Source organism: Centroberyx affinis, unplaced genomic scaffold, assembly GCF_046629955.1.
Source record: "Centroberyx affinis isolate AG114_WGS23_722 - 3 ecotype Tasmania unplaced genomic scaffold, CSIRO-AGI_Caff_v1 ptg003935l_1, whole genome shotgun sequence".
NCBI classification, from domain to species: domain Eukaryota; kingdom Metazoa; phylum Chordata; class Actinopteri; order Beryciformes; family Berycidae; genus Centroberyx; species Centroberyx affinis.
The window spans coordinates 22,995-167,173 of NW_027281764.1; the positions used below are offsets into that span (position 1 = coordinate 22,995).

At 42.9% G+C, this 144,179-nt stretch overlaps 4 protein-coding genes across 6 annotated transcripts in view; 3 read left to right on the forward strand and 1 right to left on the reverse strand.

The window, feature by feature from the left end:
- The first annotated feature begins 2,303 nt into the window (after window positions 1-2,303).
- On the forward strand, window positions 2,304-91,372 carry LOC139663158 (voltage-dependent calcium channel subunit alpha-2/delta-1-like). The gene is given in 40 exon segments (XM_071541721.1): window positions 2,304-2,471; window positions 17,958-18,039; window positions 19,686-19,802; window positions 39,341-39,400; window positions 43,600-43,639; window positions 43,681-43,688; window positions 44,496-44,619; window positions 54,607-54,738; window positions 55,255-55,324; window positions 56,137-56,187; window positions 58,419-58,518; window positions 63,357-63,515; window positions 64,182-64,286; window positions 64,382-64,460; window positions 65,469-65,518; window positions 65,746-65,835; window positions 66,529-66,609; window positions 67,441-67,524; window positions 67,656-67,730; window positions 68,507-68,578; window positions 68,661-68,732; window positions 68,848-68,909; window positions 69,631-69,707; window positions 73,317-73,377; window positions 73,531-73,637; window positions 75,960-76,041; window positions 76,283-76,345; window positions 76,675-76,812; window positions 76,897-76,964; window positions 77,408-77,475; window positions 77,595-77,633; window positions 77,803-77,874; window positions 80,470-80,622; window positions 81,969-82,021; window positions 82,556-82,611; window positions 83,455-83,581; window positions 84,357-84,388; window positions 84,391-84,468; window positions 85,302-85,384; window positions 87,296-91,372. Coding segments are annotated over 40 exon segments (3,282 nt in total). The 5' UTR covers window positions 2,304-2,382; the 3' UTR covers window positions 87,419-91,372.
- A 12,771-nt stretch (window positions 91,373-104,143) lies between these two features.
- On the forward strand, window positions 104,144-125,513 carry hgfa (hepatocyte growth factor a). Its single transcript, XM_071541727.1, has 18 exons — window positions 104,144-104,241; window positions 108,600-108,780; window positions 108,965-109,077; window positions 109,670-109,784; window positions 113,388-113,530; window positions 113,735-113,855; window positions 114,180-114,298; window positions 116,900-117,065; window positions 117,319-117,443; window positions 118,177-118,270; window positions 119,434-119,573; window positions 120,365-120,397; window positions 120,599-120,707; window positions 120,961-121,035; window positions 121,743-121,880; window positions 122,212-122,318; window positions 122,436-122,569; window positions 122,739-125,513. Exons 1-18 carry the CDS (start codon window positions 104,178-104,180, stop codon window positions 122,901-122,903), a joined length of 2,142 nt encoding a protein of 713 aa, XP_071397828.1. The 5' UTR covers window positions 104,144-104,177; the 3' UTR covers window positions 122,904-125,513.
- A 2,817-nt stretch (window positions 125,514-128,330) lies between these two features.
- Window positions 128,331-131,166, reverse strand: LOC139663162 (paired box protein Pax-4-like). The gene is made up of 9 exons (XM_071541728.1): window positions 131,133-131,166; window positions 130,379-130,509; window positions 129,751-129,966; window positions 129,557-129,655; window positions 129,505-129,512; window positions 128,929-129,064; window positions 128,760-128,879; window positions 128,608-128,671; window positions 128,331-128,449 (listed from the first exon to the last, which is right to left on the reverse strand). The coding sequence occupies exons 1-9, from the start codon at window positions 131,164-131,166 to the stop codon at window positions 128,331-128,333; spliced, it is 927 nt and encodes a 308-aa protein (XP_071397829.1).
- A 4,582-nt stretch (window positions 131,167-135,748) lies between these two features.
- snd1 (staphylococcal nuclease and tudor domain containing 1) overlaps window positions 135,749-144,179 on the forward strand; it is a 186,771-nt gene continuing 178,340 nt past the window's right edge. The window contains exons 1-4 of one of the 3 annotated variants that reach the window (XM_071541726.1): window positions 135,749-135,976; window positions 138,809-138,958; window positions 139,412-139,535; window positions 139,716-139,797. In XM_071541726.1, the coding sequence (XP_071397827.1) occupies window positions 135,902-135,976; window positions 138,809-138,958; window positions 139,412-139,535; window positions 139,716-139,797 (431 nt within the window). In that variant the 5' untranslated portion in view covers window positions 135,749-135,901. The remainder of the gene's footprint in view (window positions 135,977-138,808; window positions 138,959-139,411; window positions 139,536-139,715; window positions 139,798-144,179) is intronic. The other 2 variants (XM_071541724.1, XM_071541723.1) reach the window with 2 other exon arrangements.

The window sequence follows — 144,179 nt, forward strand, 5'->3', positions numbered from 1 at the left end:
AGTGCTTAATAAGACACCCATGGGAGCGCCTTAGATGGACAGAGAGCCATGCGTAATTGTCGCTCTCCACCGGTGGGTCGGGCGGGTGGAGAGGGGGCCCGGAAACGCATCTGTGCGTCAGGGACACACACTCACACTGCAAAAAGTGTCAGTTTTAGCAAGTCATTTAAAATACGCTGCAAAAAGTGTCAATCTTAAGTCATTTAGACTCATATTCAGTCTTAAAATCGTTTTTTCTTAGAACAAATGAAAAAGTCTGGGCTGAGTTAAGTCAATGCAGTTGTTCTGACAGGAAGTTTCCAGAAACATGTCTTGAAACTCTGTCTTGATATCTTGAAACAAGGCAAAATTGCATTTAAAGGATAAGGCCGGTGTTTTTAATGCACTTCTTACCGTCAACAAATCCTATGAAAATAACAAAATCAGCAATGAATTTGATTTGGCAACAAGTCTCGTCCATGTAGCCAGTGCCCAATAAAGCCATGTCCCAGCAGCCATAGAACTCCATTGTATTAAAACAAGACTAGGTCAAAACCTAGTATATGGCTGGACCGTGTATGGGTGTGCCACGTGCCACGGCCGACCAATGGTGTAACTAACTCTGCTGTAGACTGTTAATATACAGAATAATAGTCCATACATCCATACTGATCTCCGTTCCAGCAAGTCCCGTCTCCTCTCTTCGCCACTGTCCTCTCCACCGCACCCACGGCCCGCATTGATCCTCCTGATCCAAGCCCCGGTCGCTCTGGTACCCATCGGTGCCGAAAACGCCGAAATCTTGGCCGGATCACCGGGAACAAATCGCCGCCCAGCTATCGGCACTGGCCGGAACCGTGCCCCCGGGAAACTCCAGGAAGCGTCGGCAGTAAGACCTCAGCGCACCGAAACCTCCATGCTTGTCTGTGTCTTTCTCTCCGCCGACAGAACAGAGGGCTGTCAGGTGGACTGAGCTTGCACATCGAAATAAACGGCGATATGATATAATTGTATAGATTCTACTAGCTTCAGTTAGCTTCAGTTAGCTTCAGCTTACATGCATGATATTGGTCAGCCTGCTTACTGTGTGGGAGAAACGGAGAAACGGGCTCCCGATCTCAGCGGAGAAACAAAATGTCGGAGAAAATGAAACTTAAATTCCTGGCTCTGTGATCCTATGATGTGCCACGTGCCATGGCCGACCAATGGTGTAACTTCATCACTCAGTCAGTCAGTGACAGACATTTGCGTTTATAGGGCTGGCCCGGCTGTTGCGGTCCAGCCAAAAACTATTAAAAACACGTCAAAGAGCCATGCTGTTGCTCTGGGCAGCATAGTTCATCATCGCGATGCACCGGGCCAGCCGACTTGTTCCTCAAACAACTTAATAAGCCGGCTGTAAACACGTTTGCAATCTCAGGAAAGTAGTTCCATAGCACCGAAAATAGTCCCCGGCGTAATGAAGAATTTGTTCCCATTTGAATTTGATTTAAACTATGTCTTTGTGAGCTGTATTTCAAGGTTTTTAGCTTGCAATTGGAGCCAGTGACTTCTGGGTTGACGGCTAAAAACAGTATGCGGGAAGTCAGAAAGTAATGGGAGTAGAGCAAACGCATTGTTGATTTTTTTATTTTCATAGGATTTGTTGACGGTAAGCAATGCATTAAAAAACACCAGCGTTTATCCTTTAAGGAAAAAACTTAAACAAGTGTGAAATTGAAAATTGCAGTGTGCTTATCTCACCCACTTTGTCAGATTTTTTCAAATTTGCTTTAATAAAAATAAACCTGAAACAAGTGATAAAAGTGCATTGAAAACTGAAGTGAGGTTATCTCACCCACTTTGTCAGATTTTTTCAAATTTGATTTAATAAAAATAAAATAAACCTGAAACAAGTGATAAAAGTGCATTGAAAACTGAAGTGAGGTTATCTCACCCACTTTGCCAGATTTTATTTTTTTGTCAAATTTGCTTTAAGAAAAACAAGATTAAGAATCACGACTGGACTAAATGACTGGTGAAGTCATTTTTTGCAGTGTACAGAGAGGCACTCATGCTCTGCCGGCCAAGCTGGGGAGACGCGCCCTCCCCTTTTCTCCCTTTATTTTTTGACCGTGGATCTCTTCTCGCATCGCAGCTTGAGACCCTCACACGCACTCACACTCACACACCCATACGCACACACACACTCTGAACCAAAAAAGACGCACTCCTAAACTCACCGGTGGGGGGGACATAGGCACCAGATGAGATTTGTTTCCAAACGCGCACCGATGGCGGTGTGAGGGGGTTTGGCTGAAAAATACGCACGGCGCTCCTGTGGATTTGTGGACCTTTTGTGCATCTTCTCCCTCTCTGGATCCGGCTTGGTATTGAGATTCTGGGGGTAAAATAAACAAAGCTATGGATATCTACACTTCCTCAATCAGTCTACTTTTACTCCTGTCAACCATTTCGTCCGAGTCGACTGGACAATTCCCATCAGCGCTCTTGTGAGTACAGCTCCAAAACAGCCTGTTGGCTTTTCAAACTCATGGATAATACACCATAGAAATTATAGCCTGGCATTTCTGTCCTACCCTCGCTTTATCTTCTATACTTCATTACAGTTTTATGTTCCAAAGACAAGATTTATTTTCTATCCATGTCTTCCAGTGTTAGCCGAAACGAGTCCCTGTGGTAACACTATGGTAATACCAGGAGATGAAAAATAGTGTAAAGTACGATACGGTCACCATAAACTCACTATTGAATCCCTATATGAATATTATAGAGATCTTTGGCCAGGTGGGTTATTTCTACGTACTATTAAATTGTTTACAATGCATATTTTCCTCTCACAAAATCTGATTGCCCAGTTCCAAGTGAAGTCTTATGGCAGTCACTCAGTCCTGAATTTGCATTAAACTGTCGTAACTCTTCAGTAAATTATGTGCAGAATTGCAGGACGTGGGACGCATTTTGCCTGGAGCTTCGTAGCAGCGGCACAAAGGAAGAGGCATATTGCATTAGAGTTTACATTTGTCCATTTGTTGACAACCAACAGCTGTGTGACATGTGGCTTTCATGAATCATTCCGGGAGGGAGTGTGGTTTGAGTCTCTTTAAGCAGCGGGTCCCAAACTTTTTCACGTTCTCGACCTCCACATAGAGGCACATTAGACCACCGTCCCCCATTTGAATTGCTTTGTTGATGAGTATTATTATTTTTTTTTACAGCGCTGGACAACTGTTTATGCTGTAGTTGGGGAGATAGTGTGGGGAGTGCAACCTCTGATCAGAACAGTCATTCCTGTAACACTCTCTCACACATCTTCAAATGAAATAATGAAATTCAACTACCCGTTTGGCTGGAGACCCCTGTAGGACCCCTGTGATCACTGCTTTAAAACACTCAAACTCCCTCCTATATTGGTAGACCTGGCCAGAAGAGAGATTTCACAGCAGTTTTAGTGCATGTCTGCCACAGAATATGATACTTTCGTCTGGTGGTTTGGATGCTTTTGCAGATATTGGCGTGCTTGGTATTTCAGGTGCTTACAACTGTTTAGAGAATATGTAATAAACCATCAGCATATTTATTGGTGTGTTTTCTATTCCACCTATCTTGTCAACATAAAATCAGGTCAGCTATGGGGAACATCAGTTCAGTAACGACTTGATACTCTAAGCTATTCAATGGAAAGGTCCTACTAACCTTGCCTCCAACTTTGGCCTGAAAACTCTCCTATTTGGCTCACCTGTCAGCCTGAGGGTGGTAACTTGTATATTATGAAGCTCCATGATAAAGTAGAGATATAACTGGCTGTGCTCTAAATTTGAATCCCACCCTCTACAGTTGCACAGTAAATAGATGTGACAGATGATATGGCCTTGGCTACAGAGTACAGTTCCTAAATTAAACAACATATGTAGGCCTGTGTAAGCTTATGCCTGCCTGTTTATTTACCATGCTATACCTCGCACCTATTCAACAGGTTTAGGATGTTCCAGATGGTTCTAGGAGCGGCAGGACTCCAGGGTTTGGTTTTGAACGCAGCCCAAGGACGGTCCCCTAGAGAGGTGGTGAGCCATGATGGCACTCAGCCTAATGGCCAAGTACAATGATGTCAGACTAGCAAAGTGGCCTGCCCACTCCATATATTTCATGGGCACTAAGTGGATTGATCTGTGGGTTGTGTACATGAGATTCACACAGGCTTGCTAAGCTGTAGACCCAATTTCACTGACAGTTGATTTCAAAATTTTTTGAAAGGGTATTGAGTGAAGTTGACAATCTGGCAGCAGCAACAATGTTGAAATTCTCAACAAAATTGGCAGGAGCTCTTGGTTTGAATTAAGAAGACTTCATTTAGTATAACTGAAGATGCCAAAATGCAACTAGAAAACACTCAATCATCCCAGGCATCGATTTCCTCCAAGTCAGTGATATATTAGCTATCAGTAATAATGGCGATGTCTTGTACATTTTTGCTTTATTGATCTAGCTACGGAGGCATGGCTCAGTGTGCACTTAGGCAAAATGTATCTGAAATTTTGTGTTGCAAAATTTCCTCTCATTCCCTTTGTTCCCTTTGTTTAGCTGCAGCAGTGGCCAGTCTTAGCAAATGTAATTGTACTCTTGCTAAGTGTGGTGACAGTGATATTGAGTGACAGGCCTCACTTTGACTCCTCACGGTGAAAGTCACAGAGAGAAGCAGAGAAACAAGACGGACAGGGATGGAGAGACTGAGCCAGTGTGTTTTCCTCCAGGAAATTCACAAACATGAATAAGCAAGGTCTTGTCCGACTCTAGACACGCTCAGTCTTAAAACCAGTTTGATTTCTTTCTTTCTTTCTTTCTTTCTTTCTTTCTTTCTTTCTTTCTTTCTTTCTTTCTTTCTTTCTTTCTTTCTTTCTCCTCCCTCCGTCTCTCTGGCTGGAAGTGTGACTGTATCTCATGGCTCCAGCTCTAACCTCACACGCCAGCGGCTGTCTGCTTCAGATGTTCTGTTCTCTAACTGTCGTCTTCCCTCTCTTTCTCTCAGCCCCTCCCTCCATCCATCCCTTCTCTCTCTCTCTCTCTCTCTCTCGTCGCTCTCCCTTTCTCTCCTCTCTTGTTCATTCCCTGTCCATCTTCTTCCCGTCCAACTCCCTCTGTCTCACTCTCTCGCTCTCTCTCCTCTCTCTCCTCTTCTCAGTCGCTTGGAGGCAGATGATTAACATCATCGCATCTGAAATGCAAAGTCTGATGTCACATATTGCGCCCCAGAGATCTTGGCGCCAGCTAGCGCTCCGAGAGAGCGGGGGAGATGGAAGAGGAAAAGGAGAGAGAGATGGAGAGAGAAGGAGAAAATATGTATTTGCCTTGTCGCCCTAATCCAGACTACTTGGCCTTCTTGATTCCATATGTCTAATATATGTAGACTTTGCTTTGGGCACAGTGTGTGGCACATGGGTATCATATTGCTATTGCACTCTTGATAGGAATGACAGCTGAATGAAATCTTCTTGTAAGTGTCTGCTACATGTGATGTTAGTACAAGACAAGTCTGAACATAGGATCAAAGCTAGATCAGTTTGCCTGCTGCTTGAAGACTATTATATTTCCAGTTGATTGATAAATATCAAAGGCGTGGCACATTTGTCATTCCTCATTATGGTGCTGTATTGTTATAAACATTCAAAGTTGTGTATTATAACAATCAGTCACTTCAATTCTTACAGTTAAAATATCATATCAATGAGCTGCCAGATTTACAGCCACTAAATTGACTATGCAACATCAATGATCATGTGCAGGCTGCTCTCAGTCAGCAGTCTGTCCCTGGTTGATGAGCATGACAAGCTTTCATCTAAATAATGGGTTCGCAGCCGGAACCACAAGAGATGTCCAAAGCTTTGTGTCACTATTTGCCAATCCTTTGTGCAGAATCCGGTCATCCAATCCAAATTACAGACTTGATCATATGCTTGTTTTTGGCGTTCGCTTTAGTCACTGAGAGACGTGCTTTGTTTCTCTCTTTGCTCTCCATCCTCCTTCTCTCCCATTTCCACAGTTTCTGTCACCCTCCTCTCTGTTTCTCCCACTCTCGCTTGCTTTTTTTTTTAAAGGCTAACTAGATTTCATGCTCAACCAGCTAAAGAGCTATGCTTTTCGTGTTCCCGGCCCTGTCTCTGGCGATCAGTGGGCATAATGTGAGGAGGCACTCCATCTGCACAGAGAGCAACACGGGCAGCTATGAGGCAAGGAACCTATAGAGATACAGTATGTACAGTAGGCTCTCTGCAATGAGGGACTGGAGAGGCTTTGTGGGTCTGAGCGAAAGCAAGACCCAAACTAAGAGGAAAAAAAGACAACATTCAGTAAACTTAAAGCAAAATGAAAAATAAAAAAGTGGAATGGTTAGCACAACATAGAACTGTGTTCAGAAACCAGTCTTGTAGAATGGAATTGTTTGAACACTGTAAAAAATATCTTCTCAAGTGAAAAAATCTGCCATTGAGGGCAATACGTTTTCACTTCTTTCCAATGGAAATCAACTTGCTTTGAGAATTTTCTTGAATCAAGTGTCATTTTCTTGATATGACTTAATGATCTGCCTTATTCTGTCTTGTGTCTTGTGTCTTGATCTTTATACTTGTTTCTAGAAAAACCCTGAAAATGTGAAACTGCAATGGAGACTTATCTCACCCTATTGGGAGAATTTTTCATTTGTTTAAAAAAAAAAAAAGAGTTTTTAAGACTAAATGGCTTGTTAAGATGGATGTTTTTTGCAGTGAAGCCTGACAGAGCTTGGTGATGAATATGAGACCTAGTGACACTCAGAATGCAAAGGTCATGTCAGTTCCCACATGAGGCCACCCATATGCATCTTATTCCCAAGTTGACTGTCAGAGGATGCATCATGACTAAACTGTTTTAACACAGAGGATTTCAGAAGACTGGAGTTTATGACATTGGACAGTTCAGTCATATAATAAATTGTAACAACAAAAAACTCTCCCCCGAAGCTAAACGATAATCAAGACTTTAATCTGTAATGAGACAAATAATGGAGCAGTGATTTAAACACTGGTCTTGTGTGACTCATAGAATAGATGTTCGTGCTTTTACACCCAAATTTGCTTTTTGTCATGGTGGTGCTAAAAGATATGAACCAGAAAATGTGCCCATATCCCTGGAAAATCACCCCAGCTACAGTCACAGCATCCAACACATTGTTCTCCCATTTTTTTTGTCAATGGAAAAGCCTCCAGGCCTTGTGTTTTGATTAAATCATAAATTAGAATCTTGGAATCTAGCGTCTTTAGTTGCTTTGGGACTTAAAGCAGAAATATAGAGTGGTCTCATCTAAGATCATAGGACACTAATGTATATGAAATGAGATTTTCCCCTATTCTTTTATTCCAGCGTCAAATATAACTGAGATTTACTGTATGACATGATAATATGGGTTTGAAGAGGGTGAGTCAAGAGTAACGAGCAGATGGATATGGATACGGTCAGAGTTATCTAGGGTTTCCTTGTGCTGTGATTGACACCTCCTCGCCATGAGGGAGCTGGTGCTAGCAGGTATATTTCAGGAGGCATGCTCTCACCAAGAGTCAAGCAGCTGGCGGGCTATATCTGTTACACACACACACACATACACACACACACACGTAGGGTGCAAGGTCTGTGCCTGAGGCTAATGTTCGCGGTCTCGCCTCGCGCTTTATTTTCTTTCATCCTCTCTCGTTATTTTTCTCTTGCGTTTCCCTCATGCCTTTCCCTCTCTCACTCACTCATTCTTCCCCTCTCTCTCTCTCTCTCTCTCTCTCTCTCTCTGTCTTTTCTCTGTCCCTCTCCCCCACTCACTCCCCTTTTGCCCCCCTCTTAACCCTGGCTATATTTAGGCAAGCCCTTGTCTTTGGGGGAAGGAGGGGGGTTGAGTGTCCTGACTCAGACTCAGGTTAGGATACAGGACAGAGGGGTATATAGAGTGGTGGTGGGTTGTTGTCTAGGATATCGTTGCTGTTCCCCCCTCTTCCCATAAATCTCCCCCACACTCCTCCACTGAAGGTTTGGGGACCGCTGGTTTACGCGTGGCCTCCGCATGTTGCTTTAGTGTCTCGTCCCGGGTTCCTTTAAGGGAGAATTATATTTCCCTCCGCTCTGTGTATGTAAAGGGAAAGCTGGGAAGTTAGGAAGCAACGCTGCTGCTGCTGTATTGCTTCCCCATAATCCTTTGCCACATGGAAATTCCCAGGAATTTTCCATTGCACCGTTGCCTGGGCAACCTTGGGAATAGTTTACAGCTGTTTGGACAGGAGCCCTGTCCAGTGCAGGAAGCACATCTGTATATTGTACAGGATCTAAGGATATTAAGTATGGGAAGTGTAGTTTTATAATCCAAACATGACTCTCACTCAGTAGAATAAATTGGGAGAAAAAGACTGTGAGGCTGAACATTGTCCAAGTAAACTTGATCGTCAAATCCTGTGGTTCACCTTGACTGTTGCCACGTCAAAACCTTGAAACTCCAGTTTTAGTAATTTTAATGTTTTAACTTTGAATTGAAGGATTACCTGGTTTTCTATGGTTTGAGAAAATTCTACAACCCTCAGGCTCATAAAAGCCTTTCAAAACCCATTGGATAAACTTGAAAATGCATGGTTCTCTAGCTATAAACAAGGCATATCTTAAAAGATACATGTAAGCTTCTTTCATCTGACAGCAAAGATATGGAGTATTTCACTTGAAAATACTGCACAGATTTGGAGAATGAAATAGTTCATTCATCAATAATTAAAAAAATAATATAGATTGCTCTTTTCATAAACGTCATTGTCAAACCCTATGGTTTGCCTTCACTTACATACAGAGGATTTCATTTCAAAATGTTATATCCATTTGAAGAAAGTTAATTAATCCATATGTTACAAATACTGATGATGACTCCCACGAAAACAGTACTATTTTGTAAAGAAAATCCTGTAGGTAGCTAATAACTTGGACAGTGTTCCATAATGTATTGCATGCCAGCAATCATTTTGCATAAAAGTGGTCAAAATCTCATTTTGGAATGAAAGTTTTCATATAGAGACCTGGAATTGTGTTTTGGGGCTCAATAGGCCGGTTATCCTGATCGCACACTAGAGCCGTTAAGTGCTTAAAATATCCAGTGAGACGCCATAACGGTATCTGATGTGTAATATTTTGAGAGCGACGTGGAGAGAAGTGGACCCAGGATGGCCTGTGATGGCTTCTCTTGAGCCTGATAATGGAGCCGTATTGCAGCGTAAGTGCTGTTACTGGCAGTGTTCAGACTACAGTGGACAGCGTACTCAGTACAGCACTAACAGTAGTCTGCTTGTGTAGGCGTCTAGATTGACGCTAATTGGACATTTTGGCCAAGGGGCTAATTCCTCTATTTATACCGCATCGTCCGAGGATCGTGTGTGTGTGTGTGTACGTAGCGAGGCAGAAGGGTGGGGTGGATGTATGGATGGATGGATAGAGACTTTGCTCAGAGAGTGTGAAGGTGACGGGGATGTTGAAGTTTAGTCATTTGAACAGAGCTCAAAGTGACGCGGAGCAGAGAGGAAGAGAGCTGGAGGGCTGAGGGTGGAACACGGTGAAGGAGAGAGAGATGAAATACACTGAAGATAGAGGGAGTTTAAAAGACTAAAGGAGGGAAAAGGAGAGATATCTTCTGCGCACTTGTAATTCGCAAGGGGAAACCTTACTCTGCACACACACACACAGACCCCCATGTCTCCATAGAAGCATTTGTATGTCAGAGATCGTAGGTTTAATTCATTTTTGACTATGATATGAACTGCTTTTACACCAATAACCTGGACTTGGCCTAAAACTCAGTACATACATACATCAGTAATGTGTATGAGGCTTTGCTGTGACGTTGTATGAATATGTATGTGTTGCTTACAGTACGCCCTAGTTTGGTTCAGTTGCTGTTGCCGTTCTGTGGTCTGGTATTGTGCTGGAATCTCTCCAGCAGGTGAGATTGCTCCGCGGTGAGTTCACACACTTGCAGGTGTCACAACAATTCTGTTTCCTTGCATTTAATGTGTCCAGACACCTGCGGGGAGAGGTGATACAATGGGAGCTGTTACTTCTGTCAGGACGTATATGCCGTTTGACTGGGAAGGTGTGGACGAGGCAGACTAGGTGCTAGGGGGACAGGGAGTCAATCCCAGCTAGCCGCGGCCCAGAGTGTGAGGTCAAATGTGGGCAAGGGTAGGAGGAGAGGCTGGCCCCCGGGCTTCTGAGGCAGCTTCATGTTGCCAGTGGACAGATTGTACAGTACAATGCCCAGGCCTCCAAATGGTCCGGGCTGGCTTTGTTCATCTACATCCCTTGGATTGGAAGTGAAGGTGAATGAATATGATGCCTTCATTGCATAGGGAAATTCTCTTTGCTCTTGGGCCCCCTCCACAGGGAATTCTATTAGAATTTCAGTCTTTTTTAATTTTATTGCCTTCACTTTGAGGGAAGAGTCACTAAAATACCTGGGTGTAAAATGGCAACCAAATGAAAGGTTCTGTTCCCTATCTCTTCCCACTTAAAAATGTAACCTTCCAGCATGAAGAGCATCCCACTGACTAATGCTCCATATACCATCCTGCCAAACAAAGGAAACAAATCAAGAGCAGTATGAGGGCTAACTCAGAAAGCAATGCTGAAATTGTTAATTTTCTTCCAAGTCAGCTTTTAGTTTTTATATTCTAACAGTCTATGGTATAGTTTCGAAGTTTATCTGAGCATAACAAGTCAATGTGTGGCTGCTTTTCTTTGACTGTAAACTCACCTGTAAAATCAATCCCAATGGAAACAGCTTCCGTAACCCACACCTGCTCTCTTGGTGTAATATTGCCCACCACCCCTTCACCTGATAATAGTCTCATGCAGTGTCCAGTCAGCTCTTCCACAGCTGTGATAGACCCTAACATAAGTGCTTGATGGAGCGCAGCAAACACTGTTGCCAAAGGTTTCACTTAAACAAGGCTCTTCAGATCGAGGCAGGGGGCCGTGTTAAAATGCTCTGACTTACTAAGAGGAAAATGATAGAAGAGAGGGAGCAACATCAATAATGTCTTGCCGTGGAAGATAATGAGGCCGCGAGACATTTACAAAGCCTGCAATTATGGTGTTATTGACCTCGATAAAGGAGAGGATATCATCACTTCTGTGCTCCATGCTTGTACTTGTGAGAGGAGAGAGAGGGGAGGAGGACAAACGGGACGAGGGAAGGGAATTTCTAACATTTGTAATAGCTTAGTTCATGTAGACGTAATAAATATGAATGGCTTTTTATCATTTGTAATCCCTGGTAAGATATGAAAAGTTATATAAAATACAAAGGAAAACATCAAATTCATCCTAGACGTACTGTACATTATACACTACAAAGAATAGCCAACAGATGCCATGGAGAGTCAGAACCATGGAGAGTCAGAAGAGGAAGGAAAGAGGGAATGGAGAAGAAATAAAAAGGAAAGAATTGGCTGAGAGGGAAAGAAGGAACCAAGCAATGGAGAAAATGAGAAATAAATTGAAGAGTAGATAATGCATTTATACAAGACTGACAAAATGAGTACAAAGGCAGATTGAGAGGCAGGAATGTTCTGTCAGGCTGGCTGCTTATTAGATGCCTTACTCCACAGTTAGAGCTCTTATTAGCTATTCCCCAGTGGCTCAATTACATCCAAGCTGCCATCCTCAAACATCCCCATCTTTCTGTGCATCTCCTCTGCTTCCCGTAATGGCGTCAGCCTTGTCTCTCTCTAAGAACAGATTATAAACCAAATTACTACTATTAGAGGAGGATTTGAGGGCTTTCAACTGTCTCCTGGCGCTGAAAACCACGACTCCACGGCAGAAAAAAAAAGGATTCCCGTGAGAGAGCGTGCGCTGTCAGATGCTTCTGTGCTTCCTCCCCGACGGTTTCGGCGGTATTAAGAGATCAAATGTGGATACGCAGACTGAGTTCTGAGTATCAAAACACGGGGATGTTTACAAGACGAGAGTGCGCTGAAGTGGAAACTCAGAGATTGGATATTGAGCCCTAGATTCATTTGGCTGGTTGCGCCCAGGCATGTCTGGCCTCTGAGCCGGCGCGAGGCAGACTTTTGGGTGATTCAGTCAGACTGATGTAGCGTTCGGTGTTGTCGGATCGATATGCCGCAGCTTTCCGTCGACCGGGGGTGTTTGCATGGTGTCAGGTTTATCCCTCGCTAAAAACAGAGGGAAACACAAAAGGAACAGAGTGGTTATAAAGCTAATAACACTGTGGGTGGACTTGAAAAACTCTGCTGCTGAGTGACAATGTAGGCAAGGTCACTGTGGGAGAAGAACTGCTGGCATAGGTGTGCTTCTGTCACTGCCTCTGTTGATCAAGGATATGGCATATATGAAATTAGAATATTAATATCGTCATGTTGTGTTCTCAAGAGTGTGAGCTGCAGTCGAAGCAGTGAGATTTGCAGTAGCTGTTGCCTATTAACCAACGAGATATGGAAAGCGTCACATACTGCTTCTTATACCATGAGTTCTAGCCTAAAGCATCAGCATCCAGTCTACAGGGTGTTTCAGGTTCCCTCACTGCTTACTTTATAGAAAGGACACAGAGACAAGTTGGGTGCGAAAGTAGAGACAGGACTCTGCTGAAAAGGCTTGAAGGTATATTTTCACTAGCTTCTTCCCATGAACTCCATCTGGGAGCCATCTAAAGTTGGATTACAAACTCTTACAAACTCCCTTCATAACAGCATGACTGTGAGCTTTTTATCTAAACCTTGAACGGGCGTACTTTGAAAAGAAAGGTAGACACAAAGTTTGAGTTAGGGTTGGGGTTAATTCATGTTCAATTCATTCAATTCAAAATGGAAATTGAAGCTGTAATTCACATAATACTGATAGATCTTTCCTTCTTAATGATTTATTCATAGATTGGACCAAAGAAACGTTTTATGGCAAAACATTTATAGTTCTTGAATTTTGAAGCAAATACACTTCCTGAATTGATTGAACTGAGAGTGAATTGACCTAACCCCGGTTTCAGTGCAGCCAACAGCTGCACAGCAACTAACAACCAGAGGGAGAAGTCACACTTAGCTTGGCCGGAGGGGTCAGTGTAGACAGAAGTAAGGCAGCAGTGCTCTCACTCTGACTCACTCTCTATTCTGGGAGCTTATCCACTTCCCTGTGTCCACCCCTGGGATTGGTCTGCTCTGTGTACTGCCTCCTAACTGGCAGGAGGCTGGCATTTGTTTTGTTTTTTTAGGTTCTAATGGTGAGTCAGGGTGTTCCTTGAAAAGTTGAACTCTGAGTCTGAGTTTACTTCTACGATATAGCAAATGGAAAGCTGAATAAGTCCTGTGTAGTGGTAATGTGCACTCAGACTAGTTCGATGGTAATCACCTTTGTGTTTTTCCATTTAATTTACCTTTCATTTTTTTTAAATTGCAGACAACGATTTTGTGCATCATAAAACAGCAGCAGTAACATTCTAACATTTAAAATCTAAACAAGCACCTGAACATTATCACCTCACATACACACTGTACAATCTGTATATGTATATATATGTTTATGTGTGTATGTATATATGTTGTTTATGTGGTAAATTGGTAAAGTCAAGTATATTTTATGAGGAATAGCCAAATGTGTTAGAAATTCAGCTCTCCAGTTGCAGCTGTTGCTGTTTCACCCACAGCGGTGTCAGGCGGTGCAGATTGAAGATTGGCCTCTTTGTGCTTGTCTTATTCCCCAGGGTGTGTGTGTTTGTGTGTGTGTGCTTGGGGTTACATCATGGGTTACATATAAGCCTAATTCATCATACTGTACCTAGTCATCCAATGCTTTGTCATACAGTCTGGTCCAGCACTCTAAATGATGGGTCATATAATACTGGTCCTACACACACACAAACACACACACACACACACACACACACACACACACACACACACACACACACACACACACACACACACACACACACACACACACACACACTCAAGTGGGTCACACCCACTTCATTAAATTAAGAGTTCCTGTAAAAGAGCTGCACCTGTCCTGGTGACCTTTGACCTGGGCAACCCCCTACTGCCCTCCAAAAGACCCAGTGCTCTGGTTACACACATACACAGACACACACACGTGTGTGCACTCACACACATGTGACAGCTGGACTGAGAGAGGCAGCTTCTCTTCCAGCCATTAGAGGGAGAGGGGGAGGGGGACTTTGTCTAGCCACCAGCTACTGTACATAAGGCCACATGGGTCAAACACAAATTAAGACACATGTGCACTAGTCTAGTCAAGGACTGGACTGAAATAGCTGTGAGAAATTCTCACACACCCACTGACATACTGTCAGCGTAGACAGCATTTCTTGTGGTTCATTATTTGCTTTTTTTTCTCAATTGATCTGACTCTACAGCAGAGATGTGGTAGGATCTGCAGTAATGTTGGCACCGTTCACCATCACCTCATCTCATTTCACGCCATTTAACACACTGGCACGTTTGTGTTTGTGTCTGTGGACATGGAAAGAACTTGATGAAATTTTAATGTCATATCGTGAATGTTGGAGCGCCTGTATCAGACGATCTGCTCATCTAAACTCCAACCAAGTGTGTCTCCAGGCTCTCTGAAGTCAGTGAACCCATGATGATCTGTACTGCATGGACCATGAGCCACGTTTTTACCCTCACAAACAACCCACTGGATGAGACAGGTATCCTCAGCTTTTCATCTCAGCGCTAAAAGGAACAAAGGGAAGCAGGAAGAAGACGGGTGAAAAAAAATGTCAACAATCGGCTGTCAGAAAAACAGTCTGCTTTGTAAGTGGGTGATATTAATGACTCAATGAGAGGAGTGAGGGAGAAAGGGAGGCTTGTAATGCCAGCAGGTCTCACACTTGGCTGGGTTTCACATGGCTCCCCTCATTTCCAGCCCTGCAGTGTGCAACCGCCGCAGCCGAGTGGCTCTAACCCGGCTCACCAGCCATTTTGGGGGCTTCCTTCCCTTCCACTTCGCCCCCCTCTCCGATTTCCCCCGAGGAGAGAGACAGAGAGAGACAGACAGAGAAAGAGAGAGGGAGGGAGTAGGAGCCTAGAAGGGGAGGGGATAATGATGCTATCTCATTTTTCCATGTCCTGCTCCAAGTTTCCATCCTCTCATCAAACGGTTTTGTTGTCGTGCATTTTTCTTTGTTGAAACTCCTTTTTTCAGACCCTTTCCTTAGTCTGCCTCTATACTTAAAGAAACGTATGCTCTTCCTTCACTTAATTTCGAGGAAGCCACACACCCTGGTGTTATGCAGGGAAAATATTATGCTTTTACTGATAAGAGGGAGTTGGTTGTTTGTGGAAGTGGCTAATCAGAGCGTTGCTTGTCCTTTCAGTGTTTACCCAGGGGATTTTGCTTTTTCAAGCCGGGTCACAGAGATTTCAAATTTTCATCCCAGCGTTAGTTAGTTTAGAATGAGCCATCAACAATGAGTATTACAACCTGACCTCAGGAGCCTCCAAGCTGCTGCAGGCTAGTGAGTGAACGAAATGTTTTTACCCACAAATTGCGGACCCTCCCTGGGTGAGGTTTTAGGTGCAGCCCTCTCCTCATTAGAGCTCTGCAGAGACGCACTGTAGACGTAGCAGGGCCAACGAGTGCATGAACCAGAGCTGACTATATGTAGAAATGCCATGCTGACCTTGGATCAGCGACTGGGGATATGCATTCTGCTCGCTCATCATTACCTCGCATCAGACTATACACTCACTGTTTGTATGTGAATGTAGTGTAGTGTGGCCAACAGGTTTGGTAAATATGAAACAGAAGACAAAAAAATGCTATTTAGCAGCTGTTTTAGCCCGCTAATTGCCACAGGGAATATGGCAATGAAAGCTGAATATTGCTCTATTCGTATTAATTAATTGAATTCATGTAGAAGTGTGCAGTTGTTGCAACGGAGCACAGTGTATAAACATAAGATACTGAACTTCCTTTACCTTTTTGATAGAGCACACATGCACACCCATTCACCGTATCCCCATTCAACACCTGTTGTAACGCTCCACCCCTTTTGTTTAGGGCCTACTGGGCTCATTTGGACGTTGCACATGCACAACAAGCTCAATACACACCTGCTCATTACACAGCCAGTGGACCTTGTCTCAACCCTAGAGTTGGCTCCATGTAGTCAACAGAGATACCAGCTATGAGTTTGAAACATAAATCCACTGAAGTGTCATTTGTAGGGGCTGATATCTGCCTATTTGTGTGTGTGTAGGTGTTTGGATGTGTGTGTGTGTGTGTGTATGTGTGTGTCTATGGACAAGTGTGATAGGGGGTTGAAAGAGCAATGTGCTGACAGTACGCCCATCCTGTAACTGCTCTCTGCCCCAAGCAGCTGTCTCTCAGAAGGCTAAATATATGTGGCTGCTATGCCGCACATTTCCAGTGTGAGCTAAGCCTACTCACATTACACTGTGTTTTTTAAATAAGAAAACAGAGACAGGGTTCATATGTCAAAGGCCCCACAGCAGTCTGGGAGGGGAAGAGGTTAATTCATACCATGGGGGAGAAAGGTTAATTTTCTTTATGGATTCTGTCATGTATTTTTTATGGACTACTGTAAAGGGGTTGGGGGGAGTGTCTGTAGGTATATGCGTGTTGTTTTCAGAGGCTTCTGGAAATGTATGTACAGTTGAAAGGCACAAGGCTGTCAAAAATATCATATTGTTTAATACCACGATTGCAGTATGAATCATGAACATTTGGACATGGCTTTTCCTCCATAATTTCTTTTTCAGCACTTGAAAAAAGTTACTGAGGAATTTGGAGGAGGAGAAAAAATGGCGTTTTAATGTTTTGGATTTGTTCCATTTAAATGCAATCAAAGATTTTCTCTGAAGTGCAACTTGATTTGTTGGCCAGAGATTCTGCACGTTGGAGGCTGTCTGAAACATCTTTACCACTGCTAGAATAATTCTGCCTCTTACAATTTAGATTTTTTGATTTTTCCCTATCAGTTGTGCAGCCCTAAAGCAGAGGCACCTCTGGGTGCTCACATGGGTGCACCAGGGACAGACATATGTTAGCCCTATATGTTGAGATGAGATGCCAAGATACTAAGATAACCTTGCACGCTGCATATAGGGTGTGTGTAACGGTATCATGTCTCACCTGCCAAGTAATGAGATTCATTGGTGTTTTGACAGTGAGGGGTATGGATATAGACACACGCACACCTCCTTAACTATGCCAGGGGGTCGTATCAGGATCTTGTGTCCTTAAAAGCCTCATGGCTATGTTAAGGGAAATAAAATTGATTTATAACAGTTTAGACATTCTGGTAGTCACTGTTTACATATGTGGGCACAGAGACACACACACACACACACATACTGCACACACACACATATACACCACCTTTGTTTTTTCTTTTTGTTGCTTTGGTATGTTAGAGAATATTACTGGTTGTTCACTTGTGATGCTGAGCTTGTATTGTTCTTTGACGATTTACGCAGCGTTGTACAGTAGAAGCTGTTACTAAAGTCTCTCTCTGTCTCTCTCTCTCGTTTTTCTCTCTCTCTTTCTCTATTCCTTTCTCTCTGATACATTATACATTAACCAGCCTCTCAACCCCGAAGATCTGACACTCTCATGCTGACAACCATGAATAACTCTTGCCCTAATGCACAGCTCATGTGGAGCAGAGCAATATATTCTCTTCTAAACATTATTATTTCATGCTGCCCCTGAATTTATACAGTATTTTAGCATATTGCAATAGTAAGCAGTAATGCCCTTTTCGTGTCACGTGATATGTGGGCCTGTATTCAAAGTGAGAGCGAATGGGATTGAAGCAGTTCCACAGATTTGATTTGATGGGCCACTGGGGAGCTTTCCATTGGAGGAGGGAGAGGAGTGAACAGTTTTGATTGGTTGGTTGATTGATCGTTTGTTTTTCTTTATGTTCGCAGGATAAAGGAATGGGTGGATCAGATGCAGAAAGAGTTGATCTCATTGACGGACACAGCCAGCGGCATGCAGAACCTAATACAGGTAAAGATGACTCTCTGTGTCATACACACACACGCACACACACGCATTACATTTGAAAACACTAAAAAACAAGGCAATTCCACTCACGAATGCATTCATTTTTACTCTCATGCTTCACATATACATTCATTTCTAGACCCAATTTAAAATAAAAAAAAGTTGACAACCACCTCATCTTTGTCATAAAACCTCATTGCCCAGATGCAAGAAATGCAGGAATTACTGTGCATTCTGCCTGCCACTTATCGCTCTCGCTCTCATTAACGCCCACGACTCTTCTTCACACAGCTTCAGCTGTCACAACACATCACCAGTCTATATATAGTAGCCTCTCATTAACATAATGCAGCATCATTCCATTCTGCCAGGCCAATGTACACAATCAGAGGCCATCAGTGTCAAATCTATACTGTGCTGGGCCTAGTGCTCACACTGACACACACAGACACACACACACACACACCCCTACAGCTGACGTCATTGCAGTAGGGAAGAAGCTGTTTAGATCCACATTAACTGATATGATTTACTTTTCCTCCCCAATGCCTTTCGAGAAGAAAATCAGTCAACCTAAAAGCATCACTGAAGTCATTATAAGACTTTACAAAACACAATGAATTCTCGATGAATTCTCTTCTTCTGTTACTGTATCAATACCTGATGCTTTTGGAGTCTTTCTTTAAACAAAGCATACACAGCATGCAGACATACCTCCATCCAGACTCCTTGGAACTCTTCCATACACTGTGAATGGTACACTGAATCTATGGACTCTATGGACCGTATTTGCTTTAACGTAACCACTAAAAAGCTTTAGTGTAAGACTAGCGTTATCAGTTCCAGCATAAAAAATTGTGTCTGGATGCTATGACCCTCATCTCCTAATAATAATTCTCCAAGGAGCTGTGTATTTATGTGATGTCATTGTTCACTTACTGAATGAGCTGTACTAGGTCATAGGAATAACATAATTAAAATCTGAAATTCAGTCGTATTACCCTTTAATATTACTCTTACATTAAAGCAAAATCTGTCAGAAGCCTGGAGGATGAAGACAAACACATGCGCGCGCCTCAGTTCTGCGTTTTGAATGTCGGACAATGAAAACCCCTTAGGCTGCTAAATAATTGGCTGTTTGGCATTTGTGTTTCTTATTTCTTTTGCTAGATCATATTCCATAGCACAGTAAATAGTCTTGTTACATAACCTGACATTGCAATTTAATCACTGGACATGTAGCTTCCTTTTTTAATCACTGTGCTTTGGTCAGTGAAGTCCAATGAAGGATACAAGATGACAGGCCAGTAAAATTTTCAGCCTCAGATACAGTAAGTCGAGCTTTGGTTAGAAACATTTCTTAACACTCCATGCCCAAACCCTAAACCACACACACACACACACAGACACACACACACCACCGCTTCTCACAGCCACTTCTTCTGGACTCAGGGTGTCCTATCCCTTTAACCCCTACCTGCTCCTCTCGCTCTTAGGGGAACAATAATGTATATTGAAATCCAACAAAAATATAAATATATCTGAATTCACCGGTTTAGGCTAGTTGTCTAGGATTTGGAGTTCAAATCAGCTTAAGTTTCCTGTTATGCTGACCTCTGACCTCTGCTCTTCTCTTCTGATTGGCTCAGATATACGATAAACATAAAAAGCACTTCAGTGTGGAGTCCAACAACGCCAGAGAACTGGTGGCGACTGCTGCAGGGAACATCGAGAAACTGCTGGCCAACCGTTCCCGCGCTTTAAAGGTGAGTATCTTGCATTAAAAGCTGGTGAAAGTATTTCAAAAATCTCCCTGAAACCTTCCACTTACAGGACAGTCTCTCTTACTAACCATGCCACCTCTAGGAAGCCATTGATGTTGAGAGTGGATTTTGGTTGTCATTTCTTTTCATGTAGTGATAGTTGTAATACCATATAGGCTTTGAGATTGTATATATCTTTCTTTTTTTGTTATCAATCTGACGATCAAAAGCTGTGGAATATCAATCTGTGATTAGAACAAAGAATGCAAATTTGAGTCTGTTTGTTAGATGGGGTCCATTGTCTCTCCTAGCACACCGCCCAGAGACCATGAAACACACAGAAACAATCTGCTTCTCCTCATTTCAGGTCAGAATAGACACTGGAACACAGCCACTGCTTTAGGCCACATAGTGATCCAATATAACTAGACATCCTCCAGCAAGATGATACCAGTTGGGTTGCTACATGCCAAAAAATGATACAAGTTCATTGTTTGTGTGTGTTGTTTATATTTTTGCTGTATTCATACCTTGTTGTATAGCTCCACACAACCCAAGGACCTTGGTAGAGCTGCGAAGATTGTTTTCCTTCTTTGTGTAAATCACACAGAACACAAAGCTAATTAAATTAGTCTATATAACATTTTACTGATCCTGAAAAAGCACAGAACACCTAGTTAACTACATTATAAGATATGCTGTTTGAGAGGGCGATTTTGTCTAAAGCATCTTAGTCTACAATGAATACACACATTTTTAGCATGGGTCGCCCCAGTGGGACCCTGGCAGTTTTACTCCCCTGCTCTACAAGCTAAATTGATCCATATAACCTTTCACTGTTCCTTAGTCCAAACACGCCAGTACACCTAGCCAACTAAATTAGGATCCCCAGGCACTCCCGGTCCCGATCAATCCAGCTCTAAGAGCCAGAAATATCCAATTAAGCCTGACAGCCTGTTGCCATAGTTACGTTCTCATTGATTACCCCATCAATCCAGTCAAGCCTTTTGTTTTTCTTACATCCCGATAATTGCCGAGGGACGAGGGACAATTAGTGTTCGGCGTGGTTGCGTCACACCTCGGGAGAGAAACACGACTGCTCGGCGAGTTGACGGCGATGGAACAGAGATGTTAAGATGCAAGTGCCGTTCTCACATTCGATCAACACCATCTGCTGTGTGCTTCACCTGCGCCAGTTACAGCGGTTGTTTAGCTCTTCGCTGCAAGTGTGAAAACAGGGACAGAGAGAAAGAGGGATAATGTGACTTTTTTTGTAACTAACAAAACACCATATGCCAATGTTCTGCATTCCTCCCACGAGTTGTATTTGCTTGTCCCTGCGTGAGAGTTGAACTGAAGTCACAGGTTGGCATGGCGGCTAAATTAGCTCAATGCGCTCACCGTGGTCTTCTGGGTAATGAGGTGGAATTGAGCGAGCTTTATTGCCGATCGATGGATATGAGGGACCACAATAGTAGCTGGGTCCACTTAGCTCACAGTAAAAGCCTGGACTGAAATGGAAGTATGGGAAGGAGGCCGTGGCTCATGGACGGCTGCAGCAGCTGTAATGTTCTTGACCTGACCTACCTTTATGTAATATTCCTCTGCCTTGGTTTCAATCTATGTGGCAAGGAAACCCCTCCCTATAGGTTTCCACCTCTAATATCCTCCTTTATTTTATTTTATATCGCTGCCTCTACTTTCTCTTTCCTCCCTCCTACCTCTGCTGATCCCTTGTTCTTTTTGGGCTTGATTTGGAAAGGATTTTAGTAGCTTCTTACACAGCGTGAGGTGATCATGTGAGAGAGAGAGAGAGAGAGAGAGAGAGAGAGAATTAATGGCTCTGTCTGTGAGAGAGAGAGAGAGAGAGAGAGAGAGAGAGAAACTGAATGGCTCAGTGTGTGAGAGAGATGATGATGAGTGGAAAAGAGAGGGAGAACGCTAGGAAGCGTTGTGAGTCTGTGAGTGCCTTGGGCCACACTTCCCTTGAGGGAGCGTACAGTAGAGTAGAGGCCTATTCAGACCTGCCATCCATTAGGACCTCGGCCTCTTATTGCAGCATTCAGCGAGCAGCACTCTCCTCCTTTTCACACAGCGGCACTCTATTAGGCCATTCAGCTGACTCTCTGCCTCCCTCAGTAGCAACCAACACACACACATAGGCACACAAACATACAGATAAGGCATGCATGCATACAAAGAAACACACACATACGGGCAGGAAAAAGACACATATACTCTGAAAAAGCTTTAAAGGAAAACTCCACCCTTGGTTATATACCATCAATCTGTGATGTTCAATGCATTCAATTAGTGATTTCATATGTTTCCCAGAATGCCTTTCAACAACCCCCAGAGAACCGGCATGAAATTGTTGCATTCAGTAGGCAGAGAGAGCAATAGTGACAGTGATAGAGATAGTATATTAACAGCAAGAGAGTGAGTTTTTGTGCCCCTTACTCAAAACACAACATGTCTTGTGGCTGCATTGCATTCTGGTCTATCAAGGCTACTGTCAGTGGAGACATTGGTATCTCTGCCTCTTCTACAATGGATTTCTCCCTGTATGATTGTTGAACATCGGTGCAAAATGATGAGTGTAGAAAGAAGCTCTTGCTTTTTGATTCTGAGGAGACTGACACCAAAACCTGATGTTTACCACTGATGTTTTAGAGAGTTGAAACATTTTCTGCCATTAAATCTTGATGTGATGTCACACCGTCTACATTTGGCCAGTTATCAGTGGTAATGAGACAAGTCGACTGCCAAAAAACAGAAAAGGCGCAGAAATGCAAGGTACTGTATATCACCAATAGCTTTTTTTTTTAACTGTGTTTTAGGGTGGATTTTACTTTAAGTTGGATGAGTACTGTAAGAGTTTTTTCTCTATCATGTCACAGCCCTTTAAACCCCACTGAAATTGTCTGTACTTCCACTCCCTGCAGCTGTACAGTTCAGGCTGTTATGCTTGAGATAAGCAGGATAGACACCGCCTCACAGACTGGTGGCATTTCCCTTTACACTAGGGCAGCTTGTCTCTTCTGGCTATGCTTTGCAAGTGTTTGTTTACTCCTGTGTGTGTGTGTGTGTGTGTGTGCCCGCAATTGTCAATGAACACAATCCAATTAGAATGATGGCTGCTGTCATTAACTTAATCAGGGGCCATCTTGGATCTGCTGTCTGTCAGTGTGACATCTGCCCATCCTGTCACCCCAATTCAATCACTCTGGTTGACGCTTGTGCTCGCTCCACATGCGATCTCTCGTATGCTGGCCGCTGTGACTATGTAGAGGGAGACAGGTTTTCCATCACAGCAAACAATGTTACAGACCATGTTAGTGTCATATTCAGTCTTAAAGGATAATACCAGTGTTTTTTATGCCAATCGTCTAGGTTGCTGCCCTCCTTTACGTTTCTCTGCACACAGTCAGCATAGTTGGAGATATCAGGGCATTTTCCTTTCTTCAGTAGAATCCATTTGCTGCCATTCATTCTTGCACAGTATGAAAAACAACTTCCACAGACTTGAAAATGGCCCAAGCTAAGGTAATTCATCACGGTAAATATGACGCCTTAATTTGGTTTTGTCAAAGTTTCTGTTTTGTTGTTATTTCATTCTGGCCGAGCTGAGTGTTTTCGTATGTGTGCATTACATTACTCTCTGCTTACTGTCAAACACCTGACACCCGCAGGAAGAAACAGAAGTCTCTGCCAGGAAAGAATCCCTCAAAAACACATGGTCTTACAAACTTTATTTTCCTATTGATTTGTGGCTGTCCTGCGTCTGCACTGTTGTATTATGTGTGTGCTTTTAATTGATGTTTTTACTGTCTGAGGTTAGACTGAAGACAAACTCCCAGCCTAGGTTGGACAATAAAGTTTTATTCTATTCTATTCTATTCTATTCTATTCTATTCTATTCTATTCTATTCTATTCTACTCTGTTCTGTTCTGTTCTGTTCTGTTCTGTTCTGTTCATGCTTGTACACACTTGCAGATAATACAGAAGTACACAGACTGCGGTAGTACAGTATATTGATTTGTATGTGCACACTACAATGTGTACAATGCACATTTGTGAACACACACACACACACATCCACTTATGCTGCATCTTGTTTCTATCTCAGAGGACAGAGAGTGTTTTTGCAGTTAGACAGATACTACTTAGAAGATCGACACTCTTCCTTCCTTCTTCCTGTGTATCTCTGTCTTTATCCATCCATCTCCCTCTGCACCACATCGCCTCTTCCATTCTGTCACTGTCGTTTCTGTCTGACACTCAGCTCCAACGAATCTTTCCATTTTTTTCTCATACTTGTGCTTCCTGTCCTTTTCACTCTCACTCATTTGCTGTATCTTGCTGTCTGTCTCACTTGCTTGTGTATACTTGAAATGCACGTACACACACACACACACACACACACACACACTGGCTGGGCAGACATTATCGTAGCAGCGTTGGACTCTTAATCTCATCACTCCTGTATCATTTTACATTTCTGGAATATTCCCCATAGACTCGCCTATGTTTGGAATATCACTCCTCACCCTTCCGTGACTTTAGAAAAGTTATTTCAACCATTTCAAGCTAATGTTCCCTGAGCGTTGCCGTGATCCGACTGGGGAAATCATTTTGTTTCAAAACCACGCAGACGCGATCAAAGAAATGTGCCTCTTTCATGTCATAGCGCGGTATTCTGTATGCGATAAGCGTCGCCTTTAAAAATGATAACCAGTGAAACTGTAATTCCCAACTGGAAAGGAACCAACGCAGTGCTGAGAACATTGTGCAAAACGTCTTACCTCAGACAAACCCCCTGAAAGTCTTGTTTCCCATCCAGAACTAGTGTATGATCTTAGTGTGTGTGTGTGGGGGGGGGGGGGGGGGGGGGGGAGGGGAGAGACAGAGCTAGACAGAGAGTTGTCTCCCAGATCTCTTTGATACTGCAGGAGATGAGTCAGATTCTGATTGTTACACAGTTGTTGTACAGTAGCTTAGTTTCACTGCTTATAAACCTCTGGAGATTACAGTCACTTGAGCTTTAAAGACACGTACAACATGTAACGCTCCACATGCGGCCAAACAGCAAGTCTGTATGCACACAAGTGAAATCACACCGTTCCAGGATTTGATTTTTCTGTTTTTCCCATTCGTTTCTAATGGGATCGAACAGATTTCCTGCTTCTTTTCTGCTTTTCTGAGCTCACCTCCCTCTCCTCTGATTCCTCACCGGCTTCCTGCCTTGTAATTCCATTCTCGTTACGTCTGACATTTCATTCCTCCTTCCCACCTCCTCCTTTCCCCCTTTCATTCCTCCCTCCATCTCTGTCTTGCTGTCCTTATCGCTCTTAACTCCTTCTTACTTCCTTTCCCATAAGTTCGCCCTGCTCTTCTGTCACTCTTCATTTCCCTTTTTTTCCTGTTTCCCTCTCCCTGTTTTCCTCCCTTCTCCCTTTCTGTCCTTTCTTGTTTCGTCTGGTGTGTGTGTGTGTGTGTGTGTGTGTGTGTGTGTGTGTGTGTGTGTGTGTGTGTGTGTGTGTGTGTGTGCGTATGTGTGGCTAAGGCGCTGTTGGAATATGGATGATAAACGCTACTGAAAAGAAGGAAATGTTTCACTTTAAAATGTGACTCCCTCTCTCTCTCCCGCCTGCCTCCCCCCTCTCTAACATCTCTTTCCTCTTCATTCCATTCTTTTTTCTTTTTTTCTTTTTTTTTTTTTTACCAGGAAATGGTTAGTGGCGGGGTGTACAAGTCTCTGAAATGGCGTTTAGACCACGAAACTAAAACTCTTCATTGAAACCCAGTCTACTGATACAATGTGACACTAAAACCTGCCATTATCCTCCATTATTCCCAGACTGCTATGTTTCAGTGGTTACATTGTGCAGTATAGTGCAAGTTTGTGCAATTTAACTGTTAAATGCTGACATGCAAATGTGGATGTGATGAGAAAACATGTAATGGATGGTTTTTGTTGTGTTAAAGGAAAATTCCACCCTCAGACACTCTTCTACTGTTATATATCATCAATCTGTGATGCTCAGTGCATTCCAAGTGTTATTTTGTGATGAGGTGTTTTTTTGTTGTACTTCAGTTAATGATGCCCTACATTTCCCAGAATACCTTTCGACAACCACCAGAGAACAGGTGTGAGCTTGTTGCATTCAGCTGTGAGTTGCACATGTAGGTGGAGAGAGCAATTAGTGTTAGCAGTGCTTTCCAGTAGGGAAAAAGCGAGAGCCCCCCCCCCTCCCCTACTCAAAACACAACATGTCTTGTGGCTGCATTGCATTCTGGTCTATTGAGGCTTCTGTCAGTGGAGAAATTGGTCTCTCTACCTCTGGATTTTTCCTTTACGCTTTGATTGACTGACTGATCAAAAACCGGCCTCACTCCTCCCTGCACCACCCTGCTGCCCTGCTTTCTTTACCTCCTCTTGTTTTTCTCTCTGTCTCTCTCTCTGCTTCTCTCTCGGTTTCTGCCTCTTTGCCTCTATCTGTCTCTCCTGTGACTCAGATCCTCCTCCACTGTACTACGCTCACATTGCCCCCGTCATTACATCTATCCTGAGCTTGCGTGTATCTGACTGTGCAGCTGTGAATTTCGTGTGCGGGTTGTTTACTTGTGAATGAACGCACACATCACACACACACATACACAGACACAGACACACACACACACACACCTGTATGTTTGTGTTTTGTCATCACGTCGACCTGAGCTCCTATTTTTTTTAAACTGCCCCAGATCGTCTCTCTCTTTGATATCCACGCCGCCTCTGACTCCTCTCACTCTGTCCTCATCAAATATTTAATCCTCCTCTTAACCGCGACTCTTTGATGGGGCCTGTGGTTAACTTCTCCCAGTGGAATAGGCCGTTTCTCATCCCACACCGACACCAGCAGAGATCTCCAGTGGCTGCGTCCGTTTACCATAGAAAGGAGGAAGATTGTTTTGGTTGCAAAGCAGCATGACCCAGCTACTGATACTGGAAACATCCTCAACGCAGACAAATACACTGCAAAAAAATGTCATCTTTAGTCATTATTATTTAGTCTCATATGAAGTCTTAAAAGCTTATTTATCTCAAAGCAAGTGAAAAATTCTGCCAATAGGATGCGGTAAATCCAGTTTCCAGTTCAGTTTTACTTCTGTCTAGAAACAAGTGTCAGTATGTTGAAACAAGGCAGAATAAGGCAGATCACTAAACTTGTATCAAGAAAAAAGATACTTTATTCAAGGAAATTCTTGATTCGCATTGGAAATCAAATACGATATCAAGACTCAATCCTAAATTACATTACTTATTAAGATGGGTATTTTTCACAGTGTATGCAATATTATGAGCCAGTAGGAGAAGAAAATCATGACTTATCTTAAAATAATGTCACATAAACTTAATTGCAATGAAATCATGCAGGCTGACAAAAAACATTATTGGGATTTGGTGAGCGCTGTGCACAAGGCCATTTCTCCTCTGAGTCCAGTTGATGGCACAGTGTAAAACACTGATGCAACCTTGGAAAGAGGAAGAAATTTAAGAAGAAATTTGTTAGGCATTGATTACTTTTAAATTGCTTCTAGTTCTTTCAGTAGGAGCATGTTTTGGTGTAGATTCTGTTTAGTTCTGTGTCATTTACTGTACTTGACACGCATGGTTGCGTGTTCAAGTTGACTCGTGGTTGCTCCACGGTTGAAAATGTAAATGTAGTGTGTAGTATGTCAGAGAATATAAAACATATGTATTTTAGATGTATTTGCTGTGAAGTAAAAGGATTACTAATTATTTCATGTTGTTATACCACTAATTCATGTTTCCGGCTGAGAATTTTCTTATAAATAATTGATCAATAACTCCTAGAAATTCAGCTTAATTAACATTGAATGGATTTACATCCAAGATGTAAATGTAATTGGGAAGCTATGAAATTAATGCAAAAATAATGACACACTCTTTTGGTGTCTTTTGAAGAATACAGTCCTTACAGTCCATATTTTTGACACTGCGCGAGCCAAGGGGGGATTACAGTATCTGTCCAGTATCGGCTCTCACTGATGGCTGATGCTCAAGATGGCCTAAAACTGGAGAGCGGACTGACTTTGCTGGGACGAGGGGAAGGTTATTTTGTGTGAGTGCCTTCAAGGAACTCCTTCTGACGCTTTGTACCCACCTTGAGGGATGCTCGCTGACAAAAGCACCTGCTTAGGGGGACATGGCGGCCTGCCAAGAACGCCCCGAGACAGACTGCCTGCGCACTAGAGAGCAGGCTGACCTGCAGAGACGACGTCATGATTAAAATGAGAGGAGAGAGAATGAAAGGAAGAGTGAGATAGAGAAATAATGGAAGGAAGGGACCAGAGAGACTGAGGTTCTTTGTTTCAATAAACATTTTTCTCAAGGGAAATTTTTAAAAAAATGACAAAGAAAGAAACGGACCATGAGAGAGTGAGGGAGAGCACAAGGGGAAAAGACGATGGAGGAGCACGGAGTAGACAGCCGAGGATTGTGCTATTTGAATATTGATCGGTGAGGGTTATTTCAGGCCTGGGATTGCATTAGCACTTTGGCAGCGGATCTAAAAGGCTTTGGCTCCCCACCAGAGTCTGAGCCACAGTTGGCGGCCATTTTGGAAACAAAAACAACAGTTGTTTTCCAACTCGGCTCTTGTGTTGATTTAAATCACTCTCACCATGGCTCTCCATCGATAGGAAAAAAAATGTCTTAATTGTGAGGGAGTTGTTGGCACCGGGGACAGAGAAGCAGGTTTTAGTAGAGTCTTAATTGCCGAGGAGGAAGACGGACTACACTACAATGGGAGGATAATGACCGAAATGTTTTTGGGTCCCTTGTGTTGCCATCGTATGAGAGCTTTCGCTTTCCGCAGAGCATGGACTATGGATGCGGCAGGTTACCATGACACCCTGGTCGCTAGGCAACATGGTCATCATAAACAGATTCCTCACTCCCCGAAATGAATCACTTGTCATTCTGTCTCTCTCTCTCTCTCTCTCTCTCTCTCTCTCTCTCTCTCACTCTCTCTCACTCTCTCTCTCTCTCTCTCTCCCTCTATCTCTCTCTATTTCTCCACTCAATACCAGGCAAACAAAGAAGAGAAAACTTCCATTCAAGCACCTCCATCCACCATAATCTACCATATGCCCTCTTTCAAAATACATTGCTTCTCCAACAGCAATCATGCTCATTAACTTGTCTAAGAAGGGTGAGACCAAAAGCCTGAGCTCTTGAATAGCACACAGTTAAATGTTGTGTTATGTAGTGCTGCGTAATTACAGAGGAGTCACTGTTCTCTAGTGTCTGATAGTGGGTTATTAAGCCGACACTGGATGACATGCTCTGGGTCATTAGACACCGCTGTTAAAGCCCTAATCACAGACTGGGATCTCTCTCTCTCTCACACACACACACACACACACACACACACACACTCATTTACTCAGTCACTCACATTCACATGCATTCACTTGCACAAAAAATCACATATATATATATATGCACCCAGAAATACACATAACATTCACACACATACAGAGATAGAGAGAGACACACGCACAAAATGCACTTTTGTATTATGATGTGTACTTTGCAGATTGACATGCTGTGCTTTCGTGAGTAAAGATCATATCCAAATCAATATGTGATATTCTATTTCCTAGTGCATTCTGAAGTGAGGCCATTATGCAGCCAGGCACTTCACATAATGAGGATCTCTCTCATTCAAGCGCTGGAGAAGGGGTTGTCCAACTTTATTATCTGAAAATTGCTCAGTAATCCCACAGCTGACAATACACAACATCATAAATTTTGGATTCACAAGTCATATGCCATGGAGTTATTATTGCCAGGCAAATTATACTGATGGCATCCCAGGCTATGGTGGTGGCCTTTCAGAATAACTGGCTCGTTGATTTAAGCTCTGCTGCAGATTGATCTGACCTGTGGGTGTAATTCATATTGTGAGCAGTCTAGAGACCTTAATATATTACCTCCTTCAGTCTCGGTGAAATTGCATGGCTATGAGGGAGAATGAGAGACACGGTTACTATGGCAGCTCATAATCAATTATGGGATTGGGAAGTATTAAGGGAACACACACACACACATTGAAATGATGCACAAATTGTTGATTTTGGAAATGTTTTTTCAAAACTGTGTGCTCTGGCGCTGTTACAGGGACTTACTTATTGCCCCAAAGCACCCAAAATACTGTCTTATTGACACTCACACTCACACACACACACACACACACACACACACACTCACACACACACACACACACACACACACACACACACACACACACATCATGCGAATTTTAGTGTGTCTGTTCATCAACATCTGTTATGGGAATTAATTTGCTTGATTTTCTTATGTACCTAAGTAATTCCCCCAGCAGAATGATATTGTGCTCACAGTCATACAGAGGTGCAAGCCATTTAACAGTCAGTGTAATCCTACTGAGCAGTGAAATATCCTGAGCCAAAATGGCGGCCCTCTAACCCTTATAGCCCATGTGCATGACATGCCAGGACTGGCTTTCCCGTTCCAAGTTATTTGATGTGGCCTGAGCCAAGATGGACAACTCCTCTCTGTATCAATCATAGTTCCTTGAGCCAATATGTCTGCGGTCCCGCTCGGGGTCAGGCGGCTATGCCGTGAGCCAATATGGCCGCCTTCCTGCTCTACATTTGCGTGCCAGGCGAGTATGAAGCATATTTAATGGCAGCGACCTTAGCCGGCAATGTATACACAGTGAGCAGTGAGGAGGCGGTGCACAGAAGCTAAAAGCAGATGGTTTGGCAAATCCTCAACAACTTTTGCAAAGCATATTGCAAATTTTACCAGTTCACAAAAAGTTTGCTGTGATCAAAGTGGACAGGAAGGATTTCAGTGTGGTATTTGTGAATATATTGTTTATTTGATTCAGAATAGCTGGAGCTATGTTTGTGTAAGACTGAAATAAGATAATGAAATAGTCATGGTCAAAATTAAAGATTGGGCTAACCATTCACAGGCAAAGAAGATGATTTGGCTGCTCATCCAATTTCAAGGCAGATATTAACAAGCTTTTTTTTTTTATCCCAAGTGTCCTTTGGGTGAACAAAAGTGCAAAGGGTGACATATTAGACTGTGGACATTGCTTCAGCTCTTTTCATAGGGGTTTTTCATATGAATGAATATCCATCTCTTGCTGATGTGTTCCTTCTGTAGTGTGTGATGCAATGTTGTGCAAACAAATTAAAGTCGGGAATTTTCTGTCCCTCTCGCCAAAACCCATGAATATTTGATGTCTATAATGTTGCAGAAAATGTTGAATTGGTGTTTGATAAGAGCTGTGAGAGTGTATGTGTGTGTGTGTGTGTCTGATTTTGGCCAACAGTGACTCATTATTTACCACTTCCTGGAAAGTGTGTGTGTGTGTGTGTAGGTACGCGTGCATGTGTGTCTGGCTGCCTTTGTCAGCCCAGCTGTCGCACTCGCTGTGTGTTTCACTCACTCCAGCTTTCTGTTTGTCATCTCTTTGTTTCCCTACATGAAACTTACCAGACATATATATGCAGACAGAGAGGGAGCACGCATTTAATCTGTCTCTCACTCATTTTTGCTTACAGTTGTTCTCTCTCTCTCTCTCTCTGTCATATTCAGTCCGATTCAGGCATAGACAGCAGCAGCTGTGCTAGAGAACAAATATGTCTTCCTGAGCGGAACAAAATGATAGTTGACATTGTTTTGCCGACTGGTTTTTGTCTGTAAGATTTATGAATTAATTTTTTTCTTGGCTGTTTGAAATGTCAACAACTGCTCGGTGTGATGAGCACTGAAATTGAAACAAATTGGGAGTGTGATATGATTGCTGGAAACAATAAATCCGCTCTTGGAGGATTCAAAACATTGTCACCCAAACATTTTCTCAGCTCTATCACAGTTAAAGTGGGAGCTAAACGCAGCACCATATTTCATCACGAGCCGCTGTTAAAAACGGAGCAAGTTCTTCTCTTGTATTTTGATGTATATGTATTTCATTTGCATTTTGACGACACCTTTATATTATTGAGTCTACATTCACTACAGACCACAGTCAGACAAGTTACCAAGATCTCTGAACAGTGTACCCGTTGACGGCAATCCTACTCCCACTCAGGCACTTTGAGACATTTTCAGTGAAGTACTTGTTAGTTACAGTAGCCGGCTCACCCCCCCACGCAAAAACCCAGTGGCTTCCGAGGCTGGATCCTCACTAGGGGCCATTTGAGATCCGCTTCTTAAAACTACAAAGACACACACACACACACACACACACACACACACACATTGGGACTCTTGCTGGGCTCCACAAATTAACTTGCTGAAAAGCGAAGCAGGCGGCAGAGATGACACAACCAGCCAGCTCTCCCCTGCAATGTTGTGCGAGAAAAATGTGTTTTGTTTGTTTGTGTGTGTGTGTGCATGTGTGTGTGCAAGTGCGGCACGATATATGTGTATGTGTGTGTGTGTGCAGTACTGTCATGTCAACATTGCAGCCGGGTACAGCTGTAATTGGGAGTTGTTTGCAGCCGGCTGGCACACAGATAGCGTGCTGGGCTGGAAGAGTTTGCTGGAGGAGAGATGAGCTGTCAAAGCGGCGCGCAGCAGTGGATAGAGAGACTAGTGCCAGTCTCTAACAAGTAGCTTCCTGGGAAGTTAGAGTTTGGTGGGGACTATTTCCTGCCTAAAGACTTGTGTTGAGATCGCACTGTGCCAGGAAAAGTAAATTGTGAGACCTTCTCAAGTAAATATCTTAACAAAATGACATGTAAACTTGTACGTTCTCACAGTGTCTGTGTGTGCTCCACTCCGTCTGAGTGTGTATATGTGTGCAAATGCATGCGCTCTCTCTCTCTCTCTCTCTCTCTCTCTCTCTCTCTCTCTCTCTCTCTCTCTCTCTCTCTCTCTCTCTCTCTCTCTCTCTCTCTCTCTCTCTCTCTCTCTCACTCTCACTCTCTCTCACCTCTCTCTCTCCTCCTGGCTCCCTACAGGCTGAGCAGGATAGATCTGACTAAAGTGTTGCCAGTCACAACAGCAGATGCTCATGTTTCCTCTGCTCTCCCGTGCCTCCCTACACATCAATGAGATGGCAGGTGTGTGTGCGTGTGTGTGTGTGTGTGTGTGTGTGTGTGTGTATCTGTGTTCTCCTGGCATGACTACTCACTCTAATCAGGCTGCCAGGAACGTGTGTCAGAAAAGCAAGCGTGTGTGTGTGTGTGTGTGTGTGGTGTTTATCTTCCCATTTCAAATTAATAATCAAATGCTCTAAGACTGCAGGTCTAAAGGATATTTCTGGAGAACAGAAGATTTGTATGTGTGTGTGTGTGTGTGTGTGTGTGTGTGTGAGTGAGTTTATTGGCATTCATCCCTCATGCTTACTTCTCTCCCATGCATGTAGAGATGAATACTCGTCCATATGAGACAAATCTTTCCCCGTGATGACTTGATGATAACTGTGATTGATCACAGGAAAGGCCTTTCTCCTATAACCCCCCCCCCCACCCCCATCATCCCCTAATAAGACACCAAAGGGAGAGTGAGAGCACTATAAAGCCCGACAAAGATGGAGAGAAAGTTAGCGCTATCCATTAGGCTTTGATCACAGAATGATAATTTAATAGGAGCGGGTGGTGGCAGTGAGAACAGAGCAGCGGTCTCAGTGAGGAACAAGAGAGATCGGGCGAATACTGAGAGGTTCTCCACCGGGTGCATGCATTGGGATTGATTGGAAGATACACACACACACACACAGTACACAGTTTTTTCACATTTATTTACTTTTGGCTTGATTCTTGATTTATTTACTTTTGGCATGATTCAATATGTAGCGCTTAAAGGGTAACTTCGGTATTTTTCAACCTGGACCCTATTTTCCCAACTGTGTGGGTCTAAGTAACTAATGGGGACAACAATTTTTGAAATTGGTCCAGTATTGAGCGAGATCACTTCAGCTGGCAGCCGCGAAACAGGCTGCAATGTAATCCGACAGGGCAAATGCAAACCGTCAATGTACGTCCACTAAAAGTGCTTGTTTTGCCACTGACAGGCTCAGATTGTTATTATAAGTGTCTGACAACATTATGGAAAGGACCCGATACAGAAATGAAATGTACTTCCTTACCTTTAGCCAGAGCCGTTCTGCCTTTAGCTCTTCATCCGTATACTCTGGCTCAAATAAATACGGGCGGCCATCGAATTCAAAGGCCTCTTCCACGTTGTCGAAATCAGCTAAATATTCAGCCATGACTTAGAAAATATTTGAGATAACACTGAGCTACGATTTCTGTACCCCAACACAACAAACTCCCTCCGGCACTCCTCTCTCCAACTCTCACTCACTTCCTGCAACAACTAAGCTCTCGCGAGACTTGAGCGAGACTTGGTTACACACAGACCGGATCAAGCATAAGGTAAGGAAGTACGTTTCATTTCTGTATCGTAGCAGAAAAACCGTTCCAAGAAAAGCATCACAGAAATCACCATATTTTCAGCAAAAACTGCCTACAGATATAAATAAATAAGATAAACACAATTAAAAACGCGCGGGTCCCCTTTGGTTCCTCCTGGTGTGATCTCAGTAGGAGATTAAAGACTAGCATTACAGTAGAGTTCATTAATTTTCTGCAGACAGAACACACACACACACACACACACACACACATTCTGCACTGTTTTATATGGTGGATTTATGGAGATATGCTATAAACTGGACATATGGAGCTTATAAAACAGTCTTCCTCACTTGCTCATTGTCAGTAACTCAACTCAACTCACTTTTTTCAGTTTCTTTGTCTCTCTAGTTTCTCATTCCTTTCTTTCTCAACCTGTTTCTCATGTTTTTTTTTCAGTGCATGTGTCCATTCAACTTACTTCACATTCAGTTAAAGGTCCTCTTGAAACCCTAAGCCTAGCTTTGGCAATGCTAACTTGGTAACTGGCTAAACGAAAAGGAAACTGAACGACTGGTGGGTTTCTTTTTTCTTTTTTTCTGTTTTTGGGATGTGGAGAGCTGAATCTCTACAGTGCCATCAAAGTACTGGAGCTTCCAGGTATGTGGTCATCATGAAAGCAGGAGAAGCGTAAATGCCAAGGTACATCAGTGTTCATACGGTGCTCACACACGTCACACACAGCTTCACAGACAGCATGAACCAGACATTGATCATGTTCATTATCTGCCCTGTAACTCTGCAGTATACTGTCATCAGCCATTCTATAGTAGCTCGTTATCCAGCCTGCTGCTATCGTATCAACTTTACGCCAGCTCATTAGCTTGCTCATATTTTTGGCACACTTATTGTTCCTCATTAGCTAGACTGCGCTACGGAGGATTTTTTTTAATGTTGGAATGGACATGAAAGTGCAGATGGAGAGCGGAAGTAGCACCTGCTGACTTTTGACCCTTGCCCCTTGATCTGCCATAAATCTGCCCACTAATGAATGTCTGTTCCTCTGTGTGTGTGTGTGTGTGTGTGTGTGAGAGAGAGAGAGCATGTGTGCATGTACAGCTGTTGGAAATCTGTCCCAACAGCTGTAATCGTTGGCTGCAGGGACTCAATGGTCAGCAGGTTCTTGTTCTTGTCCACCTGCACTGAAAACACATTAAGTTAAATATATTGATTGATTCAACGAGGGAAACAGATCTTAATGAAAGAATAAAACAACAGTTAAGGATAGATGGGTGAATGTTGTGCATAATCCAATTTGGTGACACACAGACACACACCATGTAAAATTATCAGATTTGTTGATGTTTAACAATTAAATATCCAGCTGGAATGTATCTATAAAGGGACAATTACTGTGCGTATGTAGTGATGACGTGATCATCTCCTGTTTCAAATGTAAAGCTCTTTGATGATTTCTGCTCAGCTCCTCAAACGCTTTGTCAAGCTGGTCTAATTGATTTTGAGCTTTTTGAAGGAATCACAGGGTTTCCAGAGTGGGAAATCCTGTCTTTTAATCTTTTTGCCTGTCTTCTGTGTTTACTCTGCCTCTCTCTGCCTGAAAATCAACCAAACATCTCACTTTTTATCTCTTAATTTCTTTCAACAGTCATCAAATGACTTTAGTCTCATATTTTCCATAGATCTTGGCTCATAGCCTATGCATTCCCTCCTTCCAACCTCAAGTGACATCTTTCTCTCCATGTTAACATCCCTCCTCCCCGGCCTAAATAATGGATCAAGGCATGAAGTTTGAACGATGACGAAAACAAACAATAGAAAAGATCAACAGACCAGATTTACAACTTCAATATCAAGACAGAGGAGAGAGAGAAATGTCCAGAAGGTTATGAGAGCATGGGAAAAGATGAGGAGAACGTTGCTTTAGAAAATCCCTGTGGACAGTAGCTGTGGTTTTAAAGTCCTTGCAATCTATTTTGCGTTCGCATTGGACAATGAAGCTTTGCACTGGTGTGATTGGTCTTCCAGTTTTCTTTGTCCTTCCTGTTCAATATTTCCCTGCAACTACTGTCACATTTTCACCAAAGTGATTAGGCAATTTGCTTTGTTAATTCCATCTCTCTCACCACTCAATATTAGGTGCTGAGGGAATACACTCGCTCAAATCAGCCAGCAGCCTCTTGACCTTTTACTGTATTTCATTCATCTGATAATGCTTTGAGATTGACTAGGGATGCTTCCAGAGTCGCCCAGTCAATCACCATTGATGGGTTTGCGACCACAGCATTAGAGAGATTATTAGACTGACTGAAGCACACACTCCAATATGTCTTTTGCACCCACAGTTACCTGCCTGGACACTTATATTCCCATGGGAGCAGATAGAGAGAGCCACTGGCTGACCAGTTGACTTGTGTAGAAGGTCGAAGAACCGGTCGGATTTGAAGCTATTTAACACATTCTGACTTACAACTGTTGCTTAAAGCATTTTAATGCAGATTCTGAATTCAAATGCTCTCCTGAAGTGTTTATCACGAAATGTGTTTATCTAGTAATTAAACCCAAAGGGGCGCTTGAACTTGTGTGTGGGTGTACATGTGTTGTGGCGTTTGAACATTTGCATTGTTTGTGCGCACAGTGAAAAGACCACCGTCTAGACCCAACTGTCACGGCCCATAATCCTCAGCAAACCAGAAATGCTGCTGTGCTGATGCATGGAGACTCGCAAACATTGAATTCATACTTAGCAGTGGGAGGGTGGGCGGCAAACTGGCCATGTACCAGAAATGTCATTTTAACTCAGCCCAGTGTTTTTTTTTTTTTTCCTCTACTGACGTGTGCATGCTTGCAGGCACGTATTCACACACACACACACACTCAGCCGCACACAAACCCACACACACACACAAAGATGAACACCGTTTAGCATTCAAAATACAGTAAAGCCTCTCTCCCTTGGCATAACCACGCAGACACATACATACATAGTCCCATTTCACCTTTGCCCCTTTCGCTAGCCGCAAGGACCCACCGTCCCTGACAACCGCAGCTAAAACTCCCCCTAATGAGACACAACTGGAGAGGCTGTCGGTGTACATAGAGCATAACGAGTTGTCGGAAGCCGTATCTGCAGGAGGGGTTTTATTATCAAAGTGTTACCTCAGTGGCACTTGATTAGGCAGAAAGGGAGGTTTGGACACCGGTTGTCATGCTTCTGTTGGAGAGAGGGAGGAGGAGGAAGGAACAAAGGAAAAAAGAAGCGTTATCTTTGTTGCTGTTGCTGTGAAAATGTGTGTTTTTCAGATGTTTGTGGTCAATTTTGAATATGTTGTTGTTATGAAATGTTTCCCTCTCTTGACTTGGCTTTCCAGTGAACAGCTGTCATGATTTGATACATAAGGAAGTGGTTCCCAAAATGTGGTGCAGGGACCCCCAGTGGTCCTATGGGGGCTCCAGGGGGTCTCCACCTAAATAAGGAATAGTTACATCACACTATTATTTTGTTCGTTTGAAGTTAGGACAGTAAGACAGTGTTGTGAGAATGTCGATTATGATCAGAGGTTTCACTCCCCCTGCTGTTATCTCTCAACCAACAGATACAATTCTGTACCAAATCATATCCAACAAAAATTCCTCTGAGATGATTGAGTCCCTCAGTCAAAATCTTATCAAATGGGGGTCCTTGGCCTAATGTGTATCCACTTGATGGGCTTTGACATGAGAATGTTTGGGAACAGCTGGTATAGGGAATCTCCAATTATCATGAAAGACCAGTGGAACGTTCTTTCATATTCCCATGTAACTTTGCATTGTGATACAGCCTTTTGCCAAGGAACAAGCATCATTTATCAATATTTGAGTTTGTGCCACATACACACTGCACAATGACATCCCCTCTCTCTATCTCTACAAGAGACCTTCATATGCTCCATCAATTAGCAAAAGTAGTAATTTGGTCATCTATGCCCCAGAAGAAGCTCAAGGGAAGATACAAGCTAATTATGCCAGTGGGGCTAAACACATTAGCATGAGCACGCATTCCTCCTTCAAGAAATAAAGGACATGCTTGCAAAGCGCTATGGCAGAATCGAGTGTTCTTACTCTGATTAGCTAATCAAATTATGTGTGCTTGATCTTATTGTGCAACGATATCAGCACAACAGTTCTAAGATTTTCTGTCTTATTGCTACCCATATGCCTAGTGATTTGGGAGATAATGTGTGATTCCAACATCAAAACAACAAACACACAGCGGTACCTTGCTTAAGCTCTGCTTTTGCCCCCAAACACTCCTTTTAGTATCTCAGCATGTGATTCACAAACAGACTTTGTTCTGCCTCTCTGATTCTTGTGACTGTCTCGTTTAATTTCACAGTAGAATTGATTCAATAATTTTTTTTTTTCAACCCCCTCCTCCTCTCATTTCTTAAATTAATTTACTCCTTTGCCCCCGTCAAATCTCTTCTCTTTCTGTGTGACTTGAGACCCTTACTGCCATACACGCAAGCAGGAAGAATTGGATTTGATATTTCCCAGGGGAAATTAATAGTACAGTGTGTTTCTGGACCAGGTACAGATTAAAAGCTGGGCCCCCATTATAAACCCATTAACCTAGTCATTAGGACCAGATCTGGGACGAGATGGAATAGGTGGATGTCTAATTTTAGCGCAACATTGTGTCACAGTTAGCCCTAATTCATACTTGCAGATGCTGGGAGGAAATGAGGTGTTTCCCTTGAAAAAGCTATTCCTGTATCAGCACCCTCATTGAGCTGCCATAGGGTTAGATGTCATGAGTTAGCATGTAACTCTGATATATAATCTGCTGTAATTTCTGGTGGCATGGTGGCTTTGTTGTAAATTATCACCAGGGAGGGAAATGTCTCAACCAAAGCACAAATTTTAAAATTAGTAAATGCAAAAACTGTCCTCCTTGGCCAAAGTGAAAGCTGAGGCTATTGTTGATGATGTGGAGTTGACAGCAATGCAGGAAGTCTAAAGTTTTTTAATGGATGTTTTATTAAACATTGACTGATATTCTGTGTTTCTCTCCCCACGCTTTCTCCCCCCCCCCTTCCTCTCTCAGAGACTGGCAACAGAAGCAGAGAGGTTTCAGATGGAGCACCAGTGGAGGGACGACTATGAGGTGAGCGAGAGGCTGGAGCCACATCTGATACCTTCATTAATCCTGGCTGCATTACATACAGATCAAGTGGTGTCATGAACTCCATAAGAGGAAAGAGGGGAGACACATGTTATTCATGATCCAGTATGATTTTCATAATTGAATGGCAAATCTCATTACAATGACAATAGCACCATAATGACTTTAGACAAGATTGAATTTCATTATTCTACATAATAGGCAGAAACAAGCAGGCACGCTTATGATGAACTCACAGACACACATGCACATACACACTCATGCACACACACACACACACAGACACGCACACACACACACACACACACTGCTCACTTTCTGATATCCTCCATTTATCAGAGTATTAAGAATACATTACAAGAGAATGTAGTGCAAATATTATGAACACACTATTATTTTACCCATTCAATTACTTTGCCAGATTGCTGGCCCAATGAATGTAATGCCCCTCTTCACAATGGCAGTTTCACTGTGAATTACAATGCAATCTTTCAACTTTTCACAGCCCGCCATGCCGTGCTCTAGCCCTGGCCTTTTCATAATGAATGCAAATTGCAAATTTCCCTCCCCTAGTTTGTAATGAGGAAAGCCTCACACTTTTGGCAGCTATTTAACAAATGACAAATGATATTGTGTGTACATTCTGTGGTGGGAGAACTTCAGAGAAATTCAACTTCACCATTTAGCCTATTAGCGTAAAAAAAAAATCTTCAATGTGGTTAGCCAATCCTTAATGATTCTTTTCCATTAAAAGTTTCCCATAATTCAACTTCCTGTATGCTCCCTTGCTCTCAGAAGACGGGGACGGAAATGTCTCTCTGGGGATAGATTCATTTATCCACTGTTTGATGTTCAGTTGGCTCGAGATGCTTGGCTAGCGAAGGTAATTAATTTTTTTGGTCAATTTTTAGGGGATTTCTGTAATCCCTGAACCAATTAAATATCTCTCCAGCATTTTAGAGTGGCATAGGTGTCGTGTGTGGATAGGGGTCTGAATCCTCCACAGGTACACACACCCATGTTCAGGAGAAAAGATAATGTTGGGACAATTTCAAAAGTCCTATGCAAGGAATAATGTGACAAGTTATTGATGATCATAGGGAAACTGTTCACTGTTCTAGCTTGTCCCCCTATCAAGGAAGGTCAGAGGTCAGCGATGGAACAGCATCCCTTGAGTTAGTAGGAAGTCAGTGTGTTAGATATTTCATCAAGTAGTTGTAAAAATAACACATAGGTGGGTAGTTTAAAGGAAAAATCCACCCTAAATCCACTGTCTAAAAACTAACAAATTGGCCTATAGCTTAATAGATTAATGTATAGAGATTATTTGCTTGGGTTTGTTGAAATGGCTATAGTTGAGAATGCTCCTACTCAAAAATCAATACATGCAGAATTGATTTTTAGCTGTGACCGGAAACTGGTATAGGTTGGTCCCAAAAATTTCAAAAAGTCTTCATCATCTATATCTATTGCTCCTCAACTTGCATTGACATGAGTGATGGCTTGTCAGACTTGGGAGAGAGTTTTCTATCAATGTGTTATGTCATTTAAGCCCCCCCCCCTTTCCTGATTGGCTGTATTGATCCTGAAGTTGAATTGAAATGCATTGTCGCCGATATTGATCCCAAAGTCACATGGAGATGTGTGATGGCTCATCATACTCAAGTGTCCTAGCGATTGGTGATGTCATTCAAGCCCCTCCCCCTTTCCTGATTGGCTAGTGTTTGATCATCTATATGGAGGCCTTCCACAGCTTCACAGATTCATTTTATCTCGTCGGAGCTGTGGCTTCCTCAGGCTTTGTCGCCTGTCAGGTTGAGAGAGAGCGAGAGTCTCCTGGCTCCGCACGACTGTAGCATGATCGCAGTCGGTGTGTCAGAAAGAGAACTCGATGGCCTTGTATGCCTTCCCACAGCTGTAATGTAACTTCAGACGCGGCCTCGTCTGCCTTCAGGCCAGCCTCTCGCTTTCAGCTTAGCCCCGCATGAACCTGCTTGTACCCTCGCCGCGTACAAAGTGTGTGTATCATAGTGTATGCTTCATATTAAATGTCTCTCTGCGCACTCCACATTACTGCATATCAGCGTTTATCATGTGTATAGTTTTTCTGATGAGGTGTGTGTCTGCGTGTGTGCTGAAGTTTAGGTTGATGTACACAGTCCTGAAACATACTTTACGTTAATGGATCTGCATCTTAGTGAATCACGATCTCTGGAAATACCCCTTGGAGCATCCTTTCTGTGCGTGTGTGTGTGTGTGTGTCTGTTCCCTGTCACCTTTGATAACTGGGACAGTGCTACTGGGCACCTCTCCCTGCTGACTTAAAGCACTTAAACCCAGTGCTATGGCACCACACACAGAAGTGTCTCTGTTCAGTGTTACACAATGACTGGGGCCCCATTTACACCTGGTAAAATCTGTATCTAAATGATTATTGGTCCGAATATATGCTTACACCTGGTATTTATGTGCTCTTGCTGTCTGCATTCTGTTCGCATTGTGATCAGATCAGAGTAGGTGGGCATTGTCAACAAAAACAAACATGGCAAGTGTAGGGTCATTAGAGGTGTATTTACTTTTCATTCGAGGCAGTAAGAGTCGTGTTATTTCGGAGGCAACAGAAACGACAACCGGTCGTTTTTACCGAAACATGGTTTGCAGCTGCTGTGAACGGTACTTCAGTATCTCCTTCACTGTGGGTGAGGGAAAGGAGCGATGGCTGGTGGGAGCAGATCGTGCCGGAGTCCTTCAGTGAAGCCGAGTGGATGGCAAACTTCAGAGTGACTCATTATGTTTCTACCCAGTGAGTGCTGCGTTCTCACCAATGCAAGCACCTTTTATTTTTTTACTTTTATTAACATTTGTCGTTCTTATCCGGATAAGATATTCAGATACAGATCACATTTTAATACAAGGTGTCAATGGGGTCATAGTCTACACAAACACAAACACACACACATTCACACATGCATCAGTGTACATCACAGAGATCCCCCTGATCAGAGCAGAGTGAATGCACACATACACACACACACACACACCATGCCCTAGGTCTTTTTTTTCTTCTTTTTTACACCCCCTCCCTCCTTGCCCTATCTCTCTCTCTCTCTCTCTCTCTTTCTCTCTCTCTCTCTCTCTCTCTCTCTGTCTCTCTCTCTCTCACGCACACACACACACACACACACCTTTCTTGAACACAGTTGCCTTTCCCTGAGGAGTGTGATGGTGTGACCTTAGTGTGATCAGCACCTCTTAAGGTGCACATCGTCTACAGTAACATGACCTGACAGAGAGCATCATGGGACGAGATCTCCTCTTTTGGAGTGTGTGTGTGTGTGTGTGTGTGTGTGCGCACTTAGACTTACGCGTCTCTTGATATAACTCACCAACACTCAAAGCGGCGAAGCAGAGAGCAGATGCCCGAGCCTGGCACAGTTTACACAGCTTAATCGCTTATTGTGAGCTAATTGCAAATGGCCCGGCGCTAACTGTTTTTAAGCTCCAGCAACACTAGCAGCGGCGGCGGCAGGAGTCACAGACCTCTTTGAGTTGCTGTCCTGTCGGCTTGCAGGGCCGCAGGTGGTAGGCAGGTGGTGCTAGTCGCTGAACCGGCTCCGTTGCCCCGGGGCAGCCATATGTCAGCGGCTCGGCTAGCTCGTTAGCGCCCTGCTAGTCTGTGCGCTGACAGGAGGCCCAGCAGTGTGAGAGCAAAACAACACTACTTGCCTTTACTGAGCCTCAGTGTCAAAAACAAAACGCTGAGAATAAAGCAATAAAGCGAGATTCAAATATTGCAATATCCACTGATTTAAAAGTAGCCCAGAAAATATAAAGCATATATAAAGCATGGTTAGGCTTACTAACGCCACATTGGCTCCATTTATTATGCTTTTAGATTAAAATTAAAAGCTTTTTTTGTGTGTTTTTTTTCATCTTTAGCATATGTGTTATTCTTTATTTAGTCAGTTATAAAGTACAGAGGGAAAGAAAGGGACAGAAAGCTGTGGTGGGATTTGATCCTTGACCAATGGCGGCACACATTTGGTTCCAGAGACTTCAACACTCACCTATCTCTGGACACTTTGTTGTGCATTTTAAGATTCATGTGTATTTCCTCTCTTTATCGATTCATTGTCGCTGATCTTCTCCTCTTTCTCTTCCAATCTCTCTATTCCTTGCAGGTGAACAAAACTGTTTACTTCAATGCCAAAGACGACGTGAGTACACTTTCGATGCCGCTGTTTTCCATATTGTGTTTTGAGATCCATATGTTCAACAATACCCTCCCCAGCCCTGCAGTCATTATTACCATGGCAACAAATCCGATAGTAAAGGTTACTGATAGCCTGGGAGAATCACCCATATACTTTAACTGAGCCACCATGGTAAGTTCTGTAAAAAAGACACAAGAAGTTGTATGCAAGGCTTCATGTGTATTTACTGTATGTGTGTGTGCAGGCATGGAGAGTTATTATCGCTATATCCATGCTATGATCGGGACTCCTTGCGTGTATGCAGGGGTCTTTTTTTATGCGTCGGCCCCTCGCTTGGAAACACTTGTGTATGCGTGAGATATTGAATGCCTCCCCTGGCCTCAGAAGTCATCTGTCTGCTTTGATAAACAGGGATCAGCGTCTAATTCCCCTCCACTGTCCCAGTGGGGCAGAACCACACACCCACAGCACACTAATGTCACTCTGCATTTGACTGACAGCCCCTCTCCTCTCCTCTCCTCTCCTCTCTCTCTTTCTCTGGATGCCCCGGAAAATCAGATTCAGTTTCCCTGTCTTTCACTCGCTCTCTCTCCTAGACTTTTATTCCTCTCCTCCTTCTCTCGCCATCTCTCCGTCAGCAGTGACAGGCCAATGAATACTTTACATTGACACCTTATCATTCACAGTAACAAGGAACTGATGTGTCTGTATATACTACATATTTATACTCCCAGGGTGTATACACATGCACACACACACACACAGACCATGCAGCCAAAATATAGTGTCCCAGGATGGGTTTGAAACTCAGGGCCACTGGTCTGTTTTTGTTATGTTTTGTTTGTTTTCATTTCTCCGTACAGCTTAATGAGACAGAGAAGAAGAACCAGTATGTTCCGGATGATTTCCACATAGACCCCGACTTCAAACGACTGGTCTCCTACAACACCACCGCCGTCCACATCCCAACGGATATATATGAAGGCTGTAAGTTGAAACAGACACATGCACATACTTTTTCTCATTCTCGCTCTCATGTATCAAAAGTTTGGACACACCTGATTGAATGTACTATGCTTTTCATTATCTTAAAGCCCTTTTGATCTAAAGGCTTATGCTTAAATGCTTGAAATTAGTTTCTTAGACAAATATAAATAGTGAAGTTTATGCCTATGTATGAATTTTTTTCCAAATCCTTTGCCTTTCCATCAAGGCAAAGGGCGGCTACTTTAAAGAATGACACTTTTTTGGTCACTGCATAATTCCATTTGTGATATTTCATAGTGTTGATGTCTCTATTATTCTAAACTATGGAAAATAGTAAAAATAAAGAAAAATGTGGTGTGTCCAAACTTTTGACGGGTAGTGTAGATTCCCACATTTTCTACATATTACCATACACAGCTTCCCCCCACCCCACTCTCTGTGTGCCTGTGTATGCCCATCATCACTATGTCCAGTATCTACAGTATGTTCCCATGACACTGAACTTAGCCTCCCAAAGCTGTCTGCAGTGTAGACAGTCCCAGGCCCACGTCAGACCATACTGGTCTATCTATAGCCCAAATATCAACTGGCCAATAGCCAGCAGACCCTGGTCCCCCCGTCACCCTGCTCACCAGCTGCTCCTCGCCCCCTCCCACTCATCGCTGACCCCGCCGACCTCTCGGGACAATTGCACAGAAGGTCAAAGCTACCACCGTCTTCTTGTGGGCGGTTTGTACTTTGCGTGGACAGTTTGGCTTGGTTGCGTCTCCAGTCAAGTCACTGTTCTCAGTTCTGTATCTGTGAAGTCTGTGCCTTTGTTTTGGTGTGTTTTTCTCACACTCTCTTTATCCTTTTCTTTTGTCACTGCTTCTTTGTCACCATCAAGTGTACTTCCCTTGCAGAAGTAGTAATGTCTTCACATTCAAAGTCAATTTCTTCGTCACTGGACATATTGCAAGTAAATGGCTGTTGCATCGTATCACAGTATTGTTTTAGCTAGTTATCCAGTTTAGCTGGAACAGGCTGGTGCGCATATATACATACACTACCAGTCAAAAGTTTGGACACACCACATTTTTCTTTATTTTTACTATTTCCTACATTTTATAATAATAGTAAAGACATCAAAACTATGAAATAAGACAAATGGAATTATGCAGTGTCCAAAAAAGTGTTAAACAAATCAAAACTATCTTATATTTTTGATTCTTTAAAGTAGCCACCCTTTGCCTTGATGGAAAGGCAAAGACTTTGGAAAGAAATTCATACATAGGCATCAACTTCACTATTTATATTTGTCTAAGAAACACATTTCAAGCATTTAAGCCAAAACAAAACAAACAAAACGGCTTTAAGATCATGAAAAACATAGTACATTCAACCAAGTGTGTCCAAACATTTGACTGGTAGTGTAGGTATCATGTTGCCCAGGGGCGTGTGGGCACTGACGGATCAAACCTTCAGCTTTTGGACTGCTAGGTGGCCTTCCTAATAAGCCTGCCACTTCTGCCTCTCCTGCCCTCCCTGTTTAATGAGAAAAGTTGACTAGGAGCACAGTTTTATGAGCAGCAACTACCTGCAGGAGTAGAAGCACTATCTTGCACTGTTGGTTACTGATGACCTCCAATGGAGCAGGTGGGGGTTAAGGTCCTTGCTCAAGGGCACCTTTATACAAGCTGTTGAGGGAGATCAGAGCTTGTCTCAGCAACTTTCTGGTCACAAGCCTTCTTCTCCAACTGTTAGAGAACCACCACCCTTCTGCTTTCCTATCTCTCTTTGTAAAACTTCAACATTAGCTGTCCTGCTCCAGCACATTACAGTACAGGCTCTTATATTCTCTCTGTTTCTTAGTTTTTTGTTTTTTCATCCCACACTCTCCTGCCCTCCCATCCTATGTTTGCCGTCACTGTGTGGTATAATTATACTCACCATGCCTTCACACTGCGCCTAAACTTCTTTCTTTTGTACTGTACAAATTATGATGACTTAAGAGAGTTACTGTTCCATGAAATCGTTCGACAAAACCCTGAAATATTCTGGTGTTCAGATGAGCAAAAACTGGAATGGCTGTTTAATTTTGATGTGTTTAAGTTCGCTAACTTTATCTCAAAAGCCTGGAAAAGAAGGCAAGATAGATTGTTTAATTAATATTTATTTTGATTTTTCAGTAACACATAGTAAGCTTCTGTTAGTGATTTAGGAGTTCTGCCCTTGTCAATGATGGTCTGAAGATCTGAAGGTGAAATATGCTTTAGTTTCCTTATTTTCTTTCTCTGTTGTTTGACAGTGTATACACTGTACTCTGGTCCTGGCTTGTTTGAATTTATGGTGTCTTGTAAGTCCATGCGGGCTGGGCATACAATTGTATACATGACACAATAATACAATTTCATTCATTCATTCATTCTAATACTGCAAACACTGGAATTGGCTTTCAGTGATAACTTTAAATCTATTCATGAATTCTATTAGCAAATGTGGCAGGCCTTAGACTCATTCGGACAAGTTTGAGTCATTCATGGCCAAGTCTGATGCCAGAATGTGTCCAGTAATTTATAATTGGACTTTCAATCAATCTGGCCTAACAGCAGGAACTATTTGGACAGATTGCCCTTGCTGGCCGTAACCCAGAGGATGTGAAATGGGTATTATTGTAGCATTAATGTTAGTGTCAGAGTAGTGGCTTTGGCGTTTCTACCTTGGAGTCGGTCCATTCCTTGACTTGGAACATCACCGATACCCATCAGATGGGACATGGAGTGGTGTATTCTGTGTGGTGTGATGTACCAATGGCAATGGAGTGGAGCTGGTATGTTTTTGTGTGCCAGTTAGATAAATAGACGTAGTCGGTACATGGGGATACTGCTCCCAGTCTATTTTTACTGTTTTTATTTAGAGCAGGCCTGGGTCTGACTGAAGTGACCCTCTGATCTACAAACCGCTCTTAGAAGCAAAGCGGCTTTTAGGCAATTTGTCCCACACGCCTGAGCTCTGTTGTTTTGTACTTGAAACTGAGCTGTCCAGCAATTTGGGCAAAATGCTTCTGAGACAGTTCAACAATCTGATTATTATAGCATGCACAGGCTGATACGGCATTACAGGGGCCCTTGGCAACCCTGGGGTGAAAACAGAGGTGATGCAAGGCTGTGTATTTTAGCTGTATTTTAGCTACATATAAACATGTACTGTACACATACTGTACACACACACACACGCACACACACACACACACACACACACACACATACACACACACACACCACACACTCATGAGCTCACCCATGAGCCTCTTCTTCCAGAACACTGATGAGAACAGGGTATGCACAAGGACACACACAGGCACATGCACAAGGACACACACACACACAAACATAAGGGTACACCAAGCATGCGCCGATACACACATTTTAGAAACATGCAGGCCATGTCCTTCCTCGCAGACAAACACACGCGCACACACACACACACACACTCAGTACGGAGGGAGGGAGGATGAGGAATAAGAAGAGGCAGAAAAGGCTTGAGAAAGGAAAACTGAACATGAAGGAAAGCTAGGGATGAGAGGAAGCAATTCATATTTACTTCAGTTTGAAGCCATTTTCAATTGACATGTGACCTCACTCCTATCTGAATCTATATAAATCTACATAAAAATCAGATCACTGGCAATGACAGCCCAAGGGCTAAAGAAAGATAGCATAATAGCATTGGATCACTGGCTTCACAAAGTGTTCAACTTGACACTTAAATTAATACATAATAATAACACATGATTATATAATGCTGTAACTTACATCTGGGAATGGTGAAGCACAAGTTTAGTAGGCATTACAGCATATAATAATAACCGAATAGCTGAAATAATTGTAGTTTAGCCAGATCTACAGTATGAGCTGATAGCCTCTTTGGCATCGATTGAGCGCTCAGTATCAGTTTCACTAATGATCGCTGCGCTGGGTTTGCTAAATGCAGTGGAGTTGGTCATGTCCCTCTCATGCCCTAATTAGAGCATGTGACTCCAGATAAGCTTGACTATAAATGTCCAGAGTGGCGGGCCTTTGAGGCTTCTGACTGTGCAGACATTTTTGTCATTGCCAAATGGCCAAATGCACTCAGTTATTTTTACAAGCAAGAGTTATAATGATGAAAGGGAGGATGGTGGGGTGGGGTGGGGGTGTTTGGGGGTGGGGGTTGTTCCTGGTGTGATTCATCTCTCTCTCTCTCTCACTCTCTCTCTCTCTTTTGCTTTCTCTCTCTCTAACAGTCTTTATCCTTCTCTCTATTTAATTCTCCTTCTCTCTTTCTTTCCCCCTCTCTCTCTCCATTGATCTCTCTCATCCTCTGCTCTCTTATTCTTTTGCTTCGAGTGGCTAATCGGAGGGATGAGGTGATGTCCCTGCAGCTCATCTGTCCCTTCCTCTCTTTGTCCGATGTTTATGGCGGTGACCGTCTGCGTTACTCATCTCTCTCTCTCTCTCTCTTTCTTTCACCCTCTCTCTCTCTCTCTCTCTCTCTCTCTCTCTCTCTCTCTCTCTCTCTCTCTCTCTCTCTCTCTCTCTCTCTCTCCCCTCCGCCTTCTCTCTCCGAGGACGGGCTGCCACATTGATGCCACTCCGGCTGGCCGGCGCTGTCAGCGTTGCCATGGCAATGTGTATGCGAGTGTGTGTGTGTGTGTGTGTCTCTGTCTTTTTACTCACACACACACACACATTTAGACACACCCTAGTGTTCTATCTTGTTGTGTCGAGGGAGGGCTGGTAACTTGATTAGGGGACATTGTCTAGACCAGGCTGGCGTCCTTGTGGTTTTTATTGCTGCTTGAGGAGAGAGGAGAGGTGTGTCATCCTCCCCTCCTTCAATTCCAACACGCACACACACACACACACACACACACACACACACACACACTTTTCATTGTGTCCCTTTCTCTCTCTCTCTCTTTTTCCCTCCCTTCTCTTGCTCTGTCTGTTCAGCTTTTCCCCCACCTTCTTCTTCCTGCCTTCCTCTTTCCTTCCTTTCCTTCCCTCCATCTTTCCCTCCCTCTACGGCTCCGCCCCTTCACCCCGCCCTCCATCGCGCCATCCTCCCCTCACTTCACCCCCCCCCCCCCCCCCCCCAGGTTATTAAGCGCATTAATGGTGGGGTGTGGGGGGGACGACTGCACTACCGCCTCGCTCTCCCCCGCACTAGTCCTGCTGATGGGAATCTATTCTCCCTGCTGATTCAGAGTGGGTGGTCGGACCAGGAGTCATTATCGTGTTTGTGTGTGTTTGTGTGTGTGTGTGTGTGTGTGTGTGTGTGTGTGTGTGTGTCTGTGTGTGCGCGCGCATTGGAGATGAGTCAGAGTTTGTCTGTGTGTGTGAACGTGTTTAAGAAAGTCAGAAAGAGAGAGAGAGAAGGAAAGACACTGAGATTGAGAGTGTGTGTGTGTGTCGTGTGTGTGTCAGGTCGCATACAAAGCCTGTACCATATATGGATCTCATGGCTGTGTATGCGTGTCTTCTCACTCATTAGGCGGATTGGCGAGGATGCGATGCGAGGCGACGAGCGGGAGCGTCAGGGCCGCGGCGGGAGATCCGAGGCTCGCCTGATGCCCGTTTGCATCAACGCTGTGTGGCACCTGTCAGCCCGAGACACACACACACTCTGACGTGCTGAGATACTGTGACACCGTGCGTGTGTGTGTTTATATCTGTGTGTGTGTGTGCGTGTGTGTGTGTCGAAGTCATAGTCCCCGTGGCGAAGCTCATAGCGTACAAATTGATTTTTTTTCTGTTTTCGCGGCGCTCGATACTCGTCCCCGTTCGTTTATGGCGCTGGCTGCCGGGACGCGAGGTACAAATTGCTCCATCTCTTCCTCTCTCTCTCTCTCCACATCCTCCCTTCGTTGCATCACTCTCTCCCTCTCGCTGTCATTACGTCTGCGACCTGTGTCCTTGTGACGGGTTGGGCGCCTTCCCAGAATGTTCTAATCAGTTGATTGGGATTTGCTTTTTGGATTCCCCTCCGTGCGAGCAACTTCCTCTTTTTAAAGCTTGAAACAAATTGCAGATTCTTTCTAGTAATCCCGTCGCACCTATCCACATAACTTGACATCTGAGAAAACACAGGAGTTGTAATGACTGTATGATAAGCGTAATTAAGGAGATTTGTGTGATGGCACATATTGTATTGTTTAATTCTCTTGGGATTATTTTAACCCGCATCAACAGGTGGAAACTTTGCAACCTTGCTGGCCAAGTGAGGCTTAAAAGGCCTTCATTGTGATTCAAGTATAAATGAGTTGCAGATATCATTAGATTGTGTGTGTGTGTGTGTGTGCGTGTGTGTGTATGTGTGTGTGTTTTGTGAGTAATTGCTCCTGCTGGGTAATAGACAGCACACGACTCCCTCCAGGGTCAAGGCAGTGGAGATTATCAAAAAGGCTTTTCTCACTTTCATCACCTCGACACCTTCATCGTGCCACAGTGATGGAGAGGGCAGTCAAGTGTGTGTGTGCACATGCTTATCTGTGTGTGTGTTGGTATCCATATCTCTTTATCCCTTCCCCCTAGCCACAGTGTGTACGAGTGTGTGATGTGTCTCCTGCTCCTCATTACCCTCTGGGTGATTTTCACACATACTCATTAAAGCCGTGTGTTATTTACACTCATCTCTTACTCCACTGGCATCACCGACTGATCACCTATTTGTCAAACGTCCGCCCCACACAGCACCGCAGGCACACACACATACATGTGCATCACTGGCATCAAAGCGTGACAGAGCCCTCCTCTCCTTCCTTCCATCTTTCCTTCATCCTTCTCTTCATTACCTCTGTTTTCCAATCCTTTCATGTGTTTGTATGCCAGTGTGAACGCCGTCTGAGCGCATGTGTGTGTGTGACGAGCAGCAGCGAGTGGTGAAGTATCATTGAGTAGATGGCCCTTCCTGATATGATGATTGCAGGTTCTCACCACTTCAGTCCCCCACCCTCTAATTACTTCCAGATACGCAGGCGGCTGCAGCCACCAGCTACAGCTGGCGACAGGCAGCGCTGCAGGGTGTCGCTCGGCGCGGCGCAGCCTCCGCTCCTCTTCCTCACCTCCTCCCGCTGCTGTCGCTCTCATCCGTCACTGCCAGCGTCCTCTGTTTGATTTGTTTTTGAAAGCGTCTACGTACCTCACAGGGAATTTTTTGAATCCCCTTTTTCCGTATTCAGTTCCCCACGTCCTCTTGCACCATGAATCATTCATTTTTGATCGGACTTGTCTTCGATCGTTAACCATGTGATATTTGAATTGTGTGATTCACGGGGCCGGCGCGGCTGCCGTTAGGCCTCCTGTCCTGCATTTATTATCGACTGGATCAATGATATTTCAATCCTCACTAGATTGTTCTAATGATTGACTAATCACAGTAGCAAGGAGTTGATTCACTCAGGTGGGTACATGCAAATAGAGGTTAACTGCATCCAACCCAATCCTCACTCAAACTTCTCCCTCAGAGGAAACCACAGTCAAATTAATCTATAAATTCAATAAGGTCACAAGGTTAACTAACGAATACGAATGAGCCAATCCGAATGAGAAAGAAAAAACGATTCAGAGCTGGATCCAGGCTGCCTTCTCTCAACGTTCTCTTTTCACTTCATGTAGATTTCTTCTCCTCACAGCCCTTGACCTTCTCCTCTTCCCTTATTCTTCATCTCATCCCCTCCTTTTCTCTGTTCCCTGGTTATGTTTATCTCTTTTCAGTATTCTCACCAGAATGAGATTGGTGTCCGGCTGCAGAAATCTCGTTCTCCCGTTTTTTGATAACACATTGTGAAACATTCAAAAATACATGGACATCACTGGGAAAACCAACTTGTTTTTCAGTTTGGCGGTGCTGGAAAAAAGACATATACGGCACACACACACACACACACACACAAACTAGTCCCAAAGTCCCTCAGGGAATGACATCACGCCAGACAAATAGAGCTGACCGGAGCGTGCGTTGCTGCGGTGATACTTCTCATTTCTCCCTCTCATCACGGTGACCTCGAGCCATCGCCACGGCGACAGACACATCGCCACGGAGATGGATCTGTTTACATTGAAGCTGTGATTTGTTCCAGCGTTTGGCTTTGATTAGAGGCCACTGCCTTGCCACACCCCTGATATTGTTGTTAAGGCCTGATCAATGGTGCCTGACCTGCCCATTAGGAGATGTGTGTTTGTGTGTGCTCAAAGTGAAGTGGCTCGCTCTGGTGTGTGGTGTGTGTGTGATGTGCCGGGGCCGCATGTGCGTCTGTATCCCATCCCTCTGGGAGGCCATTATGGACTCGTCGATTTTACAGAATAGCTGTCAGAGAAAACACACACACATAAACACACACACACACACACACACAGTGGAAGAGGAAACACTGTTTCTTTCAATCAGTCATTCCCTTTATGTCTACCCTGCATCTTCTCTCTAATGTATCTATACACACATTCACAATCTCACACACACACACACACACATCACCTAATGGGTCGGCCACTACATTGATTTCATGGAGTAGCAGCTGTAGGGGAAATGAGTTGGTGAATCTGCTGTTTCCTCGTTAGTGTGGTATTCATTATGACCAATGTGGGGACAAAACGACCAACAGTTGCTGTATACGGTCCTCTTACCCCAGACTTCTTGCTACTGATGTCATGGAAACCAGCAGGACTAATCCATTCAGAGCCGTCCACAGGGAGCAGAGAGATCAAGCCTGGACAAATTGTTGCCACTTATCACAGGGACATGCTTTGCTCCACAATACCACAGGGAGCCATTTAAAGCCTGGCCTAAGCTCTCTCTTAGACAGTAGACAAAGCATGGAAAGAGGGCTTTGGAGAAGGACATGGAGGGAGTGAGGAGCCAGAGGGAGAGGGAGATATCATATCATATAGAGGGAGAATCATATCATATATGATTATTTACCACTTAGTTTTAGAGCTGCTACAAGTTTTCATTTTTGAGATAGTTCTAGTTGTCTACTATCACTCAACATAGTGTATGCTAAAGTGTTAACATGGACTACTGGAGCCAGTGTTTTAAATACACACATGTTCACGAGTGCACGCATGTACACACACACAGATACACACACATACATCAACACAACACACATATGCATCCGCACAAACATGTAGACACACGAACACACAAACACGCACACACACACATGCAAGTGTGAGTCATGCACAGCCTCAGTGTGACGTGCAGGCCACTCTCCCAGGCGGAGTGCTGCCTTTTTGGATCAAACTAGATTGGTGGAGCATTAAGCCTGTAACAGCTCCTGCAGGCCAACAGGTAAACAAAACGTTTACTGTATGTCTCTCTCCTGAGTACCTGGAAGATGGCTTTTATGTCTCACTCCACAAATATTAGATTTAATCCCTCTACTTTTCCCATCTGTCTGTCTGTCTGTCTGTCTGTCTGTCTGTCTCTCTCTCCTTCTCTCTCTCTCTCTTTCTCTCTCTCTCTCTCATGTTGTTTCCTTCACTTTCCAGAATAAAAATAGATTTTGGTGTGTGTGTGTGTGTGCGTGTGTGTGTGAGAGAGAGACAGACAGACAGAGAGAGAGAGAGAGAGAGAGAGTTGGGGGATAAAACAGAAGACTAAAAGAAATGGAAACATCTCATCATAGCAGATTGATGTCAGTTTGAGTCTCTTTGAGGAGGCTGTGTGTGTGTGTGTGTGTGTGTGTGTGTGTGTGTGTGTGTGTGTGTCTTTGTGTGTCTGTGTGTGTTTGTGTGTGTCCATTTTCAAGCATGTTCCCCTTTTTCAGAAATGTTGCCAAGTGATTTAAACTTTTCCAAGCAAATGGTTGTTGAAAAGCCTTGACATTTGTGCTTCTGTGATTTTTATGATTTTGTGCTTCTGTACAAATATGACTCATATAATCCTACCTTTCTTTTTTTTTTGTGTGTGTGTGTGTGTGTGTGTGTGTATGCCTGCATGTGTGTGTATGTGTGTGTGTTCCAGCCACCATCGTTCTGAATGAGCTAAATTGGACAGAAGCCTTGGAGGATGTTTTCCGGAAAAACAAAGAAGAAGATCCTTCACTCCTCTGGCAGGTGTTTGGCTCTGCCACTGGATTGGCTCGCTACTACCCAGGTGAGCCGCCCAGCAGCCAATAGGGGCTTTCCCTCAGCCTGGTGTCCTTCCTATGGTCAGTGATGGGGACTAAAGCATGCACTGCCACCAAAGGGCCACTTCACCATGTTGCATATATTCATACTCTGTACACACACACAAACACAAGCAGACTTTGCAATTACTATGTTGCTGCTGGCTGACTTGTCAGCATGCTTTCTTGTGGCTTTGGGCTTGAGGAAGAGGCACAGACAGTGATGAGTCACACATTGAAAAATGTATGTGAATGTGCAGTCATGACCATCATACCTCTCATAATGTATGAGTTGCTGCTGTTTCAAAATCCTGCCCTTTCTTCACTCTGAGTCACAAGAGTTAACTTTTGGCTTGTCCTCTATGCTTCAAAGAGTGCGTTCATTGTTACAGAAGAATTGGCCACTGACCTCTACAGCTCTGCACACACACTCATAAGTAAATGTGAAAAAATATATTTCTCTTCCCCTCAACTCTTTTTTTCCCCCTTGTGCCCAATCCCAGCATCCCCTTGGATGGACACGAGCAAAGCAGCCAATAAGATTGACCTCTACGATGTGCGCAGGCGACCTTGGTGAGTGCAGACGCTCATTATGGGATGTGAAGTTTTGTGTCTGTGTCCTCCTAAACCTCCAGTCATCTCTCTCTCAATTCATTTCTCTAAGTGTTTGTCAGGGACACACACACAAAGCTCACACAACCCACCTGTGTAATGGCTATATTAAAGATTCATTCACACACACGCATACACAACCATGCACTCATGAACACACAACATCCTATTTGCATGATGCATAAACTGCTCCGAGCACATAAGAGCATCTATACACACACACACACACACACACACACACACACACACAGTAAAACAAATGAATTCAGATCTCAACAAGCCAAACCAAGCCCACTCAAACAAACACATCAGGGCACTCTGATGATTAAAAGCCACTGCAGATCAAAGGGTACCAATACAAAAGCTTCATTAGTCTCCTAGAAAACTATTAACATCTGGCTGGAAGCCACCAATATTCTTTTAACCTTGTTATTGAATTAGCTTCAAAAGCCCCGCTGGCTACCTATAGGGCTAGAATACTGAACAAAGACGTGCAACTGTTTGTTTATTAAGGAAATGGGAAGAGAGATGTAATTAAAGAAGACAAAGGTTTCAAATGCAAATGATAGAAAGTGATATTTGTTTTCCTGCTGGGAGACGGTAGAGGAGAGATGCTGCTGCAGCACAAAGCACAATCTCACTTCTATTATGTGTGCTAATATCTTGGTATCCTGAAACCATAATATGATAGAGAGCAGAATTTATGCATTATAATAATTGCCTTTGCTATTCCTCTTTTTTTCTGTGTGTGTGTGTGTCTTATTACTCACCAGGTACATTCAGGGGGCGGCGTCACCCAAGGACATGCTGATCCTGGTGGATGCGTGAGTGACGACCTTATGATTCATCTTTTACAGTCAGATTCCATTTTGTTTAGCGCGCCGGGAGGCCCGGATGCTCGCTCTCTGACTGGCCTCACCCCGCTGTGCCCTGCTGCGCTCCGCTCAGGGCCGCCGCAGCACTCGTGCCGCTCTGACAAACAAATCACACTCAACGTTTCAGGGGTGAACTTCATCATTTACAGCCCTAATTGTTTCTTCTCGTGATTCGTGCCTCGAAATTTCAGATTAGCGAAGACGTAAGATGTTTAGAGAGGAGTTAGTAGTTTGCAAGAGCGATATCCGTTACAGTGGAATGGATTATGGAATTGCTGAAGTCCCCATGAAATGAACTCCCATTACTTTTATTTCCTGGAAAACAGAGTATCTTTCATGGTGACCTCATGCTGCAGTAGTAGGCGTAAATATACATTTCTAACCAATACAACCATCAGTTTTTTTTAACAATCCCGCCCATCTGCACCCCTCCCATCAAATACAACTGCCTTTCTCTCCCTGACTCATATTCCACTGGTTTAGACTTTTGAATGATCCCTCACTGAATTATGTCCTGTCTCAACATCCTGTTTCATCAGGAAATGCATCAAATCCAGGAAGTAAAGATGCCATTTCATGGGGTCTTTAACAAACACACATTGTGATTTCATACTATTATGAAATTACAGTGCCTGTCTGAAAAGATAATTGATTTTTGTGTATATTGGTGGGTGTTTGCCTCATGATGATCACCAACTGGAAGTCATAGTTTACCCATCTGTTTATGCACCACTACTGTACATCACTGGGTGTACAGTAACAAATCCCTGCTGAATGCATGCTGATCTGATTATGTGTGAGAGAGGTTTGTTGTCACAGAGTGAAAGCGATTTGTCTGAATTTGATGTCCCCGACCGCCCGGACAGAGCGGCATGATGAATAACACTCTGGAATGGGACTCGTGGCACGGCACCAGGGCTAAATGACAACGCAATATGATAAATGAAAAAATAAATTTTGCCCACTTGGAGCTCTTAACGCAGCTCTGATAATTGACACAGAGGATTGACGAGGCTTTTTAGACATCAAAAGCTGCCACCGTCATACCTCTGTGAAAAAGAACATTAAAGGAACTCCACTCCTCATTTTTCCCATTTCTGTCCATTTCTCTCCCTTTACCTGCAGGAACCAATTAAGGTGTATATTTATAGAGCCATCTGTGCAGGGTCCATATCCAGTTTTAACAAGGGAACTGCAATATAGAATATCATTAAAGTAGTCCAGTCTTGATAAGAATGCTGAGATTTAGTGGCTTGTTTTCTGCTATCGTTCGCTGTTTGTGTGTGAGTCATTAGCTGCGTGGTGATGGCACTCGGCTCATGTCATTAATGTAGAATAATGATGCTAGCACTTTGTTAGCGTGCTGGATAATATATCTGGCCTGCTTGTTAGTGGAAAAAAACAGTCACAAGTCACATATCTCTGCTTATGGCTCATTAATAGTTTTATGATGTTAGTCATGGTTGATTTCAGATCTTGTGTTGTGTGGAGCCGTCAAAGATAATAGTCAGCAGTCTATCATTTTGTAGTTTGTATAATCATTTTGCTTGCCAGCAAGTACAAGGGACTAACTAACTTGTTTACATGTGAACAAGCAAATGTAAAAAAATGTTTTTTGTCTGACTTTGCTATGAGCCACCATATGTGGTGTATTTATTGATGTTTGCCTTTCCAACTGAGGGGAGGAAAAAGCAGGAGCTCCCACTCTGCCTCTGTTTCTGGGCACCGTAATGAGACCAGAATCTGCTCTCAATGAATTGGCATTGATAGAAAAATTTTGAGATATGGCCCTATTGTTGCAGATATCTTCCCTTAAAAACACAATAGGTTTGTCTGTCCATTTGTCCATCCATCCATAGGATAGATGATTGATCCATTTAGATGATAGGTCCAAGTTCTTTTTCAAATTTTTCAGTTGCGAAATTGGTCTTATATTTCATTTTTACTGCCATTAAAAAGGGCTCAAAAAGTCTTAAATGTTAACTTGATAAAACTTGCAGACTTCCTGCTGATGCGCAGGGCAGAAGTGGAGGCAGAGTGCCATAGCTTTCCTTATACCGTCTCAGCATGAGGTAAAACTGCAGTAGGAGGGTGCATTCAAGCAGGTACAGTTTTTCCTACTGATACTATGATATCTATTTATCTTGTAAAACATAGACCCTCTTTTTTCCAAACTACAGAAGTGGCAGCGTCTCGGGTCTCACCCTCAAACTCATCCGGACATCCGTGGGCGAGATGCTGGAGACCCTCTCCGATGACGACTACGTCAACGTGGTCTATGTGAGTATTCCCACAGATACCAGTAGGACTAACGTGGCTGTTATTAATATTCACTGGAGAACTACTTAATATTCGTCACTTCAAATTGCAAAGTATATGTTTTGTTTTCAGTCCCCAGTTGCTGAATGTTAATGTGGACAGCGTTGTGGCTTGACGTATCTGTTTGAGTGACCGTACCCTTGTGGTTTGAGTCATTGGTTTAAACATGGCAGTGACCTTTTGAGGGACTTAATGTACCGCACATGGATGGATCTTTATTGTGGCGGTGTATGCGTATGCAAGCATGCATGATTGTGTGTTCATCTGTGTGTCCATGTGTGTGTGTGTGTGTGTGAGGGAAACATGTCTTAAAAAAGATAAGCGCATCAGAGCTGACTCCAAGTATGTGTGCCTAACAAACCGAACACATGAAAATAACGCGAGCAAACCCTGAGATGCCACAAGATGAGAATGACAAATGAATGTGCGCTGTATTCATGACCCACACTTTGGAATGAAACAGTGGAATGAAATAGGAAAGTCTCCGCTGGCCCAATTGAAATTCTGTGGGAAATCTCAGGCTTCCAGGAGTTCACTGACAGGCGGAGCGAGGAAATGTTCATCCATCATCATTTAAAGCTCCATAGCCTGGTCAGTTAAGGCAGATGCATGCTTCCCAGCAAAATCATTGGTGGCAAGAAAAATAACACCAGATTTAAATGGTTATACTGTTTTTTTCCCCTCAATGGCAGAATTTGTGAGTATGGGTGCAATTCAAGAAAAGAATGACCCTACCTCCATACAGATGAATGGACAGGCTGCCATAGATGGTAACAGGAGGTGTCTCGTGGCCAGTCACTGAAAACAATGACAGGAGGAACACATTTATATGCAGCACTCCACAAAAAAAGACATATCAAACTGCCCAAACAGAAGTAGCAGACATTGTTTTGCCCCTAAATGAGCGACTTCTTTGCGGCTTCTTCTCCTGAAGCATGAATTCCCTATAAATCTTGATTTGGTCGAGGAGAAACACAATTCCGCTGATATATGAAGCCTTTCTATCACACCTCCTCCACCCCGCACCGCACTGAAGTCAGCCTTCCAATCCATTAGCAGATGAAAGAGTTTAGCCCATATCTTGTTTTTTAATCCTTTCTTTTCCTCTGTTTCTTTGTCTATTTCATGCTATAATGGGCCCCACACACGACAACACCCTCTTTAGCAATTGTCACTCATAGCAAACTTGCAGTACAGAGTTGCAGGTTATTTATAGTAATGCAAAGCGCAACGTGGGCATGACTCACCAGATGGAGCTGACAATTACTAAGTCCTTTTTGCAATTAGAAAGCATTTGCATAGCCTCAGCGTACAGGTAATGTGTCTGTCAGCAAATTCCTCAGCTCTCACCCCATTAATGCCCAATTTGAAAAGATTAGGTATGAAATACTTCTCATATGCCACATGCCTTGTTTTCATATCAACCTGCACACGCGTGAAAGAATAGCCAAAGATGCACTCTTGAAAAATGCCTCCTGAATTACATGTATCTGTGGCACAGGATGCATCGTGTATTGCGATATGCTTGAAGTCTGAGTCTTTTCTGAAATCTTCTACCTCTTCTCCCCTCCTTTTCTCCCCCTTCCCCTCTCTCTTCCTTTCTCCTAATGGGAGTAAACGAATATGACTGCTTCAGCTTGCATTCCAAATGAACCATTAATTACATTTTCTTTCCATTCCTTTAATAAAGCGACAGTTTATGTTTTTGTTTAGAGCCCTCGAAGCAGCTAAGTGAAAGGGCTTTTGAAGTTAATGAAATTAGGTGGCGGTGTTATAAGTATATTGGTGGCGCTCAGCCAGGTGTGTGTAGACTTTTCTAGAAGTGGTTTGAAGCTTTTTGAGGGAGCACTCTGTTATAGCTTTACATAATAAGATCAGAGTGTTTATGTTGGAGCGGCTCGGTCTAGCTTAAGTCTCTGTTCTGTTGTCTGTGTGTCGACATGTTTATGTGTTTTTTTAGTAAGGCAATATGGTTTTGTTGTTTTGTATGTGTATGAATGTGTGTGTCTATTTTGCCTAAGAGTATTTTTTTTATTATGCTTCTGTTGATCTATATCTTGAAATGATGCATCCTGCTTTCTTTCTTAATACCTGTACAGATGGTGTTGTGGTAACACAAGCCCCAGGAGTGACACACACATTAACACACATGCAGGTTTACTCACACACACGCAGATCTGCATACACACCAGTCCTAATTGTTCCGAAACTTACCACGATTTCTCGCAATCCCTTCTGCCCTTCAAACAGCCCCAGTCTTTGTGTGTGTGAGTGTGTGTGTGGGTGTATGTACGTGTGTGTGTGTGAACAGTATACTAATAATAACTAATAAGTGTCAGAATGATCTCTCCTTAGTTTGCAAAGTGATAGCATGCCAGCAGGTGCAATTTAAACCCTATGTTATTAGATGAATTCACACACACTCACACACACACACACACTCCTCATTAACCAGAGAAAGGGACTGACGTTACACAACCCAATGCCTAATTATGTACCAAAGTATCTGAACTGATATAAAACTCTGTGTGTGAATGTGTGTTTGTTTGTGCGACCATTATATGAGTGTGTGTGCAATCTCCCAGGCTGAATAAGTAATGGGCACTAAATAGTTCTAAATAGCTCTTACCTCTCCTCTTTTGTGAACTCATGCACACTGCTCACTACCTAATGCACAGGAGAACTAACAGTACTGGTGAGGAGGGATAATGAGAGCAATGTGAGGTATTTTCTGAAGTTGAAATCAGCTCACACCTGCCTCATCATGACTAGCGATGTTGGATACAAATCATTTTCAGCACAAAATAATGTAACACAAAGGTGCACAAACATATACATGCAAACATATGTTGTTGTGTTGAGCTTTCTGTGATATATTTTAAGGTGTGTGCAGATGAAGTTCTTACTCACCGGGGTTTGCATTAGTGTGTGTCTGTGTGGGTAACCAATGTCTTGCCAATATTGGCCTGAAACATCCACCGGCATGTTTAACAGTTGGAAACAGACATTGTGGGTTGAAGGCATCCTTTGGCTTTCTCCAAATATAAACCTATTTGGATGAAGGAAAAATGGCTGAAAGACGACTCATAAGACCATGTTGTTGTTTTTTCCCATTGCACAGGGCTGCAGGTTTTGTGCTCCTTACACCAGGTTATGCGCCTTTGTGCATGGGCCTTGGATACAAGTGGTTTCTGAATGGCTGCTCTGCCATAAATACCAGCTATGTGAAACTCACAACATACAGTTTTTGTTAAGACTGTGTCACAGAGGTGTTGATTCAATACTGTGATAATTCCTCATAATTGTCCGTCTGTCGGTTAGCTTCGACTTGCAACCACTATTCCTCTTTGCTGATGCAGTTTGTCTGTGTTTGCCATATGTTGCCATGATTTTTGAAACTTTTTCCCTCGCCACAGTGAATATTTTTGTAGTTTGTGTGACTGAGCAGTATTTGGCCTCTCTGAAATTCATTTGGCTGCCTCTTGTTGCATTGAAATCTCATATATAAAAGTGGTGATTGTCATTTTTACAGCTGACACATGCTGCTAATAGGCATTCAGCTTAATATGACTTGACTGTGTAGCCGCTTTTATAATTGGGATTTAGTTATTTCAGTTTCATTTGGTGTTTCCAGTATTCTGCATTTTTCCTCTTTTGCCAAAGGAGTGGAGTCTTTGAGCATGATGCCTACATTTTTAGATGGATAAGAATGATCCCAAGCAGATTGTACATCTACAATTGGCTTATAAACAGCTGTGCAGATCTAAGAGAATGTAGATAAAGAAAAAAAACGGCGTATATTGGATCGGCAGTCAGTATCTGCAGATATTCTAATTTGTGTTTTTGGAAGCATTGGAAAAGCAGTGTCCATGCATCCCTTGTGTGTGTGTGTGTGTGTGTGTGTGTGTGTGTGTGTGTATCATCATGATTGGAAGGGTGCAGTCTTGGCCAAGACAGATGTTAGGTATTAATGAGCCATGTCCCAGTCCTCTGTAGATTATCTGTGTGTGTGTGTGTGTGTGTGTGTGTGTGTGTGTGTGTGTATGTATCTGTGTATGTGTGTGTGTGTGTGTGTGTGTGTCTGTGTTCATATTTGTGTGCGTGTGCATGAATTGATTGAGTTCCATCTGCTCTTCCACATTAACTATTCACTAATATTAATCTGAAGACACTTCGCATATAGAACTGTGTTAATGTAATTTAAACAGTTAATATCTGTCTCTATGGCATAATACCTCCATAATCAAGCTCTCTGTTTTTTTTACCTCCTTATGCCACTTTTCTCACATCCCTACCTATTCTCCTGCCAATCCTACCTTCTCTACCTATAGCTCCCTTCGGTCCGTTTAGATTTAATTAGACTGATTTTATTTGACATAGGATAAATATTGACAGGCAACAGTGCCAAGTAGTTAAATGTGTCATTTTAAAACTAGATACATCTGTAATAACTGCGTAAGAGTGAAGCATAGAATGAAGGGGAAAAGTTACATAATCAGTCAGAATAGATATATAATATGATGTACATTATATTTTACTGTTGTTTTTTAACCTGGGACCAAAATTAAATAAATTCAGTCTCTCTCTGAGGCCCAGGTCCATCAAAATATCTTATTGATCTTTTCATATGGGGACTCTCCAGAAGCAAGTCCTCGGCCCACTTTGGGGCCCAACCCATATGTTAAGAAACACTGCATGCAAGCGCGACGAAGAAAAAAAAAGCCCACATATTTAACAGAAAATATGTGCAAGTGCCTTCCCTCCGCTTCCCATCATCCCTCCTTCCCTCTCCCCTCCAGTTCAATGACAAGGCCAGCCAGGCGGCCTGCTTTGAGAACCTGGTGCAGGCCAACGTGAGGAACAAGAAGATCCTGAAAGACGCCGTGCACAGCATCACCGCCAAGGGCATCACCAACTACAGGGGCGGCTTCGAGCTGGCCTTCAAGCAGCTCGCCCCGGTACAGTGCCACTGTGTGTGTGTGTGTGTGTGTTTGATATAGAAGTAGGAGCATGTGTGATGGATTATATGTATGGTTATTGGGGAACATAAGGGCGTAGGAGTGTGTGTGGGTGGATGGGGGCGGGGGGATCTTTCGAGATGCCACTGTTAAACTCTAAAACCTAGCTGTAATTAATTCTCTCGTCCAACAATGTCCCTTGAAATATGCAGACCAGCCCAGAGGCTTGATGAAACCTTGTGAAATCTGCTTAGAGTCTGATATAATTTAGATCCATTGGCTTTAATCATGAAAATTATGATGGAACATAGGACACTAATAACTCCGTCCCAGTGGATTCTAATGAAGGGTGAATGTGTGTCGACCTCTTCTGGTCGTATCGGAGACTGCAGTTTTTTATCAGAGCAGCTCCATGTTATTTCCCTCCTATCTACTAGAAACTGTGTGTGTTTGTGTGTGTTAGTTCTATTCAAACTAATATTTGGGACAGCAGTAGCCTTAAGGAAGAAGCAAACTTGTGACCCAGAAGGTTGCAGGAACAAATCTCTGGGCCAGCTGGGAAAATCTGGACGGGGGAAGTGAATGACTAACACTCTCACCTCCATCAGCGCACTTTGCTTGGTTAAATGAAGGTTAAAAACACATTTGTGCCTATGTATCCCCCAGATGAATGTGACAAGAGCCAACTGTAACAAGATTATCATGCTCTTCACCGACGGAGGAGAGGAGAGGGCACAGGAGATCTTTGACAAATACAACCCAGACAAGACGGTATGACTGGAGACACACTCAGTGTGTATAGTGTAGTGCATACTATTCATTGTGCTTCATCCTATTCAACTTTTCACTCTTTGCCCTCCCTACAGGTACGCATCTTTACATTTTCAGTGGGTCAACACAACTATGACAAAGGACCAATACAGTGGATGGCCTGCACCAACAAAGGTACTAGGCTATAGCAGTGCTCTGTTATTATACTGATGTCCACATGACATGATCTTCATTCAGCCATTCATATATCTGATGTGTATAGAACAAGTTGGACATGAGGACAAGCTCAGTAGCCCATAGATTTCATGAGATTTGTGATTCACAAAGATGATCTAGGTGCCAAAACCAGTGGGTTACTTTGACTTTATCCAGTTTTCTGTAATACATTTTCAATCATTTTCAATTATATGAATGCTTAAAATGTCTTCTAAAATATTTCTAAAATAATTTTCAGTTGTGTTTCATCATATTCTTTGAAGCAATCGTACGACAGAGTCTAGGATAAAGCGAAATAGCATTTTATTTCAGTCTAGGATAAGGTGAAATATGTATCTAAGATAAAGTGATACAGATAGATAGATAGATAGATAGATATGTTTATTTGAGTGTCCTGCACCATTTATGGTGCCCAGCCCATATGGGCTTACAAGACACTAGACAACAACAACAGTCAGGATGGCCACATGACACATCATAATATACAGTTCCACAAATTCAAAAAGAGAACACTTCATAAACATTCAATTTCCATGACAGAAATGTCCTATGTTAGATACAATGGTCTCTGTCTTAGTTGCCATGCATTTTCTATAAATCTTGCTAAAACAAAAATCTCCTCATTAAAGAGCCAACTCAACATATCACCTTCAGACAACCAAAACAAATCAGGGTTCTTCAACTGAATTTTTTCAAATAGATGATTCCTCAAATCGCTGTACATGGGACAGTGAAACATAAAATGAAATTCATCCTCAATAACACCAAGATCACAGAAAACACATAAACGCAGCACTTCAGGAATACCTTTATATCCGCCTACCTCAATTGCCAGTGGTAAGGTACCAGTTCTTAACTGAGCACATAAGGACCTCTGCCCAGAAGTTCACATCCTTCTATAGGATGCCATCCCAATACCATGGATCTTATGTAAAAACTAATGTTAAACTTATCTTTTTGTTTCAGGGTATTACTATGAGATCCCATCCATAGGTGCCATCAGAATCAACACTCAGGTAAACAACACATCTTCACTCATACTGGGGCACAACACTACCAAGGACACTCTCCTTTGTCTATGTATGTTTGTTATTGTCTTTTTGTCTGATTTCCCATAGTACCTCTCTCTCAGTCCATCTCTCTCTCCATCTCACTTTAATACACAAACCAATGTTCCTTCTGCCCCCTTGTGGTTGAATGGATGATGTGCATGTGGCAAAACTGTCTCCCCTCCTTTCTACAGGAGTACCTGGATGTTTTGGGCAGGCCCATGGTCAAGGCTGACAAGAAAGCCAAGCAGGTTCAATGGACCAACGTCTACCTGGATGCACTGGTATGTTACATGCAGTACAAACAACACACACGCTACATACTCACACACAAGTGTACGTAAAGACAGTACACGCTTTCACAGGAGTGTGTGTAAGGACAGTGATGGCAATGGCATTTGAAGACAAAAGTAGAGCTTTGGGAGTAGTGGATTGGAAATTGCTCTGTTTGCTGTCAAATGAAGAAAGAATTTGAGTCTTGTGTAATAACGCTGCACAAATATATTTGTTGTTTGTCACTGATAAACTCAGCTTCAACTCTGTCCCCCAACAATGTTAACAGCAGATAAGAAGGTAGCCTAGTAAACTGAGACAAGTTGTTTGGATGTTGTCATCAGTTTACTGATAAGAAGCTGTCAACTCGTGTGACTCTACTGACCTCCTGTCTGCACCAGAAATGTCTCTGCCTCTCATTACTAGAAACAGCTTTTTTTAGACTGTGGTACTTGTGTTCCACCAACTCATATATCATCGGTTGCAGCCCTTGACACCCATGGAAGATTCCCCATTGTCAGGATTTTGCAGATGTTCAGCATCCAGCGTGTCATCAATCAACAGAATAGTACAAAAACAGATGCCTCCTTTGTGTCTGTCACACACAGCGCACCATGGAGTACACTGTGAATTGATACAGTGAACACTGATTTTGACATGATTGATTTGCTTGTACTGAACATGTTGTGTGCTTTGTCTGCCAGGAGCTTGGTCTGGTGATCACAGGAACACTGCCAGTTTTCAACAAGACCAACACCAAAGCTGACAAAGAGAGAGGCATGAAGGTAGGCAGAAGACTTCTTTTGCTGATGTGGATTATCATGTACTTCCTAGTGCAGTCAATATATTCTTTTATAAGCTCTACCTTTTTGGATGTTGTACTTCATTACTTCATTACTTCTTTTTTCCTTATTTACTTTCTCATTCTGTCTTCACATACTTACCTCTTTCACATCTATACTGTTGTCAGAACATATTGACTGACTAAACCTATGTCTGACACTTTGACCCCATGGGAGAGCTTAAGTCTGGGGTTTTATGACACGCCATAATGTTTACCAGACAAAAAACAATAAACATACATAATGAATACACTCAATTATCGTCTCATCCTTTACTTTTATCCCCCTCTTTCTTGTGGCTCTTCCTTATATCCTTTTGTTGACGCTGTGGTCCCTCAGAGCCCTCCCACATGCTTCCACAGGAAGGGGATCCACTGTGTCGTGAGGCAAAATCAAAAGAGATCAAACCAACAGATCAGAGAGACAAATGATCCGGTAGCTAAATGGTTCAAGATGAGCGCACGGATGCTTTACATGTCTACCTCGAAAAAGGACACGGGCCTACCTCCACTGTGACTGAAAGGGAGACTGGAAATGCCTCGTCAGTGAGTCATGGTGGCGTGTAAAGCTTTTGGGAATGAGACTGACCAGATTTCAATTGCACCCCATTTCCTTTGGAATCAGTCAGGATGCACAGAGGGACTTGACTCATCCAGACAGAGCAGCAGTACACAGAACTGGGCCTACAAGGAAAGAGGTTCAACCTCGAGGGAAATACAGTGACTCTTTCTAGTCCTAACTCCTTGTTGTTTTTCTCTCTGTTTTATCTCTCAGAAACCTCAAAACCAGCTCATCTTGGGGGTTATGGCTATCGATGTCTCCCTGGATGATATCAAGAGACTGACACCTCGCTTCACTGTAAGAGCACACACACACCACACACACACACACATACCAACATATTTACACTATAGGTCTCATATTTCGTAGCTGGGCTTTTTAGTCCTTCCTCTTACTAATATCTCCCTCTCTATCCCCTTCTCCTACAGTTTGGACCAAACGGCTACTACTTTGCCATTGACCCCAACGGCTACGTGCTGCTCCACCCAAATCTCCAGCCAATGGTATGCCAAATCACTAAGCTATAGCCCAGAGCGACAGACATTCCCCTTTTACAGAGACAGTCGCCTCATTTGGTAATCTCATTTTAACCTTTCAAAAATGTTGCCGTATTTGCTCCGGAGATCTGGTTACTTTACCATAGCCCATTAATTGTAATATCGCTCACTGCCTCATGTAGCAAGCAAAACATGACATACCTGATTGTCAACAAACTGTTGAGACGCAGTAGTCTGACCGAGTCTTGTTTTTTGTAGCCCGGTGTACCTTAGCAAAATCATATTACTGTCAGCAAGTAAAGTTTTTGCAACCTACTGTAGCACAGTACAGAGCGAAGCATAACCTAGTAAAATCTCTGGGCCAGGTTTCCAAAAAGCAGGCCTTTGGGAATTAGCAGTCTGCCATAGCATAGCATCTCTGCTGCAGATATCATGTTAGCCTGACCTATTCGGCTAGTCCTGTTTACTTAATTTGACTAGCTTTCATATTCTTTTTTGAAAATGGCTCCATCGGTTCCTTGGAAATGTTTGTTGAAACACCCACATGGCCATGTGTTTCCCATTCACCTTGGAGATATGTGTTTTCCTCGTAACTTACCCACGCAGAGATTGATCACAGATGATTATGACATGCAGTGGTAGGAGTTACTTAGAACTTAATTCTAATGGAAGTCCTGTTTTCAATAATTCACATTTGCCCTGTTTAAGGCTACAACAATGATTATTATCAGAACATTATTGGTAATATTCAGTATTGAGTTGTTCTTCGGTTCTCCCTGCAGACTGCCAAGTTCCACGAGCCTGTAACACTGGACTTCCTTGATGCAGAGTTGGAGAATGAAATCAAAGTTGAGGTCAGGAAACTGGATAATCAGAATCAATAGCTCTTTAAATTCTGAATACAATATGATTGATGTTTTTGTATGTGGCCAACAGATAAGAAGAAAAATGATCGATGGTCTGACAGGAAATCAAACAATACACACACTGGTGAAATCCCAAGATGAGGTAATTTCATGTTGTAAACATGGTGGGAGGTCCCGATGATGATAACCACATCTGCTAGACCTTAGACAAAATGTGTGTATTCCTTGACCAAGCTGTTGTGTTCTTGCTTCCACAGCACTACATTGACCGAGGTCAGAGAGGATACAGCTTTGCACCAGTGGTGGGGACAGACTACAGGTAAATGTCATATCGCTGAGATTTGAATAATGTTTGAGGAAATGATAGAAACTGTGCATGGGGACAGTAACCTTTAAAAACTTAGTCCAGAAATAGAAGAATTCCAGATGCTGCACGCTGGCTCACTTGGAAAATTTTCGGTCCGATTGCGTAAAACCACTTTGCTCTCACTGGGACGCTGGTCAAGAGTTCAGGACAAACTCCAGGCACAACTCACTGATCTAGATCAGACCGATAGGGGCCACTGTTCTCATCTTATGTGCTCTACTTGGGAATGTCAGCCTCCTGATAAAAATGCTTAGCAGGACTTGTTGAAAGGATTCATGCAATGTGTGTTATGATGTATTGTTCTACTTTAAAGCTTGGCAATGCAGTGTGGATTTTCCTCAAAGCAAGGGGTGAAAATTTGAAAAACGCTGTGTTTATATCAGTGTGGCATGTGTGTTTATGCATGCACATTGGTTGGTATGATTTTGTGTTGTGTTTTTACATGTGGTTCAAGTTTCAGGTTTATTTGTTATAACTTATATGCACAGGATATGTACAGTGTGGACAGTGCAATGAAATGCTTGCTTGTAGGTTCAACACTGCAGTGAATCAGAAATATTAATTTCCAAAAAATCCAATATAATATTTGATGGAAATTTGTGTGTGTGTGTGTGTGTGTGTGTGTGTGTGTGTGCGTGCGTGCGTGTGTGGGTGTGCGTGCGTGCCCTCCCAGTCTAGCCCTGGTCCTTCCAGAGTACAGTCTGCATTACATCCGGGCCAATATCGGCGACACCATCACCCAGGCAAAATGTAAGTGGCATCCTAAATCACTTCAATCTCTTACGCCATTCCCTGCCTTTCCACTCAGTAACATTTACCTTCTATTTATACAGATAGTAGACAAATGGTCCTGGATGGAAAATGACTGCTAATGTTCTCCAATGACATTAATGCTCTCCATGTAAGGCTGAGAAACGCTCCTGCCTCAGCTTATGGTTCCTATCCATCACTTATAGCACCCCCACCCCCTCTACACACACACACACACATCCACACCACCACTTCATGCCCTCGCCTCTTGTGTCGCTATGGCAACACACCGCCTCAGTTGTGGTCCTGTTCAAAGTTTTGTCGCCAGACAGTGGGACGACCGGCTCCAAACGGCTCCAGTGTCCCCTTTCACACATACAGTACTCATCAGTTCATTTACAGCTACCTCACTCCGTGTGTGTGTGTGTGTATGTGTGTGTGTGCGCGTGAGTACATATGTGTGTTTTCGCGCTCGAGCCTTGACGTCCACGTTTCATATTGCAGACTGTATAGTGGATCAGAGGTTCCATATGTGTGGCGCTGTCGTCTCATGTCTCTTATGAGCGCTGCCTTTTCCCACTAGTAAAAGATGTCATTGACTCATAGTGTTACTCAAAGGGGAGTTTTATAGTGTGTTTAGTCACTGGGCGTTAAGATGGAGTCGTCCCTGGTTAGGATCTGTCCCTCTGTCTTTGTGTTGTGTGCCTGTCCATCTGCCTCTACTCAGTAGCCAAAAGTGGCTTCAACCAGCTTAATGTGACGCCTTTGTAAATATGCACACTCGCACATGTGCAATCACATGAGAGCTCACATATACATTCCAGTATATTTACTTACTGCACACACACACCTGACCCTATGAAATTTCCCTTGTATCTTTCATTGGTTGCTTACTTTAAATTTCAGTGCCTTGTACTGTTGTATACAATATTCTTATTCAATTTGAATAAAATATTGTGTAACCCTGTTGGCTTCTTTCCTGTCCTGCTCTCTTTTCCAACTCCCTCTTTCCTCTCCTCATCCCTTTTTCCCCTCATCCCTCCTCCCGTTCTCCTGACCCTCCTGACCTCTTGACCATCCCTGGTGTGTCGGACCCCCTGCAGCATTTTTGGGCAAGTATTCTCCTCCTGTGCTTTACCTCATAGCCCCTGTCTTCTTATTCTCACACCGCCACCAAACGCCGTAAGAGGAAGCTGGTTTGGATGTAACATTGTTCATTATGTGGTGTTTTGTCTGCTGCGAGCTCACTAACATGCGAGTCACAAACAGAAGTTTTTGTTGTTTTTTGTCATTATCTGTATTTATTCATTTTGCGGCCTCTGATTAATAATGACTATTGGATTACATGAAATCAAACCGGTGTCTGCTATTACAAGCAGCGCTTCGCATGCAATGCCGCGCCCCCACACAGCTGAGTGAGTCGGACGTGTGTGTGTGTCTGTGTGTGTGTGTGCTTAACCCCCACCTGTTCCAATGGCACTCAGATGTGGTTTTGGCACTAACCCCTTGTAGCAGGAAGAACAGAGGAGAGGATGTTTGCATTATTTTAAAGTGAAGCCATAAAGGAGAAAGCTGTGAGTCTGCACCCAAAACATGAGCGGGTGCTTTTCTTTGTTTTTTGTATTTTTTTTTTCTTCTGTTTTCAGTTTTCCCTTATTTGAGTCATTTGGAGCTTTACAACCTTGTAAAACAACCTTAATGAAAGACAGGATCCCTCCTTCCCCACTGAGCTTCACCTCTCCTCTTTCTCCTTCTGTGTGCTCAGTCATCGTTTTTGTCCTCTTGTTGTCTTGTTTGTGGTCACTTAATCAAAACCAGAAGTTCACAAAGCATTTTAATCTTCGTGGGTTCACTTAAAAATCTCTGAAGCCCAACTTTAGACTATTTCAGAGGATTCAACGGTTGAATATGAAATTCAACTTCATTTAAGCTGAATTTGAACATAGATCATTTCCCAATATTACCAAATCTATTAGCCTACATTGAGTTGACAAATTGTAATGCCGGTTTCTTTTTTCTGCATGTTTCCATGTTTGAGGTTGATTCAAGTTTCAATTCGTTCACATTTTGGATGAATTGCAATTGACTCATGCGTTGCTTTACATGCAATTTAATCAAAGCCTGAACTCAGTTTACCTCTTGAATCAACTTCTGTAAAACTAATTGTACTGTATGTCTTGTTTATTCTACTGAGTCAGTAATTCACAATCTATGCAATGGGAGGCAGCATCATCATCAATGGGGAAAGGCGTGCGAGAGCGCAGAAAATATATGCACTCGTCACTCCTCGAAGCTCCCTGCTATCCATCATTATTAGATACTTTGTCGGATTAGTAAGTAGTGACCGAATATCAAAGGAAAAGCACATGGATACAATTATTTTCCAATCATGGCCACCAAAGAGGACAAGGAGTAGCCCATGTCGTCATGAGAAATCGGGCTCTACAGCATAATCAGCTGTCGGAGCGATGTGCGTTGGAGAATGTCAAAACATCCTTAAGGTCACGCACCATTGAACCATGTTTAATGTCCCACGGCCCATTCCAATGCATTGTCGTGCAAATACATCACTCATGTATAAAAACTCAATAGATCTATCACCAAAAGAATGCTAATACTAATGCTAAAAACACAACTAAATGCAGCTAAATCCCAATGTTAAAAATGCAACCACATTTTAAACCTCTCTTTGTGTGCCCCATCAGCACTGTCTCCATTTACATCCAAAGGCACAAAACCTTTTGTTTGGAGCGCAATATTTCTATTCAGGGCTCGCTCTGTGAATAAAATATTGTGTTACCTTTGACCCCTGTGGTTTTACCCTGTCTTTTTTTCCTTTTCTTTTCCCTCCCGTCTTTACCTCCCTGGGGATGGTTCTCTCGCTCACTTTCTCTCTGCTGGGACTTTTTTCCGCTCCAGGGAAAGATGGCAAGTATTTTTTTCTTTACTTTCATCTCTCTCCTCCCGTTCTTGAGCCTTGTTGGTCGTTTACCCAGCATGCTTGGCGAGGTCTATTCCACGCTGTTGGTCCTGCTCATTCGTACATGATCTTCAGCTGCTTGTTCAGGGCGGTATTCTTTACAGCATTACTTTTATGTGCAGTGTAGAACTGTCCAGCTTTTGTAGATGTAATGTCGGTTAATCTAGTTCTGTTGTAAATGTTGCCACATGTATTTTCCCTATTTTGTCTTTCTGAGCACAAACCTCTCACCTACCAAGCTACCTTCTTTGTCTGTTAAGTTGTATTTTAAGTAAAGAAGCAAACATTCATTGCAGAAATCACCTCTACAGTGAAGCTCACAGATCTAGAGATCATGGACACAAGGCCTTACATGGCAAAGTTGTATATGTGGAGCTGCAGTGCTAGTGTTTTCCTGGTGAATCTTTCAAGGAATGAAATCCCATTTAAATTCACTTTTCCTGTAGGAGTTCTGTCCTATTGATGCACCGCTATGTTGAACCGCCGTTCAACAGGTGTTACCCATTCTGCCCAGTCGAGCACCATCTCATCTGCATACAGTGATTATGTCGGCTTACTATTAACCTGTATGGGAGGAAAATGTTTGTGTTAAAGCTCAGGAAAACTCACAGTTCTTTACCTTTCACCAGTCTCTGAAAGCCTGCAGGCGGACAAGTTTGATGAGTATGGCTATACATTCATTGCACCAAGGTAAGACAATATTACAGTACTTTTCATGAGATTTGCAAAACACTTTGACACAGGGAATTTGTTCTACTATGACTCAGTATAGAGGCCCAGTTTTCATCTTGATCGTCACTGTATTTGCTTCAGTTCATCTTAAGGTTGTGTCTTTTCCCATAGGGAGTACTGTAAGGACTTAAAACCACCTGACAAGTACAAAAACAACACAGAGTTCCTCATGGAGTTCAACAACTACATCGACAGGAAGACTCCAAACAACCCCATGTGTGAGTATCAAAAAGACAATAAAATAGTTCCTTCCTTCACCCACCATCTTAAATTAAGTTGTTGTAAAAGGTGCCATTGGGTATGACATCTTTGTGTTTTCCTTGTGAGAACCAAAGCTATTATACTGGATCTTAGTTGTACTCTGCGGCACACTTGGACCCTGCTCCCACTACAGACTCCTATTTACATCTCAAAGCTATACAGTATTAGCTACAGTATGTAGACTTGAATGGATCCTGGCCATCTGGCTTGGCATTTGGGTGTGTATTGGACATTTAATGGAAGAGGGCCAACTGAACCTATTCCCAGAGGTCTCTCTTTCCAGTGAAATACAGGTCTGGCTTGATGGCTCGGTGTGCATGACCAGGAAAAGCTTTGTAATGTGGAACCCCTGTGTTCGTGTTACCCATTTGATGCTAACTCTAAAAGTCTGACCATCACACGCCTGAGTGCACATGTGTGAGGCACGTCGGCTTAGATGTGACACACACACATACACACACACAATATCCACCCGTAATATGCCTTCCACACCCCACCTATAGCCGCTCGACCTCATCCAATTACTGTGTGTTTGTGAGAAAGAGCAGGACACGTCAAGCCGAGAGCGCGAGCGGAGCAATAAAACACAAATCAGGGGCCAGTGGACCTTCTCCCAAACATCTGACCAACGCATTAACATCCTCGCCATTTCTCGCATACACTCATTGATATGCATTGCTCACTCAGGCCCCGTTTTTTTTGCCTTTCGAGTGAAACAATAGGCCCCGAAATATTTATAAAAGAGCTCCTTTTGACTATTTTGTTCCAAAGTCAGGTTTGATGTTTTGAGTTTGAGGAATCACTTCAAACATCTCAACTAGATCAACCCAATAAAAGTTTTCACCCAATTGAAATATTAGTTCCACCGTTTTTCGCTCCTTGTTTAATGGAGTCCGTAGAGAAAAGAGAGAGAGAGAGAGAGAGAATGCGGTCCATGTGGACTATTGGCTGTGCGAGTATTGTTACACGCTTTGCTTGGTTAAGCCACTGCAGTGGCGAAGAAGTTGAAGTACATTAGGAATTCCTGGGCTGCCTTCAATAAAGGATCCCTAATGAAAACCACTGGAGGAGGAGGGACGGTGGGGTGGGTGGGGGAATAAAGTGTTACACCAGCTGTTTTCTCTGATGTGTGTGGTGTGTCGTAAAGGTTGGGTGGGGGCGGGTGTGTGTGGTGGGGGGGGGGGGGGTTATCGACGAGCCTCGACGTTAATGGACTGGAGCGGGTCGTCGGGGAGTTCAAAGCGGCGGGCGCGGCGCAGAAAAAACGGGCGAGCGGCTTTGATCGGCTGCTCGGGACGGCGCGTGTTCTTCGCGTCGTATGGTCTTGTCGGACGTCGCAGAGAATTATTTGTTACACCTATACACCCCCCCCGCACACCCCCCACCACCACCACCTACACCTTTGCAGCACGAGCAAATGAAGTACCCGTTGTTAATGGGTTTTCGGTTTTCCTGCGTATTGCGGTGCTTCATTGTATGGTTTTTGTGTAAGAGAGCGATGGAAAACAACGTTCGCGAGGCTGAAAACTCTTTCTGAAATCTTTTCACTGAATAATATCCCCTCTAAACTTAAACTGAATTTAAGCTTAAATCCCTGCTATCTCTCTCATTAGCTCTCATTCCATTTCTTTCTTTATACTTTGCTCTTACATGATTATTCTATAGTCACAGGAATACTGTAAGACCCTGACCTTTCCTGAGTTTTGGTTGCTTGTAAGTTTGGTGATATAGAAATTGAAGCTTATTCTCCTGTTGCACTCAACTTGTAAGGCACTCTGGATGCCCAGAATAGGATGTAAATGTCAAAATATTCCCCACTCTCTCCCTGTTCTGCTCTCTCTTTCTCTCTCTCTCTCTCTCTCTCTCTCTCTCTCTCTCTCTCTCTCTCTCACTCTTTCTACAACTCTATCTACAAACATATTCTCTGTGCAAAGTGCCTTCTTTATCCACCACTCCTTTCTTTTGTTCTTTCATTCTTTTTCCTCTCCCCTTGTCTCTCTTCTTTCCCAATCTGGCTATGGATGCTCATGGGGCGTTTGTCCCACACATCCCAGCGGAAGCCTCTTGCTCAGACCAGTACTTTTCAGACCAGTGGGTCTGAAACAACAAAAATGACTCTTCTTACAAAGATGACTCACTTTGACAGCTGCTGTCCAACAGGTCAAAGACTGGACACTCTTTGAACACTCACTTTGATCATTTCTGATTGCTCAGCAGACTGAGAAATGGGTTTCAAAGGTATAATGTTGAGGTTCAAGTGATGCTGTCTTGCTTTTCAGGCAATGTGGAGCTGGTGAACCGGCTGCTTCTGGATGCCGGCATCACCTCAGATCTGATCAAGATTTGGAAGGAAAAAGAGTTGCAGTAAGTCAGGACCCAAACCTTTGCTAACAATAGCATCAGTGCTCTTTTGTGATCCGGCAAAACAAACCGAAATGTGGCCTCGATTACTTGTTACTTGGTAATGAATGTCCAAAGAGAAAAATCGAATGCAGATGGTTCAAGTATTTCAGAATCACTAGTAAATGTCATGCAGGCATAAAAGCGCATTCCAAAGTTTTGTAACTAAATGTTTTATAGCTTTATCGTCTCTGCCTTTCAGGCACGGTGTCTTGGCCAGATTTGTTGCCACTGATGGAGGGATCACACGAGTTTACCCCAAAAGGTACCTGTCAGGCTGATGGGGGGTGGCTGATTTAGAAGCATGGGAAGGAATAGATAATTGATAAAGAATAAAGAAATGTAATGCACCCAACATGGGATTCTCTTAAAAGTATAAAGGATTGCACAATAAAGCTGGAGGCTTATGTCTATTGTCACCCAATAAAAAACAATAGAAAAGAAATGAACTACATTTCCCTTTTATCAGTCTTGCCAAGCCTGAAAAGTGTGTGTGTGTGTGTTTGTGTGTGTGTGTGTGTGCACATGCGCGTGTGCGTGTGTGTGCGTGTGTGTGTGTGTGTGTGCGTGTGTGTGTGTGTGTGTGTTTGACAGTGCTGGGCAGTATTGGAAGGAAGAAGCAGAGACGTACGAATCAAGTTTCTATAAGCGGAGTTTGGACAATGATCTGTACATCTTCACACCAACACGCTACCTCACTAAAGACAATTGTAAGTAATGGCCAGCGCTTTTGTGTGTGTGAGTGTGTGTGTGTGTGTGTGTGTGTGTGTGTGTATGTACTAACAATAATTCCTTTCTCCCTCTTTTCGCAGCGAGTGACGACTCCGTCCTGGTGAGCAGAGCAGTAGATCTCACCATTAATGATATCACACTGAAACCAGCCGGTAAGGACACACACACACACACACACGCACGCTTTTGGCTCTTTACACATTTATACTCCTCATTTCTCAAGTTCTCTCTCTCACTGTCACATACACACATAAACACATTCACACTTACACTATGGCTCTTATTTACACACCTACAATTACAACCCTACACACCCTCCTCATTTCTCTTTTTCTCCCTCTCACTCTCTTACACACACACACACACACACACACACACAACGAGGCTGTTATTTACACACCCGTGCTCCTCGTTTGTCTATTTCTCCCTCTCCCTCTGACACATACACACAAACACACACACACAAACCACACATCATGTCGTCAGGTCCTCTGTGATCCTTGGCCAAGTTTGCATTTCCCAAGTTCAGAGAGTAAAGTTGAGGCGGAGGTCTAACATGATCTAGAACGTCTGGCTTTTTTGTGTTTGATCCTAGTGGTCGGCGTGAAACTGGACATCAGTGCCTGGATGGCGAGCTTCATCAACACCACGCTGAAGACTAATGTGAGTAGATCCTATCTGCTACACATACACACACACGCACACACGCACACACACTTCCCCCAAGCAATTTTAATTTATCTGCACAAAAAGATTCAGAGATTGTGTTGCTCTGTTTGCAGTGCAATGCCGAGATCTGTGGCTGTCAGAGAAACGATGTGGTAAGAGGCTTTAATCGATGAGTAATGAATGCATATTTTAGTATTCAAATGTTATTAGTTCTGGAATGAATAATAGTAGTGAGTATGTGGATTCAGTAAGATAACTCTTATCCCCACCACACCCCTCTGTAAAGCAGTGGTTTACTCCAGTGTCTCTGTGTGATTGCAGAATGTGGACTGTGTCATTCTGGACGACGGGGGCTTCCTGGTGATGTCCAACCGGGACGATCATATCGATCAGGTGGGCTTCTGCCTTTCACTCTCACTCACACAGCAGTAACCCAGATAAACCTAGGGAGGTAAAACGTGATTCTTCCGGTGTCAGAAAAAAAATAAGAAAAATGAACAATGCAGCCGATCGTAATTTTAACTGTATTTTCTGCTTCTGTTTAGTGGGCTACAATTTAGAAAAACATAAAAAACAAAAAAAAATATTAATAATAATTTAACTACTATTTGCAGCTGTAACTTTCTGCAATCATTCTGACTGATAGAGAACTTGCTGGCCAAACATTTAACTTCTAGGTGAGCTTGTACTCTACATTAATCAGATTACCATTTGTGAAAACATGTTTTGATATCTATACTAAGGCACTCTTGATCAATTTACTAAAATAAACTGTAACTTGATCATAACCTGAATCAAAGCAAATGTCTTGGAGACTAGTTTGGGGGTCCATAGCTTTGTCAAACCTCTGAAAAACTGTGCTACAATCAGCTGAACCTGTTCCAGACCTGAGATTTGCCTCGCTTTACCTTTAATGACCCAAACAACAAATACACAACTCAAGCCTCTCAAACCCAATTTGACCCATCTTTCACTACCGCTGACAAATACACACACGCATAAGTGCACACACACTGTTCGCCCCCCCTCCCCGCTGCCCTATGCTAAAAGCTAACAGTGGGCCCCCGCTGCAGTCTGAGTAAATGTTTTTTCATGCGGCCTCGGCTCCTTCCTAATCAGGGCTGGGTGTGCGCCGGATAAATCAGTCCCCCTCTGAAGTCTGGCAGCAGCACTAAAACCCAGGGACCTGAGGCCTTGTTTGGAGAAGGCTGTGCGCTCTCAATCATATTTCCTACAGGAGCAAAGTCTCTTGCTCTCTCTCTCTCTCTTTCTCTCTGTCGCTTTCTCTCCATCTTTATGTCTCTCTCTCTCTCTCTCTCTCTCTCCAGCTCCTTGCTTCTCTCCCCCCGTAGCCCTCGGGGAGTCTGCAGCCAACAGGGCTGTGACTGTTAATTCATTATTTGTGTTATTGCACAGCGAAAGGAGAGAAGGCTCGCTTTACCTTATAGATGGGAAGATTTATATTTCCTTTGGCTTTTAGAATAAAGGGGAATGGATATGCGGAGGACGGGTTGTTAACGGTGACCTTACAGAGTGGAAGGGAAGGGATAGTTTTCGTTTCGTCAACTCCCGTGCGCGCCCACACACACACACACACACACAGAACAGTACTACTTACATACTCCCTCGTGGATACACAAACAAAACTACTTAAACACTCACATGCACACGGTCATGTCACACCTCAGAGATGCCTAGACAAACCACATCCTCCAAGTAAAATTTACGGCTGCCTAGTGGACTGTGTTAATCAGATTATACTGACGTCCATCATCTTAGCTCCAGGTTGATTTACTGAGTGTGTGCGTCTGTATATGGTGTGTGTGCACTTGTGTTCTGTCCATGTGTTTAAGTGTGTCCGCACATGCACACACATACTCAACGTGCGTATGTGTTTTTTGGGCATGTGTGTTGCTGAGACTTCACCGACTTCAGATGAAAGCATCAGAGTGGTTAACCGCTCTGTAAACAAGAAATATTGAGGAAATGCTCAGTCAGTTACATTTACAATGTGGGTTTCTGACATTTTTGGGTTTTTTTTGCTCATACAGAACAATCGCACGTCTCTCAGCCGACCCTTGTTACTGAAATCACTTGTGCTATGAAGCAGTTAGATTGGGCACTCGCAGGTGGTTCGGGATGTGTGTATATTAATGGTGAAAGGGTATAGTGTGTGTATGTATGTAGACACGTGTGTGTAAGAGAGGGAGTGTGTGTGTGTGTGTGTGTACTCTGGTATCTAATGTATAGATGCTTGCATGTGCTTGAGTGAGAGATATGCAGTTACCTCCTACGCTTCCCTTTAATGTAGGTGGATGTGTACAGTTTTAGTCAGGCTTTTATCTCTTTACCTATAGATTACAGCAACTCCCTTTATTCTGACATCAATAGTCTGTTTCTACCTTGATCAAAATGCAGCAGCTAGGATTTGAACTGGTGCAAATATGCAAAATCACATCTCTCCAATTCTCTGACATCTCTTCATTGGTTACCTGTTGGGTTTATAGTTGATTTCAAAATTTTACTGATCAGACCTCTGAGCCTCCTATGACCTGTTGGGCAGATTTAGATAATTGTTCCATTAAAGTCTAGGCTGAAAACTGAAAGCTTTTGGCTTTAAATCAACCTACCTGAGGTGCTTAGTCTATCAGAATCAGTATCAGCTTTCAAATCACTTCTTAAAGCCCATAAAACCTATAAAACCAATAAAAATAATAGGATAAAAGACATCACATAAAAGCAAGTCTATAACTTTTTTTATGTGATGTCTTTTATCCTATTATTTTTACTATTATATTTTTAACCCTCTATTATTTCTATCTTGTGGTATCTTCTTGTTTTTACTCACTTAAATTTATTTTGTGAATATGATGTTTGTTTGACTGATAAAACACTTTGTAAAATCTGTAAATCCGTAATCCTATAAAAGTGCTAAATTAAGTTTCTTCTTCTTCTTCTTCTTCTTCTTCTTCTTCTTCTTCCCAATAGATCGGACATTTCTTCGGCATGATCGACCCCATCCTGATGGTGAACCTGGTCAACTCGTCCCTGTTCACCTTCAAGAAGACCTTCGACTACCAGTCCATCTGTGACCAAGACAGGGAGAGCAAGGCGGCCGCAGGCCTGCGATCCGTCTACGTGGTGAGTTACATAAGCCAGAGACCGTACACACACACACACACACACCCACCCACACACACACACACAACCACCCCTACACTCACAACCACCCACATACACTCACACTTGTAGGAGAACTCACACCCGCACGTACATGTTCACACATTTGAATATCCATGCAAATACATGTACTCATTTGTCCACATGCACCAACACACACACACACACACACACACACACACACACATACACTTGGTCACTCTCATGTAAGTGGTCACAGGCACACACACACACACACACACACACACTCATACATGCTCATACACATGGATCGACAAAGTACACATGCAGTCATTTGTAGTCATGCATACGCTTGCTCACTCACATTCAAAGGGTCTCTCTCACACACACACACACACACACACACTCACTCATCAGGGAGCCATAAATCTGGATAGAACAGATGAGAAGGGAAGCAGAGGGTATGGTGAAAGCGTTAGAGTGGGAGTTGGAGTAACAGTAAAAGGATTAGGTGGTCTAGCTCACTTGTGACGTATAAACAGGCGCTGTGTTTCATCACGTACAAAACACTCGCCCGGCTAAATGATGCACATCGTCTACACACTGTATGGTGCTGTACGTGTTGATGAATTTCCCTCATAGGTGTTTAAGGAGGTAGTTGACAAGCTGATGCCTATGAAAGTAGTTGGAATTATTCCTAGCTTTTTAACAGATGCACTAACTCCCTCACTGACTGATGATTGAGACCGCGGCGAAGTCAGTATTTCATTTCCCGACTCGCTCCACAAATGTGTACAACACACTTTGGCGACCAAGGTGAGATGAAAGACGCAGATATCCGTGATCAAAGGCGCCGTGAACAGCCAGTGATGCCTCTAACACGGTTAGTTAAGACTCCTTGATGACTCCACACACCATCAACCAGGGAGAAAGGACACAGCAATGATTCACCAAAACAAGGCCCTCGCATGCTAACCATAATCAAAACAGCATGCTCAGCCTTTTATTCAAACCGTGTGCTATTTCTGTGTTTTTTCACTGGCTCTTTGTTTACATATTTACGTTAGCATCTGTTGAGGAGGATTGTGTGTTAATTTCCTCAGAGAGACAAGAAAATAACATGTCTGGTCTGGCTGGATCTTTGGTCTTTGTGCTTGGCAAAAGGACACTGTCCAGTCTGCTGCAAGTGAAAACACAAACGGGATGTTAAGAGTTGATCTGCATGGCCAGGTTCAAATGATTTGTTGGAAAATGAATGTCATAAGATGTAATTGGGTTAGGTTTGCATAAGCTTACACCTTTTGCCCTTTCTGATATTAATTCCCATTTTATTTTGTCCCTCTTAGCCCACCATAGCAGATATTCTGAACGTTGGATGGTGGGCGACAGCTGCAGCCTGGTGAGTTTTTTTTAACTGTTCCCAGTATGGATGGTGAGATATGAGTGACACCTACCTTTCCCCAAATGATTAATAGCACATAATTTACAAAAGAAGGATAGTTGGCATCTGAAGTTCTTGGACGTGGATCCTAATGAATGGAAGGCAATGCTTTTTCCCTCCAAAATGGACATATAGCATCTGTTTAATAGCTGCATTGCTCCCAGGACAGTGAGCATTCCACACAATCTTCTCTTGATTTATGCTCTCTCTCCCTCCGTCTTGATGTCATTAACAGCTTGTTTTACAACGTGTCCAATAAAAGAGAATAGATGTTTGTTTCGTTGACAACATGGCCATATTCAAAGTTAATCCAAAGCATACAGGGAAACATTTTTCTACACATGGTAATTTTTATTAAGTAGTTTTCTATCCAGTCTCAAAGACGCCAATCTGTTTCTGCATTAGTATTTATACAGACTCTGGTGATTTACCGTGTGTTCCCATGAATCCAGACATATTTAAAATCTGGGGTTTGTTTGTTTTTGCTCCCAGGTCGATACTGCAACAGTTACTGGTCGGCATCACATTCCCAAATTTCCTGGAAGCAGGTGAGTTACCATCACAACATTACGATCAGGAGAAGTGGAGAAGTGTTATCTAAATGTATTCTGATATCATACTGTATGGCGGTGCTTCAGAAAATGACCTAATTTTCAAGTGCTACTGCCAGATTCCCTATTAGGTGCAATCAGATAAATATAGTACAGAGGAAAGAGATCTGCTTTGAGGTTCTGAGTGGGATGTTGTGTGAGATGGTGATAGCCGGGAGAGTGAACTGAAGCATGCACAGGTTTAGCTCCAGACGGCCCAAATGGCCTCATTATGGAAATGAAATGGTAATAGATGTTCGTTTCTCGTTACTGTGACAGGGCCTTAAAAGGTATTGAACATGCCATTTTCAAACTGTTTCTTAATCTGGGGAATCTGGTCCAATAGTCATCAGATGATTACTACAAGCCAAGAATATGACTTGAGTAACAACACTGGTTGGAAGAGTTTGTCATTTGTCTTCTCAGGATTTGGTGTATGCAACATTTCGCACAAATTTGCCAGATTGTGCTCTTAAGGGTTTACAGATTACAGGCCTATCCACATCAGAGCCAAACAACAAGTCTCTGCAGTCCTAGTTTTTCTGGGCCATGTGGTGGAGATGATGCTTATTAATAGTTGCTTGGGAGGTGCTGGCTGTGTGTGTTCATTGGTTTGTTCATTCATTGGATTCTTCGTTCATGCCTAACACTTTTTTCAATGCACACTGCTTAGGGAAATTACGGTATGCATTTAAATCAGTTTAGTCAAATAAAGTACTGTGCGTGTGTGTGTGTGTGTGTGTGTGTGTGTGTGTGTACATGTATTCACCCGAATACTTGTGTATGTGCTTGCTTTCACAGCCGATGTGGACGATGAAAGATCAGACGCCATGCTCAAAGAGGTTTGCATCACGGAGCAAACGCAGTACTTCTTTGAGACCGCAGAGCGAACTTTCACAGGCACAGTAGACTGTAAAAACTGCTCCAGGTAAACGTATCCACACACACTTAAAGGACAGTGCTAGTTGTATACACCAGGTACACACACACGCACTCACTCACACAGCATAGTTAAAGTCTGAGTTGTTGCGATGCGTTTGCATCCATGAGACAGACATGAAGTCCCCAGAGGTGGCACTGAGAGCGGGCTGTAAAAATTCACATGCCATGAAGGTGAAGTCAACTCACTCGCATGGACCACCGTCCTAGCGTCTGTGTGTGTGTGTGTGTGTGTGTGTGTGTGTGTGTGCGCGTACACTGTTTTAAAGCCCCCTCGTGCCACCTAATGGAGTGCCTGCCCGCATGCCGCGCGGCGTTCCTGCACATTAGCCGCACACACGTTTCTTTTTAACGACCGTCATAAAAAGGCCGAGAAAATCATTTCTGGAGCAGCGACATGTGGGTTTCAGCAGAGGGCTTGGAGGACAGTGGGGTGGCACAGCAGAGTTGTGTCCCTTAGGAAGGAAAGGAGCTAGGAAACTAGATTTAGCGAACCACAGTATGCTTTTCATCTTGTTTGCAGTTAGAATTGTGTTTAAGAATAGGAAGTTAAAGCTGGTTTCTGGAGTATTGCTTAGTCTTGTACGTGGAAGCTGTTCAGTGAGAGAGATATTAAGCAACAAACCAAATTCAGTGTCTTCCTTTTATTGCATCATGATTTAATAACTTCCTCCATCTCTTGTAAGGATGTTTCAATAAAGTTTCAGCTCCGTCTTTCCTGGAAACCAGTCAACAGCCGCTCTCGTGTGTCTCCCTCTCTGCAGGATCTACCACGCTGAAAAGCTGCCCAAGACCAACTGGTCTTTATCATTGCTGATGCAAAACACACCTGCCTGTCATGTGACACCAAGCCATTAATACAGGATGAACAGCAGTGTATCCTTTACCCAGCATAACCATCAACTGGCAGAGGATGTGTACATATGATTTAGTGAACAGATGTTTAACATGATTTTTTTAATATGGTGTTGCTGATGGGTGAACATCCCTTGTTTATGCCACATGCTGATCCCCGGATCTTTTATGTTCTTGACAAGATAATCACGGATAGACGTTGATCATGACATGAAGCTATTAGCAAATATTTCACCCTTTGAATATTTTGGGAAGCTTTTGCTGTAAACAGAGGAATGTACTTTTCCCATGCTTATGAGAAAGGATTGTTTTTCCTTTATCCTTGATTCTCACCAGCGATTATGTCACTCATTTGCATCTCCTAAATCCACAGCCATCCAACAATTGAGGGTTTGTGCGGAAATTGAGATTTACAATTTGGCCCGAAATTCAATTGTTTCTGGACAGGTTTCTCTGTGTGTCTGTGTGGCAGATGGTAGTGTGGGAGAAGTCCTCCTGAATAGCTTACAAACAAACCCATCATGTTCTTTCCAACACATGGGGCTGTGGTCAATTATGAAATTAAGCCTTTTGGAAAAACAGTGTTCCAAAATGGCAGCTACATCATGGAGTTATTGGGCAATCTGATCAAAACCCAAAAGAGACCATAATGCGCTAAGTTCACTTGAATAGTCCTCACAGAAATATATCCATCTGTTTGTGACTAATAGTAATGTGATCTATCGTAGTGATTTTGTACATGTATCAAAATGTTACATTGGAGTGTCTACTGAATGATATTACTGTTTGTTACAGTTGTTATTAATGCAGTTACTCAGAAATCCTATGTCACTTTCCTGAATTGAGTCATCCAGCTGACGGTCCTGATCCCTGTATCCTGGCTCAAAACCCGCGGTACAGGAAAGGTCCCGCAGTTTGTTTCGACAACAATGAGCACGTAAGTCCCTCTCAGCGAACTTGGACTGCTTCGTTTCTGCTACAGAACAATCTGAATTTCACAAACAGTTTGTCACTGAATGAAAATAATCTTAAAGGGTGCTACGCGTAGGGTTTCACACATTATAGTCTTCTTATAGTCCTACAGCATGAGGCCATCGCTGCTTTAGTAGCCTCATAAGAATTGAAGGAGTTTGTGGGAAGTCAAGTCTGAAATGGCAGAAAAACCCTTTCAAATTAAAGAATGTGCCTCTGGGCTTCTGCTTTTAATAGTGGTGTTTGGGTTTCACTTCTAGAATCATTCGAGTCTATTGCCAACTTACTTTCCTGCTTCTCTCAGTTGGTTTGGAAGCAGAAATCCTACGCATGGCACCTTTAACTCACTAATATCTTTACATGGTGCATGTCTCTTTTTTTGCACTTGTGTCGCCTCTAATCAAAATGGCTGCTTCTCTTCGAATCTCTCGAAAGCCGTATGTGCACAGATTTCCCACGCAAAGACAAACAGTCGGATGGTATTTGACTTATGAGTATCTAAGGTAAACAAACATTTTATGAGCAGCGAGAATCCTTTGCGTGTGAAATCTCCGCGCTTGAATGCTTTGTTTGTTTTGACTCTATAGTCCTTTTCCAGTGTCAAACTTTGTCGGTCTTATGAATTAACTCTTATGCTTGCACTGTCTTGCTCACTCCCTCACACGCACACACACACACACACACACACACACACACACACACACACACACACACACTAACTCTCTCTCTGACACTCTAATTTCTCAAGTAGATGCTTCTGTCTTGTACTACTATCTATCATACAACTTAATCTATTTTTCTCGCCTTTTCTGCCGATGCACATATTTGATTTCTAACTCTCTGCTAACTGTGTGGAACGTTTGCTGCATGATTCTTTCTCTCTCTCTCTCTGTTTTCTCTCTGTTTCCTGCTCTGTGATTGGCTGTTGATGGTTAGGATGAGGCCATGTGCCGGAGGAGCGCAGGCTCCCCGTTGGCTTCCTCTCTGCTCATGTTACTGCTGCCACTGTTCATGTGCTGTCTCGGGTCAGTCCCATCAAGCTCTCTCTCTCTTTCTCTCTCTTTCATTCACACTTTCTTCAGTTATCACTATCTTACACTCGTTCTTACGTTGCTTTCCTCGTCCTCATGCTTTCGCTGTCTTTCTCTTGACGTTGTTACTCTATTGTTCGTTCTCTCGCTGGTTTTCCTCTTTCCTCGCTTTATCTCTTTTCCTCTTTCTACATCTCTCTGGCATTATCTGCTTTTTTCTCTCCCTCACCTCTTTTCCCTTTCTTTTTGCAGCCCTTATCTTTTCCACTTGTCTCTTGTTCTTATGTTCTACCACCATCTTTCTTCACCTCTCCCTGCACTTGCCTCCATTCCTCTTTCTGTCTCTCACCATCATTCTCTCCATCTCGCCTCACTTTGAACTTCGGACCATGCTCTCCGTATCTTTGTCCATCTATCATTATCTGTCTCAGCCAATAGACTCTAGCGTCCGTCTCACCTGACATCTGCTTACTGAAGTAGCCAGATGCTAGCTAACGCAGACCCCTCGCTTCTCGTTTAGCCGTGAAACATCCAGACGTTGTATGTCTTATACTTTTAAGTATTTTTCTTCTTTCTTTTTTTTTTTTACCAAAAACATATCAAGGCGAGCCATTCTTTCCCTTGTAGCTTTCCAGATGCTAAGCATTCAGAAAGTATCAAATCGGATTTGTTCAGATATAATGGTTCAGGTTTTGGATCCAGTTTGCCAGACTGCCATTACTAAAGCATCAGCGATAAGTAAGATGTTAGTGAAGTAGTTAGGACCTCTACTCGATCCCTGTATAGTTCCAGTTTAGTCTATTGTCTTGGTTTTAACTTCTTTTCTTTCCGCTCCATGACACCAGGAGGACGACTTTGACTGTGGCGGGGCGTCCAGCCTGAGTCCTTCACTCTGGCAAATGGTGGCCCTCCAGCTGCTCCTGTTCTGGGTTCTGACTGGCTCCAGACACCACGCCGTCCCCTCATGACCTCTGACCCTCCCAGTAACCCCTTCCTCCTCTCCTGACAACGACAACTGCCCCCCCACCCCCCTCCTTATCTCCACCGTGGCAACCAGCATGCAACACCTCCGCCTAAACGATGAACGCTTGTAACAAAACAAACAGTCAAACAAAAACCTCCCCACATCCTGCCGGTTCCTTCTTTTGATACCTTCGTTTTCAGGGGTTCTCATCTCATTTCTCCAGGGGCGAGGGCACGGGTGAGGGAAGGAAATGTTTACTGGAAGATAACAGTCGAACGATAAGCGAGAACTTGACCTTTGACCGCCCTTGATCCCTCCACTAGTCCAAGCCATCTGAGATTAGAGGAATCCAGGGATGAATATTGATTGGCGACTTTTGAGCTTTCTTTGGCGTGATGTACCCCACCAAGGCTACAGGTTGGACTGCCTTACAGTGTCACAGGGATTTCTAAATCCAGATTGGGGGGGGGGGGCCTGCGGTTCGCTGAAGATGCTGAGCAGTTTTATTCAACACTGCCAGAAACAGTGCTGCCCGTTGCAAACGTATGTTGTGTCATTTAAATCATTTATTTTGAATGGATTTGCGGTGGCTAGTTATTCAGTATTTATTGTTTTGTGGTTCAGTTTTTGGTTAAGGTTGCAATAAGAGATGCTAAAGTGTTACATCGCAAGCTCTTGCCCTACTTTTGGGGTCCTAAATTGGGGTGTTGGTTGTCTTTCAGTCTCATTTTTAGAGGTTTTTAGTGTTTCCCAGAACCTTTTCACAATGTCTCTGAGGGTCTAGCAAGGTGCAGCACCTTTACTTTCAGCCCGGTGTTCTCTCATGTAGATATATGTGCTGTATGAAAATCATATTCATTCTGATATTTATAAACCAACCGTTAACTGCCGCAGACCGCTGTGTTTCCAAGTGTGAGGATTTTGACTTTGTGCTTGTCCATCTAACATCCGCCCTGATCAGGATTGGTAAATGTCTCTGGATTTCCCGCCTTGGCATCGGATCGCTCCAATGAAAACTTTGTTGCCATAGCGCATGTTAGCCAATCAGGGCGAGCCTGGCTGGTCTCTGGTGTGTGCTTGTTGGACAAAATCTCTAGTGCCATGTGGACTGTGTGACTCAGACGAACCCTTTATCTCTGTAGACTGTTGGGCTACTGAATGCAAGGAAGTGTACTATTTATTTATTTTACTATTACTTCTACTACTATTGTTTGTTTTTAATGAAGGGTCGGGACAGCTCACTACTGTTTTATGTTGGTTTTATTGCCACCATTTGAACCAACATCATTATAGAAAATGAATGAGGGATATGAAAATTTGTATTTGACATTTGGTTTAAAAAAAACGGTGTATTTTTCCCGCTGCTGTCATTTTTTTTTTTTATTTTATTAAATGACTACTATCTGTACTGCAATTCAAAGTGCAAACATTCAACCATCAATTCACCAGCTGTTTGTCTTTACATCTTTCTGCTTAATAACAGCGTATATCTCCCTGCCTCAAGAACTATTTAAGTGTCTCTATACAATAGTGGTTAGTCTATACAATAGAGGTTTTCCATTTGCAGTTCATTATACTGTATACTGTAGCATGTTAACACCCAGCGAAACACACGCCACATGTTCAGTCAAATCCAGTACATGATTATGATTTTGTCTACAACTGTATTTCATTTTGTATGTTCCAATATGAGCTCAGCTTGTTTCATTTGGTGTGCCTTCTTGTGCGGTAGTTATAGATGAAACATACCTAACTTCAGTGTGAAAACGTGCAGATGATTGAGATGGATACGTTGAAATCATTTTGTCTTGGTTTGCCAGATTCTTATGCGAGTGCGGTACGGTCATAGGTGCACGTTCACTTTAGAAATGCACTGATCAGCAAACTCATTCCTTCAGAGAAAAAAAAGCTGCCAAATATAATAGAAAATAACAGAAATGTGCCTCGAATTTCACAGGACCAAATCCGGACTCCTAAAGCAGCCTTGCCAAATTACAATGAAGTAGTACTTAACCTCAGTGAGGATTAAAGTCAGATTGGGTTTCTTTGTAGCGGGCTTCAACCACTATTTATTTCAAGATGGAAAATACACATCTGTGATGATCTTAAGATGATAGAGACACTGTGTAAAATGATGTGCTGTGTGTTTTTGGTTTGTTTATTTATTTACATTTGATATAGAGGATTGGACTAGGACAACACAAAAAGGCAGGAACAGAGAAAAGGAAAAACAAGCTTGAAATCCTTAAGAAAAAAGGTTAGCGTTAGGGTTAACCCTAACCCTACCTCTGGGTTGATGGTTTAGTGGGCAAAGTGAGATGTACTGGTCTCTAAGATTAACTACAATTTTATAACGATCCACATTATTGTCTGTTCCAGATAAGAATTGACAATCACAGTCTCCAACGATTCACATATATTTGTAATACCTCACCAGTTTGCTGAAACGGCAAAAGCCTGCCAAAACAGCAACTAGGCTAATCAGACACATTAACGCATAATTTCCATAAACAGCGACACAGGAAACCACATAGTCGATTCTGTGTGAAGATGGAGGCCACATGATGAAGCTCTGCAGTGCACGTTACCATTGTAACACCGTTCTCTTGTCCGCGTGAATAATTTAAATAATTGCAGTTACATTCTCGCGTCACACTCGATAAAGTTTTTTACTAGCCGTTTCCTCCAAACACAGATCAATGCCTCTTAGTCCAAACCATGCTAGTTTGCCAATCTTATGTGGCAAAACTCCAACGCCATCACTAAACCATCACTGAAGTGGTCTGAGATCACTTGTAGGCTGTCAATCACTTTTTACTGTCAATGTTTTCCTCTAACGTTAACTATAACCCTCAGACAAAAACAATGTGGTGAAACTAACACTAACGGTATTTATACTCCTCATTTACTAACACTCAAGAATATCAAGTGCCATAGGACTCTCTTATTCTCTTACGGAGAAACCTATTATCCTAATATAACATTTATGCAATGTTAACACGGCAAAATGTACGTTTCATAAATCGTTTTCCCTGTGCTGCATGGTAGTGTCCGGCAAAAAAAGTAAAAAAAAAATCCTGTGTGCTCCTGCTTAAGTGTGTAAAATGTTTGGAAGCATAATATTCTGGGTGTCAGGCATTTGTTCATGAAATGATATGGTATGATCAGCTATTACTGCCTTTCTCTTGGGGAGACAGCATTTGGCTCCGTCCTGGTCTGAGTAGGCGGGGGAGAGGAAACCTGATTGGACAGCGTGGTGTTTTGAGTGCGTCTGATTGGTTGAAGCCATTTACGAATTATTTAGACACTTTGGGCACAGAAGTGTGAATATTAAACGAGTGGGAATATGCACCACACCCTAAAACGCTCAGACTGGAACCTTTTTAGAAATGCTCATTGGAGAATGAACATTAGCTCCATAGTTGTCAGATGTCCCATGCCACTCTTAAGTGCTAAAATCAGATGCTGTCACCTCAGGAATAATATATTATCGATGTGATTGGAAGTGTTTTTAACGCTGTCGGTGCTCTCTGTATGGATCGTGTGGGTTGGCCTTTTTATTTTTATTTTTTCTGGACTCTTTTCTTGAGGATTGCTTAATGTGTGTTGTAAGTGGAGTTTACCTGCTGTTACCTGCCGCTCTCTGGCAGATGATTGGCGGGCCTGTCGAGCCGGTCGTTCTCTGCCTGTGGTTTTAAGGCAGGCCATTGATGGATCCGTCCGTCAAGTTGCCCCTCGCCAGACGCCCTTTTGGGTAGAGTCTCGCCGGGCCTCTCTGTCAATCTCCCTCGATTGTGCTTTAATATGTTACACTTTAATGGAACTCGATTCTCCGGAATCAGTTGTGTAAAAATTTGTACAATACTGATGTTGTTCTCAACAGAAAGCGAAAAAGAAAAAGAACAATGTTTATAATCCTGGGGAGGAAAATGTGTTTATTCATGTGCAAATAAGGTATATTCACAATAAAAGTTTATGATTACTATCTGTTGCGTGGCGTCTCCTCGCAGTTCTGGCAGATTTTCCTTTTCTTGCAAAATGTCACTTTTTTTCCACAGCGGATCGGATTACTATTACTAACATCTGTCACGTCGCCAAAACACATTTCCCATCCAAATGTGTGTGAGAATGGGAAGGAAGCACCCCGAGTCTGCTATCCCAGTGTCCCCCAGTGACTCCCTCCGGCCTTCAGCGGGGAGAGTTGACACCCAGCCAACATCAACACTGTCCAGGAAAATAAAGGACGGAGGCGCATATCTCTCTGCAACGCTGAATTTGCCTTGAGGACACGTCCATTAAGAGTGACCCGTAACGTGCCTCTGGTCATAAATTCACAGTAATTCCTGTTTTCCCTATTGCACGTTGATCAAATCGTAAGTGACTTTCTCATTAGTGCAGTCCGCTTTACACTTGAACCTGAAACCAGCTGTGCTCAAGTCCAGATTCTGAGAGCCACTATTCCTCACTGCCCCCCAAAGACAAACTACAGGCTCATTTTACTCTTTATTATAGACATTAAAAACTGGCCCTAGTGCTGTATGGTATACTGCTAGTCCACGAAGAAAAACTTAAATCCTTTAGGTGCTTGGGGACATTTTAAATGAGACCAATTACAATGTCTTTAGTATTTATGTTTAATAAAAAATGGCCTTTATTGTTGGTAGCACAGCTGGTGAATGACTATACAGAGAGCAATAATATGAAATTACATATTTTACAGGCCCTGTGTTGGAAATTGATTGTAACAATACCAAACCAAAACTTTGTGAAACTGCCTTTTTAGCCAAGTAAGACATGATAGACTAGATAGGCTTCCAATCAATGAAGAAGTCTAATTAATATAAATTTAAAGGATAATCCATCAATATTATAATGTATGTTGAGGTGAGTGTTGATGGTCAAATTTAGCAATGAAATACTACATCTCTCAAAGGCTCTTGGATTTTTACCTTGTCTTTATATTTTATAACCATAGCATACTTTGCACTATGTGTAATGCCTGTCTTTTATGCGTATTCCTTCCTTGAATGAAAATTGCATGAATGAATTATTATCATGCTGAAAACTGGCTTTTCCAGTGACAGCGCCCTGTCTTACTTGGACAACACTTTTTCCAAAGTCTTCTTCTCCAAAAGTGTTATTCCCCATCTGACATGGATGAGTTGTGATGTCAACAGCACACGGTGGATTTCCTGCCAGAGCCTCTGGATTTTGTGTCTGGCAACAAGATGACCCATTCGGTTTATGTTGCGAGGTCAGTCCTGTTGTGTTTCTGATTGTTATCCTAAGTCTCTCGGCTTGCAGCCCTGTGTCAGTGATGGATATCTGGCGGGAAGTCCCATAAGTAAACGCCCTCTAGAGTAAATATGAAAAGTTTATTATGTAAGTAACTGCATTTGTAAGTATTAACAGTCCTCTCATTACACCAACAGATTTGTTTTTCCAAAACGGCCTTTCCAAGCAGCTCAGAGATTGGTGTCACATGTCGTTTGTGTAGGTGAGTGAAGCTTTAAGTGCTGCGTAAAATGAGATCCCATATGCTTCACCAGGAATGATCACATAGCTCACCACTTCATTTATATGCATGTACTGAATGTGCTGCTCCCAGACAAATCCCCCTCTCTCTCTCTCTCTCCGCTACTAATGCTTACTCTTACATTCCACACCATTCTAGATTAGGGAGATATGGTTTCTGCATTCTCCCTTCCCATTCTGTGGCAGCGATCCTGTAACTGTTTTAGGGATACTGAGGAGAACATTGTCCCCACACAAAACCCGTTAGAGCCCGCAGAGAAACCCCACTGACCGCCACTCAAAAAGTTTGTTTTTACACAGATGCAGGATACAAAGGAACCGGTAGGAGCATGTTTGTTGGGAAGAAGAACAACTTTGTGGGTTGCAGTCGGAAAAAACGGCATTCTGGACCTCGACCGACAACAAAGAGCGAGGATGAGACCACCAAGGCTTTGCTGAGGTTTTGGTTTGTCTCAAAAACGTTTGTCTTTTGGCTCCTCTGTTTAATTTAAAGGTCATTACCATGCCATTGTGTTTGGAAAGGACATTTGTAACCACCCCAACCCCAAATTAAGGTCCTACCCGCTCATTTAGATTTCAAACACCTCGTAAAGACATTTATCTGGCACACACTTAAAACCCAATCACAACTGCAGTAATAAATATCTTGTGATATTTATATGGCACGGGGGGACCCCATTTCGGGGAAGCTGCTATTGATATATTTAACATATCTTGTTCTTCCCCACAAATGGTCTGTTTTCACTGTGCCTCTCTTATTTAGAAGGTCTGCACCCCGAGGGTCAGCAGTCCTCTACATGCAGCTTCTTACGGTCATTATTAGAGATTAGATTACTGTGCAGGAGATTACAGTGAAAGTAGAACGTTCCTGCATCGTGTATACAGAAGCTAAGCAGCTCCAGTTAGTCCCAGCCTGCAGTTTCAAACACACATGGGGGACATCATATCTGAGCTAGAAGAATGCCTCTGATTACAGTGCAGTTTATGTGAAAGAGGGAAAACTGACTGTAACATCCGGACCCATATATCCTCAGAGTCCGAGTGCTGATATGGAATCAGTTTTGCTTTTTACATCATAATGAATTCAGTGACCACAGGCGACATGGTGAGTGATGATCATTACTCCAACTCTGAGATAAGCAGCTGCCCCTAGACTCTGGATCCTAATTGTATTCTACATGTAATTCTTTTTAAAAGGAAAAGTCCACCCTAAAACACTTTAACACTGTAAAAAAAACAGCTATTGGCAATGTTCCTTGCATTTCTGCGTCCATTTTGTTGTTTTTTGTTGTACTTTTCTTATTCCTGTGGATAACTCTCCAAACGTAGACGATGTGACCTCATGTATAGGCGCGGTAAGGGGCCAACTCTCACTTTTTCTGTACTGGAAAAGCTCGCTCCCTTGCTGCTACTATGCTATCTGTCACTATCTCTTTATCTACACGTACTGAGTGCAACAAGGTCACGCCTGTTCTCTGGGGGTTGTCAAAAGGCATTCTGGGAAATCACTAAGTGAAGTAGAAGTAGACAAGTCAGGTTGAGGGAAATTCCTCCTGGAACGCATTGAAAATCATAGATGGATGATACATACCGGTGTAAGAGTATGTGAGGGTGGAATTTTCCTTTAGGTTGCAGAAAGGTTCCTATGCTGCAAAGTAAAAGACACAGTGTGTATCCACAGTAAAGTTAGCAATAGAAATAATTTACATGGCCTTTGTACAGTTTCCCATCTGCCAGTGGAGACCACCTGAAACACAAGGTCGGAAAGTACCAAGCAAAGTTGGAGGTTTACACAACTGACTTGGCATAATTGTCAATGCCCTTTTCCCATCTTTCCAAAAACAGCTTGAATTCTCCAAATATTCTCCACCTGCTCCGCCATCTCTGCACCACTTAGGAGCGCGGTTGGGTGCTCTCTTACTTTGTGACTCATCTGCTGGTCGTTTCTGCGCTCGCTTTGTCGTAATTGCTGCAGTCTGGTAGCGCTGGCTTTTCATGTTCCTTTCATGTTTTTGGCCGCGGTGAAAGTGAGGCTTAAGTGGAGGCCCCGGCTGTATCGGGAAAACAGAGAAATACCCGGGGCAGATGTGGACAGCCCTCCCTCGTCGGCCCGTGCGATGACCAGTGCCAACAGTTTGATGTGGTTTTTGAATCACCGGCATAACTGGTAGTTTCGCATCAGCTGACCTTCACTGGGAATATGAGTGGTCCTTATCTCAGAGGAGAGGAGAGGAGAGGAGAGGAGAGAGGAGGAGAGGAGGAGGAGAAGATGGAGATATATAAAGGAGATCAAATGGAAGGTTTGCAGACAGACTTCAAGGAAATGATCGTTGGTCTGAGAAAGAGAGTAATTTGTTGACAAAGCAGTGATGCAGCATGAATCAGTCACACACACTGATTGGACCGGTGATAGTGAATTGGAGGGTTACTCAGCATCTGGCCACAGCTATGAGCTGTAGCTGTCTTTGCTTATTTACTGATAGACAGATATAAACTGACTGACTGGCCGATCGTCTCACTGACTGACAACCTGAAAGACCAAACAGACAGACCCATGCTCAGAGTCACAAACAATGACTAACATCACCAGACAGACAGTCAGGATAAAATTCCAGAGAGTTGCATAACACAGACAGACACACACATATCGGATAAAGTCCTCTAGTCAATTACATAACACAGACATAAAGTCAGGCAGACATCTTTTATACTACAAAAGCGTGAGTTATTTCCTCGGCTGGGAGCCCCAGGTGTGTGATCAGGGCGGCGAGTCAGCATTTGGACAGTGTGTAATAACACTGGCGTGTGTGTGATTAAGCGCCAAGGTCTGGCACACACAGGAAGCTGCCTCTTGTGCTGGCTCAGATAAAGATCCTCTGACACGACAGGCTCTGTTTACCGTGGCTGGCTGGGGATAAAACTACAGAGAGGCGCTGCGCAGCTGCCCGAGTGTGAGCACTTGTGTACACACACACACACACACACACACTGACGTGCATGCATACACACAGGTATGCATACAGACAAAAAGATGGCCACACAGCAGATACACAAACCTGTAATTACTTACATATACACGTGCACAGATGTATACACCCACCCACACACTTAAATGTATGTATAAACACACACACACACACACACACACACTTAGTACCTCCCCTACCGATGCGCTGACTCATTTACAAACCCCCAACTCCAGCACGCCACAACCCGGACCACTCACGCAAACACACACCACCCACACACACACACACACACACACACACACACACAGAAAAGGAGAAAACACAAACATGCAAACAGGCCAGTGGGGCACCTCAGCCCACTTACCACAGCTATCAAAGAGTTGGCATGCATTGCTTGTGTGTGTGTGTGTGTGTGTGTGTGTGTGTGTGTGTGTGTGGCACATAGATAATGTTAATGTGAATGTGTGTGTGTGAGAGATATTAAGATAGAGCGAGACATAGATTGAGAGACCAAGGTGTGTATCCTTAAGTTTGTATTTGTATGAATTTATGAAAGCATTTAACCACTGTGTGTGTGTGTTAGTGCTATGAAGGCGTTAGTGTTGGGTGTGTGCGCACGTCTGTCCAGCATGGTGAGTGTAGGTGTGTGTGTGTGTGTGTGTGTGAGCGAGTGTGTCGGAATGTGTGTCGCAGGCGTGTGTCTGGGGCGTGTGTTGAGGGGAGGTCAAACCTCGGTCCGGGTAATTTGCCACAGATGAAACCCAACTCCGTTCCAGGGGACCAGCGCGACCAAACGTTTCAAAGCTGCAGGAAATCTATTAGCACCTGGTGGGACCTCACTTCCCCCACTCCTCCTCCCCCCTGTCCTCTCTCTCTCTCCTCCCCTCCCTCCATCCCTCGCTCCACCATCTCACCTCTCCCTGCCCCACCCCAGTTAATAAAGCCGCACAAGACCACCGCACTCCCGCTGTGCCACTAAAGCCAGGGGATTAATCTGTGTGTGTGTGTGTGTGTGTGTGCACGTGCATCTGCGTCTGTGGCGTGTGGCTAGGTGTGCATGTGCGCCTGTATATGTGGACCTCAGAGTACGTTCAAGTGTGTATCCAAGTGTGTGTGTGTGTGTGGGTAAAGTGCCACTAATGTATCTGGGCCTGTCCTTCCACACACGTGGAGCCAGTTAGCGGTGAATGAGGTGCCAGACAAGCATGCAGCAGCTGCCACACTAGAAACAATAGCTCAGGAACCAGACACAGTAGGCTGTGGTCACTCCTGAGCGCTGACTCTGGGTCAGATCCTTGTAACTGCTGTAAAGGCTGAGGTGAACTTACAGTAGTGTCCAGGTCATATGAGCCCAGGTCAGTACTCAAATTTCAGTTTCCAATCGTTTGCCAAAGACTGTGGTCAAGACCAAATGTGGACAAAATATTTGTCTTTGTTTTTATGACCTGGCCTACACTATGCTTACATAACAAATAATAAGTTTCAAATAATGCCTTTTGGGCAGGAACGGCCAGATGGCTAATGTTGCCATGCCAAGGTTTCTTTTAACAGAATTCATTGCTTTTTAGTTTTTTGCCTTATTTTTGCTATGGAACCTTCTTTCTGAAAATGTCTGCCATTTTGCCTAATTGTCAAAAATCCACACTACAATCCACACTGCAGACATTAAATATGGGGTGAAAAACTGATGCATTATATTGTCATATTGATGCACAGTATACGGTAAGATTGAAGAAAAACAACAGAATAATGTCTTCTCTCATTGATGGGGCCACTGAAACACTCTGGATGACTTAGTTTTGGTCTGTAAATTTTATTAGGGTCAGGGTTAATGCTAATCACTGCTAGCATAATGATTTTCAGCGAACATAACCTTTGATACATAAACCATAAAAATCTGCCAAGCCACAATCAACAAATAATGACAAACATGTTACATTTATCACTTGCATAATTTGAGTAATGTGTCGACTACTCATGGCCTAGAAGACATCTTTAGCTCACTCAGAAGGAAATACATTCAATATTGAAATCACAGTTACAGGCCAAAGGTCTTCTGGCTACCAGTGTCTTTTCCAAAACAACACATTTGACCATCGGGAACAAATGATAGACTTTGGGAGGGTAGCTTGTTTTTTTCATAGTCCTACAGGGAAGATGATAATGCTCAGATTTGGCTGCCTTGAGGAATATTAGCTTGGCATTGAATGCATGGACGGTTATTTGATCCGCTTTATCTGGTCCCAGTGCAGGTGATCTGGAGTGATGGAGCGTTTCCAATGGATGATCCAACCTTGGCCTGATATTTCAAAGTCCTGTGGTCCAAATCTGATTACAAAACCCTTCGCTTTGGGTCATATTTTCTACAATCTTCTGTATGTTCTCCAAGTTGTTCTTTCGCAAGCATGCTTTAGTGTTTTCTGACTGCCTGCATGAAGAGAAACCTGACAGTCAACACTGTGCTGTTGACTCTCAAAGCTGTTCGCCCACCACATTGTCAAACCCAGACAAACCCAAATAGCCCAAATCCTGAATTAGCACATACGTTTACTTTAGCTTAGTCAATTAGCATCTAGCAAAGGCTTTCACCATCATCCTGTCCACATCTCCCTCTACTTGCTCTGTGAAATCTGATTATCTAAGTCAACTGTGTCTGTGGAGCGTTTGGGCGGTCGTGAGCGCGCTCGCCTGTTCGCCAGCTCGTGTGCAGGATCCGACCTAATTGGATTTATGTGCGGGAATGTTTTCCAAAGCCACACTTGTGAAATACCTCCACATCTGCTGGCCATTAGCAGTGGACATAACACACAACAGAGAGAGGAAAGCCCCCAACGCCTTGATTCATTGGACTGCAGCTCCGCTTTTATTGCAGCGGAGGAAAAAGGCCCGCTGCACCGTTTCAGCTCAGTGAGCACCGCCTTATCTCCTCCTGCCTTTTCCCCTCCCCTCTTCTCTCTTTCAGTCAGTTTTTTCTTTAAAATAATCCATTCAATCCTTCAATCCCAGTCACTCATCCCACCTCTCGCTCCTTTTCCTCATCTGTCCGATTTCTTTATCTCACTGGAGCATCTGTGCTTTCTCTTCAGTTGCAGCCTTCTCTTGCTCTTTCTTCTCTCACTCTTTTTTCTCTTTTTCTCCTTTATTTAATTTCTCCTTTTTCAATCTCAACTCTAACCTCCCCTCCTTCTGAATATCTCCTCTTACCTTCATCCTACAGGTCCACCTCCCCCAACCTCTCCATGTTCCTTTCTCTCTTGTGCCCAGTTCTCCGCCGGTCATTTATCTACGTCAGCATTGCCTTCCATCTCTCAACCTTTTCCTCGAGACAAGGACATCCCGTTGTTTCATCCCTCGGTGGGCACGAGAAGAAACTAGCAAGGGGGTCCGACAACCCCCTGACCCCTCATCTGTCATCTGCGAGGGGAAAAGCACCCTCCTAATTGGGGGGGAAAGCGTCGAGGGGTTGGGGGGCTGGTATGGAGATTGTTATTCTAGCATCAGGGGGGGTCAGAGGTGAAAAGGGGGAGATCACACCGGTGATTAGCCTCCTTCACGTGAAGGGATGGAGGGATGGAGGGAAGGAGTGTGTGTGTGTGTGTGTGTGGGGGTGGGGGGGTGGGGGGGGTTGGTTGGGCAGTTGGGGGTGTAAAGTAATGGGAGGGGAAGGGGAAGGGGTGAAGTCTTGGGGTTAGGATACAGTGAATGTACAAAACATTAGGCACACTTCCTCTTTTTATGAAGTCCACTAATGAGGTGAATCCAGGTAAAAGCCATTGTCCCTTATTGATTTCCCTTATTAAATCTACACCAATCACAAAGGAGGATGTAGATAAAGAGAAGCAGACGAGTTAGAGAAGGATTTTTAAGCTTTGAGACAATTGAGATGTGGATTGTGCAAAAGCGGCTGCAACTTAATATCATTAGATGTCCCTCATATTTTGTACATTGAGTGTGTGTGTGAGGACGTGTGTGTGTAGGTATGCCTGTATGCTTTTCGTTCCTACCTAGCACTTCTCTATCAAACATTAACATTCTAGGGACACAAATCTATTAAATATGTCTATTGTTTGAGCATTGAGGCTTTGACAATTGAACTACATTCTGTTGGCTGCTGTTAGTGATCAAGGAATTGAAGCTTATTCTGACAGTGCTAGTCGTTCTGGATAAGCACGTCAGCTAAAAGTATATGACTTAAATGTGTGTATGTGTACAAATGCCTTTGTCTTACATGCACGTATGGGCTGGTGTTGGCATGTATCGAGCGCTATGAGGAGCAAGCCAAAGAAGAACTGAATGGAGGCATCCAGTGAGTGCTGACAGGGTCTGGCCTTGGGAGCCGAGGGTCTCAGAAACCTGCCCTCCTTCCTCCCTCCCTCCCCTGATGATGAATGCTACCCATCCCTCTGGCTCTCCCTTCTCCTCCTCCTCTCACTTCTCCTGTCCACACCTCTCGACTTGGCTCAGCAGGCCATGAAATAGGTGTGTGTGTGTGTGTGTGTGTAAGTGTGTGTGTGTGTATGAAGAGAGGGAAAGAAAGCAAGAAAGAGAGAGTCCAAATACATCTGAGTGCAAGTGAAGTCAGTTTTTCATAAAGGGATGGGAAGAGAGAGATAAAGAGAGAGTGTCTGCATGTGTATAAATGCAAGTGTGTGTATGTGTGTGTGTATTCTAGAAAGCCATTCCCTCTATGCATGTGTACTATAAACCAGGTCACAAAGATTATACAGTACACAGACACATTAAACTCAACTCTGTCATGATTTCACCTCATTGGTTCTCTCCTGTCATGACAACACAAGTCTGAATATTTTGACAACCTTCTAGTGTTTTGGGCTCAGTCCTCCCTTATTACTGCACTTGGAAAATGCAGATACAGTAGGATTTAATCAGCAGCAGTTGAGACAAAGCAGAGATATGACCAGGAAAGTTATATCTCAGGAACTCCTCGCTGCCAGAAGATCGTTGGAATTCATGAGGGTCGATCCAAAATCGAGGGAAATGAGCCGGCAATCGGTTCGCTATCTGATGAGAAGTTGCATGTGACTGTTTTCCAAGAAACGGACTATATTGTTACTGGCAGGTGCATATTTGTCAATTGGCCAATTACACTGACAACATCTTAAGCTAATATTTAATCAAAGTTGTTCTTCAGCCTTGTATATTACTGCGCTACCAACTTTCTCACGCTCTAATTAACAACGCTGTGAAATAAATGACATTTTGGAATCATCAAAGAGTGTCCTGGGACTTATAGTGAGAAAGAAATCTTGGAAGTCAGTACTCCCTTAGCTTTGGTCTGTTATGAATGAGCACTCCAACTTCCAACCTCTCCTCCCTCAATGCATAATCAGCTGTCAAAACTAACTTACTTATCCGAGGCTTGTTAAGCACATGGGACAAGGCTAGCCGTAGTTCAAAAGGTACCAACCTACAAAATTTTGCTCCAAGACAAGTTTTCTGAGCGTCTGGATTTCTGCTTTGCCCTGACATTGATTGACACTGCCGGTGTGACATGCATGCCCTGCTCGGTGCGCAGTCCGCCTCTATGCCTGCTGCCTGGGCCTAGAGCTGCGGTTTGCAGCCCCCCCAAACACATACACACACACACACACGCAAGCACACACACACCTCTACACCTGCTGGTGCTTTTCTGTGCTCCTTTAAACTAGCGCACACGCACACCAAAGGGGGGTAAAAGCGGACCAAAGAAGAATGAAATGACCTGCACGCGTCTTAATGAGAGAGGGCCGGGCGTCTGGCATTCACCTCAAACCATTTCTTCCCTCTGCTGCTCTCTCTGGAGGGCTTTCAGGCCGCCGCCTGTTAACGGCCGAAGTGTGGATTTCCTGTCAAATAAGGGTTAGGGCCCAACAAAAGTCCCGCACCCTGGTACCTAAACGGGATCACTTCCAGCTGCCTCCGACTCACACGCACACACACACACAATCTCATTTTGTCATAATATTCCTACAGGGACTTATAGTGTGTCTGTGCTGCTCAATAGTGAGTTTATAGTGACCTTATTGTACTTTATGGTTCTTTTAAACTCCTATTATCACTGTAATATTCCTATAATATTCCTATCGGATATTATACATAGTTTTATGCCGCAGTTTTGCTGTTATATAGTATCCTTCTAAAATTTGTGATAGGAATACTGTAGTTGTTCTGTGCCCAAGTCAATCTCAACTGTGGAGTCCCACGTGCCATGAATAGCCCCTTGGCACTGTGTTGTCTCCCATAACTCTCTCTCCCAGTGGGATCATCTGAACAAGCAGAACAAACATTCCTTCAGTCTGTGTGACAGATTTTTATCTTTGTCATGATGTGACTTAATATGAGAACAACTGGCCCTCTATGTCATCGCTCACAGAGAAAAATGACGCTGTAGTCATTATTTGGCACAGCACTGCACCAATAAATTCTGATATTCTTGCATCGGTCAGCTCGGTCCATCTTCTATGTTGTTTAAGATATCATCACATATTTTGCACTTTGGCAGATATGATACTTTTGTGTCTATTTATTGGTTTATTAATCAAAGATCTTGGCCACTTACCACGCAGGCTGAGGATATTCACAGTTTTGTCCTGAAATACATGAACCTTAACAGTCAACATAATGTAATTAATTGAATGGAGCATAATATCAGAAATCCCATAGCCATTAAAGCTTCAGCGCCATGAGTGAGTCCAAAATTGAACTGGGCGTGTGCTATTACGTTATGGATGTTCTCAGTTTAATGAAATGTGGTCTTAAGCCTTTTTAGAGTCAGCTTAACCCCCCCCCCCCACACACACACACACACACACATCAGATCCTGTGGACTGGTAATTGTCTTCTGTATCACACACACGCACACACACACACACACACACACACACACACACACACAGGGAGGTCAGAGGTCAGGCTCAGCTACAGAGCTGGACCTGAGATTTAGCGTCTTGCTCAAAGACACTTCAGCAGGGTCTTCTGTATGTCGTTTTCAACGTGCACTCTTTTGGTACCACGTTGCGCATTTTGGCAACCGTCTATTCTTCTGAGGACGCAATCACTGCTTTGCGCCAAGTTCCCCCCTTTTACGCACCGTGCAAATCATCCCATCTGCGTTTTCAGTTGAGCCAAAGTCAGGCGGGCGGAGGGCGGGGGGAAGGAAAGGAAGGTTCTAAGTCATTTCTATCTTATCATCAGGACCGTCTGACTGAGCGCCAGGCCGGCGCACGGTCCGTCCACTCCAGTGACTTTTATGGCACCAAGTCGCACCGTCCGACCGCTGGCTATCGGTTCAGTCACTTCGTTTGTTGTGGAAACGACAAGTATCCGGTTTGGCAGCACGATCACCCCCTGCTGTTTAGACAAACAGGGTAACAAACATGCTGTGCGTGTGGCCGTCGGGGGACCACAGTGCGGTGAAAGCCGTTTAAAATTGCCCGACAAACTGTGTGGGCGATAATATACTACGGTAAAATACACAGATTTAGCCAGAGGAGGACCGGAGGTACGGCGATTTTGCCTTCGCAATAAAAGCGTTTTAAAATTAAAAGTAGAAGTGGGGGGGGGGGGGGAGTATAACATTTTGAGGGTGTACAAAACAAAATTGCGCCAACCATTAAAGCGATTCCACTACAGTTGGCTCATTCTGGCTGAATGGACACTGAGTAGCCTAACCTATAGGCTACTGGAAGTGCCATTCTATAGCATTTAGGAACATTTAATGTTATGTGAAATTGCCTTTTTTAAATAGTAAGCTAGACATGCTATCAAACTATCTAGTATATTTTGTGTTTGAGTCTTAAATTGTGTATTTTTTGGCGTCCCAATGGCATTTTGCATAGGCCTATATGGCTATGAATATTCCCTGTGAAAGGGACATTGGAGGAAAACAATGATTGTACTCTTAATGTATTACAGAATAATACTCAAATATATTCTTTATTTTGGTACTTTGTATCACTTAAAAAAAAAGTTAGAATATACATCTTCGTCAATAAGGATTTTATTTTGAAAGGATTAACCGGAGGTTACCTTATTTATTGTATCTGGCTTGACCCTGGTGAGGGAGACCGTGTGACAAACTCAACCAAAAGGGGGTTGAACCGAGGACGTCTTGTTTCTTGTAAAGGGGCATCTATGTGAGGAAGGCAAGGCTTTTCCTGGTCATCACCCACTTTGGACTTAATAAAACCACCGAGTCGGTCGCTCAATTAATTTAAACGCACACCCTCCGGATTATAGCTTTAACCCAAGTTGCTGACCATGAGGACTAACGTGTGGATTTACAAAGCTTTGGTGTGTATTGTGGTCTTTATGGTGGATACAGGTAAGACATGAAGAACTGTTGGTCTCTGGGCTGTTGGCAATTTTAATTATCCTAATGCCATTTAATCTCATATTTGGTCTTTTTATTCTGTAAACAAGTGGGAGAAATCTGTTTCCACTTATTTCTAATGCAGGAAGAACAGAAAATGAAGATTCAAGAAAATTCTTGAAACAAGTTGATGTGCATTGGAGACAAGTGTAATAATCTCACCCCAGTGGCAAAAGAAAAATACGATTTTCAGTCTCAATAGCCTACTAGATTAAATGACTTGCAGATGACAATGGATATTTTTTGCAGTGTCTGCGTAACGTGGAGAATTGATAATGATTTTGAATTACAGACTAAATAGCATAATAATAAAGTAGCATTGAATAGACTGGATCATTATCCTGGTTTTGCACTATCTACATCTGTTCAGTTGATGAGAAAGCTGTTTACACACTTTTCTTCTATACTGCACGGTGATAATTCACTGTGGTTTGAGAAAATATTTTGGATTTTTTACGCTCTAACAGTAGCCACAGTCACATTTAGGGGTATTTTATAAGAGAGAAAGCCTATTATCGAGGTCACTTTTAATCCTGCGATTTTTGGTAAAGGCTGCAGTATCATTATAGTGTCACTGGTTAGAGCCAGAGTCATTCATTATTGTAAAGCTCAGGGACTCCCAAACTTTTTAATGTCAAAGACCCCCCAAATAGATGCGCAATATACCACCGATCCCCATTTGATGAGATTTTGTCCCAAGCAACCCCATCTTATAAGATTTTTAATGTGAGTTATTTTTTATTACAGAATTGGACTATAAAACGTTGCTCAAAAGAGTCATCATTATACATTCTCTCATTGTGCTAACATTTAGTGAATGAAATAATAGTGAAATTAAACTATTCTTCCTTTTACTTGGGACTTCACTGAACCTCCTCAAGGACCCCTGGAGGTCCCCGGACCACACTTTGAGAACCAGCGACCTAGTTAACAACTGAATCTTATAACAAATAGCAAGTAGGTCAAACGGCAAATGCGTTGTAATAAATACACTTATAGTTATTAGCCTAATAATATTAGTAGCCAAGATACCATCTCTCTGAGCAGCACGAGGACGCGCAGTCTGCTGTTCCAGCTGCGTAAAGGTAAACCCGGGCTGAAGAGTTCTGTTTGAAGTACATCTGCTGATCCTACTGCTTTGTCATTAAAAGTTTTATATAGGTCATGGTCATTTCAGTAATAGACACTCGTGCATCTGTGGGACTATAATGCCAGCTACTGGGAGGAGGATGTCGTGCGGCTGTAGCCTATCTGATCATGTCCCAGCACGGCCCGGGGCGCGCAGGGCCAGCGACGTCATTTAAACGAGAGACTGTCCTTGCATCCGCGCTGCTTAAGCGTCCTTGAGCAAGGCACTGAATCCCTTCCAGCTCCAGGGCTGCTGTTCTGTAGCTGACTCTGACCTCTAACCTCTGACCTCCCTGCGGATGGGGGGAAAGTAAAATGCGCGTCCCCGACAGCGGTATTTGTGCGTTCGTCCCGGTAGAGAGAGGGGGGAGATTGGAGAGTAACATCTGGCTGCTGAGCCCAGCTCCACATTGTGCGCTCTCTGAAGCAGATGTAATGTCTGCGTAATTCCCAGACAGAGGCACACCTTTAACCTGCTACTTTGCTGTTTTTTCTTGAGGAGATGTTTTTCATTGGATACAGTTCTAACCCCTCACAGCCTAAAAAGAAACTGGAACATTTTGCAATTATCAATCTTAGTTTTTTTCTACCTTTATTTATCCAGGGAAAGTTGACTAAACACGCATGCTCTTTATCCAGCAACGCGCCACTTCACGTTCATTCACTTCCGCACATTCACACCTGGGAGCTGCCTGGTACAACCACAGTCTTCTGCTGCTGGCCACTGAGCTGCAGCTGGGGGTTAAGTGCTTTGCTCAAGGGTACCTCAGTGGTATTGCTGAGAGAGGGGAGAGCGTTACTCATTCACATTCCCCACCCACATTTTCCCATTCCCAAACTCGCCCCTTTAACCTCTAGGCTGCCGCTGCCTCTTCTCAACTGTCGTCCGCTGTCGTTGCTCCCAAAGTCGCCCGTGGAGCACCTTTTATTATAGTATTCAACTTCAGCAAATATTTGGGATTTGGAGATAGCAGGAGTCTGACTGGAAGGAGAGGAAGAGACTAAGTGAAATCTAATTGAGCGGCCTGGCCAGACATCAGGGCTGGAACAACAGCGTGATGAGTGCCAGATGTGGTCCGGTGGAGCCCAAACATTAATAACACGTCCTCCCCAAAAAACATTTTCAACCACGAGGACCCTCCAAACGCTCCAGAGTTTACGATATCCTAAGTACACACACAACGTCTTGTGTCGGATCTTGGCACAAGAGCATGTTGCTGTAACTCAGCAGCATGAGATTTTCCTCTGTGATTTATGTCCCACTTGCCCCTAATTATAAAGGGAAAACTATTGTAACTAAACACACAATGCGTCTAAGGATGTTGCTGCAGTCGTAGCCCAAGCACTTGTACAGTAGAGCTCCACTCCAGAGAAGGATGCACTCTAAATTTTCCAGTAGGTAAAAATGAATGATTTGCATCACAGAAGATTTGGATTGAAATATGGTTTGTCCTGTTTGTGAACTCCATTGGATCTCGTATACCCCAAGGTTATACTGCTTTTTTGCTACGATAAGATTCTCATTTTGATGTATTACGTCCAAAGAAATGGTTCCCAACAAAGGCCTATAAATCAAACATCATGAATTATTGTGTGTGCTTGTGCAACTTTCAGACACATTTTTCCAGAAATAGTATAACTGCTGTGTTGGTTGCCAATAACTGAGACTGTACATAAAACTTATTTGGACCAACAGTAGAGTGGAGATGATGAGTGACGATATAGCAGCCCTGGGAAACGGGATGAGCCCGATGAGCCTGCGATTTGTTTTGTTCTCTCAAAAAATGCATGTCATCCTTGTTGCTCAAAATGAAAAGGAACAAACAAAATGCCACACTAGTAAAACAGCAGGGGGTCAAGTGGGTTCTAACAAGGCTTTCATGACCCTTTAAAAGTCAAGCCTTTATGGGTCGTGAATGCAGCAAAGTACTTGAAACGAGTTTCTGAAGGAGTCACGAATGTCCATTAAAACTAACATAAAATGGTGACATAACAGATACCACTGGGTAGCTGAAACTGCTGTTGGAAAAAAAACTGTTATTTCGGCTTGTAAAATACGAGGTATGCCCTCACGAGCCCGAGCAAGTGAAGCAGTGAAGCACATCAGCTTCCTGGATGGACATCATTCTGTCCTCTAGGTCTTCCTCACAGTCCAACACTGCCCCGATTTAGGCACTTAACTTGGTATGAACCTGGACTGCAGTGCTGGGTGCATCTGGTCACAGTGCATTCCTGCTTTTCTCACACCTGGTCCGCCACCTCAGCTTGGCCAGCACAGGTGAAGAGCATTTTGCCTAAAGAAAGTTGCTCAAATGAGTTTATCACCAAACCAAATCATTTCAGTAATGGGACACTTAATTGATCCCTGGAGGCAAATTCTCCTTTCTCTTGCCCCGCTGCACAGGGAGGTCAGAGGTCAGGGTCAGATGCAGAACAGCAGCCCTGGAGCTGGTAGGGATCTAATTTGTTGCTCAAGGACACTTCAGCAGGCTGGACGCTGCTCAGTTCATAGCTGTAATATCATTCCGCCTTTCCTCCACACTGTGACTCCCCAAAGTGATGTACCAATAGTATGATGCATTGATGCATTGTCAAACAAGATGGTGCAAACAAAGTCAGCACTGCTTGTTGGCAGGAGTTGTCTTTTAATTTTGACCTCCTGCCATTAAATGACTTATGCCTGCTGTTAGACATCTGTTTGTAGAGGGAAATTATTTTTGGTGGCAACATGAATAGTATTAAAATGGGGAGGAAAACTGGGGCCAATAACATTCCAGAGGACATCAAAGTGCAACATAGATACAGCATGACACTGTATCGCTCATTTTATTGGCGTGGAGTGATAGGGTTATAGGTTTCGTTTATTTGTACAAAATTCCAAATGATAAAACGCTGTTAAAAAGATGTTATTGTGTGTTGTTTCAGTCAAGAGTCCTGTTATTGCAGAGTCAGAGAATAGACTTGCAAGAATCTAATCCTGTAGTCATAAAGAGGCATAAAAGGATGATCTCTTGGCTTAAAGAATGCTTAAGTTGTCTGTGCGTATGTGTGTGTGTGCAAGCATGCCCAAGCTTTCCATTTACATTCAGCCTCTGCTTGCCGACTTGACTCCTTATGTGAATTTGGCGTATTTCCGGTGTGTGGAAGAGTGTGTGAGTCTTCTTCTGCTGCTGCTCTGGCAGGTCGCTGTGGGAGGACTCAGCAGACGTTACAGAAGTATGAGAAGACTGAGAGCCACATGCTGGTTTGCACAGACTGCCCTCAGCCCCCTGTGGTGCGGAACAGCCGGTCGCAGGAGCGCTGTGCCCGCAAGTGCAAGGAGGGCAAGAAGGGCAAGAAGGGCAAGAAATACTTCAACTGCAGGTGAGTGACAAGTTCCATGTTCTGTCTCTGTCTCTCTCTCCCTCTCACTGGTTTTCAGCCCGCCGCCTCATTTCTAAGTGTCCATATTCCCCTCACTCCTCCTTTCCTGCTGTACAGACATATTTACATATTTTGTTGTTTATCATTCGTTCATCTCGCAATTACTTCCCGTCTGCTTCTGCAGGGCCTTCAACTTTCAGAGGCACAACAGGAAATGCCACTTGCTTCCCTTCGACCGCCTCACACCCGGCGTGCAGAAACAAGCCAACGTCAACTTCACTCTGTATGAAAATAAAGGTAAACTTCACCGCTTTCCAGGTCCAAAGTCTCTTAAAGGTGACATTATGCAGTCTTGGTGTTCTCACTCCTTGAAAGTACTCAGGGTTTACACGGGAGGATTGTTTGTTGGTGATGATGGGTTTCGCTCCTTGCTTTTTTAAAGGTCTTTGGTTTCTCTGTTGACACAATAAAAGCAACCCCCGCCTCGCTGTTTAATAGCTCCGGTGGGGAGAGTCGCGCACACAAACATGTAGCGGACCAAGTGGAGTGTAAACAAAAAACTTCATTGTTTACAGTCGGAGCGCAAAAGGCTCACTCCAGTGCCGGCTGTGGAATCTTGCACTTCAGAATTTACTGCAAAATTTACGGAAACTCCCCCCGGTGACATTTAATGAACTTCAGGGAGTTGTCTGTTTTGGGAATAACAGACAAATGGGGACATTCTGACGTGCTTATAAATAAATATATTCCAGGTGGTCAAAGCAGCCTGCACAAATCGAATTAATTGAATAAACGATGTATAAAGTCACATGCAAAGAAGAGAACTTGCGTCAAAATTAGAAAATGAATGGGTGTTTTCAAATGCTTGTATGCCTTTGCCCTCACCCAGACTACATAAGGGAGTGTATCGTCGGCACCAAGGACAACTACAGAGGGAGGAGGTCTTGGACAAAGTCAAACATCACTTGTCAAGCTTGGGCTGATACGAACATCAATGACCACACGTAAGTCCTCCTCCTTTCTTTTCTAACCCCTAATAGCACATTCTTACTCACAGTGGTGTAGGGGAGCATTCCTGAGAGGAGGGATGGTTAAAAATATTCACACATTCTCAACTGAGAGCTCAGCGCCTTGCACAAGGGCACTCCAACAGTTGTTTTTGAGGGAGGAGAGAGCGTTAATCATTCACTTCCCCTGGCCAGATCCCTGCAGATTTGAACCGGCAGCCTTCAAAGCCTGCTCCTCTAATCTTCAGGTTACCGTCACCTTCCTGGATGTTCTTTCTCTATTTCTCTGTGGCTGATATTGAACAGGCCCCAGCAGCTGATTTATTGACGTTCAGATCATCCCTTTGCACCTTGGGGGTTAAGGGAAGGCGGAGGCTTGGAGACGGTTGGACGCTTGCGCGGAGTTAATGCGGATTGCTTTCAACACATGCATGGATCTCTCCCCAAATGAGGTTGTTTTTCTACTGCTCTGTAGGCCATCAGGTGTACGAGCGAAGACGTTTCCTCCCCGGCTAAAACAAAAGGCGAGACCGGCAAATTTGCGAAGATGGTTCGGTGCCAGCATCTCATTAGCAGTGCTCATTAGTTACAAGATATTTTAACTGCAGCAGTCAGGAGGGGGGTTGAGAGACGTAGAGAGTAATAAGAGTTTGAGGGAGTGCAGAGTGAAAGAGAGACAGAAGGAGAGAGAGGGAGGTAGAACGAGGGAAAGAGGGCTCAAAGATTTATAGACTGAAGTCATGTTCTGTCTGTTCTCCAGCTGAGCTCACAAAGCCACAGACAGACGGGGAGAATACAAGCTCCCCGACCCCCCTGATGAAAACACATAGCAGTGTCGGTCCCGGCTGGGCCTCCCCCTGGACACAACAGAGTTCCCCATCCTCTCCTCTCTTCTCCTCTCTTCTCCTCTCTTCCTCTCCTCTCCTCCCCTCTCCTCTCCTCTGCTCTCCTCTCCTCCCACTCCTCACATTTGGACTCTTCTGTCATCGTTCTGACACACAGTTCAAGTCCCCTTCCCTGATGGCAAACATGTCCGACAACATCGTCCCGGCTTGTCAGCAACTTTCAACTTTCAAAGGGAGCTTTACTTAGGAGAGATTTAGTGCCACAGAGGGGTTGCCTAGCATGAGACTGCCCCGCTGCGTGAGGATTACCACCATAATGAGCCACGCACCATTTGAGTTTCACGTAACTATTATTTTTATGCTTGACCGATCACCGCAGGGCAAGGGGTGATTTCTCAGGAGGTTCCCTTCCAGGAATGGGACTTCCACCTGTTGTCTAAATTTAGTTGAGTTTGGACCAGGTCTCTGAAAGAAGTGTATTTTGATGCCCGGCAGAGCGTGAACAATTAAAATGAGGTGGAATTCACCTTTTGGGGCTGAGAATGGGAACTTTGTGTTGTTCCTTTTAATAATAGTGAACAATGTGATCCTTATTGATTGCTGTAGGGAAATTCTTTCTTTTCTCTTATCCCCCTCCACAGGGAGGTCAGGGGTCAGGGTCAACTGCAGAACAGCAGGGATTCAATGTCTTGCTTAAGAACACTTCAGCAGTGCGGATGCTTCCTGACACCGGGGACAAGTTTGGACCTACACCAGGTCCTCCGTTTGAAGGGCGGTTCCCTGACTACACCACCCTGCTTCCAAAAATCTGCTTTTTTTCTTAAGATACATAGAGTCTGTAGATGCCTGCTTTTATACCTATGGATGATTTATACATTTGGATGCTGTAACCTTTTAGCGAGAACAAGTTTGCTTCATCATCACCAGGTGCATGTAGCTAGACATTTTGCGGCACTTACTTCAGGTCGAGATTCCATCTTTAGTAATATCCAAAAATCCAGCCAATATGTTTAGCCGGTCCAGAAAGCGAAGCATGTGTGTGTGTAGTGTCTGCCTGTTCTCCGATGGGAACAGGCTTTGGCAAGGAGATGAATAGCTGGCCAACATCTGTTAGCGCAACATCATTATGGCGAACTTGCTCCCATGCCTCTGCCTTTTTACGGACTCTCACCAGATGCAGCGTTGTGTAAAGAGAGTTGCTAGGCTCCTTGTAATTCCATTTATTATATAAGGATACTGTATTGTAAATACTGGAGAGAAATATATTGAGTTTGTGAGATACACTTGATCAAATAAATGTGTTTTGGCTTATAGCTGAGTATTGCTTGGAGGGGGAACAAGTGCTTTGTCTAGGCCAAACCCCAATACCAATTTCCTTATTGTTGTAGATCTGAGACAATGGGACATGTATATTATTATATCTTTCTGATACACTTCTCTGGGTAAAGGGTATGTCTGTTTCTGGGTCTAGGAGCAGCACAGTGGCTTGGATCCGTACCATATTGGATTGAGGGCGTATAGATTTACATTACAATGAAGACTTAACTTTGCTTTACCTCCACTCTCCCCCTTCTTTCTTCTTTTGCAGCCTCTCTCCTGGTCTCCTTTCCTCTAAGTTAGATCCCTGAGATTTCCTCTAGTTCTGGGTTGAATGATGTTGTGCATTAGCGTCGGAGCCCTGCGAAAGCCCCAGGGCACAGTGGGGAGAGCCGAGCAGACTCCCCCAAGAAAAGAGTCATTGGCTGGGGTAGAGCGCTCAGACAATCTGCTGAAGGGAGGTTGACTCTGGTTCTTTTTCCCTTTTCTTCTTTCCCTCGTCCCCTCCTGTTCTTTTTACATCATCAATTAAGCTCTGAGCTCCCCCTTTTTCCTCCACTCCATTATGTTCACTTTTCATCCACCACACTTTGCGTCCTCATACCTTTTCATCACTCTAATATCAGTCACTTTACTCCTCGTTTATTTTTGGTGGCTTTCTTTTCACTCTCCCTCTATGTCCACAAGTTTTTTCTTTTGCCCTATCCCTCCACCTCTGTCTTCCCTCTCCTTCTCCATGGGTGGGAAGGGGACTGTGGTGGGCTTGGACCAGGGGGTGTTGACGCGGCCCCGCTTTTCATCATCCTGCCCTGACAGGAGACGAATTTCTCACACTGTCCATTTAGTATGGTCTGTTCCCCATTGTTCCAGCCCATATGTTGGGACCAGCCAGGTTCTTTTACTCTGAAAGGTGTGTCTTATAAAAGCCTGTTCGCACTGACGCAATGTAGCAAAACGACAGAGAGGGATTAGGTTCAAACGTGTTCAAAGGCTGCCAGCAAAATAACTGCTCGGGCTGCTCCAAGTGGTTCGTAGCATTGTTCTGTGCTGTTGGTAGTTAGTGTGCTGTGACTGGGTCTGGCTGCTTCACACATGAGGAAATGGTAGGGATTGGTAAAGCAATTGTGCAAAAAGTGTAAATCTGTCTCTTCATAGAAAAGGAGAATGATGACTATTGTTTTGCATATGATTGCTACAATTGCTGTCATTCTCAAATGTTTCTGTTGGTTTCTTGTCATGTTGGAGGTACTGTCATTTTTCAGAATGAAGTAAAATGCCCCAGTCTTTATGTCAGTGCCCTTTGAATTAATTTACTATTAAGAAAACTAGCGGTCAGTAAAGGTATATTGGAGCAGTCAAACATGCATGTCTCATCTCTACTTATTTATACATATTACAGTATCAGATAACATTTTAAATCATGTCTTCCCTCCTCTAGGTTTTACCCTGATAGGTATCCAAGGCAAGACCTGAGGGAGAACTTCTGTCGGAACCCCAACAACGATCCCGGTGGTCCGTGGTGCTACACCACAGATCCCAACGTACGTGCTGAGGAGTGCGGCCTACCGCAGTGTTCAGAACGTAAGGGCATCCAACCACACCTCAATGGACAATAACATTTGAACAAATTACCTCAGATCCACAGGGGCAGGAAACTCACATTAACGTTATTTCTCTAGAGATGATAGAGCTGTTTATGTGGTTTATTCAATGCTCAAAAGTTGTACTGATGGTTTAAGTTGTGTTTATGATTATGATGTACATTTTGTGATTTTGTGTTGACAGAGGTGTGTATGACGTGTAACGGGGAGGACTACCAGGGCAAAATGGACCATACGGAGAGTGGCAAGGAATGTCAGAGATGGGACTCAGCAAGGCCGCACAAACACCACTTCCAGCCCAAAAAGTAAGAGAAAAGAGCCCAGTTAATCTAATGGAATAATGCATTTTCTCCAGTTGTAGAACAGTGGATAGTTTTTCCAGTTGTAGACTAGTGGATAGACACCGCTGTTGCAAAAGTACCTATCGTACACTGACCATTCCCACAGACACACCCATGATACATAAATAAATGACGCTAATACTCAAGAGAGGTAGACCTCACCACTTGTTCTGGTTTAGTTCTGTTTATTCGTAATAACTCAACACCAGTGACACTCCCTCCTCCCTTTTCTCTCTCTCCATCTTTTATTCCTCCTCTGTATCCTCTCTCTCTCTCTCCTCCTGTTAGGTATCGCAACAAAGATTTAAAGGACAACTACTGTCGTAACCCAGATAATCGTCTCCGTCCCTGGTGCTACACCATGGATCCCAAGACTCCATGGGAGTACTGCAACATCGCTGTGTGTGGTGAGGCCTAGGAATCTGCTCCATCTCTTTTGCATACCAATTAATGAATATTAATCCAGGAAGGCCTGAAGCAAAACTTTTATTAGAACAGGGATGTGTTTTATCTCGCCGGCACTCTATTCATCCATGAGGGGGAAAGTCTCTTTTCTTTTGCCTCCCCCCACAGGGAGGTCAGAGGTCAGGGTCAACTACAGTACGCATATATACTCCTAATCCTCATTAATTCACCGTCGCATCTTCTCCTTGTGAGAAAGGGTTTTTTGAGCGGAGAATTATTTAACGAGTCAAGAACACACTCTTGTTGTATTCTTATTATCGCCTCTCAATGGCTCGATTATTGTTGAAAGTTACCAAATTAAAGTGCTAAAAATGGCAATGGCAATCTCTGACTTTGATATTGATATAGATTATATTGCATTTTCAAATACAGCGCTTTATCAGGATGCACTAAATGCTCAATGTTGTGGTATCCTCACAGTGATGGTCTGCTGGTCGAGAAACCATATGTAGTACTAATTTATATACTGTATAAGTAGTGACACTAAGTCTTGCTGTATTCATGTATGCATCAGTGGGGTGGGGATGGTGCAATATTCGCAGGCTGGATGTGGGCTGTCTGGGTCAAAGAGTCCAGGGCCATTGTCTTGTCCCAGTCCGTCCCTGATCAGAAGCGTGCAAAAAAAAGCTGAATATCTATATAGATAGGCCTATTTAGACACTTGGGAGACTATTTATCCATTCCTGACCAGAAGTATGTTGGGAAACAACCATGCGTTTTGCAAGGTTTAGGGTGGAGTTTAGTATTGGTCACGGTGGGAAAAAAGATGTCAACCAGCATGCTAGTTGGTAGATCTCTGGAACCGAGAGGAAATCCCTTTCATAATGTAAAAATAATGGTCGGGTGGGGGTCCCGGAAAATCTCCCTTATTTTCAAAGCCCAATGTTGACAGGCATGCCTCATAACAATAGATATCAAACAGTGGGGAATCCACTATTAGATCAGAGAGTGGACCTACTGATCCAGTGGCGAGGATCCCTAGCTTCGTGGTGGGTTTTTTTGGGGGGGCAGACAGTGGTTGGAGAATACCAGCTTGTGGTTTGGGGGCGCCAGGAGGGTTGTTACATGCAGGACTGTTTTGGTGGTTTTGGGGTAGGGCAGTGAGGCGATTAAAAAGCCCCCCCACACACCCGCCCTGCGGAGTCACACAGGCCTTTTGTTTACCCTGCTGAGTGTTTCATGTGGTGCTTGGCTTCAGTCCCTCTACCTCAACAAGGAGGGGTAAATAGGTTGTTTGTAAAGGGGAGGGTCTGACTTCAGAGCATCAGAAGTGTTTTACTGGGGCCACTCAAGAGGCTGTGAAGTGGAGCGCTGTAACAGAGGCTGCTACCAACATACAGAGATGCCTCACACAGCAAGTGGAAGATCTGATCATTGTGTTAGTGGTTGGGCCATTGTTCTTAGATTAGATTAGATTAGATTTGGCAGAGATATGATAGATTGTAGTAGAACATTTATAGTAGAACATTTGCCTTTATAAATCATGTAAAGGAGAGAGGGAAAAAAGAGGGAATGGTCGGCAAAAAGAGGTTATGCCATTGGAGAGCTTGTTCTTTTTTTCTTCGAAAGCACGTTGAAATATCCCCACATGCACACACACACATACACACACACACATGCACAGTATCTCTCTTTGTCTCTCTCAGACACATACACACATGTACTGTATAGTACATGTTATGATTTACAACAAGGGAGGGGGATCTGCATTTGTCCAGATGTGTGTATCCCTCAATGCCTGCCCTCAGAAAGATAAAAACCACTGACCTGTACAACACAGTGCACACAGACACTGGCATGCATTACATCAAGCCAAAACATCCCTCTTTTCCACCCGCCTTCCCTTTTCTGCCTCAAAACATTCCCCTTCCTCCTCCATCTTCTTCCATCTCATTTGTCAAAGGCTAAAGAAACAGAGACAGAAATCCGGTGGGGAGAAATCGCTCCCTGCGTACTCCTATCCCCGCGCTGCCGAAAAGCAGAATTCCATCTGAAGATGTTTGGAATAGTTTTCCGGTGGATAAAGTGGCCACAAGCCGAGTGGGTTGAATGTAATGTGTTTGGTTGGGCTGCAATAAGCCAGTCCATCAATTTCACTGCAAGAGCCCATTATCATAATTTTAAGGTTCATACAGGTGTACAGGCAAAGACATAAATATGGACACAGACTCCAGATTTTTCTTATAACAACCTATTCCATTGTGTACTATCGCCATGTTAAATCACTGCTTCTTGCTGTTTATGTCCCTCAGTGTAAGAATGTGGGGCACCAATGTTATGGATACTCAGAGAGCTGCCTATCTCAGTTGAGGGGGGGGGGGGGGGGGGGTGCTACTGTTTTTGATCTGTCTCTAAGTGAAACATGATTAACTCCCATCCCCATTGTTCTGTAGATTAATACCTCCACCTCTCCTTCCTGCCTTCCTGCCTTGCGTTTCTGCATCTTGCTCCCTTTATCAAACTTTTTCTTTGGATTCTGTCTCATTCTTACACATCAACCAATGATCCCCATCTCTCGTTCTCTCTCTCTCCCTCTGTCCCAGACTCAAGTGAGGACACAGATGTCAATGTAACAACATCCTGTGTCCAGGGAAAGGGCACAGATTACCGCGGCACAATGAATGTCACTCCAGAGGGTGTGACGTGTCAACGCTGGGACTCCCAGTTCCCCCATAACCACTCTTATATTCCTCAGAACTACAAATGCAAGTGAGTAATGATTGGCTCATGCTTCCTGACAGCCTGGATTCAGTTGTCTTGCTGTGTGAGGGAGGTGATTTGTTGAGTTTGCACAATAGTCTTTTGAAATGCGAAAAGCAGAAGTGATGGAAGTGAGGCTGAAAAATGATAGAGTTGCTTTAAAAAATCAAACTGTCAGCAGCATGATTTAATTTGCTGTGTGTGTGTGTGTGTGTGTGTGTGTGTGTGTGTGTGTGTGTGTGTGTGTGTGTGTTTGTTACAGAGACCTCAGAGAAAACTACTGTCGTAACCCTGATGGTGCTGATTACCCATGGTGCTTCACTAATCAGAGGAGAGCCAACTGCACCCACATCCCTAGGTGTGACACTGAGGTCACACAAAAAATAGGTAAATTATTCTACAGCATCAATTTTAACCTAAAAACGTACCTAAATTTCATTACCTTGTAAATTGCTTTGTGGTTTCCGTGTTATTCGTGAATAATTTGCTTGAAATGCAGCACTACAGATGCTACAAAACACTTGTCATGTTTTTGCAAAGTGGAACCACACAGGACGAGCTCTGTAGCAAAGTTAATGGCACTCTCTGTATTGCTCCCATAGGACCGGGCCACTTGGCAGCATGTTGCCCAATGAATTCCATTTCATGGAAGTACAAAAACACCAGGCGGCATTCAGCCTTGGCAAAAACGTGCTCTGTCTTTTCCCATGTTTCTCTGCTTTGCATTTCAAAAAACCACACGTCACAATGTAAAGAGTCCTTTGCTAACTATAAGCACTTGTCTGGTTCTGTTTAGCAACAGACATACTGGGATTGAAATGTCCCTTTCACTTTTCTATTATATTTGGGAACTACCAACAGCAAAGGGGCCCTTGACATTAAATTGATCCAAACCGCAAAGACCAGCCAAACCTTCAAACCTATTTATGTTATGACAGCATCAATGAGAATGACAGCCACTGCCCAAAAATACACCAGCTCTTTGTGTGTTTGCATGCACGTATGTGCACATGCACACTCACTCATGCATTTGGGTGTGTGAGAAACTGCTGGTCTCAATATCTTGGCCTTGGGAATACTCAACAAGGTGGTCTGAAATAACTATCCTTTTCTTTGGCAGAATGCTATGAAGACAATGGAGAGACCTACCGGGGCACTTTGTCCACAACTAGATCAGGGATTCCCTGTGGAGACTGGTCACATCACATCAACAGGTAACAAAGTCATTACATTTGCATATACATTTGCAACCCTCCTCCCACTATATAAGTGCACACTGTAACTCTGGCTTCAGCTGAGCCGTGGAAACCTTTACTAGAGAGACTGACATTCTTTTCAGCTCAGTCGATGAGTGTTTGTTGACAACTTAGCTCCCATTGCCTTGTGGAAATCCCTTTCAAATGAATGAAGCTAAGTAGTGAAAACAAACAGCAGGAGGAAATCGGGGGTTCCTCAGGGGTCAATACCAGGCCCAATTATTATTCATCTAGCTGACGAGAGGAAACCCTGGGGTGCTCTCAAAATGACCCACCCTGGAGGAAAAGTTGCCCACTCCAGGGCCTGTTGCTTCATGCTAAAGTGAGGCTGTTGGAATTACTTAATTTACAGGAATTTTAAAAGCCAAAATGGCACAGACAGATGGACATGTTCCAGAGCCGACCCCTGACCCCAGGAAGTGCTTTCTGAGCAAAGTAGATCAAAGCCAATCAGCTCCCTCATGTGGACTGCAGCCAGTGAGTCTACCCTGTTCAAGGTCAGGGGTCGTCCCAGGAAAAACTGCTGAAAGCAACAGCTTGTTTAACATTCTCTTGGGAAGTGAAATTATCTTCACCCCCTGACAAATTGTTGCCCATCGCTTAGCATTTTTTTGTCTCGAAAGTCTGTATCCCCGTGCTCTGCTTCTTTTAATTGCTTTGCAGTGATATTTTGGGTAAGTGAGAAGATAAGCTTTGATTCTCTTAGAGCCAAGTAAAACGTTACAAGGAGACACGGGATCAGATGTGAAATCCTACAAATCGGGAGCACAACCAAATCGTTCCGTAGAGGATGTGGCTCCTGCTGGTCTGAGCCCTGGTGAATGCTTCGAGTGCATACTTTCATTCTCCCCAGAGCACTCTTCACAAAACTCTGCGTTTTCCTTCTACGGGCTCTGTGCACTGCAGCGAACGCACAGGATTCATTGCTCTATAGGAAAGCCAGAGTCAGACTTTCCAAGCATACCTCAGTTGCTTACTGTGTGTATGTACGTATGTGCATGTGCGTTTTGGAATGTGCACGAATCTCTTGGCCCATATAGACTTGGCCCAATTTTAGTTCTGATACACTGTGAGCAAAATAACAAATGGAATATGAGAATCTGTATTTGTGTGTTTTACAGTGGGGATTCTCACTCTGCAGTATCCCATGTAGGGCTGGAGAAGAACTACTGCCGGAACCCAGACCGGGACAAGCATGGCCCATGGTGTTACACCAATCCAAACAACCGCTTGGCTTGGGACTACTGCAAGCTGAAGCACTGTGAGTGGCTTACCTAACCTTGTCTCATCTAATGTCTGTTACAGTAGATATGTCTGCATTATGTCAACAACACTTAGTGCACCACAGTAAAAGAGATATGAGTGGAGTATGCGCATGTTGTACAATAGTTTGTAGTTATCTTTTTTATACTCCTAGTATACCATAGAAGAAGACATATGCTGTACAGTGAAATTGCCAATAAATGTCAGTAAACACAACTGATTTGCTTTGTAGCCTTCGTTGAATGTGACTATCATTTCAGCACATTGAGAGGCATGAATGATATGAAACCCAGAGCGTTTACTGATGTTTTCTATATACAGCTTGGCCGGTGGCTTATGTAATGTGTTAGCCGTGGTTTTGTCCAATTGGCTCAGAACGCACCACGCTCTAACAGCAAACAGATGCAGGTCTCATGTGCCATCCTTTTATTTGAGCATCCACACAGTGAGGCTGATTGTTTGTTGTTGACCCAATATTTTCTTTGGCTGGTTTTGGTCAGCTTGCATTGAAGAGGCTCTTTCAAATAGCTGTGCAATAATTTCCATAATGTAAAACATGTCCTCCATGAAGTTTTTGCGGTTTTGAGCAAATGTATTCGCTGTGGTTGCTGACCGCTATAGCCTCCAACAACGATGCAGACTCGGAGATAAGTTTTATAAGGGATGGAAGGGTGTCTTTGTCAAATGAGGTTTCATGCTTTGTATGTCAATGTATGGTCAGTGATCTACATTATGTCCTGCCACTGTGGGGTCTGTCCTTACTGTTGTGATTTGCTTTCCTTCTATCAGGTGAATCTCCAACAGTGGCTCCCCAACCTACCAGTGAGTAGCTTTTACCAGTCTCCTTCTCTCCCTCGTCTTCTTTATCTCCCATCTTTTCTTTTTCCTCCTCACATCATATCCGTCTGTTCTCATTTACCTGACAAAAAGAATTTGCTTTTATGCTTGCCTTTTGGATTTCTACCTAAAAGTGGAAACATGCATTCATTTATCTAACACATCAACACTGTCTCCTTGTTTTAGCTCAAAGTACGCCTAAGATATCATGCTTTGTGCACATAAACACCAGAATTGTCGGAGGACACCAAGTGCAGGGCCCAGATGGCGGCTGGGTTGTGAGCATCCAAAGAGAGTAAGTCATTTTCAATCTGCGTTGTTGGCTTTTGAGAATGTCTCTGATCCTTAAATCCTCTAATACGTCTTGGATAAAAATATTGTGCCAGAAATATTCTTTTATTTATTTCTTTTCTCTAAATGTTGAGATGATGTAGTGTAGTAAGTACACCCATCTTTCACTGTTGCACTCTAAATCAATATATATGGAGATGCTGTTCATGCCTTACACCCAATGTAATGGTTGAAAACGTTTTCTAATATTTTCTCAGGAATGCTCACGTGTGTGGTGGCTCGTTGATCAGAGAAAACTGGGTTTTGACAGACCAACAGTGCTTCACCTCCTGGTAATCTTCACCTTTAGTTCCCCTCCACTTGTTTTTTTGGTGACCTACTTCTCTCTCACACTTTCTCATTCTGTGACTCACCAATTCCCTCTCTCGTTTAGCTCTCCCATTTACCCTTTCTATCTCTCAAACATGCTTCCTCTCCTCTTGCTTTTCCCTCCCTCCCTTTGCTGATATTGTTTAAAGTGAAGATGCGGGCTATGTCCTGTTTATGGTAACGGTTACTGAGAGATACCCAGTCCCAGACAGGCTTGAGATATGGAACGGGATGATTTGGCCTGCAGATCTGTTTAACTTCTGGAGTTGTCTGTGTCAGAGTTATATATCTCTGCATCTGCAGTAGTGGCTTGAATGAAAGCTTCCCTGTCTCTGCAGTAATATATGTATCACATATGTCGTAGATCAGTGGTTTTCAGATGATATGTTGAGGCACAGTGTATGTCACAGAGTGAGCTACGTTTTGCCTTGAGATTTTGCTTTTTGCCTTGCAGGTTTGGCTTGAAAGTTTGCATCTTTGCAATATAAACAATGACAACATTTTTATATTTTGATTGTTGTGATCATGGTTTTGTGTAGAATTTCTGCTGCAGTTAATACTTTCATGTGCCTTGAATTGTGTGCAAAGCATGCTACAAAAGTTGAGGAAATCTATTTTAGATGTTCCACTGACTATATATAATATTAATACAATGGCCCCTCTATATCAGTGTTCCAGATCTCAGGGATTACAGCGTGCAGGTCGGCCTCCGCCACCTCAACCAGTCGTCCAGCCACCCCAGACTACACATCGCTCGCCTGATCTGTGGCCCAGAGGGATCCAACCTGGTTCTGCTGAAGCTAGCAGAGTAAGCGCTCACCTACACACTGGGTTTCCACTAATATCTAACATCCATAACAAGTGATATGTAAAACAATCAAATTCTTTATATTATACCAACAAGGGACAATTTCTACCCATATAAAAGCCCTATTATCATACAAAAAAGCTTTTGGTTTTCAGTAATTTTTACTATTCTACTGCATTTAGTGTTATTGATCTACCTGCTGATTTTGTCAGCACATAAGGTTCTACATTCTACATTTTTTAAACTGATAAAACATAAATAATAAGGCCCATTTACTGATGTGCATATGTTGTATCCCGACGTAATTTATAACTATTTATGTTTGTTGTAGGCCTGCCCCTGTGTCTGAAGGTGCCTCCACCATCCATCTTCCAGTAAAAGAGTGTAGCATTGCAGAGGGTACCAGCTGCACCATGTACGGATGGGGCGAAACCAAAAGTACTGCCTTATTTTTCACCCATATTCCACGTCACATGCCATTTTAACCATTGAAACATACGGTACATCTGTTACATGAGACGCTTACACCTGTTCCCTGTATCCCTCTCTGTTTAGATACAGGATATGACGAGGCACTGAAGGCTGTGACCATGCCCATGGTCAATAACGACATGTGCTCACGACTCAAAGGTGGTGCCGGTGAGAGCAGAGTGTGTGCCGGCGGCAAGAGAGGAGAAGGCGTATGTGATGTACGGTTCACAAATCTACATCTGCATCATTAAACAGACAGCATGAACGCACAGTACTTAAGCACTCTATCTTTATGGCACTCTATTTTTGGTTTGGACTGTAGCAGTGAATTGTATGCAGTATAATGTCAGTGTCTCTTATCGCCAATCTCTAATCTTATCCTTCCAGAAAGACAACGGTGGCCCACTGGTTTGCCAGGAACACGAGCGCAAAGTCATCATCGGCGTGAGCATCCAAAGGACGAAGTGCGCCTCGTCGCAGCCCGCACTCTTTGTCAACGTCGCCTTCTACTCCGAGTGGATATACAAAGTCTTCAAACTCTACCCCAGTTAGGCGAGGAACTAATACCATGGTGTGAAAACCAGCTCCATGCAGGACTGCACCACAGCCTGCGGGAGGAGGGGCGGCGTTGGGCCAGAAAATTCCAAGATCTCTCCAACATGGATGTATAACAAGACCACTGGGAGATATGAGTATGAGGAAACTGACCTTATGGAAAGTGGCCATTTTGGGATTTTGTGGCTGAATATATCATCTGACGGAGCGGACAGAGATTAATGATTGGAGCGATGCAGGGAGTGAGGACACACTATGATTGGAATTTCACCCATTCTTTCACTATGCAAAAAAGAAGAAATTCAGGTTGTTAGCTTTAATACCATTTTTACAATCAAAGTCTTGGGCACATGGACGGTGTACTAATCGTATTTTGACATGTTCAGACTCTCTGAAGCCATGCAAACAAAGACAGTAAGAATGGGACTTGTGACTCAGTATTGTCTCCTGGAAAATACTTGAATATGGACAGAACCCAAATCCCAGGCGGTTACCACGGGAGATAGTGTCTCCTGTGGCTGAGAGTTCCTGTTACTTGTGTGTTAAGCTGGATTGCAAAACAAATCTTTTACCTCCTGTGCTGTGGTTGGATGGAAATGGTGTTCCCTTATGAAAAAGAACTGTAGTCGTCCAATCATAAAGTTTAGAAGGATATCAAATATCACAGCAAAACTGCAGAAATATTATTCAGCTACTATGGGGTCAAAAACTTAAACCACAGAAAATCCTATAGTGATACCAAAGGAGATACAAATATCATCAAACATGATAAGGTCACTATAAACTCACTATTTAGTACTACAGACACACTATAAGTCCCTATAAGATGATATCATAGTGAGTTTTCAGTGTGATACAACTGTTATGGCTATATCGTGGAGTTAAGTGGAGAGGGTTTGAAATCCAGAAAAGGTTCAAATTTTGGTTCAGATATACCAATAGTTCTTTATGCAAGATACATCATTGCTGCCTGTATAGCTGTAACTGCAGCAGCCTTGGCAAACATGAAGTGCTAATCGCTCGCAGTAGCTGGACTACCTTTTCCCTAGTTAGGCGTAACTGTTAGTTTCCCTGTGAGAGTGTCTAACTAGGAGTGGGCGAGCTGCTCCAAATCTTATGCTAACATTTGCAGCATGAGAGAGGGAAGAGCCATGCCAAATATAACATGGCTATTTGGTCTCCAGTTTGGAGGGAACTGTGGCCCCTGGCGGGCTGTGTGTGGTCAGTAAGACTTTTTTTTTTTGGTTTCGTGGAAAGCGACTCCTTTTGTACATAACTGCAGATTTATTGAGTATGTTTCTGGCACGCTGTAATATTTTATAGGTCTTATAGATCTGGAATATTTTTGGCTCATTTAGAAACACCAGAGTGGCTTCCTTTTGCCTCGGATTATGTTTTCTATTTAAAGAGATGGGTAGCTTGTAAGTAGCAGCTATATTTATTTTTTTTAATTAGAAGATGGCATCATTGTAAAAGATAACCCATATTTTTTTTGTGTGATATTTAGATGCTTTTGGGCCTGAGAATAGTGAAAGACCCTACCATGATTGGAGTGTATGTTTGGCTTTCAGGTAATAGCCACACAATCATAGACTAAATTTAGATTTAGATTGGTAGTGCTAGGGACAGCATGCTTCATAATTTATGGTAAAAACACATTAACCCAACTTCTTAATTCAACAATGCTTTGTCCCATGCTAAATTAGTATGATTTACCCAAACCCTACACAACTCATGCTACAAAAATAATATCCCAAATAAAAAAAAAAAGTTCCCACAAAAATGGCATCCAACTATACTAACAACAATGACATCCAAAATAAAAAGAAAAGTTCCAACCAATGAATAACATCCAACTATACCTAGCCAATTGTGCTAGAATATTCCCATTCAGGTAGCATTAACGGTGGTTACATTTTACTTGTATTTGTGTGGCTGTTACCAAGGAACTAAACCATGCATGGATTCCATTCTTAGCTGTTTCTAAGACGACTCTTGGTCCATTCTGAATATCACATTAAAAAAAGGAATTATCAATAAGTGAACCAATATTGCTAATGTGAAGGGATTTAAGACAATGGATTGTATATTTCCCACCAGTCAATGAGTCATTTTGCTTTGGGTTCAAAACGTATGTGAAAGTATGACAAGGAACATAACTGCATAAAATGATCACTGTGGCTGTTATTATACTTTGAGGATGATCACAGTGAAAATCAAAATCTAAGAAGTTTAAATGAAAGAACAAAGGCTCCTCCAAAGAACATTAAGTGACTGTTTTGATAGGTGATACCAAATATTATCTTCCTGAGTTATTTGGTGAATCAGTCATCGTATTGTAACTTGATAGCTGGTATTGTAAATTGATTCTAAATTGAATGCTTTTTTCCAACTATGGCAAAGTTGCTGTTATTTAATTTGCTGGTATGTAAATAGCCCAGTGCATAATGTAAATTACAAATTGTAATTTTGTAAATTTCATACTTAAGTGTTTTTACTTCTCCATGATCACTCTGTTTATATACCTGTATACTGTAAACTCTATAACTATAACAGCTGCTATTTTGTGTCAGTGAGTTGTTTTATATCTATTGATTTTTTCTGAATTTTGTAGCCTTTATTATATATCGATTTTAATAAACAATTTGAGATAACACTCATCTGTACTCTCTCTCTCTCTCTCTCTCTCCCTCTCTCTGTATATTTAGACCTTTACTACATCTGACACATTACACTAGTTTACCACAGAAAAAGCTTTCTAACTTACTGCTGCACAATATGTTTAAAGAATTATTCCAATAAAACACATTATGAAGCTATTTTTGGCAGTGTATTTGCTAGATAGCAGGATCCTCCACAGCAGCAAATTCAAGTACATGACAAATACTCTCAAGTAGCTGAAAAGAGCATGGGTCATCCATACAACCAGTAAATGGGAAAAAATATTTCTTTAGCAATCTTTGTATGATAAACGTATCCATCTGACACTTGAGATACAGATAAGGTTTTCAGCAGCTCTGCAACTCTTGGTTGCTCAATATAAGATAAGACATATTCATGCCATTACTTTAATGCTCCACATGTAAGATTCATTGTAGTGTCAAATTACATCAAGCTAAGCATTATTTATTATGGGAATTACTTTTCAGTAACCCCCCTAACCACTATCAACAACACCATGGCTGGCTTTACCTTCAGTGGGTTTTGAAGGAGAAAATCATGGCCTCATTCCACATTCCATTCACGAAAGCTTTTCAGAGTGTTCACAAATGATTTAGGTTACAGTAGAAATCACAACACAACCTTCCCCTATCATGTGGAGATGTAATTTACGTACTTGGCTTCTTGGTGGTAAATTCAGAATGGTCACCTTGCCAGCAGGGAGGCTAACCAAGCTCTTTGCCTTCTGATCCCAACCTTTCCCCTGGTGACCAATCACCAAGGAGCTCTCAGGCTTACGGCCTCCTCACTGTAGTAAAGGGATATGAAGGAACTCAATGCCTCTGTCCTTTTGCTGTCATAAAAATGTACGCCAAGCAGACCAGATATCAGGTCATGTTTAGACTTTTTGAAGCTGGTTTTATAGATTTTCCTGTTGGGCTGTCCTAGAAAAAAACATCTTGGGAAAGTGCCTTGACGGGATTTTAAACCTCCTTCTGCACTTAAACAAACAGCAAGCGCAACACTGTAAAGGGATAACATCCCTATTATCCAGTTGTAACCTTTAATGGTCCATGCAGCTAATGTATGATTTATGTCACGGTCATATTACAGCCAAATGTTAGCAGTGACCTGGAAAACCGCAGAACAGCCAGTTAAAGTTACACTCAAACTGCTTGACATAACTTCTGCGATAACATTCTCTTTATATTGATCTTGCTCAGTCACATCAAAAATGTCAACTATCTTTCAAAACCCACAAAGTGTATCTTTCCAGGAAGGTTTCATAGCTCTGTGAGATACTCTACTATAGTTTATTTCCTGGAAACACATCATTAAAAATGGTCTTGACCTCTAAAAGTAATTTCAAAATCATCTTCTCTGCCCCATTTTATTTAGCACTTCAGATTTTACTGTGTTGCAGTGACAGTGTCTCCTCCTTTACAATTCATTGTAGTAGATGCATGGTTTGCATTAAGATGCATTGGGCTAATCTGACGTACTCAATGAAAGATTACACAACAACATTGATCTTTGAATAATACTCAAGGTAGGTATCTATTACCCCTAAAGATCTGCAATTCAAAGTGACAGATACAGGGAAGAGAGGTAGGTGGAGAAGGGATTTTAAGAAAGGTAGGTGGAGAAAGGGACAAGATTGTAACTCCAGTCTTCTGTCGCCCTCTGCTGCCCAGAACGTCTCCTTTCAGTCCCAAAGTTCTCCTGTGGGCAAATTAAGGAAGTTTGCTTGTGTAGCATGGAATCAGGCAACTCTAGCATTGCTACATAAGAGTTTTCTGTGATTATTTTGCATAATAAAAGTGATCCAATGTCAACCCTGAGCATCAAAAGAGTTAAACTCCTATTTCAAACTGAAAATATAGAGGAAGGAGCATCAGACTCTGATCAATGCTTCCCCTTCTTTTGGAGCTCCAGATGAGCGTGGTGAAAAACTCTCATTGATGTTAAAAAAGCGGTTGCACATTATGTCCAGGTAGCGATGAGGACTCATATGCCATCTCCCGGTGTTGGGCAAACAGAAACCTCTCATCTGTTTGATACTGGCTCAAAGAGAAAGCCGCTCCCTGCTGGTTCCAGTACTGAGCCAAGGAGCGGTCTGTTCTCAGCGCCTCGTTAGCCAACGGGAGGCACGTCCTTGCGTCCGTGTGATGATAGTGAACCAATGGGAAAGTGAATCTGTCTCTGTGGAGAGCCAATGGGGTCTTCTCTGTGACGGGCTGGGCCAGTGGGAGCGTCTTGTCATATGGTTGATGGAGGAATGAGGGCAGCATTGGGATGGATGTGAGAAGTTCAGAACTGCCCATACCTGCGCAAGAGATGAGTGGAGTGAATTTTACTTTTACCAGTACACAGGGTCAGATGTAACAATCATTTGTGCTATAGGGTAGTTAGAAACTGGATGTTAGAGGGAAGACAGATGAAAGGGGGGTCAAGAGGGAAGCTCCTGTCCCAGATCCCTTCATTGAACCCCCAGAAAGGTAAACAGGAGGTTCTAGCATCCACAGCTGACCCTAAAGGCTTGATAAAATGGATTCTGAATGGTCTCACCTCTTTTTGACATGTGGTAGCCATGTTGTAACTTCCCATTAACTGTGTTGTAAGTCTGGGAAGCTTCTGAAGAGTCACAGTAGACTCTTGATGCTCCTGTCTCCTTCCAATTAACCTAAACATAGTCCAAATAACACTGTAAGATTCTATTCTAGATTCTAAGTCACATTAATTAATCATATTATTATTATTAGATTAGATTTTAGAGTTTGTCTCACAAAGCACAACTACACACTGCACCTGTTGAGTTGTGAAGCTGTGTGGCATTGTGGAATTCATTGGAGCAAAGTCTCTTTCCTTCTGAAAGCCGGCAGCTGTTCAGAAGAAAGGAAGGTTGTCTCACTGATAGAGAAGTTAAGGGTGTTGCATTCAAGAGCCTTTCATTGTCATTCAGTTGGATTATTGTTGAATGATGACACCGCGCACACGTTTTATAAAGCACACACACACACACACACACACACACACTTACAAGGTGCGCTATCCCTCTGTTTGGCCTCCCTCCTCCACTTGGCGCGTCTGTTTGAAAACCAGACCTTTGAGAGACAGATAATAATCTCAAGAGCAGAAAAATGAAGCTGTGACACTGTATGAATACTTTGATGAAAATTATTATCAGTTTACCTTGATGGTGTCCTCAGGAAGTTTGATCTCAGCTGACAGTTTTTCTCTCGTATACATATCTGCATACTGACTTTGAGAAAATTCTGGTTTGGGAGATAAGATGAAAAACTGACTGTTCTTCTGTGAAAAGGACAGGATAGAGTAGAACAGCACTGTGTCGTACACATGCATGGACATTTAAAGATGTAACGTTACCTTGCTCTAGCGCTCTGCTCTGCTCTGGGGTGAAGGTGGTGCGGTTTCGCTGCTGGGGACCTTTAGGCTTCTGGTCACTACTGCAGACCGTCTCTAAAGACTCTCTCTCTCTCACTCCCCCTTGGATCATGGGAGGAAAGCCTGGACGCAATAGTTTTATAAAGCTTTACAAAGTCTGGTCCAACCATAATAGTAAAACTACACACACACACACACACACACACACTGCATCAGCTTGCTAAAGTATGAGTCCAGAAAATTTGGGACTGGCTTTGCTCAGGGATGCAGTGGAGGATAAAGCCACCAATTAGTTTACCGCACCTTTTTCTTTGTGGAAAGTTGACATATCTTTATGATGGAAATTAATAGTAGCCCATACATTAAACCAGCTACAGCTAATATAAAACTGATATAAGTTATATGATTATAGGGTTCTTTAAGGGAGAAACAGCATAAATTAATGTTTTTGTTCATACTGATGGTTAATTTGCCTTATGATGATCACCAGCTGGAAGTCACAGCTTTATTTATTTATTTTTTTTACCCCTACATCACTGACTATGTCTCGTTTCTTTCACTGTACCTGCGCAGTGATGGTAGACAAAATCACCTTGGTCGGTCCTGTTGTGCGCATTGATTTCCATGCACATTGGCCCATGGTCTAAGTGGATCTTTCTCAAAATCCGGTTCACAGAAGACACCTTGAAGGAAGCAACGTGTAAAAAAAAATCAGTTACGTGCTGAAACATTCTCATGGAAGTTTTAAAGCTTCTACAGAAATTCCAATCTCACTTACGCTGGGAACTTTGGAGGGCTTACAGATCCGTTCAGCTGCAAGCCTCTTTCGGATTTCCCAGGCGAAAATGGTTGGGTTTTCCCTTTTGCACTGGATGATTGTGGAGATGACACCGGGGGTGAGAAGCCGAGGTCTGCTCCCTCCAATGGCCTTGGGCTCCAGCAGTCCGGTGCGGTGGTACCGGCTCAGGATCTTACTGATGCAGCCGCTGGACACCTGTCAGTGTGCATTGGTTTCCACTTTAATTATGGGGAGGGATGTTTTTTTTTTTTTTGTTTTTTTTTTGACAATTGTGTAATTTTGTAATTTAGAGGCCGTGCTAACAAAATTTACTTTTTGATTGATAGCTGTAATATTATGGCTGAAATGCTTTTGCTCCTTAAATGAAATCAGATTACTGTAGCGCATCACTGAGTAACGCGTTAAACCACCCAGCAGGTAATGACTGGGCATCTCTAAAACACAAGATGAACGCGATGTCCACCGAGTCCAAATTATGCGCCTGTGATGTTTTCACCCACAGGGACTCTCGATATGATATTAGTGGCCTCAGATAACTTTTCTGAACCACTCGGATAGCTGTTAAGTCTGGTTGTTACATTTTACCAAGAGATGTGTTAGTGCGCACCCTAAGTATCCTGGAGATCTGGCTTGGCCGGACTCCCTCCGAGGCCAGCTCAATCATTTTCCTCCTCTTGGAAGCTGGGAGAGGTCTGCCGTTGAGAAACATCCCTCCGAGCTGGTTCACAGTTCCACCACCTGCTCAGAATAAATAGAATTAAAAACTGTATACACTGGATGTAAGCTATTTAAATGAGAGAGACGACAAGCCTGCAAAAAACGTACAAGATGCTTAGTCTTTATGAAATATAGTAAATGTCATTCACAGCTGGTGTAGGTTTATTGCACTGTAAAAAGTCGTATCGAGTCATTAAATTTGGCATAGAGTCTTAAAATCTTATTTTTCTTAAGTGAAAAGATCTGCCAATGGTCTGATGTAATTTCAGTTCTTTCCAATGCAAATTAATATTTATTTGTTTAGCATCAAGTGGCATAATCTTGGCACAAGATTATTCTTCCTTGTTTCTAAAAGAAAATGAAATGAAATGAAATGGAAAAAGTGAAACTGCATTGGCACCTCCCTTTTTAAAAAAATAAAAAACTTATTTTAATAAATATAGGATTTTAGGACTGAACATAAGTCTACGTGACTAATAAGTGACATGTGAAGACGCACATTTAAACAGACACAGTGTTTGACACTGTTTGATAAAAAACAACAACAACAATATAGCCTATACGTTGTCATCGATAGACCATCGATTAGAGCACAACGTTGTTCAACTGATATAATAAAAGTATAATAAAATTGGGGACTGAACCTTTATTTGGCAAATCCAGGTTTGTTCCACACATCTTCACTTGCTGTTTATTAAAAAAAACAAAACAAATGCAGCTGAGAAGGTTCCCACGGAACAAAAATAGGCTTATCAAAAAATTAAAAATAAAAACTTACGATGGGGCAGCAAAAGTGCAACAACAGGCAGGATAAAATGTCTTGGTAACTCCAGGTATCTCTGGTAAAAGACAATGAGCGGAATCACGCCCTTCAGCAGCAATTTATAGGCCTGGAGACTTTAACATGACGTGGTGGCCTGATACCTGAAATGTCAATATTGCCTGCAAGTAAATTCAAGCAGTAGACTTAGGCTAATTGTACAATGGGCGTCAGTTTGGTAAAAAAAAAAGATGTCTATCTCTACAAGACATTTAGTCTCATATTCAGTCTTAACATTTTTCTTAAAACAAGTGCAAAAGTGAATGGGGGATAAATAATTCCACTTGTTTACAATGCTGTTTCAATCGTTTCAGGAATTTTCAAGAAACAAGTGTCAATATCTTGAAGCTATAGGGCAGAATAGATCACTCCACTGGTGTCAAGAAAGAAAATAACTGATTCAGGAAAATTCTTGGGAAAAAAAGTTGATTTGCATATTAAACAAGTGATCTCACCCTATTGGCAGATTCTCTCATTTGTTTTAAGAAAAAAAAAACATTTATCACATTGACCAAATAATCATATCATAATCTATACATTTTATTCGGTGGTAGATGATATTACATGCAGGGACTTTAAACAGTTTTAAACAGTGAAGTGACGCCCCTGGGACAGATTTCTCGCCTTATTCCACAGGCGCTGAGAAGATCTAATATTCCCATAATTAACTTGCTATAAAAGGTGTTATGAGCTCATAGGTTGTGTGTACCGGTGCAATCAGTAAATCAGCAGAGTGATATTCTAGTTTGGGAATGCAGATTGGTTGCCTTGTGCGCAGTGGCTGCCCAGGGTCTTCATTGGAGAGATCAAATTTCCAGCGCAACACAGTAATAACCTGTTAATGTTCTGTTTCGGTGATTGTTGACTTAGAAAAACAAAGGTGCAATTTCCACCTTTCAAAAAAATCTAAATGATCAACACTGGTATGTTTCTCATTCTTTAGAGGGACTTGTGGTCACGTGACTTGAGCATCCTTTCCCGGGTTAAGTGGTTCAGATTAAAATGATCTCTGGTCTCCTTTCATAAAACAAACATTTGGAAATCTGCTCCAATGGCGACTGCCATATGGTAAAGTGCTTTTGATAAATCATAAATCCATCACGCAGTCTCTCTTTATTACATTTTCTTTCAAAGCATGAACAAATAGACTCGTATATGGGCGCAACGCGAGGGCCAATTGAGGGGACCTGGTTTATCCAGAATAGGGAGGCTGAAAAAACCCTCACAGATGTTCCTTGGGCAGCCAGCAGATAAAAATGCGTTGTAAACGTTTCAAAGGGAAATATTTGACGAGTAAATATTAGCCTATGTGAAACCCCACACAAGGCTCGTCTTTTGGCCTGTTTAATGACTAATTGAATATCATTAGTTGGGTCCACACAGATCGAAGTGCCACCGAAATAAAGGCTTGGATTTTAAAATGCCATATGGCCCAAATTATACATTAACCATGAGTTAGAGGACAATAATACTCTCTGTGTACAGTCAGTCAGCTTAGATAGAGGACAGCCATTTTTGGACACCATCATCTCCTTGCCAACCGAGACAAAGGACAAATACAGCAAGCTTTTTTTTTTTATTATTTATTACTGGGGAGTTGATGTGGTCATTGGTTTATAGTACTTTATTGCACATGCTTTGTGTGTAAACCGAGGTTGATAAAAACAGTTGTGTGGTGATGTAAGACACAGCTAAATATTCGCGGTGCGTAAATTTTAATCTGAGTTCGCCAAAAGAGAGGACGGCTGTTTTAGTGTCTTCACAGTGATTCAGACGATGTGCAGAGTTCATTTACACATCCTAGTCTTTTGTTCTGTAAAACCAACACGTGTATCTGTGCTTAACTGTGCCCTGAAGCGTGGAGAAATATCACTAAAACACCCGCGTAAAAAGGTTACCATAAACGTCTCCAAAGCGCACCAAGGTGCCGTGTGCGCAACGGAGCTGCCTCTGTGGTCGCTTATTTCAAACATGGAAACATTCTCCACCCTGTTATGAGACAGCATGTAATTTGATAACTTATATATGATATTGCATTTGGACGTGTTTTCAATAGCATGAAAGTATGGTGCATATTTTTGTCTTTTAGTATTAATCGTTTTTTTAATCCCCGTCCCTTTCTGTAACCGTAGCCAAGTGTGCCACTTTCTGTAGTACACTGCAAAAAATATCCATCTTAACATGTCATTTCATCTTGCATTAAGTGTTAAAATGTTGTTTTTGAAACAAGTGGGAAAAATGCGCACTTGGGGTGAGATAATTCCACCTGTTTCCAATGCAAATCGACGTGTTCCAATAATTTTCTTGAATCAAGTGTCAGTTTCTTGATAGTAGTGATGTGATCTGACTTATTATTCCTTACTTGATATATTGACACTCGTTTCAAGAACATTAGGCGAGTGTAACAAATGAAACAGCATTGTAAACAAGTGGAATTACCCCACCCCTTTGCTAGAATGTATCGCTTGTTTTAAGAAAAATAAGATTTTTAAGACTAAAAACTAGACTAAAGGACTTGTTTATATGGACATTTTTTGCAGTGTAGGTTAGGTTTCTATGTTTTGTATTAAGTTGCACTTTACTCACCATCTTGCACCACCTTCTTGAACCAAAATTTACTTCTAACAAGTCATTTGATCTCTCTCTTAAAATCTTGTTTTCCTTAAACCATGTGAAAATTTCTGCTCATGGGTAGAGATAATTCCATTTGTTTCCAATGTAAATCAATTTGTTGCAGGAATTTTCTAGCAACAAGTGTCAGTGTAATAAGCCTTGACCCGCTGTAATGAATGGAATTTACCAAGCGTTAAACGGGTCAACGGGATGTTATAGGCTTACTCAAAGGAATTCATTTTGTTAATGAAGAAGGCATGGTCATAAAAATGTGGAAGTTTTCCCTCAAACATTGCGCAACATAAGCAATAACAAAAAGAGACAAGATCTGAGAGGGATTTCTGTAAGATAATTTATTATCAAGTATTATCAAATAATTGCATTAAATTATATAGATAAATGTCACATCACTGAGCCTTTCCAAAACGTCAGCCTGCTTTTCTTAAGGTTGATAGGCTGATTGACTCGGTTTTCAGTTGAAACACAAACAAGTCTTTCAAAGACTCGTAGAACTTTTCAAATTCGACCACAACATGAGACCGTGGGCAGTTATGTTCGCAATTACTCATCTCTTTACTTATTTAATTATTATTCCGGTTATGTCACTATAACGCTGGAGGTAAAATTAATCATATTCATCACACAAAACTTATTTGGGTATAAAACTCAAAGCAGCTCCATAATTTATATCTTGATGATTTGATTATTTTTGGGTTTAGGAGAGTTGTTCATGTTGTTCATGTTCATCCTACATATAGACGTTTTGCATTCTAAATTTCGGGACAACAGGACAATGCAACCTCTCACTTGGCATTCAGAGGAATACTCAGAATACTTTTCAAAGTCAAATGGCCCAAATAGAATTTGAATTTCTATTCTATTCTGTTCTATCGGTACCTAAAAAAATATATAATACATTTTAGAAGGATACTATTCATATATCAACTTTAAAAACATGAAAATACCATGCAGCTACTATAGTTAAAAACAAACAAACAAAAAAAAACAGAACACAGAAAAGCCTATAGCCTAACAAAAACACAGGACATAAAAAGTGTCACAAAGTGTGTGGTCACTGTAAACTCACTATTGAGTATCACAGGCACACTATAAGGTCTAATAGGAACATTATAGTTATACCAGAAGCGATTAAAAATACCATCAAGTAGGATAAGAATAGGGTAAGTCCCTACGATAATATTATAAACATGTTGTAGTATAGATAGGGTATTCTTGATGTTTAGTTCTGTTCTGTTCTGTTTTGTTCTGTTATAATCTATTCTACTCTATTCTATTCGATTCGATTGAGGAGAGCAGTGAGGATGGTATTATATTTTGATTGTAAACCACATGACATCCATGCGTGTGTGTGAGTGTGTAGCTTGTAGACAGTCGCCTGGCTACACACGTCCACTGGCCGAGAACATTATGAATGACACCATGCTACCTTCACGGTCTCCTCATATGCTCCCACTTCTGTACACAGTTATAAATACGACTTACAATAAGTTATTGACACGGCTTCTATGCTCCCCGACCCTAAACGCCATGGCTCTGCAGCAACTCTGCTATCATAGAACATTTCCACTTTGCTTTTTCTTACTGTATTTGCCACTTTGCTGGGTTGTTCATGTGAATCTCGAGTCGTAGTAGCAATGTTTCCGACAGCCCCTGAAAGCAGCACTAGTTGCGTTCTAACACTATGCTGACGTGTCGCACCTCTTGCACCGGAAGACATTATTTCAATTTGCTTACGCGGTCGAGAAGCAGCTCCATTCACTCCCATTCATTCTGCTCCCTGGACCCGGAAAAGTAACGGTTTTGACGTGTGTGTGCATGGCAGAGTGTGTTTCCGGTATAACGTGTGTGTTCATCGGTGCTCAGCCTTTTTCTCTTGGCTTTCAGTAGAACAGTCACTTCAGAGTCCCGGCTCCCTTACCTGGTCACCCCTTAACGGCGTTATATCTCGAACCGGTGGACATGGCATCTGTTTCGGCACAAGCTCAGGCAGCCCCTGCTCCGGCCGCCCCGCTGCAACGAGGAATTGTCAAGATGGTAGGCTCCCCAACATATGGATATATTAGCTTACGTGTATCTGACAGAGGATATAGCTTGCTAGCTAAGTGAGCCTAGAGCTGAAGAGGGCTAAACTAACTGTCCAAACAGTTCGCTTGTCAGACAACTTCAATTGAACTTATTTGACGGACTTTATACGATTGTCTATTCAATGCCAATGCTGGCAATACAATGTTTTAAAGTGTCATCAACATTCACCCCTTAAAGCAGCTCACCTGGCTGCAGCAGCATGCCAGCTAACACTAGCTGGTTCGGTACTAAGTTTGCTAGCTTGCTAATAAGCTGATGCCAATTAGCCTACGTTAGCTACCTTGCTAGCTGGAAGTAACTTCAGCTAGGTTAGTTGAATTAGAAGCGTTCTGACAAATATTAAGTGAGCAGCCTTCCGCTGTAGTAAGCTACATTAGCTCTACTCATGGTCAAGCCGGCTAGTGATAACTAGTTAGCTGTAACAGATGTTTTGATTCCCAGCTAACTGTTGGTTAACGTTATCAGTTAGCTTATTAGCATGATCAAGTAACGTTAGGTTATCTGTCCAACTTGAGCATGATCAAAGTTCGTGGTCTGCTGTGCCGATGAACACGGAATCCACACCATTTACGAAAAGTTAATTCATTCCCCTGAGTGACCACATGTGTTAGTTAGACGTCAGCTAACATCAGAAGCTATCTTATGTCAGTGTCTCTCTTACTGTTCCTCTTAAGCATTTCCCATAAATGCCCTTATAGCATATTTCAGCGTAGCAAATTTCAGCGGCTGCAGTATGAGGAAATGTATCTTAGCCAATAAAGACTGTAGCCAAGCTGCTTAGTGTGTTCAGATCACTCAAGCTGGAGAGTATTTGCCAACTCTGCTGGTCAAAAGCGACCACGGGAAACTGACACGTAGAGCTGTCTTGCCCCTGTAATCTCCCATTCATAGTAGTTGTGTATAGTCTCAGTACCTCGTGTTACCCCATACGATTTGCACAGGCTTTTATTTTCGGTTTGGCTAGCATTTCCTTACCATTTACCAAGGCCCTTTAACCTTTTTTTTAATCCAGGAAAAGTCAACTGAGCATTCATGCTCTCTTGCAGCAACACCACCACAGTCTTAATTGTTGGCCACTATGCAGCAGGGTGAAGTACCTCCCTCAAGGGCACCCTGATTGTAGTTGTTGAGGGAAGGAGAGTTACTCATTCACTTTTCTTGACCATATTTTACCAGTCCGTTGTGAGATTTGAACTGGCTGCTTTCTGCTCACAAGCCCTTTTCCCCAACCTCTAGGCTACCTCTAGGTTCTGAAAGTACTTGCAATTGATCCAATTGTAGCTTTGGACATGGATGCAAATTTCTTTTTCCTGCAATACAACATATGCTGAAACAGAAACTAAGTTTTGGAAACAGAGTTACAATCATAGTTAACTAGGAGTACATTTTCAATTGTCTTAAATGTTGGAATTAGTTCTATCACATCATGTATCATATATCATAAGAAACACAGAAAATCCTAAAAGGTGTATATCACAGTACTCCTCATCAACATCATGCACTTTATCACACACAGCATAATTATGCTTGTCTCCAGGTGTTTGAGGAAGGGCTGTTTTTAGAACTAGTTATTACTGCAAACAGGTAAGTATTGGCTGTCCTGCCCCGAGAGGGTGAGTGTGTGAAGAGGCTACACTCCTGTGGTTCAGGACCATGGGAATAGAGGTTTGTTTTTGTGAGAGCAATTATAGAATCACCTCTTATTGTGCACCTGATTCTTTGTAGTTAGATGAATGGGGTTTTGAAGAAATTAACTTCTAATTATGCCTAACTTATTGGTACATGGTCTGGACTGCCCTTGCATTCTATTAGATATAGTAAGACCTCTTGGTGACATGAGGGTCACTTATCTAACACAATCAACTGTGGGCCTTGAGAAAGGTGATGAGGGAGTCAAGCAAGGCGATGTACACTCCAAGTGGAACTTGGCCCTTCTGTAAACAGAGAGAGGGAGGGGAAAGCAGTGCCTCTTTTTTCCCATAGCTGGTCAGTGTGTAAAATTACAGCACCCACTTGGAAGGAGTGAGTCAGTTAGTCTTGAGAGGGAGACACTGGTGATTTCATGAAAGGCAGGTTTTATCTAGCCCACATCTTAGATCAACAGCCCCCAGTGATGCTCCCTGCAGACACACTGGAGAGTCCGCAGATAAAAGGTGTTTGCTCAGATTCGTGTAAATGCCGCGGTTGTCAAACCCAACAGTAGGTTATCTTTTTTTTTTGTGTTTAGCTACGTTATCATACTGCGCGATCTCACCTTGCGTTTGAATGCTGACTTTGACAGACTGTCACCATGACAACTTGCAGTATTGTTCAGTTGCTTTCCAGCTCTATAACAGTTTAGCTGGCTCCAATAACATCTTGTAGAAACAGACTTGGCTAATTGATAGTTAATGTGCTTTCATGCACTGTCAACTGTTTAGCAGTTGAGCCTGGATGCATAACCATTGCCTAAATTGAGGATTAGCCTACCTTTATTTGCCTGTTTTTGTTACTCCAATTTCAAATTAAACTTGCTTGACTCTTGCCACAATACAAAATGCAAATAGCGGGGTTTACTGATGTGTGTGTTGTCTGAGTGAAAGAAGAAGCGGAGAGCACCGACTCAGCCCTATTTCTGGGTACCACAATGGTCATTGTGAACTGCTCTCAATGTTTTCGTTTTATTGGGAAAGTTGCGGGATATGGTCTATAGTTTGTAGATAATTTGGACCAAATGACCAGTACATTTACTGTTTACTTTATCTTCTATAACATAGACGGTCTTTGCTGTTGTCCTGCCAGGTCTTGTCAGGCTGTGCCATCATTGTTCGGGGCCAGCCTCGAGGCGGTCCACCCCCGGAGCGTCAGATCAACCTCAGTAACATCCGGGCCGGGGCCATGGCCCGCCGAGCCGCCCAGAGCCAGCCCGACACCAAGGACACCCCTGATGAGGTGAGTGGCTCCATCTAATTGTATTATTTGTTTGTGTTTGTTTTGTGTGTGTTTGTTTGGCAAAGGTGGGATAAGGTACTGCTAAGTGTCCCTCCAGCCAAACGCCACAGAGTATTATTATTTGGGAGCTAATCTTGATGAAGTTGCATTTGTGTTTGTGCTAGAAGAAGGGTAGAAGAGTTTACTTTGGGATTTCTGTCACATTTCTGCTTTGCTATCCTATTTTGTTGAGCAAATATAACATAATTACTGTGTAAATTAGTATACAGACCATGCCTGTTTGTGTAAATGATGATATGGCCTAGAGATAAACCTGTGTGAATTCTCAGATGGAACTTGAGGCTGAAGGGAGCTCAGGTCGTCCCTCCACCCAGTGGTGGACAGAAAACATGATCAACAGGTCAATATAGGATACGGTATAAGAATACAATAATATTCCTGTCTGTATCGCAGCCATGGGCCTTCCAAGCCAGAGAATTCCTGCGGAAGAAGCTAATCGGCAAAGAGGTGTGCTTCAACGTGGAAATCAAGACCGCTCTGGGCAGAGAGTACGGCATGGTCTACCTGGGAAAGGTGAGTGGACCACCACCTCTTGATCCACAAATAGGCCTGGCTCAGTGTCCACATACATTGTGGCTTGGGAAAAGAGTTTTTTTTTTTCCATTTCTCTGTTTAAATGATTTGACATCTGATTTCTGTGTTACTTTTGCTTGAGTTTTTGATCATTTCTGTATGTCCCTCTCCCTTCTCTCTGTAGACACAACAGGCGAGAACATTGCTGAGTCTCTGGTGAACGAGGGCCTTGCCACCGTCCGCAGGGAAGGAATCAGAGGGAACAAGTAAGCTACTAGTCTGCTACCATACCACTAGTCTGTGTTGGCATGAACGGTGCATGTGCCAGCCGAATCGACGCTCTGTTCAGATCCCAGTGCATAGTATCATGTTATCAGGTCCGATAAGCAGTGCCTGAATTGGACCAAAAAAGGTGCCAGTACCCTAATTCAGCAGTTGCATGACATGTGTCTTAGACTTGGACATATTTATAGTTATACGCATATCTTGGTAATATATCCCACTTCAAATGTATTTTTGTATGCATTTCATTACATACAAATATAATATTGCATATATGCTACAATAAAACCAACTGAAAATGAAACAAGACTGCAGTCAGTTTAGCTGCAAAAAAACTAGTCCAAACCTACCTTCCCATTTTAAAAAAAAAAAAAAAAAAAATCAACACAGAAAAATGTGCTGGGTTAGTGCTGTAATAATATCAGAGAAAGATTACATCAGAGAAAGATTACATACTTACAAGCATACAGAAGACTGATGCAAATAGACAGAGGCCAATATTGTCTTTATATAACTGACGGACAGAGCTGTCTGTGCTTTTTGGAGGTAGGGGCAACAAAGCAATATTGACCTTTTGTTGTTGACAGTCATGATATAAGAAAACTAGCATTATGTAACTTTTTACCTACATTTATTCCTCCCTGGCGCAATAACATACCTTTCATTTGTGCTTGCACATCCTCTATTTTCTTTTCTCTCTCTATTGGCACCTGACCAGTAGTGTTGATTGGACATATTGGCGTTTGATTACCATTAATTTCTTTATGATTGACACTTTAACGGCCCTGTGCTCCACTGACTGCTCTGCTCCATCAGATCAATTGAAGAGGCATCACTCTGCTCACAATATAAATGTATTTATTTTTTCCACACAATTAATATAATTCCATTGTCGTTTTGCCCACCAAGTCCTGCATCAGAATGTAAACCATTATATTCTTTACAATCTGCCTTTGATGGGCAAAACGCCAGTAGAATGGTTTTAATATTGCAGAACACGTAATTACAAGAGGCTATTTAATTTAGGGCCAGAGTGACACCTCTTCACTTGATCTATGCAGCTTTGTTTTCGGCTGCAGTTTTACTCACCGTGTGTGAGCGGCGCGCTGCCTTCAGTCTGTAGGATGCTCTCTGCTTAAATGAAGCCCTATCAAGTCTATGGCGCACTTTTTTCATACGGAGATACTCTCTTCATTCAACTAAGGCGTACCAGGAGGTGGCGGTACGGAATAAGAAGTAAGGGTACTCATGTGGCCCATTTCAGGCACGATAAGTAACTGTTCTGTAATTAAGACATTAGTGTGAAGCTGTTTGTTAATGCGCATTACCTCCGCCAACAAAGTTGCAAGGAGCTTATGTTTTTACCTGTCTGTTTGTTGTCCCCCACCAAAGGGGGGACTATGGATCGGTCTCCGTCCATTAGTTCGTTTGTTAGTTAGTCACACTGTAACGTTGACTTTGTGCCGCTAGGGGGCGGCATTGACAATGAATGGGGACTCAGTGGTAAAGCAGGTCATACAGTTAAAGTTATCATACAATGTGGGGGACAATGAATGGGGACTCAGTGGTAAAGCAATACAGTTAAAGTTATCATAGGTAACATAATAGTCTACACATGCTACACACTTGGAGACATCAGACTGGGTTGATGTGTTGAAGTGAGAGTCAATGGAGAATTTTTGGGCAAACCTCTAACCACAAGACACTGTAGTTATTGTACAGTTGTTGGACTGTTGTACTGTTATTGCACTCATCACTGCACTACCACTGTGCCGTCAGTGTTGACTACTTACTTATCATTTAGCATTTATATTATTCATAACACTCGCGCTCCTGGTGTTGTATGTTCTATTGTATATTGTATTATAAATTGTATTGTAGTGTACATTGTGTAATGTATGGATTGTATTTATTGCATATTGTAGTTGTTATATTTTGTACTGTATTGAGTAAAAACAGGACAATTACAGTTACTACATTTCAAGATATAACTTGTAAGCCTAATTCTGAGGAGAGTAGACAACAGAAATATATGGTCAATCTGTCCTTTCATTGTCCCATGCTTATACAATTTCACTCATATTTCAAGTACACTCAGCAATCACTGACTGACCCAAGGGTGGAACTACATCACTGGTGGGGGACAACATGTTTACCATTTGCTTGTTACTTTTGGAGATATCTTGCTAACAAACAGACAAATTTGGATGAAGTGTGTGGAAGATGAAGATAGATAGCCCTTGGCCCAAGGATCAGTTGATTAGATGTAGGTGATGATCTGGGATTTCTGCCATTAGATGATTATTGTTTTTTAGCCATAACTATTATGCTGTGTTCATGTGCTGGTGGGAAGGTCCAGCACTTCCAAGTTGGCTGCTAAACAGCATTGCATTCACATGTCGTTTTCTCAAATCAAACCTGGAATACAAACAATAAACAAACAATTTGGAGTTTTGGAAGTTGGAGAATTGTTCAGCTAGCATCCACATTGCTTTGCTACTGTCCAGTGGCCACTTTGAGCTAGCTGGTTGTTAGCAGTAATACAAATATGAGTCCATCAATACTTGACCACAGGTGTGTAAATTGACTTCAAGAGTGTGTGACCAGACTATAATGATGTGATAGATGATTTCCCCCCAAAGTTGCTTGTTCAGTCAGCATGGTTTAAGTCATGTGGACTCCTCAGTGCTGCATCTAAATTCACTAGCTACCCTGCTGCTTAGTTTGCAGCCGTACACTTTGTTTCACTGAGTTGGGAGACCACTGATGGCAACATGGTGTAATCTTCTGCTTGCTTAAGCTTACAGCAGTGCTACACTGGTAAATCTGTGGGGAGATATGAATAAGTCCTCAATTGGTGGACTGTGGAGAATTGAGATGGAGCCATGGTGTCCCAGATGGTGGCAGTATTACCCTGTTGCAACAGTGATGTCCCACTGAAACCCTTTCCTGCCACATTACCCTTATGCAGTAATCACCCCTAAACACACTGGCACATCTAGCTCTATATGATAGAGCATATCCCCCCAGTGGCAGTATTTGCACATTACACACATTACAGGCAATTTGACTCATGCTGTTAGATTTGAATCTTCCAACATGAACGGAGATGATGTGAATATTTTGCTACTAATGACCCATTTCGAGCATTCTGCGCAATGGCCCATAACAGTCGCTAATGTAAATGATGCTTTAAGTATATGCGGGCATCGTTTGGCCAAAGGGGAGGGCCATTACTCAGTGAGGACTTAGAGCCTTAGTTTTTCCCTCTGTGCATTGGCCTCCAATATCCATTAGTCCCTCTGACTGGCTACATTGATCACACTAACCATAGTGTGATGATGATAATTATGGGGGTGATGATAACGATGATGGCTTCGGACGGTGGAGTCGAACACGTGTTCAGAAGCCGACTGTGGCTCGGGAAAGCGGCCAGCCAATTCACACATCGTAGAGCTGGGCCCATTGCCCATTCTCAGCAGTGCACCGGAGCAGGCTGGGGCACGCTCGTTTGGGGCTGCTTTTCATTGACTACTACTACAAGGAACAGACACATACACATGGACAGAACAGACACACACCACACATTTGTCCAAGTTAAACGTTCACTTCTGTCCATAAGTATATTAAACTTTCTCAATACGTTATAATGCAAAATATGTTTTTCTGGCTGTGTAGAGTAGTTTTAGTAGTAGTTTTTAAATTGTTAAAAGAGGAGAATCAGAGTTTTCTGACGCTATTAAATTTCTTAATATATTCCCGGTTTCGAGCAAATTAGTTCTCCTAGAAGTGGGACATTGAGACAGAAGATAACAAATAAGTTGTTGCACTGTAGAGACAGCAGTCCTTGCAGCGTTGCTAAATACATAACCTAGTCTGGAATCTCAAATCAACATGGCATTACAGTTTCAGTTCTGCGCTGTCCCTAGTCTAGTTTTCGCTTGTGGGCAAACAGTGCACACAAGTTATCAGTTAGCTGGCTGGAACAAAGCATGCAGGTTGCTTTCATCTGAAAGCAGAAGTATAAACGCCTGTGGTACCACATGTTTTCCTGACACTAATTAGGCACACTGTTTGGAGCAACCTGCCTCGTGTCTTGCACTTTGCTGAATCATTTCTCATCAAGGTTCAGGTGAAACTGAACAATATGTATTTCATTGTCACATAAAATGATAATCTTGACTATTCTGCTGAATGTTGAGATCAGTTATTACTTGTGATCATTAAAGATTTCAACATTTAGGGATCAAGCACTTTTTGTATCTTGTATCAACATGGTGACTAGTTTCAATTACAGGGGTTGTTCTAAGTGAAATTAAATAAAATGTAACATTTCACTATTGCCAAATTCTATTATTAACTGTAG

What these genes read in the sequence shown, in the direction of transcription:
- hgfa (XM_071541727.1), top strand. Translation starts at nt 104,178, where the DNA reads ATGAGGACTAACGTGTGGATTTACAAAGCTTTGGTGTGTATTGTGGTC. An exon ending in CCTCAGAACTACAAATGCAA is followed by an intron (nt 117,066 to 117,318) that starts GTGAGTAATGAT and finishes TGTTTGTTACAG; the next exon opens with AGACCTCAGAGAAAACTACT. An exon ending in CGGATGGGGCGAAACCAAAA is followed by an intron (nt 122,319 to 122,435) that starts GTACTGCCTTAT and finishes CTCTCTGTTTAG; the next exon opens with ATACAGGATATGACGAGGCA.
- LOC139663162 (XM_071541728.1), bottom strand. Translation starts at nt 131,166, where the DNA reads ATGTGTGGAACAAACCTGGATTTGCCAAATAAAG. An exon ending in CCTGGATTTGCCAAATAAAG is followed by an intron (nt 130,510 to 131,132) that starts GTTCAGTCCCCA and finishes TATTCTGAGCAG; the next exon opens with GTGGTGGAACTGTGAACCAG. An exon ending in TTACATCTTTAAATGTCCAT is followed by an intron (nt 128,880 to 128,928) that starts GCATGTGTACGA and finishes TCCTTTTCACAG; the next exon opens with AAGAACAGTCAGTTTTTCAT.